The 144,179-nt window shown below is 38.0% G+C and overlaps 1 protein-coding gene, 2 long non-coding RNA genes and 3 pseudogenes across 5 annotated transcripts; 3 read left to right on the top strand and 3 right to left on the bottom strand.

Annotated features, from left to right (window-relative positions):
* Positions 1–80,031: 80,031 nt before the first annotated feature.
* LOC149232003 (uncharacterized) lies at positions 80,032–84,054 on the bottom strand. The gene is made up of 2 exons (XR_016247509.1): positions 83,929–84,054; positions 80,032–80,394 (listed from the first exon to the last, which is right to left on the bottom strand). It is a non-coding gene; the product is annotated as an uncharacterized LOC149232003 (long non-coding RNA).
* A 20,974-nt stretch (positions 84,055–105,028) lies between these two features.
* LOC149232002 (uncharacterized) lies at positions 105,029–105,273 on the top strand. Its single transcript, XR_016247508.1, has 2 exons — positions 105,029–105,122; positions 105,238–105,273. It is a non-coding gene; the product is annotated as an uncharacterized LOC149232002 (long non-coding RNA).
* A 2,991-nt stretch (positions 105,274–108,264) lies between these two features.
* LOC149232001 (cytochrome P450 76T24-like) lies at positions 108,265–110,334 on the top strand (annotated as a pseudogene). The gene is made up of 2 exons (XR_016248116.1): positions 108,265–109,439; positions 109,536–110,334. The product of XR_016248116.1 is annotated as a cytochrome P450 76T24-like (transcript).
* An 11,231-nt stretch (positions 110,335–121,565) lies between these two features.
* LOC149232000 (TMV resistance protein N-like) lies at positions 121,566–122,884 on the bottom strand. The gene is made up of 2 exons (XM_089376412.1): positions 122,755–122,884; positions 121,566–122,660 (listed from the first exon to the last, which is right to left on the bottom strand). The coding sequence occupies exons 1-2, from the start codon at positions 122,874–122,876 to the stop codon at positions 122,141–122,143; spliced, it is 642 nt and encodes a 213-aa protein (XP_089232538.1). The 5' UTR covers positions 122,877–122,884; the 3' UTR covers positions 121,566–122,140.
* A 1,338-nt stretch (positions 122,885–124,222) lies between these two features.
* LOC149231999 (pentatricopeptide repeat-containing protein At2g13600-like) lies at positions 124,223–126,945 on the bottom strand (annotated as a pseudogene).
* A 3,381-nt stretch (positions 126,946–130,326) lies between these two features.
* On the top strand, positions 130,327–132,098 carry LOC149231998 (cytochrome P450 76T24-like; annotated as a pseudogene). Its single transcript, XR_016247507.1, has 2 exons — positions 130,327–131,352; positions 131,449–132,098. The product of XR_016247507.1 is annotated as a cytochrome P450 76T24-like (transcript).
* Positions 132,099–144,179: the final 12,081 nt, after the last annotated feature.

The raw sequence follows: 144,179 nt of genomic DNA, 5'->3' as shown, positions 1-144,179 counted from the left end.
GAATTATTTTTACTTAATTTTTCAAACGTCATTTTCATTCATCAGAGGTAACTGGTTCTTCCAGTGAATCGCCAAATTTTGTTCTATTCAACAACTCATGTTTTTCTATTTTATAAATTTCCTATGAAATTTATTTTATTAAAATGGGGACCCTTAATAGATTTTAAAACATAAAAAACTATTAATAAAATCCCATAACCAAAGTTTAATACTTAGGCTTTTTAATTAAAACCCAAGTATTAAACCTTGATTATTAAAAAACAAATTTTAAATAGCCCCCGAGACCAGGATCACACTTAAGCTTTAAAAGCCTTAAGTATTAAAACATGGGTCATTTAATTAAAAAAACATAAGAATCGGAGTTGTTTCTTTATAACTCCGCCATAACCTCCACATCACAAATCAATATAATAATAAAAAAACTCCATGGTAATACACGTGGCCCCTTCCCAATTGCAATATGTGATATAGCTCGGACCCAATGATATTATACATGCCAAGCCATAAATCCCCTGCGTCCGCGACTATCACAGTTACCAAAGGGTCATGCCTCCTTTGTCATGCTAATTGCAATTGCGATTTGCGATATGGCCCGGACCCAACGGGATGCTCAACTGTGATTCAAAAAAATCCCATATCCACAGCTGTCGTAGTTCTATTAGCCATGCCGCCTGTTCCAAAGACTCCTGCCAAATGCAATTACAATCTACGATAAGACCCTTTCTTTTGCCATATCATCTTCCACATCATCCGCCACATCATCTTTACACATGGATCTGCCACATCATAGTGATGTCACCATCACGTCATCTCTTATGTCATCTCATATATCGCAAATCACAAGTCTTTCGGCCACTTCTTATAGTCTGCCACTCCATAACTGTGATTGTGATTATGATATCTCTGTGTATTCCAATTGTGATCAAGACGTATAGTGTGGTTGTGATTATTCAGAGGTTTACCCCCGATCTAAAAGCGATTGTGATTTGATTATGATTGTGATTATTACACTTCTATATGTTGCTGCGATTGCGATTTAATTAAACAGCCACAGGCCTTACGCCTATTTCCACTTCATGCTCGTTCATTTGTCTCCACTCCGATAACCAATTGCAATATAACTCCACCATATCCCTCGTCCATCTTCTCTTCCGCAATTGTGATATTTCAAATAAAATTAAAGGCCTACTCCTATTTCACTTCCACGGTGTTTACGATTGTGATTATTATGTTCCAAGTTTTAAGCCTGATTTTCTTCAAATGTCATTTGTTTCAAATGAAACTCGCTTATTAGTGTCATTTATTTTTAGCTTATCAGATTCTGTTTTTCGGTTTTCAGGGAACACAACAAAAGAGGATACCGTTGCAGATAAGTGGTTGTTTAGTTCAGAAAAAGAAGGCTGGAATGGCAGAAAAACAAGATAAGAGGAAAGCATTGCAGATAAGTGACTTTTCAATTCAAAAAAATAAGGTCGATTTGACATAACATAGCAATCAGACATTTGTATGAAATTCTGTTTTTCAAATGCAGGATTGAAATGAATTCGTTCATCTCCCTTAATGCTTGAAGCAAAAGAAGTTGTTTTCAATAGTGGCTATTTAAACATGTTGTTGGCATTAAAAAAGACCTAGAATTCAAAATCAGAAGTCAAGGAGGCTTGCACTATTGTACCTCTTAGTCTTTTTAATAGAATGATAGATCCTGAATCTTGGGAGAGAAGCTTGTAATACTATAACTATGGATTATATCTATTGGTGGAGAAGCTCTTGTTTATCATGCACTACTATTAAAAGGAGGAGACATTTTCTGCAAGTAGAGATTGATTATAGACTCCAAAGGATTGTGCACTACTTTCATTCTATGGGGATCTGTAATTGATTTCATTTATTAATAAAGGATAATTTCATTTAATGATGTTTAACACTATTGTTTACAGGATTTGGCTTAAATAAATTCTTATTTCATTCTTTCAATTTATATTTTGAATGTATGAGTTAATAATTGGATTCATGCACTATTGTTGAATCTTGAGTGTTAATTCATTTAAAAGTCTGCTTAGACTATTCTACAGGCTTAATTTTAGATATAATATGAGAGCTAAAGTTTGCATAGGAATAAATATTTGTAATCTTAGAACGGTAAGCTATCTTCCGATTTAGGATAATAATTGTTTGCTTGCATACATGATGTCTTTCTTTTTTTTTTTGCATTTGGTTCACGAGCACCCTGGTCAGTGAGTGATTTCTACGTCCACGGAAAAATCTGGGCGATAGCTAGGCTAAATCGCCCCTCGGCCTACTGCAAGACCTGACCCCAAGGGCTTCGGGTGGATTCGACCCTGTGACCTCCCGATGGTGAGGCACGGTTTTTGACCAACTGAGCTAACCCTTGGGGCTTGCATACATGCATACATGATGTCTTATTTGAACTAATTCAGTAATTCATCATGAATCTTTGTAGTTCTTATGCATATGATAAATAAGGAATTGGATTTATTTTCAAGTGGCACTTATATAACTATTTACTAAGTGTTTAAATGTTAGTATTTATGTTAAAGAGGAATTAGATCTTGTGAGATATCTCCTTGATCTAATTCCTCCATATTAATTATAATTCTGTAAAGCTTCTTTTCCCATTAAGTTAAGTTGGCTCTTGATTGAGAGAAGGGTTACCCTTTTCTTCAATTGATATAGGTTAGATTAATTTCATTGTAGACTTAGTCTTGCATGTGTTATCATAGATCTTACATTTTATAAGTCCTCTTTTGAGGCAAAACTTTAGATTGGTTTGGTTGTTCTAAAAAAACAACTTAAGAATCATTCTTCTTGCCTAATCAACTCGAAGAATTGATCTGATCAACCTAGCTATTAGAAGCTAAAGACATATTTAGAGCTGATAGTGGTTGGGAGAAGTTAACTAGACCTAATTGAACAATTTTGATCCACTATCCCAATCAGAAAAGGATTGTTTTAAGGTCTGGACTGGGTGGTTATCCCCAATGTTGTTGCACCGAATTTCGAGTCATCAACATAGCCAAAGAAATTGTTGTCCATTTCCTTCCTTTTACCTTTTTACCTGGTTGCAATCGAGGCTTACTATGTACTATCACATCACCCAACTATTAGTTTTAAAACACATCAAGTGTTACCTTGTCATGCTAGTACCTAACATGTTTCCTACCACTGCTCACACATGTAAACCACATGTTCCAAATATCAAGACAATCATATATATCAATTTGAAATCAACCTTTACCATGACTAATAATCATGTCATAATCCATAGTCAACTCATAGTCCTTAGACACAATGCTACAACTGTCACCTACTATACTCAATTACATATCAATTGTCTCAACACATATGTGTTAGTACAATCATCGTAAAACAAAATCGTTTCTTCATGAAACCTTATAGACACATACTCATATCATGCAATAAATCAAATATTCAACAAACTATAAATGTACCATGTCAGATAAATCAACTAGATGACATAATAGACACCAAACACTCAACACCAAATAGACGACATAATTAGGAATGAAGCACCAAGTATACTACATAAGAAAACCCATACTTTAGTGTATCTCAAGGGAGGCTATCTTGTGTGCACAATCAATCTAGTTAGCATGATATAACTTCACAACATATCAAATCAAACATAAATAATATCATGATATCCGTAATAGTCAATATTTAACATGTTCACATCATAAGCTCATAAACATTTGTCATTCATGCATAACAATCACATATGTATGATCAATCTAGATTAGTACAACAAAATGTCACAATAAGTTGACTCATACCTGAATGTCATAACCCTGACCATACACATAGGCCAATCCAATTTAACATGATACATATAACATAAAGATATTAATGTAATAACCCTAATCATCAAGTTACTAGCATATTACAACAACAAGTTAACCTATAACATACTCATCAACAACATATAACATAATCATCAAGTTATCTAACATAAAACAACGATAGAAATGCATACAACCATAAGTTACTATCATTCTTGACTATCCTACACATGTGATTATGACTATACTAATCAACTATCATCTATCATGTATATAACCATAACATCAAAATACATGTACATAAACTTAATGTATATAACCCTAATGCATATAACAATCCTTAACTTACTTACCTGCATGCCCAACATGCAAACCTGTACGACGATATGATGTTATCCCAAATTCTAATGTTGCAACCTCATTATGATGATTTGCATCTCCTGCTCTATCTCATCCAACACATTAGCATCATAACAACCAATAACACCATGATAACCTAAATTGCATACCATTATTCACAAGGCTTGTTTGACCTATTATTCATGCATAACTATAACCAAGACCATACATGCATAACAATTGCATATATACATATAACTCATGAGTACGAAACCATATACACATCATTCTCGCTAGAGTTCAGTCATCAATGCATGGCCATATCAACTACAGAAACCATGACCTCATGCATGACAACAACAACCACCTCACGTGAACTTGATCAAATGTGAACATTGACTTGCATAACAATGCATAATCAACCATACACACATGAATACATACTCCATGATAACAACTTCAATGTTCACATGGAAACATCACTAAAACCAAGATCAACACCATGCAAATGCAACAATAACATGGGCTACATGCATAAGAAAGACATATGCAACCAACACGAATGCATGACCAACACACAACCCAAGGAGAGCATGACCATGTTCTGATACCACTCTGTAACACCCTCCTCCCACATCTACCCAAGCAACCGTCTAGCCGAGGTGAACATGTGACGAGAGGCTACTATGATATGATTCAACCTCCGAGGTAACCTTAAAGAAATGGAATCGATGGAAACACAACACATAGACCTCCCTCGGGTGCTTCAGAACCCCCAAGATCTAATCCACCACTCCAGGTGCCCAACCCCTAAGTTAACCTAACAATTACATGAATTAAACCAAGAGTCACTCCCATTACAAGACATGCATGTGACTGTAAACCTATAGTCGCTCCCACAGTGCCTGCAAGGGAGAAACTACAGTCTCTATCAGCTAGTTCTATGCTAGAGACTGCAAGATTTAAGCCACTTTTTCAGGGATAGTCTCCAAACCAATGCTTGGAACTTGATGAGACTTTACAATATAATAAATGACACCAAGGAAAAGCCTCTAACACAAAACTTGATCAAGGTCTTGACCTAACCAAGCCTAACCATGACAAACATTTTTTCAAACACTTAGTAAATATGCAACCTAGATGTGTAAATAACATATCTAAGCATAGGGGTCTCATACTTATCTGAGATTCGCTATGAAGCATTGTCTCCTTATCACATTAGCTATCATTTCATCCATTAGGTCACAGATACATTGATCATTAAATAACAAGTAAGAGCTTGATGAGAGCCATACATAGTTGTTGTCATGAAACATATACATAACCATCATAATACCGGTAGAAATATCAATGAAATCACAACCATATACACCACATATAATCCATCATGATACTCATAAAAATACAAGGATAAATAACCTTTCATTAATGATGCAAAAACCAAACCCACGATGGGACTTCCACGTTCCACCTGACCGTAAAATGACTGAGCTAAATCTCTCTTCATCAATTCACCCATGTGCCATATTCCAAGCATGAATGTGGGATCTCATAGAACACATCAATAAAAACTAATCCAAGGCTTTCGGAGGCTGTCCACCTCAACCCATCAAACAACGATTCCACCTCATGGTCGGACATCACCAAAAACCATCATCAGATTGGTCTCTATCCCATCCATCCAGGGCTCTAGAGAATTTTTTCCAAACTGACTTCCAGGACTAGTAATGTTGGCATTATGATGCATGTGTTGTACTTGATGGCAACCCTCTCATAGAAGAACAACTCACTTATATATAACTAGATGAATCTACAGAAGAGATATCAAATGTGACAGAATACATGGGATGCAGGACAGCTCAAAGGAATCAGATGACAGTTCTCAATACGACAAGTTAGCTTTGCCATCAAGTCCAAAGGGGGAGATTGTTGGCATTATGATACAAGTGTTGTCCTTGATGGCAACTCACTCAAATGATAGATCATAGTGCAGCAGGTCAGTAGCAAAGAGTTGATGATCAGAGTACAAAGAATGGTTCACTATATACCAAGTCACGTACATAAGCAGGTTATACGCAGGTTCACTATGTACCAAGTCTCGTATATACACAGTTTCGCTATATACCAAGTAGGGTATACACGCAGGTTATACACGCAGGTTCACTATATATAAAGGCGCGTATACACGCGGGATTGCTGATCAAAAGTCGCGTATGCGTATGCACGCACTTTCATGCACGGAAAAGCGCGTACATGTGGGAAAGCTTATTTTTGGGTCCGTGGTATTTAGACCTATGGTTTTGGTACTTGGTATTGCATCCGAAGTGTTGAACCTAGGTATTGGGTCCCTACTATTGGTTCTCAATGGTTTTGGACCATGGTATTGAGTAAGGCTTAAGACTATAAAAGGAGAATAAGATCATTAGGCAAGGGCATTGAGAAAGTCTTGAATATCTGATGAAGTATGAGATCTAGTATGCAGGTTATGGGTTCATGATGCTTTGCTTGATCTGAGCTAAGGAGGAATCTCACTGGTTGATGGAGAACAAGATCTAAGGATAGATCGGGATCCAATGGTTTGGAGTGAATCATCTCTATATGGTTTGATTATGCTTGTTCTAGATCTATATACTGACGCATGTAATGTTCTGATCTGGGTATAACTTAACATTGAAATAGCTGCAAAACATGAATGAATATTTACAGATGTATACGCTGGTTGAATTTGATAAAAGAGCGTACATACGCAGGTTAGATACATCTAAGTAGCGTATACAATATGAACTATGATGTTTGAAGTTACAGGTGGTTCTAATTGTTGATGCAAAGTCTGAGTTCTGGTGACTATTTACTGGTGTCAATATTTTGCATATTCAGATTGGTTGATTATGTTTAGCTTCAGTTTTGATGGATGAGATCTATAATGGATCAGGATCATAATGACTTATCTTTATGTGATCTGATGGACTAGATCTGGTTGCTAACATATGTATTATCCTTGTATATGTAATGATATGGGTATGTCTGAAGTCAGGAAGTGCAGCGAAGTTATCAGTAAGTAATTGTTGACATATACGCTGGTTCACTTTGGTGAAGTTGCGTATACACGCTGGTTCGGCTCTTCCAAGTAGCGTATGCATGATTTCTGATGATACAATTGGTTCTGAATATTGTTGCAGAGTTTTGTGTTTTTCTCTGTGTTCTGGTGATTACAGTTTGTTGACAGGGTTTCAGTGATTCAGTATTGAGTGATTCAGAGATTGATGATGCTAGTGTTGATTGATTTTGTGCTTCAATGATATTGATGGGTCTAGTATGAAAATTGGATGAAACGTGGCCTTTCAGATTATGGTGTTGTGCTTCAGGAGTATCCAGTCTGAAACGTGGTACCTAGAGGATGAAAGAGAAGCTTGTAGCCTTCTGTAGGTTGGCACCTACGTACTAGCACATCAGCTAGTAGAAGAGCTAAGGGGGTGGTAGCTCCCTTCCAGTAGCAGCTGGAAAACGAGTGAAGGTTGGAGCATTTAGTAGGCTGGCACCTACGTACTAGTACATTGGCTAGTACAAGAGCTAAGGGGGTTGCAGCTCCCTTCCAGGAGAAGCTGGAGAACGAGAGAAGGTTGTAGCCTTCTGCAGGTAGAAGCCTGTGTACTGGTATAAGACTGCACCAGTACAAAAATATTGTAAAAAGAAGTTTCTTATTAAAAGAAGATAGAGACGACTTGCAGCAGGTGGTTTTCACCCACATTGGGTTTCCACCTTACATCATGGTGTTCATGTGTGCTTCTTGTGTGTGATGATCTGTTTTGTTTTACTGCACCTGTTTACTATTCATATGGTTAATAAAAGTTCTGATGCACTAACTAAAGATCAACATTTAATGGATTAACTGAATCATAAGTTTATTGGATATACACTAGTTGCATTAGACACAGTTGTGTGTACACGTAGGTTCCCTTCACTGAAGTAGCGTATATGAATCTGAGTATGGAAATGAAAAAGTTATATTGATTTGATAATACTGATTCACCCCCCCCCCCCTTCTCAGTATTATTTCCAACAATTAACTCAACCCAAGACTGTCACCAGGCTCCAGAGCGTTTTTCCAATCAAGGCTCCAAGACTAGTAACTCAACCCACAATTATTGTTGGGCTCAAGAGCGTTTTTCCAAGGCTCTAGGACTAGTAAATCAACCCACCAAGGGCTCCAGAGTATTTTTCCAACCTAGGCTATGGGACTAGTAACTCAACCCAATGTGTTCCAACACTCCAGAGTGTTTCTTCAACCAAGGCTACGAGACTAGTAACTCAACCCAAGCCATTACAGGGCTCCAGAGTGTTTGACCAACCAAGCCTCCAGGAACTAATAACTCAACCCAAGCTAAGGAACATGAGACCTAACAACAACAAAAAAATAATGAAAATAAACCCACAAACTCCATGACTACCCAGGGAATGGCGAGGCTAGGTGAATCCACTTTCAATCCAGGCAATCCTACATGCCAGTGTTATATCATAACTAAGAAACCACATGCATGTGTCATGCATGCCAAAACTAGTGAGGAAAACATACATGCAAATCGGTACCTACAAGAAAACTTATGTAGATAATGATCCAGATGCCCTCTTGCGCTTTCCTGCTCTTCCTTTTTCTTGTTTCTCCAAGAATCCAATTATGCCACACCCTCCAAGAGTGCTCCAAGAAAACTCTAAGTCTACAGGAGTATTAGAGAGAGAATAATGGGGGAGAGCTCCAACACCGAACTGACCAAGTCTTTCCCACCTATCTTGGGAATACTTTTTATTAATGAGGCCTCTATTTTCTTCATTTTCCATTATTTTCCTTCATTTTCCTCCTCACATGCAACCTGTGACCTTTCACCTTCCTTTTCTCCTAATTTCCATTATTTTCATAAATAAAATGTCAATTAATGCCTCATGTCTTTCCAAACCCTTTGCCATTGCCATTGCCAATTTCCTCTAGCCATAATAAACCAAATCAACTCCCACTAAGGTGCTTCTCCCACCATTCAACTTGGAATACGTGTCCCATCACCATGGCCTTATATATTTTTACATGGAATTTTACTAGGGATGTTACATAGGCCAATCGATGACATAAATTGAAAGATGAGTAGGGAGCAAGATTGTGCACAACAAAAATCACACACTGTTTCTTTTATTGATTTCAATTGTTACATATATATAGTATATACATCACTGACTATGAAAAATATAGATCCTAAGAAAGTAGATCTATATATCTAATACAACTCACATATAGGAAAACAATGACTTCTAGATTGACACCTAGGGATTCACAATGACAACTCACAACAACCTAAAACACATGGAAGCATTATTTCCAACACCTTCCCTTAATGCTTCCATGTAAAAAATATATAAAACATACATTACGATAACAATATGAATCTTTGTCACATTTGTCTAATATGGTCATCACTAACACTCACATCCATTATGAAATCTCCTGATTTCTGCTCTTCACCACACTTTCGAGCTTCCCACTTGATCCATTTAAAACATAACTGCTTCAGACCATTGTTGATGTACTTTGCATAATTGATGCTTCTCAACCTCCCGAAGAACAATCTCGATGCTAAACCACCATATGGATCAACTCCCATCTATCAAAACGTAGCGAACTACACTTTTATTAGTCGTATAGGTGTATTGTCTGGGTATTGAGTGTATCCAACAGTCAATTATGAAACTGACCCTTTTTTTTACATACACAAACACAAGATGTAACTATTGACCTTGAAGCAATGAAGTACAACAATATCAATTAACTTAAAACATATTGGACCTTCATCACATAAACATAACAAAAAATCTCTTAGCTATTACAATTTCACATAAGACACACCCACTGATTAAAACAAACCAAAGCTACACATATTTATTTGACTGATTGCAACCTAAGACTTGAACATCAAAATATTCACATATCCAAAATTATGTAGTCGTAAACCATTCAAGGATATTCCAAGATCTTCATTGTCCCATGCTCTCCTTAGGATTACATTAGTGTAGAGTTAAGATTTTGGCAATAAAATAAGGAAAATTGACAGCAACCATTGCAGAGAAGTGTGTTCCCACCAGGCGGCCATTGGATCTTGGAGTCCCAACATTTTCTCCTCATTGGATCACCATTTTGTTTGTCCCTCACCTTGGAATGTTATGAATTCCTTTCTTGGTTGGATGTATACTTTCTCCGTGTATACACCCCTATTGATTACAATAACTATGTGGAGCAAGTTTATTAGAGGTAGATCATTGCCTGAAGTATGCAGAGAATATGCCATGTAGAGTAGCAAGAGCAGCAATAGTGTCAGGCCTCTATTTTGTCTTGCTTTTACTCGGAAATCCCTCATGCTTTTTTAGTTTGAATGGATATTTTCATGGTTTTATGCATTCTTGGAGACAATAAAGTAAGTATTTACTATTTTCCATGATTCCCTTGTTTTAACAAGATTTAAACATTAAAAGCATCATTAATTATAATAGTTCTGTGTTTGCAGGTTTAAACTTAGTTACGCATATTCCAATAGGCTTTGATCCTGCACTCACCTCCTTATACTATGCATCAGATTCCTGTACCAATTGGGATTCCTGAACTCATGAGGATTCGTGCACCAGTTTCTCATAAGACTATATGGTTCCTGCACCAGAGTCAAGGAATGCATAAACTACTTCAATTAGTCAAATTTGGAGGACATTACTTACCTGGCATTTTGAATATCATTTCGAGGATATTTTGGGAAACACTTGTTGGTCAAAATCACATTAATTTTTCACCACGAGTCGCAGACCGAGAAAAGAGGAGCCATTTACCAAAATATTCCCTCATGCACTAGATTCAACTCCTCTATTTGAAATTCAGTTGCACCAGAATTAGATATGACTTTTATCCATGGGAAACTGTTACGATTTGTAATTTGTTCCTTATATATTCGATTAGCTTGTTAATAGCCCGATTTGTAATGTAAATATCTATATAAACTAAAATATGGCCTTGAGCATGGGGGAGAGACGAGAGTCCCAATGTAGTAATACGCGAGTATAGTCGACCTGTGGATCACTCCCTCTGTTTGTTGGAGTCTAATATTTTCCTACACCATGTAAAGACTATACTTTCAAGATTAATTGAGGTACTTCATGTCAAGTTCTTTTCAATGGTTGAACATTTCATGTTTATAATCTTTGTGTGAACCAGATCGTTAACAGAAGGTGCGAGTTGGTTGGGTTGGTCGCCAGGCTAGCTTGACACCACTCAGAATTATTCAGGATTAGGTTGGATTGCAATGTGATGAGTGAAGATAGTTTAATTCGTCATTTATTGTGTGAGAATTGTAATATCAAATCGTAATATTTATTTTTTGACAGTCTCTCTCCTTATTTAAAAGTTGATGTCATTTTACTTGTTGCGTTTAATATGATATTGGAAAATTGTTCCTGTAAGTTAAAAATATTTCTTTATAGCGAATACTAGATCAGATTGTGTGTCACCTCCGTCTATTTCATGCTTACACCGGATATGTCTCTCCTAGTGTTTTGTACTCATAGTGTCGGCTTATTCTTTGAGACTCTGCCTCTATAGGCTTTGATTATGTAATTCCACTCTTCTAAATTGGTTTATATCCAACGAAATCTTATGGTTTCATGCTCCATAATATGAGATAGATTTCACCTTAATAATTCAAATGATTATTATTGAGATTAGAGGTATATGGATATGGTGATATCATAACCTATTGAGATCTTTCTTGTATCAGTCAAATTTTAAATAACTTTATTTACATAGGTTGCGTATTTATTAGGAGCAGAGGCCGCATATATATATTTCTGTTATTGGCCATTCGAATCATGATTCGTGCATACTAGAGAACCTACATTGATAAAGGGAAACTACATCATGTTTGAGATCGATAATGTTTCTCCCACATTGAAGTTGCCATCAAACATTTGGTCATTTTCCAAAGAAAGACTTATTTTTTTTACATAAGGACAAAGAAGGCAAGAGAATTTATGTTAGAGAAATTTCTTTCATAGCTTTGTTTACACAGTAAATATATCTTCCACGTTGGATGATGCTTTTAGGTTTAAATTTCTTAAAATGATTTTGTTATACAGAAACAAAGGAGGTGGAATTAGGGCAGACTTGTTTTAATTTTCTTTTCACAAAGAATGGTTTGAATTGATCTTGAATTTGCATTTATTTCATCATTTACAGTCTTCCATTTTCTTATGATCCTCACTTTGAATTGGTAGGCATTGCTTGGTCTCTAGTTAAACGATAATTAAAATTTACCTTTTGCCAATGGACAAGGTTTCTTTTACAAATTGTTAACAATTTAGGTTTTTCTTTTGTTTTCCAAATTATTTGATTGAAGTTTTTTTTCAACTGTTAGGATTGGTATTCATCATTTCTCAAAGTTTCCTTTGAAGTGCATGATTCAATTTATTTTCTTGAGATTGATGCGCAAGTTAGACTAGGGTTTGATTTGCAGGTTGTTGGTAGTTGTCTCTGGCATTTCTGGTGTTGCGTCTCGAACTTCATTAACTCCTAGATTAACAATTAAATGTTGGTCCATTAATATGTCCTATACTACACCCAAAATTTTGGCATCGTTGTCGGGGAGACGCTTAGGGGATTGACCTTGGTGACCTCCTGCAGTTTGGTTTTCTCTTTACCTAGTTTCTCTTGCAAGTTTATATTCTTTTAATTTATTTATTTCCTGCAATTCTTGGTTGTTTTAAGTTTTTTCATTTCTCAAGTGTTGTAAGAAGCCCCCTATATATACTAATCCATGCGATGATAAAATATTCCAGTTGGTTTGTTGAAAAACAGAAAATGGTATTTTGAGGAATCATTCAATGAGGAGTTTTGATGCTTCCACAGAGACATACAAATCATCCAATTAAGAACTCACAAGTGAATAATTTAGTATTTTTCTTGAGCATAAAAATAGTATTATTAATTCTTTGATTTCAACATTAGATGATTTGCAGGAAGAACAAAAAAAGGATGAAGAACCACTATTGATCTATTGTGCCAACTGTATGAAGAAGCACTTCCTTGGAAAGTGTCCACTTAGTAGCCTAAAAGTTTCCAGAATTTGTGAAGAGGCTCATGCAACAGAACATTTCCCATCACTGCCACGATTACTAAAGGTACTCAGGAAATCAAGTAAGGAATCAAATCAACTTCCAAGTATAAATCAAAACTTATCATCATTACTTGGATTAATGATTATTCTCCTGAGCAGGTTCCTCAACAGATTTATAATCCTGCAGTTCCATGGAAATATTTTAGTCCTCCTCTAATTGAATACCCTACTTCATGGTTGCAGTGGCCCTCTCCTTGTACCTCATCCTCGAGCCAGATATCCCCATGACCTCAATAATGGTTTGGAGCCTTCTCTCTAGGGCAATATCCCATGCAAATTCAATTACAATAGCATCAACAACAACCACAATTTCCACTTAATGCACCATCAAGTTATCATCCTTCGTGATCCCAGTTACTTGTGCAACCTTAATTTAACCCTAATCCTAATCCAATCCATATACCTAACCCTAGTCCACACCCTAATCCATACCCTAGCCCTTATCCAAACCCTAAACCTAGCCCTTATCCAAACCCCATATCTAACCCTAGTCCATACCCTAATTCAAACCCTAGACCATACCCTAGTCAAAACACTAATTTAAACCCTAGACCTAACCCTAGTCAAAACTTTAATTTAAACCCCATAACTAACCCTAGTCAAAAATTAAGTTCAAACCCTAGACCTAACCCTAGTGCAAACCTTAGTTGAAACCCTAACCTAAACCATATCCCAAACCCTAATCCAAACCAACAAGTTGCACACCAATTTGAAACACCTATTCTTCCCGTTGATTCCCCTATTGAGTGTAATGATGTATCTTCGAGGTTGCAGGAACAGGTGAGTTTTGAAATATCCCATATCACTAGAGAACATTCACCTCGGGAAGAAACCTTGAATAAAATACCATTGGAGGAGCAATCTTAAATTGGAACATGTTCTAAAATTGTTGTTGAAACTCAAAACCCTAGAATCTCCCTCAACCATTCTTATCAATCTGAAAATAAAATATTTGAGCCCGAATTTGAGGGATTTTTATTTTGTCTTTCACTCGATTCAATATTCCTTCAAGAGAGTGTTCATCACGTTGTGGAATATTTGTACGAGTTGGAGAATTCTAAATATGTGGATCCTATTGAATCTTGGTTTCAAGTAGTCGGCAACACACCTTATTCCCTCATCATTCGATAGCTCTTGCTATCATATCAATCAAAGAAATTGGTTTCTCATACTCTGGTATATGTTGAAGTTTATTCTTTAAAACTAAGTGTGACTATATTTACAATTTTGTTACGCACATGGATACATTGGAAGTACTCCTACACTTGAAGGAGATCTTCCTCTCTAAGTAAAATTATTACAACAACACTTTTGAAATTGCAACTCCTAAGGCACAACTATTGAAATTTCTGTCATTAAGCACCCTTGTGGTAAGACTTTTCAGTAGCAATTTACTCTTAATACCTCATATTTTATAAAGTGACTTTTATTATTGACCTATATTATTCATTGGGTCAGTTATGGGTATTGGTATAGTTATGTTTAATATTTTCCATTCATAAGAGTAAAAACTTACTTCTGTCCTATTCATTCTAACAAACTATCATCCAAGAAATATTTTCAAGTTTCTCTTCGAAGGTATTGATGGAAATCCTCCTATGGTGGACCACTCCTATAAAACCCTAACAAGATCTCATAAGAACCCTAGCATGATTAACTTAAGGAACCTTTCAGTCATGATTTGAGATGCTTTCTTTAAAATGGGTCTTTAGGGTAGTAGGACCAACCAATAATGATTAGTAATTAACTAATTTTCATGCCATCTCGTGCTCTTAAGGAGTAGATTTACCTCCCTACCTATTAAGTAACCTTTCTGAGGTTAATCATAATCAGATTCTTTTTCATAAACAAATTAATTGAGGGATAGGGTGTCTCATTACGATCTAACCTATCATAATCATGGGTCCTAACGAAAATGGAATTACCACTACTAGTCACTAAGCCAGGGTTATGACTTTCAGTTGAAAAGTTGGGACACAAGAGGTCTCATCATGAGCTGGCTTATTCATTGTTGTTAGTTCTTGTGAATGGAACTGTCATTAGTTGGTTACCAAGCCAGGACAGTGGCCTTCAATTATTTTCTAAACAAATGTAGATGCTTTCAGTTGACTCTAAATTTATATCTAATATATGGGACATAGGCATTTCATGGGTTAAAAGGAATCCTTGTCGAGGTTATACATTTCTGCTGGTAGCAAGGCCATGCCTATGGTATTAAAGTTAATTTTATTCTATGATTGACTTGGTCGTTTTTGTCTTTCCCTGAATTCATTGTCATATCTCTCTGAGAATGGCTTTAATATCCTTCTGCCATTATGCTTTGGAGTTATCTTTTGGAATAATTTATTTATGGAGGTGGTACCCTTACTGCAAGTGATTCACTTTACCCGGACAAGGGGAGCTTCAACTGTATGTTGGATAATGGTAAGATGGTCAGTGTGGGTAGGTATTATTCTATCTATTCTTGAAACCCTAGCTTTCGAATCATGTCACTTATATTTACAATTAGGATATTAAAGTAAAACTTTTGATCAAGGTTGCCCTTGAGATGCTTATGGAAATTTTAATAGCCGCCTAATTTTCTTTAACCCCCAATATCATCGCCTGTTAAAAGAAAAGCAACGATCATCACTATTGTAATCAACATATCCACGATGTCATCACGACTGTAAGGGACAAAACTGCGATGGTTGAGAAAGATAAAGAAAAAACAAAAAATCTTCAAAAGTAGCACAAATCAAGAACCTTCAAGCAATTACTAGAAAGTAAAAATAGTTACAGAAAAGAAAACATGTCTAGGAATGGATGGTTGGCCAAACTCATCACAAAAACAAGGTGAAGGATTAAATGGAAAGGATCATAGGCTCCCCAATGGAGTTTCCATTTTGTTGTCTAGGTAAATCCTCTCTGTGGAAAGAGACGATCCCTCTAGCCCAATGAGTGGATCTAACAACCGAAGTGACAATCTACTAGACACTTTCCTAATTTGCAATTGAAAAGAGAGATGAAGAAGATGACATACCTCGTTCTGATGCTATCTCGATCTCCTTTGTTGAAGACCTTGAATTACTTGCATCACAGGCTTGTTCCTGTTGCTTTCAGTGTTTATGCACCTGCACAAGATATCAATACACAACAAGGCATGCAAATACAAATAGCATATTCAAAAGCAACCTACTTAATTGATCAACGAATATTAAGCTAAATGATACATGAGAATACACATTTAGGGAAAATGAACCAGCAATTGTATATTAATAGAAAAGAAGGGGAAGCATACAACCAAGCCTTGATGTTGATAGGCTCTCCTTGAATTAATATCCAAGTCCAAGCTAAGCTCTTGAAGCAGTCCTTCTCCAAGCCAAATTAGTAGCACATAGGCACAATCTTAGCATAAGGGTGAAAATAGGCATAGACCAACCATTTGGGAATGGGAGAGGATGAGTATATAGGCTGGGAAAGGGAGCTAGGACCCCTCCAAAGATAGGATTAGGCCCTCATCTCAAGGAGGTATCTCATAGGGATAAGACCAGGAGGCCAAGTTGGGAGAATTGGACCTCATCTATGCCAAACAACCTCTCGCTCACCGTTGTGGAAGCTTCTAGATCACGAAGCTTCTCATCCTCTCTGGATAAATTTCCTTTCTAGGATCATCGTAGGTATACAAGTGAACAAAGCGATGCCATAGTGGGTCAAGTGCAATGCAACATGCGATCATTGCTATTTTTAATCTCATAAGCATGATGAATCTCAAATTAGGGTTTTAGAGCTATTTCTCTCAGGGAAATCTCAAGGCATTTTCCAATCAATGTCTTAGGAAGGATCTGAGCTGCATATATGAATGAGTACACTGCATAATGGTAATGTTTCAGGCACTTAGTGGTATGTCACAGGGAAGTGCAAGACGTGTGACAAAATACTGTGTAACACAATTTCTGAGGAAATAGGCCTCTATTATTTAGGAATTTCCTCCAAAATGCTTGTGCAATTCCTTAGGGTTGATCACCTGACCAATACAATGAACTATACACTCAATCTAGTATATAATTAAATGTAGACTGCCTTGGAATCTTCACCATAGCTAGGTAACTTGAATTCTCTACATGCATGAGCTAATTTAGTTGCATGCATCAGTTAACTAGATGTTCTTTGAGTTAGACTAATGTCCCACTACTTAACTGACCACCAACTACTTCTATTAACAGTTAGAACTAGTTTAATTGATTACAATTGAAATTAACTCAACCTAGGCTCCTAAAATTTAGGAATCACTACATACACTTAAACTTCATGCCCTTAACTCAAATTAACTGAGTAGAACTCCTATAAAATAGGAATCAACACATGAAAACTAAAATTCAACTCATTAACTCGAATAGAGTGTTCTTAACTAAGTGACAAGAGCCATGTCACCTAAGTTAACTCCTCCAAGTTGTCTATTGATGTGGAATTCTGAATTTCCTCAATTTAATCAAGGCAAAAATCAAATTAAGAATTTATTGTTGCATTTTTTAGCACTCCCTCTCAGTAAGAAAGGGATTATCAACCACCCCTATTCTGAACCTCTGGAATGTATTTCATGCAACGCCTCTCATTGTTGTTGCTGCTACTGCAACATCTACAACTGAGAATCATAAAAAATAAATAAATTGAATCAACTGTGTCTACAACTATCTACTAGGGAAATTGTGTTACTACTATCTTTGCTACTAAACCTCCTACTTTGTTGTCAACATGACTCTGTACTCCTTAGTATCTAACTGACACAAATCCTCCTGCTACTAAATAATGTGGGCCCCTGTAGCAAGGTAATGATCCATGAGGAGAACACCTCAATGGACCTTGCCCAAATTTCTGCAACTATGTGATTAAGGATCTACATCGCCCCACCTCACTTCTAGAGATATAGCTACATGCATGGAGAAATATGATCTTAGTACGCATATTGTTGTTGCTACTACTATGCTTCTCCTTCTGCACTACTACTACGACCACTGGAATAATGAGTCTGATCTCCCCGGATATTGAAATACTAGCTTCCATAGGGTTGCTCCCTCTGAAGCTAGACCCCCTTTGAGTTTCAATCGCCCTATGAGAAATCTCGTTGCTTCTTAATCTACCAATATCAATGATCACAACTCCTTTTTATGTCACTAAAAATTGGCTCATTGATATTCCCACTATCAGTCTTCTAGCTCCATTAAGAAGTCTGCACATAGGGTCTTCTGGATCTACCCTAAAATAGGGCTCCATAACTCTACCTCCTGAAAACTCATTAGTTCTTCAATGATCATTGTACATGAGGACTTCAATGAATGGTCTCTAATGTGAATCCAACTTTGATACAATATAGAAATTATGGTGTAGATTTGCAATTGTTCATGAAGTTTTAATCAAAATCACAAGACACAAACCTACTCTATTGCTCTGTAGACATTAAATCACAATTTATAACTAAAATCTCAGACATGCAATAAGAAATAACACACATGCAACAAGTATTTTTATTTCGGGAAAGAAATCTGCTAAGAAACCCAATGCCTTCTTGCATTGATCAAATGAATAGAGATGTATTACAATTGATTTGCTCAACTAAGCACAACTTGCAAGTGCATAACCTATCTCTCTACTCACTAAGAAGCTCTAACCCAAACTTAGTCAATTTTTGCCTCAGCTTGAGCCCCTATTTCCTTGTGTAATTCTTGAGGAAATAGGCCCCTATTATTTAGGAATTTCCTCCAAAATTCTTGAACAATTCTTGAGGGTTGATCACCTGACTAATACAATGAACTATACACTCAATCTAGTATATAATTAATTGTACATTGCCTTGGAATCTTCACCATAGATGGGGAACTCGAATTCTCTGCATGCATGAGCTAATTTAGTTGCATGCATCAATTAACCAGATGATCTTTGAGTTAGACTGATCTCTGACTACTTAACTGACCACCAACTAGTTTTATTAGCAGTTATAACTAGTTTAACTGATTACAACTGAAATTAAATCAACCTAGGCTCCTAAATTTAGGAATCACTACATACAACTGAACTTCATGCTTTTAACTCGAATTAACTGAGTTAGAATCCTATAAAATAGGAATCAACACATGCAAAATGAACTTCAACTCATTAAATCGAATTAAGTGTTCTTAACTTAGTGAAAAGAGCCATGTCACCTTAGTTGACTCCTCCAAGTTGTTTGTTGATGTTGAATTTCAAATTTCCTCAATTTAATCAAGGAAAAAAATCAAATTGATAATTTCTTACTACATTTTCAATATTCTTAAAATATTTTCTTAGAGACATCTAGATAGATCATTTCAATGATTTTCTATTTACTATGATGTGAATATGACCAAACAATAGATAAAGTCATACTATGGTTTTTATCTTCTATTTCACCTATTAAAAAAGCCTTTGTCAAATTTCACTACAGCCGATACCTATTTGATTTTGTTAATAATGAATTGAAAAATTTCATGATCACTAAGTCTTTTAGGTACGAATATGTTCTAGTTTAGATGTTCCTATTCTTTCAAGTAGACAAGGTTTTTGGTGTACAATTTCAAAGGTAGGATTCCAATGGCAATGTTCTTCCATTTATTCATTGTACCTCGATGTTGAGAAAGCATTGTCAAGATTTTTCATTCTTAGACTTTGTTAACAAACTTTCAACATTTTATTTTAGCCTCATGTATGATATATTGCCACCCGAGAATCTTCCCAGAGATAATGAGAATTTTATAGCTTAGTAATGCAGTTAGAGTGGGAGATTGGTATCTGTATAAGGTGTTGATGTGAGTAGCATCAGAAAGTATTCTACAATTTTTCGGTGTCTTAGCATATGGAAGACAATATTTTCCTCTTCTAGTGATTTATGTCTTCTTTCCTAAGTTTAAATTAGGAAAAGTATAATAATTAAAGTCAATTAATTATTGTGGACTATTGAGTTATTTTCTAAGGATAAATAATTTAATTATTTAAGTGACTTAGTAAAAATCTCAACCATTGGTCTTCAAGGTGTCTCTAGAAGGAAGATTCAAGATGTTTCTAGAGGGGAGGTTAGGGTTAGGGATTTAGACTCAATGAAGATTATAAATGGAGGCCAGTGATGGAGGTGAAGACACAATGAAGAGCACAAGTGTGTGAGAAAATCATCATGAGAGAGAATTATTTGCTCTATAGTGTGAGTGGCTCAGTGACCAGTGCGCAAAGAAGGAAGAAGTTCATGGATTTGAGCTAATCCAGGATGGATGAGTTAGTGGAAATTGCAGGGATAAGTTTCTCAAAGGAGATCATGTATTTCTAGAGGTTGAGTTGTAGGAGTGTTGGGGTTTTTCTAGTGCACGTTAGTGGCAAAGTGAACATTGAGTCGCTGGAGAGTACATATCTGATTGTTGGAGGTTGTTTTCTTTAGAGAAATATCATCTAAAGGAAAATTTCCTTGAGGCTAGTTTACCTAGGTTGAATTCATTCTGAAGGAGTTGAGTTACAGGTTCTAGATTGTATTTTTTCCTTATATCTTTGTGGGTCGAAAAACCCATATTTTCAAGATAATGAAAGGACAAAAAAATTTGTGGGTTAAGTGATTTTGCAATGTGTGATTGATATCTTTGGTTTAGTTCCACTGCATATTTTTAATTCTAGAAGTTAAATATACCAGTGATTTTATTTTTTGGTGATTTGGTTATTATTTGGGTAAATAAGTAATAAACTAGAGATAGATTAAATTTCTACAACAAAATAAATATGGATGGTATTCGAAATTTAACATAAGGAATTTACTGAGATTAGAATATATGGCAGTGAATTGGCACCCTATAGACTTCCAGTTTTCCTTCCTATTAGAATTTTTTCTCTAGAATTTATCAGGAAATTATTAAATGTATATTAGATTTATTTTGTGGCTATAAAATTCCCTACTCTTTTTAAATTAAGGGTGGAGGTTGGGCCATTTATGGTAAATATTAAAGAAATTGGTGCAAAAGTTGAAACCATGTTACAAGAAATGAAGGTTGTGTAGGAAGAGGTCTAGTGCTATGTCCCTTATGGGATTATTTGAAGTAAAAGAGTTGAACATAAAGAAACTCCTTATAAGCATGTGTTAAACATTGAGGTGGAACACTATGCTAATCAAGAGATTTGAGAGAAAGATCCTTCACAAGTTGTAACTTGTACAACAAAATTTTAGAACGAATCAGAGATCAAAATATAATTCGTAGTTTTTTGGTTTAAGGTATGGATGATATTTATACAATCCAAACATAAAAAATAGAAGTGGTAGAACATTTCTTTCAATTGAAACATGCACTAGGTGCCATGAAAAGTTGTAGGGTGCCACTTGGAATGACTACAGTAATATTAAATAGAGTTTTTCACCAGTTGTTTGTTTACGATTTAAGAAGCTTGTTTTCACATAAAACTTGAGATGTTTTTTTGTGTATGTGATATATCTCAACAATTTATATGTAGAATAAGATGCCCTATCCCAGTACATGATTTTTCTCAAAAATTGAGTAAATAAGGCCTTTTCCCCTTTACTTGGAGAAGAATGGTAAAATTAGGTAAAACATTGTTACTAATACAACATTTTTCCCATCACATTTTGATCTTGTTCCCATCACATTTTGATATTGCACTAACATCTTCCACCCATTCAGATTTCATTTTCCTTGATTCATTAATGGTCTCGTTCCTCTTTCTTTTTGAAAAATGTCTCGACTGTTGGACGTAATGCTTCCATGTGTTTTAGGTTGTTGTGAGTTTTGCATTGTGAGTCCCTCAGTGTCATTCTAGAAGTAGTTGTTTTCCTATAGGTGAGTTGTATTAGCTATCTAGATCTACTTTCTTAGGATCTAGATTTGTGATAGTCAGTGATCTATATACTATAAATATGTAACCATTGAAATCAATAAAAGAAACAATGTGTGATTTGTGTTTTGCACAATCTCACTCCCTGCTCATCTTTCAATTTCTATCATCAGCTAGTCTCTATAACTTCCCTAGTAAAGTTCCATGTAAAAATGACATCAAATTTTAAAGAAGGAAAGAGACTATCAAAAAATAACTATTATGATATGATAAAATTCTCACACAGTAAATGAAAAATTAAACTCTCTTCACTTAGAACATCTCAATCCAACCTAATCCTGAATAATTCAGAGTTGTGTCGAGCTGGTCTAGCGGCCAACCCAGCCAGCTCACACCCTCTATCAACGATATGGTTCACACAGAGATTATAAACATGAAATTTTCAACCAAATTGAAAGGAATTTGACATGAAGTGCTTCAATTAATCTTGAAAGTGCAACCTTTACATGGTGCAGGAAAAGATAAGAATCCAACAAACAGAGGGAGTAGTCCACAGGTCGAATATACTCGCATAATACTACATTGGGATCGTCTCCTCTCCCCTGAGGTCAAGGCCATATTTTAAGTTTATATAGATATTTACATTAAAAATCAGGCTATCAACAAGGCAATCAAATACAGAAGGAAAAAATTATAAATCATAACAATTTTCCATGGATAATAGTCGGATCTAATTCTGGTGCAACTAAATTTCAAATAAGGGAGCTAAATCTAGTACATGAGGGATTGTTTTGGTAAATGGATCCTCTTTTCTCGGTCTGTGACTCATGCTGAAAACTAAGTGCGATGTTGACCAACAATATTTTCCCAAAACATCCTCGAACTGATATTCAAATTGTCAGGTATGTAATGTCCTCCAAATTTGACTAATTGAAGTAGTCAACGCATTCTTTGACTTTGGTGCAGGAACATGATGTGTGGTGCAAGAACCAGATAGTCTTATAATAAACTGGTGTAGGAATCCTCATGAGTGCAAGAATCCCAATTGGTACAGGAATCTAATGCATAGTATAAGAAGGTGAGTGCAGGATCAAAGCCTATTAGCATATGCGTAACTAAGTTTAAACTTGCAAACACACAACTATTATTAATGATAATTTTAATATTTAAATCTCGTTAAAACAAGGGAATCATGGCCAATAGTAAGTACTTACTTTATTGTCTCCAAGAATGCAAAAAACCACAACAATAACCATTCAAACTAAACAAAAGCATGAGGGATTTCTGAGTAAAATCAAGACAAAACAGAGGCCTGACATCCCCCCATGTTGATCATCTTGCATGTCCTCATGCAAGAAAATAAATTGTTTTATTGTCACTCCCTTACAAAAAAACAAGATTAAAACTTCTATGGATGACCTTTACACTTGTAATAGTGTTCCTACAACTTTGTGTAATCAACATTTCCTTTGCTAGATAGAGCTTGTTCTAAAAAATAGAGTGGCTGCTATATTCTTTATTTATTAAGACTAATTTCAAGAAAGTCTAACACAAGGGCTACCATAGGAATACTAAATTGCAAGGATGGTGTTATTACTGAATAATATCAATTACCCTTGTTTAAAGAGTCTTTTTGTGTTTGGATGTCATTTGCGAATCACTTTTGGTTCTTGGGTATTAAGTTGTTTTCATTAGTGTCGAATTGAGTAGATGCTTTGAAAGTCTCTTTAGTTCCATTTGGAAAGAAATAGATTACAAAATTGTTTGTTTTGATTGAACTGAAAGGAAGTATTTTCTTTGAATTTTCTATTTCGAAAAGCAAAAGCGAAAGCGTTTATATTTTAAGTGGTTTTTGAAGCATTTGTTGCATTCAAAATCATTAATGTGAAAGAGATTTTCATGATTATTGAGTTGTTTGCACTCTCTTTTTCTCTTTTGCACTAGATTACATTGATTGCATTAAAGTGAAAAGGAAATCATCATTACATCTTAAGGTAGATCGCTTTAATATTTTTTTATTTTTATTTTTGGCATTGCATTTGCTTATGAAATGAAAGATTAGATTTCATGTTTTTCATTTAGCATTGGAAAATTGTCATTGATGCATTGTTTCTTGTTTGATGCATGATTTGGGTGTTTCTCTTCCCTAAATAGGTAGCCTTCATCGAATGAAAGGATTTCAATTTCATCATTTAACTGCATTTTAGGAATAGGTGACATCGTTAAGGCCTTGAAATCGAAACATAATTTCAATATTAACTTTAAAATCCATCAATTAATCTAAGGAGAATTTGAAACATTAACACTCATACTTAGTGGTCTAGGATAGAGACGTGTTCCAGGTCTATAAAACTCAGCAGTTTTCATTCGCTCTTGCATTAGAAAGTGCTAGCATGGACTTTTTATCCCCGTACGATCGAGAATATAAAGGGAGACCCTCATAGGTTGCAAAACTTTATCCATAGGAAGTCGAGTTTGTCGCCCTGTAAACGTGATACATTGAACACAACATTTGGGGAGATTTCTTGCACGTATGTCAAGCCCTTGGTAAATTTATTTTCTGAGGTGTATATTGTAGTTCACTGTTACTTGGTACTCCTTTTTTCCTAGAGTTACCTAAGTGGTCATTTCAATCTTTTCTGACTCCTTAAATTTGAAAATATCATCAAGCACTTGTCCTTTCAAGCTCGCTAAACCAACAAAAGCGACTAGAGTCACCTTTTCGTCCTTTTCTCGACTCTTAAAATATGAAAAGGCAAAGTTTTTTTTTTTCTAAAAATAATTGCCCACAATAAACATGTCGAACCCATGCAGTTGCTTCTTGGACTAATATTGAGTAATTCCATGTTAATTTCAAGATTGTTAATAATCCCTCAACGAATCTCCTTTCCTTTTCTACTCTTCAGAGAAAGTCATCGTGAATGAACCATTGATTTCACTCCAAAGTTCCCCTTCATTGTCTGATACTGAGGGGTCCTCCCAAGGAGTTCATCCGAAGCTTCTTCAGTCACTTGAAGATCAAGGTTTTGAACATGGGATTATTCCAAGTATCCAACCCTTGTCTTCTCATCCACCTCCATCAGATTCCTAGTCACCTCAAGAATCTGATCCTGAGACCCCTGACAATCCTATACAAACCCCCAAGAGTCCACAGAGGCTTGTTGTTCATCCACTGAATCCAATATTTGATTTTGTTGTGATATCTCCTCAGCGTCCTTACAGTCCTTACGATCAGCCTGGTATTCCTTTGGAGTTATCTCCTCACACATCTCAGATTCCTCATCACCGGTTGTTTCCACCCATGGAATCAGAAGGTGAGATCCCAACCTCTTCTCTGGGCCATTTGGAAGTTTCCACTACTCATACTCCTCATGTCGATGATGAACAAGGGTATGAATTTCCTCCAGAAGGATTTCCTTTTACAGGAAGAGTCCCATCTCACACACTTCCTGAAACCAGTGGACCCATGCTTCCACCTAGTTATACAACCCTAGCCCATTTAATTTTAGGAACTCCTAGTGCTTCATCTTTGGATTAGAATCCCATTTGGTCTTCCAATTTCATGCCTACTTTTGGTCTGTTCATTCCAAACGCGACCTCTCAAACTTCTATACAAAATGTTGTCACTTCAATTCCCATTCAAACTATGATTCCATTGCAATCTATACTGTTGTTTCAACCAACCCTTTTGGTACAACCGACTGTTTCAGGTCAGGTTTCAGTTAGTCCTTCCACCCCTCTGTCAAGTGGACAGAATGTACCACCGCCTATGGGGCAAAATCCAAATATTCCTCTTGTGTCAAGTGAAACCACTATGAGTGGATTACAAACTCACATGGTTGGAGTTAATCAAACTTATTCTGGTAGTATTCCTAACCCTGTTGATCCATCTAGGTTGGGTAATATCCAGTACCAATAGCCTTATACGGCTCAAATTCCACTCCAATAGGTTTATGTCCCATATGGTTCGCAACCCATGGTCAATCTGTCTTACACTCCACAAGTAGGATCTTATATCCAGCCTAGTCAATCCACTATTCCCAGTGGATATGGTTAGATTCAATTCGGAAATTACCAATACCTTCAAGGTATATCCCAAGGAACTGTCCAACAACCCTTGTAGCAGCAAGGGAAACCTTTACAACAGCAAGGGCAAATGTTGCAACAACAAGGGAAAATGTTGCAGTAGCAAGGGAAACTGTTATAGCCATAGGGGAAACCCTTGTTGCAGTCTCAGCAATCTTCGCAGCAGCAAATGCATCTTATTCAGAACCCTACTCAACCTTTGTACTCGTAAGGCCAACCTTTACAACAACAAGGTCAACCTTTACGACAAAAAAGTCAGCCTTTTCAGTAGCAAGGTCAACCTCTGCAACAGCAAGCTTCATATGCATATCAACAAGGTCAGCCCTTGCAAGCACAAGGTCAACCCCTGCAGCAGCTGGGCCAATCTCTTGAGGTCTAGGTTCAACAGGTTCAACAACCTTACAACCCATTTACCACATATAATGCTTATCAACGGCATATGGTAGATCAATATCAAACCTACCCTTGACAAAATCCACCTTATGGTCAAGGTAACCCTCAGTGGGGGAAAATTCAAATCCTGTATGGATAAAATCCTCCATTGTGGGGAAAAAATACTTATGAGCAAGGGTGGAACCCAAAGTTTGGGTCTCCTCAAAGGCCCTACATGCCATTCAATCCACAATTTCCCTTCTCGGCTACGTTGGAACTCTCTGATGTCTCAAGGCTCACAAATGATACTATTCTTCATTTGCCTTACTGGCCTCTAGTTCCAACTAAAATTCCAAGTGATTGCCCTACATTCGAAGGAAATTCTAAATAGGACCCGCAAGCCCATGTGATGACATATCACCTATGGTGCTCCTCCAATTCGTATGTTGATGACTCTATTCGTCTTCGCCTCTTTTAGAGAACCTTAACAGGTGTTGCCGCAAAATGGTATATCGAGTTGCCTCGAGCTACCTATGTTGACTTTAACTCTTTAGTTATGGCCTTCCTTACCCACTTCCAATTTCCAGTTCGGTATTAAACTAGCACTCATTTGCTCACATCCCTTGAGTAAGATACTGCGACCCACATTTCCGATCATATCCATGAATGGAGACGTCGGCGTCGCCTCATCAAATTCGAGATTGCTGATGAGTTGTTTACTTAATGGTTCACAAAATCATTCGTTAAAAATATTGCTAAGGATATATCTATGGGTGGATGTGTTACTAAATAACAAGCTATTGCCCATGCTCAGTATCTAGACTTAGTCTATTCACAATCTGGCACATTATATGAGATGTTTCCTGATGCTCCAAGACCATCTCCAGATCGGGCAACCTCAAAGTCTCCCAATGTACCACCTATTGATGGTGTAATTGGTTCAGTGTCTTAGGCTTCCACTAAGGCTTCTTCAAAGCAGAAATCTATTTCAAACACTAGTTCCAATAATCCTTCGAAAAATTTGTCAAATCCTAGTAAAACCTCCGAGGTACATGCTGTTTAGTTTACCGTAGCAGATAAGGCCTCAAAAGGTAAGAAAAAGGGTAAAGCTAAAGCTAAAACCAATACCCTGAATCAAGATCCACCTAAATCATCTGCTGATGATGCTTTTAAGAGAAAGCCGAAATATCCTTGCCTCATCTGTGAGGAAGACCATTATACCAAGGATTGTCCCCGATGTTCTGAATTTAACCGCTTATTGAAAGGAACTTCAGCTATTTTGAAAGAACCTTTTACATCTCAGTGGCCGCAGTTGGTAGACCAACCACAATCCTCTTCCTCATCTGGTTCCCAAGTTTTCATGATGCAAGGTTCATCACCTATTTCGATTTCTACTCAAACAAAGGACTATCAAACCCCGCAAAATCAGATGGTGGAGAAAGAAGTTATTGATATACCTTCTACTTCTAGTCCATCCAATTTTGGTCCGCTCCATATTGAGTGTCCTAACAGTGAGTCTGTAATCCGACCACCTCCCAAGGGTGTATTTCGGAAATCATCTTATAATCTGAATGCTAGAGCTGCACAACATTATAATATTGTCAATGATTTAGCTCAAGCACCTTCAGTGATGTTTGCTTTGGAAGTTCTCCAAACATGTCCAACGCAGTGGAATCCATTGTTGTCTTCTATAGGTACTATTGATCCTGCCGATTCGAGTTTAATTACCTTTGATCTTGAAAACCACGTTCCTCTTCTTCCTCATCAGATTGCTTTTTTGATTCAGGTTCTCATTAAAGGGAAGACGATCCATCGGACTGTTATTGATGAAGGTGCTTCCACTTGCATCATGTGTGTTTCGTGCTGGAAGGAAATTGGCTCTCCTTCTCTTAATCAGTCCTCGAACACTTTGGAGGCATTTGATGGGAGAGGCTCTTGTCCATATGGTATTCTCACAAACTTTTCGATCACGTTGGAAGGAAAGACCGTTGAGATAGAATTGGAAGTTGTAGATGTGAATCTCAACTACAACCTTCTTCTCAGGCGAAGTTCAACCCACACTATGTTTTGTGTGGTTTCTTCTTTGTTCCAAGTGACTCGTTTTCCTCATGAAAGAAAATTTGTCACTGTTAACCAACTATGCTTTTTCTCTTCTTGCTCATTGAACGAAAATGTCCCATATGTGGGAAATACCGAGATTCATTATGAGAGTGTGGGGGCAGGTATTTTCAAAGACTCTGCTTTAATGGGTACTTTTACTCTCCCACATTCGAATGTCACTTCGATAAATATGATCTCGGTCTCTACAAATGCTTGGATTATTGCTACTCTAGATCAAATTGATTCATTTGGCGATTCTATGTTGTTAAGTCCATTAGAGAAAAATTATCAAGAAATTTTCTTGGCTTCAGTGGCCACTTCAAAAAGTCATGTTGTTTTTAGTATGAATCAGGATACTTATGTGCCATCTCCTTGGCTTGGATCTTTGGATTCCCTGGATCCTTTGAACGAGACATTCCCCACCGACGAGATTATCATTGAGGTTATGTCTTTGGACGAAACTCCTTGAAACAGTCTCCACCATCATCCTTCATTTCTTCCTAGCCTCAGTGAGATGACTTCATGTCTTGAAGAATTTGTTTCTCATTGCCCAACGCACCCACTTCAAACACTTGTTTTCACTACAACAAAACAGACAATTTGCGCCAGATTTAGCACCAGATTTTAGTGCATTTTTTCTCAATTGGGATGAGCAGTCGGCGCTAAATCTGGCTCTATTGTACAATTTTTGAAGCGTCCTTTTTTGCACCAAATTTTGTATCTTTTTTACACCAAATTTTCCATCATTTTTTTCATCATATTTTGCACCAAGATTTTCATTTGGTTTTACAACAGGTTTTGCTTCTAGTTTTGTGCCATTTTTTGCATCTATTTTTGTATCATTTTTTGCTTCCTCTTTTGTGGCATTCTTTGTTTCTAGTTTTGTGTCATAATTTGCATCGATTTTTACACCATCTTTGGCATCTGATTTAGTGCCTTTTTTTACATCCAGTTTGTGCCAATTTTTGCATCTGGTCTTATGCCATTTTTTGCTTCTAATTTTGTACTTATTTTTACATCTATTTTTGTGCTAGTTTTTTCGCCTTTTTTACACCATTTTTTCCATCAAATTTTGCACCATATGTTGAATCTGATTTAGTGCTAAATTTTGCACCATATGTTGAATCTGATTTAGTGCTAAATTTTGCATGCATTTTTGCACCATTTTTTGCATCTACTTTTGCGTTTTATTTATCTCCCTTTTTTGCATCCTCTTTTGCACCATATTTTGCATTTAATTTTGCATCATTTGTTTCATCCAATTTAGCATCATTTTTAACACCATTTCTTGCATCCAATTTTGCATCCTTTTGAGCATCTAAATTTGCATCGTATGTTGAACCATATGTTGCATCCACCTTTTCATCCCATTTTGTGCCTATTGTTATGTTCAATTTTGAGCCATTTTTTCGTCTACTTTTAAATTTGTCTTTGCACCAAGTTTTGAATGATTTGTTGCACCTCATTTTACATCCAATGTTGCATCTCAATTTGCATCCAAATTTGAGCCATTTTTATGCCCATTTTGCACCATTTTTCTTCTTTTGTGTCCAATTTTGCACCATTTTTTATGTCCAAATTTGCATCCTTTTTGGCTTCCAAATTTGCATCCTTTTTTCTGCCACATTTTGTGTCCACATTTGCATCTCATTTTGCACCTAGATTTTAGTTTGAATTTTCATCTAGTTATGCATCATTTTTGACATCCTTGGTTTCACCCTTTTTTAGTCCCATTTTGCATCTTGTTTTGTATCTTTTCTTACATCCTTTTTTCATCCTAATTTTACACCATTCTTTGAATACTCATTTTGGTGTCCATTTTTTCATCCTTGTTTGTGCCCAATTCGGTATCCTTTCATATGCCCTATTTTGTTCCTTTCTTTGTGTCTAGTGTTGCACCATTTTTTAATTTTACTTTAAAACCCTTTTTGTGTCATTGTTTGCATCTTGTTTTGATGGCTAGTTTAACATCTAATTCTACTCCCAATTTTGCATCCATTGTTAAATCCACTTTTGGCTTCATGTTTAGAGTTTTACTTTTATTTCCATTTATGACCCCCTCTACGGGTTCATTTTACTAAGTTCATTTACATAGTGAAATATATTAAAGTTTCTAAATATCATTTTACTGTAGAATTTAATGCACAGTTAGATGAAAATAAAACCCTCGCAGTTTATCCCAGAAACTTAGGAGAAACCAATTAAGAGAAAGGTTGTTCTAAGGCTTAGGATTCTTAGTAGATCAAGATGTATAGTAGAGATTAAGAAAAAGAGAATGAATTCTTGTGAGTCCTCGCATGCATGTCTTCTTGGAGTTTTTAGTATAGCTAGGAAGTGCTCCTAGCTAGCTCCAAAGCTTGGTCCTACACATAAGAGAGAGAATAAAGCAACTTCACAGCATAATACCTTGATAATCGAAACTATCAAAAACATATAAATATTATTGAATAAATAAATACAAACCAAAATTCCATACATCCATTAGTTAAATAGAAGAAGTAAAGAATGAATAGAAACATATGGAAGGAAGAACAACTGATCTATATGAATAAAGGAGTTGGAGGAAAGTTACAACAATTAGATGTAGTTGCAACAGCACCTCCCCCAACTCATAGCTCCAAAAATCTCCCTCTCAAAATAGATCTCAGCAGCGTGACAATACAAGAATTCCCATCATTTTTTCAATGGCCAAGCCTCCAATATATAGGAAAGTGAAGGCTATGAAGATTTCCCAAATTCCTCATTAGTTCAATTTGGGAAAAATATTTTGGGTGAATAATGTTTCCTCATATAAAAATGGCCTTTTCCACTTTTTAGATGCTTTTGTGCTTAGGAAAAAGCTTCCCGATGCTTTATGGCTATTTCTCGCTTTTGTATGCTTTTATTTTTTAGGAAAAAGCTAAATATGAGGATAAAGAGATCACATTCCACCATATGAGTTTCTGAAAGTGAACAAGAGTGTCAAATTCAAATTCTAGTTTGCTTATGTTTTAGTTTTTTTTTTAATATATATTTAGTTTTAGTATTTTTTTATTTTCTAAAAAAATATATTTAGTTTTTGGTATTTTTTCTATAAGAAAAATTATATTTTGTTTTTATAAAAATGGATTTTAAACATTCCATTCATGCTAAATTTGTGATTTTATGATAGGAGTTTAAATTATATATAAAAAAGTAACTCAATGCCATGTGTTGTGTCGCTGAGATGGGTGTTATACATCTCTTCCTTGCTAAGTTATAGAATGTGCTTGGGTTTTCTTAATGCAATAAAACTAATTATGTTCTTCATGATATCTTGAAATGTTCATCTTGAACCAGGCTAATAAAACAATAAAGTTAAAATAGGTTTGCCTTTGTCCTTTGTAGATCTTTGTCCCCATTAATCTTGATCTTAATAGATTAATTGTCTTATGGTGGCCTTGAGTGGTCACTTCCATTAGTTGCATGCTTTATAGTTTTCTATTAGTGACATTTTTTAGGCTTGATAATATGTTATTTAATTTATCAAAATGTGTTATTGTCCATATTATTGTTAAATATGTTGGTTTTTGAGCATGTTTTAGCAAAACGTTCCCAAAATGTTTATAGATTGTATTTTATAATGCAATGATTCATTGCTTGATGAAATTGTTTTGGATATTTTTTTTAATGATTCATTGATTGATGAAATTGTTATGGATATTTTTTCTAGTATATTAAATTGTATGTGATAAAGTCAAAATTCACCTCTTTTTTAGATTTTCATTGGTCAATTTCACTTAAGTTCACCATTCGGTCCCAGGTTAAGGAAATATAGGAGTCATGAAGTAGAATTGTCCAAGCACTTAAATCTTGAGACATGTTTTTTTTTAGTCACATTATACTTCCTTTCTATGTAAATTCTCGATGAAAATAGTCTCATGGAACATGAGGGGCCTTAATAGTAAAGGAAAAAAAAGACTCCTAAAAGAAAAATGGTATGCAAAACACCCATCAATAATGTTGATATAAGAAGCAAAAATATTAAGTGAGGTTCTACCTCATATATTTAGAAAATGCGGGAGGAATTTCCAAGTAGTAGTGATTGATTCTTAGAGATACTTGGGTGGAATGGTTATTATTTGAAATGATCAAGACATCAAGGTTACCAATATGTTTACCTCTTTTCGCATTATGACAATACAATTTTAGTTAATTGACATCGAGGACTACTACCATGTATCCAATGTCTATGACTCCAATATCGCAAATGGAAAACCTCTATTTCTCAATTCTATTTCTAGCACAAGTAATTTATACTCCCCATCTCCATGGATTATTGGGAGTGACTTCAATATTATCAAGTGTCTCGAGGAAAAGAAAGGATGAATCACAATGTTTAACAAGATATTTTGTAAGCTATACCATTAAAGCCATAAAGTAGTCTCCATTAAAGTTGTCAAGCAATGAGTCTCCAACCCACACATGTGGATCAATGAGATGTAATACATGTGTGTGTGGTGACTAACTTAATACACCGCTCTAATAACTCCACAAACTTATGTATTTCACTCTGTCACATAAATTGACAATAGTGTGACATAAGTAAAATAAGAGTAGACATGAAAACCTTAGGCAACAAACATTCCCTAGATCCTTAATTAGGTTGTTAAATGATGAAATGAAAATGCAAGGAGAAAAGAGGAATTCATGATTTAACCATCACAAACATGTGATCAAGTGTGACTAGGAGTGTATATATTCATATATTTTCCAAAGAGGGAGTGAATACATGAGTTACCATTCATTGGCCCTTATTTTTCTTTCTTTTTCATTTTCTTAAATATAGGACTTAGGGAATAATGTTTTCATAAGTTTGGCACAACTCATAGATATAAGATTTACATGAATTTTCACTTCAACCTTAGAGTTTAGACTTAGATAAATCAATATAGTGTATCTTTAATGATTTTGGCTTTCACTTTTTTATTTTATTTCATCACAAATGACAAAAGGGGAAATATTTTGCACAAATCTATGAATGCTTAATCATAAAGGCGTCATGTGATGAAAACAAATTAATGATGTTACTCTCTATGAAATTGATGGGTATTCTTGAGAAAATCTTATGCTTGTGGATGTCTCCTCTCTGGTTGAGAGGGAGTGAGGGTAGACACCATATTATCCATGTGTCATGTACTATGGCCAGGACTAACAATCATAAGCCTAGTAAAGACACTAGTAGGGAGAATGGTGGATTGGATAAACATCTAGGACCAATATTTGTCAGGCTAGGCAGTAACTCCTCAAAGCAAAATTGATTCGTATGTATTATTCCTTCAGGTTGGTCTTTATTATATACATGAGGGAGACTATTCACTTCATCTCCCAATGACTGTTCATGTCTCTTATTATTTATTTACATTGATTTTATTTATTCACCCAATCCTGATGATTAGGTGTCAACATTCCCCCCTTAATCTGAAGGGATGTTGGTGAGTCCAAGCATCATTCTGAATCGTTCAAGCTTTTCTCTTCCACATGCTTTGGTGAAGATGTTGGAAATTTGCTCATTGGTGGAACAATGACGGAGATGGATTGTTTTGGCCTCAACATGATGTCGAATTAGATGATATTTGGTATTGATGTGCTTCGTTCGATCATCGAACTTTGGGTTCTTAGCCAACTTTATTGCAGAGGTATTTTCAATCATGAGTGGAGTTTATTGTACTTGTTTTACCTGCAAATCTTCAAGAATTTTCCTGAGCCACACAATTTCTTTTGTTGCTTGAGCTGCTGCTATGTATTTTGCTTCTATTGTGGAATCTGTTGGAACTGATTGTTTGTGTAATATCCAAGAGACAGCTCCTGATCCAAGACCCATAACATATCGTGAAGTAGATACCCCAGTTTCTTTGTCTCCATCGAAGTCTGAATCAAAGTATCCAATCAAGCTGAAGTCGACCACCTGTGTATACTTGATTCCAAAGTCTTGAGTTCCCTTCAAGTACCTTAGAACTCTTTTTGCAGTAGACCAGTGTCCCTCACAAGCCTTTTTCATAAACCTAGAGAGGATTCCAACAGAAAACGAAATGTATGGTCTGGTAGTGGTTAGGTAGTTGAGACTTCCTACAAGTTGTTTATACTTTGTTGCATCCTCAAATTATTTTCCTTCAATAGATGTGAGCTTTAAGTTTTGTTCCATTGGAGTAGTAAGAGGATTGCATTCTGTCATGCCAAACCTATTCAACAGATCTCCAATGTATTTCTTTTGAGAAATAAATATGGACTTCGGATGTTGGATTACTTCAATACCAAGATAGTAATGAACATAGCCCAAATCAATCATTTCAAAACTTTTCCCCAATTCCTTCTTTATGGATGCAATATAGATTTCATTGTTCCCTGTCATCAAAAGATCATCTCCATATACCACAAGATATACAATTGTTTTGCCAACTTTCTTGATAAATAAAGTTGCATCATCAAGATCATAATGTTTGAAATTGAGTTTCAGAGGATGCTCAGTTAGTTTTTCATACCAGGCTCGCGGTGCTTGTTTGAGGCCATACAAGGACTTCACAAGTTTGTATACTTTATGTTCATGTCCTTTCACAGCAAATCCTTCAGGCTGGGACATAAAAACATTCTCTTTTAGATCTCCATTCAAGAAAGTAGTTTTCACATCCATTTGATCGACTTTCCAACCGTTCTGAGCTGCAAGGGCAAAGAGTGTCCGGATGGTAGCCCATTTTTCTACGGGGGCAAAATTCTCCTCATAATTGACCCCTTCCTTCTATGAAAAACCTTTTTTCACAAGCCTAGCTTTGTGCTTGTCAAGCGAGCCATCATCTTTATACTTGTTCTTGTAGACCCACTTGCAGCCAATTGGTTTGGTTCCTAATGGAGGATAAACTAGCTTCCAAGTGCCATTCTTTATGAGGGCATCATACTCCTTTTGCATCGCTTCCTTCCATTCATCATGAGAAGAAGCTTCTTTGAAGGAAGTTGGTTCAAAATCTGTAGACAAGTTCAATTCACAATCATAAGAAACATCCATATCAATAGGTGAATTAGAGTCATCTAGATCACCTCCATTTTGCTGGTTTGAATTTCTAGTTCCTGCCTTTCCAACCTCATCAGGATGAACACTTTCAAGTGTCTTTGTTAGCCACTTTGGGGGACCTTTCTCAGATGGTCCAGGCTACTCCATTGATTGAGTTGGGACTGAATCAAGATTGAGTCTCCCAATTCTATCAATCACATCACTTAAAGCATCATCCATTGTTGGAGTTTCATGCGGGGGAGAGTGTTCTTCAGAAGAATATTCCACATGTTGATCTAGTATAGGAATCCCCCCTTTAAGATGTGGAATCTAATTATCAAATTCTTGAAATGATTTTGCTTTTGTGAATCTATCCAAGCGATCAAGTTGCTGCTCAACAAACTTGTCAGTTTTGGATGATTCAAGAAAAATTACATCTCTAGATACAACAAACCTTTTATTTACTTCATCATATAGACGGTATGCTTTGGAGGTGTTTGAATACCCCAAGAAGATACACTTACGACTTCTTGCACCAAGTTTGTTTCTATGTACCTTTGGTTTCAAGGCATAACAGGTGGAACCAAAGACCTTGAGATGCTTTACCGAAGGAACATGTCCATACCACATTTCATATGGAGTCTTGTTTCTGATAGCATTAGATGGACATCTATTCTTTATATATGCAGCACATAGAACAGCATCAACCCAAAACATCATCTTTACATTTTTGAAGAAGAGCATGGATCGTACCATATTTAATATTGTCCTATTCATTCTTTCAGCTACACCATTATGTTGGGGATTATAAGGCACAATTGTTTGATGTTTGATCACATGTTGGCGAAGATAGTTTTCAAATTCATTTGATGTGTATTCTTTTCCATTATTAGCGTGAATAGACCCAATATGAGATTGTGCATTATTTTCAATCCATTTATGAAAGTTCTTGAATGTTTGAAAAGCATCAGATTTGTTCTTCAATAAATAAACCCAAGACATTCTGGTGTAGTCATCAATAAATGTCATCATATATTTATTTCCATTTGCAGAAGGAATAGGCATTGGACCACATAAATCTGAATGAATGAGTTCAAGTTTTTTATGTGCTCTTGAATGTGAATCATGAAAAGATTGTTTTCTATGCTTTCCTAGAATGCAAGCATCACATTGCTTAAGTTTCCTAGGAATTGTAGGCAAACCAACAACACCATTTTTCTTCAACAAGCATAGGTTGTCATAGTTCAAATGTCCAAATCTAGCATGCAATAATAAACTTGATGGAATTGTACCTTCTTCATAATGAGAATTGTATGAGAAATGTTGTGCACGAGCAGAGGTTCCTTGCAGATTGAGAAGTCTTTCTTCTTCTATTCCCCTCATGAAAAGTTAGTGGTCAGATAATTTTCTTATCTCAAGCTTGCCATCAAACATATGAATGGAATGACCTTGCTGGCAGATGTGGACCAAGGACAACAAGTTTCTCTTGAGCTGTGGGAGATAGAGAACATGATGCAGAAGAAAGTTTGGAAGACCAGCCAATTGAAGCCTGATTGTGCCAAGCCTTGATGGCTTGATTTTTTATTGGTCTACAAAGTATACTGCTACATCAACATTGTCAGTAAATTCTTCAAAAAAATCTTTTCTATGAGTCATGTGGCAGGTTGCTCCTGAATCAAGTAACCAATCATTTTTCCAAGAAGCAAGTGAAGCATTAAATAAATATTCATTTACTCCAATATTACATTGTGCCACAACATAGTGATCGGATTCAGGTGCTTTACCTTTATCTGTATCATCAGTTTTACCTTTCTGTTGGTTTCTTTTTTGCTCAATTTTTTCCCATGGTAGCTTGCATGTAGAGGCATCATGTGATCCTTTTGCAGCGTATGCAGTGCAAATCTACCTTTTCTCCTTGAGAGTGTCTGCCCCCCCACCTCTGAAATATATTCCTCTTCCTCTTCGACCACCTCTTCCTCTTGAAGAATCTTGAGCAGGATGCTTTCCTTTATGAGCAAGGCACACAGCCTCTTCAGAAGATTTAGGGGTTGTCTTCTTTCCAAAAGATTTCTCTCTTTCAACAAACTTTTTCACAAGAGAGTTAAAGGTGATATCTTTGAGATTTCCATTTTCTTGCAATGATTCAAGATAATTGGAGTAAGTAGGATAAAGTGCCTTGAGAAAGAGATAAGAGGAATATCCAATTCAACCTTAGTGGATTTGATATCATGCATTATAGACTTTACTTTAGATGTAAGAGTAAGAGGATCATTATTTTGCAGTTCAAGAGTGAAGAGTTTAATCATGAGTTGAACAACTTCAAGTGAAGAATGTGAGTCATAGAGTTCTTTCAACTTTTGTAAGGCTTCAAAAGTAGTTGAAAATGGCGAAATATGGTGACTCACCTCTTCATTTATAGATGTTGCAATTAATGTGTAAGCTTTTCTATTCTTGTTTTCCCAAATGATGAGCTCTTTGTCTACTGCGCAGTCTGTTCAGTCAGTTTCCTGCCTATATTCTACCTGGTTGCCTGAAACCTGCTCCAGGCAGTGTCATATACGTTTTTGATATTGTATGCATTTTTTTAAATTTGTTGACCCGCTGTCATATGCGTTTTTCACATCTCCGCCCTCTGTCCCTCTGTCAAGAGACATGGTCTGACTTGGTGTGAACATTGGTGTGTGAATGTTGAATGCTGGTGCTCTTCATTTTTATTTTTTGATGTAGATAAGCATAACTGCAATTAGCAGTCCAAGTTTATGGTGAACCACTGAAAGTTTCTTCTCACATCCTGTAAAATCCTACACTTTCTGGGTGTCACCTAAGTCTACCACGTCTATGGTATCACACCTTCTGGAATCACACCTTTGTAACATATTTTAAAGTACGCAGTCCACTGGGTTGTCCATACTCAAGCGTTACGGCATACCACACATCATCTAGGAAATCTAGAAACTTTCCTGAGAAGAAACTGCTTACGGTATTTCGCACCCTCGGCTTCTCACGCTGTATTGGAAACTTGAGCTCGTGTGCACCAGAGAAATAAGTGGTCGGTGAATTTTTGACAGCGTCCATCCTGGTTGATTGGCGAAAGGATCATGAATATCTGAGTTAAGTAATGATGCGCAGGAGGTATCTGAATAGTAATGCGCGCCTGAGTCTGCTGCGTGAATGATGTTGGTATATATGTTGAAGTTTTTTGGCATACATGTTGAAGTTTTTGGCATATAACGTTGGCATATACTTTGAAGTTTTTGGTATATACGTTGAAGTCTTTTTGGCATATAAAATGTGTTAAAAGCCATGCGTTGAATGTACTATTGAACGTTGTTTAACACATGGCATTATATTGAGCCATTTTTTGGTATGTTGTACATGGTGGGTGTTGAATATTGAACTGTTTTGGTACACGACGCCACTCTGATGAAGCGTTGTCCTATAATGTATATGTGAGTTGAGCCCTGATGTTGTGCATGTTTTAAAATCGCCTTTGTGTGTTAAAAAAAAATTTAAGGGCTGCACTGGGTGATCAATGTAAAAAAAAAAAAAAAACCGATATATAATTTGAATAGTGACAATATATATGTCTTGGGTATTAACATTTGATGTCAGTTGAGTTTGTTGTCCAGTCATATCAGAACTATTTTTTTCCCATTAAGAGTAAAAGTTTTGCAGCATAAGTTTTTTGGTTACAGTATGTATTCAATCATATCCATCGTGGGAATAGTTCTCACTGGAAAGGAGAACTATCCTGAGTGGTACTGGATGATAAAACACACTCTCATTTTCAATGAGTTGTGGAAAGGAGTGTGTGTTGGAGACAGAGACAAAGAGCCAAAACAGCCAACCTCAGACAAAGAGCTCGTCATTTGGGAAAACAAAAACAGCAAAGATTACACATTAATCGCAACATCTGTAAATGAAGAGGTGAGTCGCCATATTTCACCATTTTCAATTGATTTTGAAGCCTTACAAAAGCTGAAAGAACTCTATGACTCACATTCTGCACTTGAAGTTGTTCAACTCATGATTAGGTGTCAACAATATTCTTTGAGAATTTGGAATATTGTTGACACCCAATCTTGATGATTAGGTGTCAACAATATTCTTTGAGAATTTGGACTTTGACTAGGACTAATCACCATAAGTCAAGTACATTAATCCAAGATAAGAATAGTCATGAGGATTGACATTTCCTGGTGTCAAATATTATGATAGTGGATTAGGACATACCTGGTGAACATCCTGGTGGGGTAAGTGCCTAGAGAGGCAGTGGTGTCCAAATTTATGCCTCCCAACATTATGCTCTAATATAATGGAGAGATAAACTTGTTAGTCAAGGCCTTACTATTTTGACAATGTTGGCTATGATGATGTAAATCATCATTGATGCTTATCACTCCAGATCCCTTCTTATATGAATATTTCAACTTGAGAGTACTTTTTTGTCTCATTGTGAGTACCTCCCTAGTTTAGAGGGAGGGTCATCATCTTCATTATCGTCATAATCACCATTCATGTCATCATCATCATCATCATCATCATCATCATGACTATGGATATTGTCATCAATTGTTCATAATTATAGGAATCATAAGAAATATCATCAACCTAAAAAATGTTACGAGTGCTCAAAAAGGGTTGTTAGGACACATGATATATGCAAGAAAAATAAAAACTTTATTTTTTAGAGGTGATCGATGATCATCATCATTACTACCATTATCATCGTCATTATAATTGTCGTCATCCCCATCATCATAACTAATATAATTTCTATCATAATTGTTTTCATCTTCATCATGAACATCATAATCATCATGCATGCCATTATTGTTCTTGATGATGACCAATATGATAATAATGATAATGATGATCAGATGATGATGACTTGGAAGATGACGCCAAAGATAATTATTATGATTTTGACCATGACAACATTTAAAAATTGGGAATAATGGCGAAGGTCATTAGCATCATCATCATAATTTTCATTGTAACTCCCATCGTCTTTGTCATCATTGTCATTATCATAACAATCACAATTCATGTCATCGTCATCATCTTCATTATCATCATTATAATTATTGACATTGTCATCAATTGTTCATAATTTTCAATGTCATAAGAAATATCATCAATGCAAAAAATATGATGTGTGTTGGAAAAGAGATGCAAAAGTGAACAAAAAAATGGGGGTAAAAATAGATGTAAATTTGGATGAAGAGTGGACACAACATAAGTAGATGCAGAACAAGACAGAAAAATTGACACAAAAGTGGATGAAAAATTATATGCAATAGTTGATGCAAACTTGAACACAAAATAGGATTCAAACATGGATGAAAAAGTGGAAGAAAACATGGGCACAATAGTAGGCATAAAACTTAGCATGAATTGTGGTGAAACAAATGTGGATACTACAATGAATGTAAAAAAAAAAAAAAAGACACAAAATTGAATGCAAAAAGGAGGAAAAATTGGATGAAAAAAGGGATGTAAACATGGGCCAAACATGGGTGCAATAGTGAACACAAAATTAGTTGCAAAATTGGACGAATCAAAAGTGGATGTAAAAGTAGATTCGAAATGGGATGCAAAAAACATAAACAATATTTGATGCAAACTTGGACACAAAAGAGGATGCAAATGTGGGTGCAATACTAGAAGAAAATGTGGGTTGCAATGATAGGCATAAGATATGGCACAAGTCATAGCACAAAAAAAGTGGATGAGAAAGTGGATGTAATAATAGACAACAACAAAAAAGATGCAAACTTAGATGCAAGACAAGATTCTATAAGGGATGTAAAAGTGGATGCAAACACGGGTGTAACATGAGAAACAAAATTGGATGCAAAATATGGATGCAATGGAAGTACATGCAAAAGAAGATACAAAATGAGATGCAAAACCCAACACAAAAGTGGATGCAAAAATAGATGCAATGTTTTATGCAAAAGAGGATGTGAAGATGGATGCAAAATTGGAAGAAAACGTGGGTACAATAGTAAGTACAAAACATGGCACAAATTGTGTCACAACAAAAGTAGATGTAATGATAGATGCTAAAAAACAAGCAAATGAAGATGAAAAATAGGATGCAAAAAGGGATGTAAAAGTGGGCGTAAACATGGGTGCAACAATGGATGTAAAATATGATGCAAAAGTTGATGCAACAAAATTCTATGAAAAAGTAGATGCAATACGAGACACAAAACCTTATGAAAATCTTGACACAAAAGTGGATATAAAAAGGGATTAAAAATAGATGTAAAAGTCAATGAAAACCTATATGTATATGAGGATGCAATCGTGGATGCAAATTTAGAAACAAAAAAGGGTGCAAAGGGAGGTGTCAAACTAGGTGCAAATTATGGCACAAGAAAAATAGATGCAATCGTGGACACAATAACAAATGAAAAAGAGGATGTAAATATGGATTCAAAACAAGATGTAAAAGTCAATGCAACAAAAGTAGATGCAAAAACTAGACACAAACCTCGATGCAAAACTTGGCACAAAGGGGATACAAAAAATATGCAAAAATGGATGCAAAAAATGATTTAAAAAGTGATGCAAAAGAGGATGCAAGAGATGATGCAAAAGTTGATGCAAGTGTTGAAAACGCAACAAGATGATGGAGCTTAGTGGAAAGGATTCGCCTTCACTAACTGGGCCCGCAGGCTATTTTTGGCGCAAAGTCTATTTTTAGACTATGTCTATTTTTAGACATATGGATCATGGTCTATGAGTTGTAAGATGTTGTTTATGGATGATTGGTCATGTTGGGAAAAATAGATGGACTTCTATTTTTGGTTCACAGCGGAGTGATCAGAGTCTATTTTTAGACTGCCAAGCTAAAAATAGAAACAGTCAAATATTATTAGCCCTTAGTAATATTTGGACTCTAAACATTATCTTATTCTCTTGGAGCACTTTAGTTCGAGCTACGGATGTGGCACATGCAGCTGACAAAAGGAATCACGTGGTTTCTTATGTGTTAGTTGAGCTATTGCATGGAGGACTTCAGTTAGAACTCATGCATGTGAGTTCTGTGGAGTTGGATGTGGAGTTGATGGAGTTGTGTTCAGTTGAACTAGTTGTATTCAGTCTAACTGGAGAATACACTAGTGATGAGTTGCGTGAATTAAATTATTAATTAAATCACTAATTATTAACTCATAAAGAAACTAAAGAATACATCAGTTAACCCATCGCATGGACAGTTCAACAGAGACAGGTGTTAGAGGTAAGTGAAAGGGTGAGTTGTGACTATCAGTTGTGCATGAGATTTTGCACATGCATGGATTGAGTAATGCCAATGAGGATTGTGTAGTGTGGGCCAATATCTAGGCAATTGTAGCTTGTGCTCATGTGATTTCTCTTGCAGATTGCGCAGTGGAGGCAGGCAAAGCAGTAGAGGAGATTTGAACCTGTGACTTGTTCGGATCCTGAGCTAGTTTTGTGTGTAACAGGTGGAGATAGTACTGAGCACTTGTGAGGAATATTGTACTATGTATTGTTACATGTTCTCAATCATTATAATATATAGATAGTGTGTGGTTTTTAGCTGTAAGCTTTCCCCGTGTTACATATTGTGTTAATGTCCACATGCGATTGATGTTTCATTGTTTTTAATACTGCAAAATTGATGATCAACATAGAGGATATTATGTATTGTGCATGTATTCCGCAATAGTGTATAATCGGGATAATCTCTATGAATAAGTGTCATATTATTCAAAATTTCTACAGCAAGTGTAGGCACAAAAAGTGGATGCAATAGAGGATGCAAAACATGGTGAAACAAAATTAGGTGCCAAACTTGATGCAAAACATGATGCAAAGGATGGCACAAAACTTGGCATAAAACATGGTGTAAAACTTGGTGTAAATTTTGGTGCAAAACCTATTACAATACCTGGTGCTAAACTTGATGTAAGACTTGGTGCAAAACTCGGTGAAAACTTTGCATCAAGTTTTGCGCCATATTTGATAAATGGACACAAATAGCACCAAAATGGTCTATAGACGCAAAAAGGGAAGAAAAAAGGGATGCTAATCACAGGGTTTTGTTGTAGTGTTTGGTGCACGAAGTCCTGTCTGAGGGTAACATGGGAAACATTACTGCAACCATACCTCTTGATATTTCCATTAAACCTGGAATTTTCAAGAACATTCATATTGGGGTGTCCTATTCTCCCGATGATATCAAGGTTTACACTCAACTTTTCAAACAATTTCGAGATGTCTTCACGTGGTCATACAAGGAAATTCCTGGTATTGATCCAGCAATAGTGGTGCATGAAATACCAACTTATCCTGGTGTCAAGCCTGTTCGCTAATGGATTCTCCCCGTGCATCTTCAAAAGGCTACTGCTATTAAAGCAGAAGTTGAAAATCTTTTAAAAGTTGGTTTTATCTATCCAATCCCATTAACGAATTGGGTGTCCAACATTGTTCCTATTGCTAAAAAGCAAGGCACGATCCGTGTCTGTGTTGATTACCATGACCTCAATCGCGCTTGTCCAAAAGACAATTATCCCACTCCTTTGATTGATCAGATCATTGACGAGTGTGCTGGGAGTGAGATTTTCTCATTTATGGATGGTTTTTCTGGCTACAACCAGATCAACATTTCACCTTCTGGTCAACATAAAACGGCCTTTATCTGTCCATGGGGCACTTTTTCCTATAAGAAGCTTCCTTTTGGTTTAAAAAATGTTGGCTTTACCTTCCAGAGAGCAATGTCTTATGTGTTTCACGATATTCGACACATTGTTCAGCCTTACCTTGATGACTTACCAGCTCATTCTGCTAAGCATCATGACCACTTAAGATCCATCTTTCTACGATGTCACCATTATAACATCTGTCTCAATCCGCACAAGTGTGTTTTTTTGTATTGAATCTGGTCTACTCTTGGGTTTTTTGGTGTCCCGCAAAGGTATCTGAATCGTTCCTTTAAAATTTTAGGCTATTGTCACCTTACCCTTCCCACCTCATTGTTGTAATTGCAAAGCCTACAAGGAAAGGATAACTTTTTTCATCGATTCATTCCTAACTACGCTAAACTTGCCAAGGGTTTTACTCGCTTTATTAAGAAGGGGATCCCTTTCATTTGGGATGAAGTTTCCCAGAAATCCTTAGATGCTTTGAAAGACACTCTTGCCAGTTCTCCTTTACTGCATCCTCCTGATTATCGACGCGATTATTTCCTATACTTGGCTGCAACTAATACTACCATTTCTATGGTGTTAGTTCACGATGACGGCGATGGAAACGAACATGTGGTTTATGATTTAAGCCAAAATCTTCTTGACAATGAGTCTTGATATGCCCATGTCGAGAAGCTTGCCTTGGTAGCAGTCCATGTTGTCCAAAGATTTTGACATTATATCCTTTTATGGAAAACCACGGTGATTTCCAATTGCAACCCCATGATCCATATATTGACTCGTCAATTTCTCTGGGGGAAATACTCCAAATGGATTGTTATCCTGCAAGAGTTTGATTTGGAATTTACAACTGCCAAATCAAAGAAATCATTTGTCTTTGCTGAGTTGATATGTGCCCTTCCGTCTGCAAGCACTTCTACTAATTTTACTGAGCATATTCCTGACGAGACTTTGTTTCTCATCAGCACTCTTGACCCGTGGTATGGAGATATTATCGTTTATCTTCAAACCCAAACCTTCTGATCTGAGTTGTCTCGATCTGACCGACGTCGCATCCAGCGTCAGTCCCAAACCTATTAGATTCTTGGTGATACATTGTACTGAGTCGGTGTGGACTCTATTTTGTTGGCATTATGATGCATGTGTTGTACTTGATGGAAACCCACTTGTAGCAGAACAAGTATATGGAAACTAGACAAATCTACAGGACAGATCAGAGGTGACAGAATGATGGAACAAAGATGAATCTACAGGTCAGAGGTGACAGAATGATGGAAGAGAATAATGGATAAGGGTTTGTTAGTGTGTGTTGTCCTTAATATTTGATGAATGAACTAATTAATAAAAGTATAAACAGGATGTGACAGAATGCATGGCAGTTGTGTTTACAAATGTGACAAAATGCAGGGAAGTTTAGAGAAATTAGTTTAGAAGTGATGTATGATGGCAAATCACATTATAACAAGTCAATTCAGAGGTAACAGGGAAATGGTACAGAAGAACAGGATGTTGGAACAAAGGACTATAGATCAGAATCAAGAAGTTGAAGAAAAAGGATGTTTTCGGGTATGTTAAGTTGTATACGTGGGTTCACTGTACAAAAAGAGCATATATGTATGCACACACTTTCATAAGAGGAAAAGCATGTATCGGATGAAAAATTAAGGAAATTAAGGTGAAAGAATACTAAGGGTCAATACCATGGTATTAGCCCACAATATTGAGTGGATTAATGACTATTCGATCCCTTCTAAGAATACCATAGGTTCTAAGTGTTGTTTTGGTCTGAGGTATTGAGAAAGGCTAAAATTATATAATGAGGAGAAGATCACGTAGAATTTTCTCTACAAATCAGCTAGCTCACTGATATCATGTAGAAATTTCACCTGCAGATCCAACTGATATATGCAATGTACTAAAGCATAATACTAGATTTACATCTACCATAAACTTAGTGATCCGAATCGGATCCATAAGCGACTGCCATAGAACCATGACTATATCAGGATGAAACAAATCCTTGAAGAATCCAAAATAGCAATCAAAAACACCCTGAACCAGTGGCCATGGCAGCCGGCGTGGAACGACGAGGACCTTGGTCAAAGCGTGCAGACCGAGGCCCATGGAGACTGCGCAGGAGGTCAAAAGAGCCCCTGGGAGCTCCGGATCGAGAAAAGGAGCTGATTTTCAATGCTTAACGCGCATCGCTGGGCAAACAGGGCCGAAAAGGATGAGCCTTAAGCACTCGGTCGCGTGGGGGAACCAGAGGACCGCGGCCGGAAAAAGGTAAAGGTGCTAAAGTACAAAGGCAGAACCCGTGCCCTGGAAACCGACGATATTGATGGGGGCATCCTTAAACGGTAAGCGGTTTTGGAGAAAATGGAGCGATCACACTCAGCGATCGACACGTGGCAGCAGAGGTGAGAGAAAAACCTCAGTGATTGCGTGTTATCGGTCGAGCAAGTCAACCGCACTTAGCATGCGAATGACGTTGGATCTGGAGGAGCCCAGATCGAACGGCTGAGATTGCGCCCAATAGACAGAAGCAGAATCGACAGGGGATTAAGGCATGATTTAAGGGGATTTGGAGTCTGTTGACCGCCACAGTGGAGAAAGAAACGAATAGACAAACAGGCTGGTGTTGTTCCGATGGAGACACGTCGCTACTTCCTGAGCATTCATGCTGACACCGAACAGGGAACTCCCAGCACGCAGGTGATAGGCGAATCGGTGTAGGTAGGAGAGGAACCGAACAAGCATGGAGGTCGAATGGCTAAAGCCATGAACAGAGACAATGAACAGAGATTCGAAGAGAGATTCAGAACGAAGAGTCCAAGTGACCAAGAGAGACAGTGAACAGTGAACCTTGAGAGGAGGACTGAGCACAAAGAGCAGTAAAGCCAAGCAGAGGAGACAGAGGGCCGAGCTGACCATAGGCAGCATCGAGCACTAGAGAGCTTGAAGAATCAAGCCTTCCCATAGAGGAATCTGTCTGGATTGAGCATCACAGTTGGCTCTTTCCACTGTAGACCGAGGGTCACAGAGCTGGTAGGAAGAACAAGAGTCTGTGTACTCCAAGTGGCTTGGGGAATCCAGGAACTACCCTGCCTAGCAAATCTGCTTCAGGAGAACTCATATTGAGTCCCTGTATTGTAATTTCTCTGCTGAAAGACACAATAAAACAAGGCCACCACTGAAGCTGGACCAGAGACGTAGCCCTGGAGAATAGGGTGAACTCCTTATTAAAAACTATTTTTGTCTTTGTGTTTCTTACTGTATTTCTCTGCTGCCTTTCCATTTATTTTTTGTGTATTGGCAATCTGATCAATCCGTTGGTTCAATAACACAGAACACACACACCAGCACATGGGTCTGTAATACCTTTTGTTTAATAAATCTTCATTGAGGTCACCCATATGGTGATTATCAGATCAAGTGGTATCAGAGCTCTAGGTTGTAAGGTTAGACAAGCTTGTATTGGTTTAGCTGTGAATGCTCACTAGATCAAAGCTCAAATTAGGAGAAGGAGAGTTTGTGGAAACTAATCTTGAAATTGGGAGAGTCTATTCTCAAAATACAATGTCAGAAGAAGGTTCTATAAGGCCAGAATCTCAATTCATAGAAAGTTTCCTAGCTATAAAGTCCATGGTGGAAGAAATGTATAGGGACTTTAGAAAGCATAAGGGTGAAGATTCATCAGGCTCTAAGCAAGATAAAGAAGAAGATGAATCCCATTCCCATGACCACTCCAAAGGAAAGGGGAAAGAAGAAAGCTTCCCTACAACTCCTAGTAGCCCTGTACATAATAAGAAAGCATCTTTGATTAAGTTAGATGTTAAATTTGATTTGCCTATATATGATGGAGAGTTAAATGCTGAAAAGTTGGACAACTAGATAAGACAAATTGATGTGTATTGCAGAGTACAAAATATAGACTCAGACAAGAGCAAGATTCAGTTGGCCAGCCTTCGCCTAGCGGGCACTGCCTTGGTATGGTGGGAAGGTAGAACCCAAGCTGATATGAGGAAGCATGGTAAGACCATCTCTGTCTGGAGTGAATTTGTTACTGCAATCAAAAAGCAGTTCTATCCATTGGCCTACATGCAACAAGCCATGATGAGCTGGAAAACTCTTCGGCAATTGAAAGGGAAAAGTGTACAAGGGTATACTCAAGAGTTCAGAAAGAGAGCATTGATGTTGGGTATTTCATTAGACTCACCAGAAACTCTTTTGAAGTATATTGGTGGTCTACACAGCTACATGAGGCATACCATCCTCATGTTTAATCCCACTAGTATAGATGAGGTATCTGTACAAGCTACTCATCTGGAAGCTAGAGGAAAGAATGGAAATCCAGAAGTTGGGGGACCATCCCAACCCACTGTAAGCAAGAGCAAGGAGAAAAGAAAGTAGAAGTGGAAAGCAAGGAAGGCTAACGTTGTACAGAAAGGTAAAGCCTCATGCACTCACTCTAGAAAGGAGGGGCATGATGATGAGCACTGTTGGATTCTGCATCCAGGGCTGAGACCTAAGAAGTCCGAGGGCAAGAAGAAGAAGACTGCTGCAACTATTCAGAAAGATTTGGGGTCAGACTCAGGGGATGAAACAATCATTGTAGCCACAGGTATAAAAGGTAAGAATTCTGAAGCATCTACTAGTAATTCTATTCAATCTGTTATTGATGAAGAACATGAGAGAAAAATGCATGAGCTTTTCCATATTCGAGTTGTTTCCAAAAATCAGAAGATTGATACTTTGTTTGATAGTGGCTCACAAGTAAATCTGATTTCTAAAGCAATTGTAAAGAAATTGGGATTAGCAACTACACCTCATAAGAAACCATACCCATTAGGATGGTTGAATGATAAAGCACAACTACAAGTGACTAGACAGTGCAAACTCAAGTTTTCTTTTGGGTCAGCATTTGTAGATGAGGTTGAGTTAGGTATAATTCCTTTGGATATATGTGGAATTGTTTTAGGAAGTCCTTACTTGTATGATAGAAAGGCTATTTTCTATAGAGCTGAGAACAAGTATATACTTGTTAAAGATGGAATCGAATACTTTTTAAGAGCTCATAAGCTCAAGAATAATTATACTCTCATAAACTCAGGACAGATGAAAAGAATGATAAATTCATGCAAACAGTTCTTACTAATGGTTGTAAAGGAAAAGAAAACTGATAAAACCAATGTATTTGAGGGCTGTAATTCTGATCAACAAGCTGATATAGAAAATATTGTTTCAGAGTATGATGTCTTGTTTCAATAACCTCAAGGTCTACCACCCAAAAAGGGAATAGTACATGATATTATTTTGCAGCAAGATTTTCCTTTGCCTAACATTGGGATGTACAGGTTATCTGCTTTGGAGAATGCTGAAATCAAGAAGTTGGTGTAGGAGTTGCTTGAGAAAGGGTTCATCAGGCCTAGCACATCACCATGTGGGTCACCAATTGTTTTGGTGAGAAATAAAGATGGCTCGTGGAGAATGTGCATTGACTACCGAGCACTGAATAAAATAACGATCAAAAATCGTTATCCCCTTCCTCGCATAGATGATCTTTTAGATCAACTGAAGGAATCTGTTTATTTCACCAAGCTAGATTTGCACAGTGGATACCATCAGGTTAGAGTTGCAGAGAAAGATGCATGGAAGACTGCTTTCAAAACAAAGCAGGGATTGTATGAATGGTTGGTTATGCCTTTTGGCTTGACCAATGCCCCTGCTACTTTCCTGAGATTAATGAATGATGTACTCAGACCTTTTCTTGATGATTTTGTTATTGTGTATCTGGATGACATTCTGATTTTTAGTAAAACATGGGAAGAAAATTTAAAGCATGTTAAGCAGACATTAGATGTTTTGAAAAGAGAAAAACTTTATGTTAAACTCTCCAAATGTGAATTTGGAAAAAACTCTTTAAATTATTTGGGTCACATAGTAGGGGGAGGTGAATTGAAAATAGATCCCTCTAAAGTGGTAGTCATTGTAAACTGGCCTAAACCCCAGTTTTCTACAGAAATGAGAAGCTTCTTAGGAGCAGCACAGTATTGGAGGAAGTTCATTTAAAATTTTTCCTCGATTGCAGCTCCCTTACATGCTTTGACAGGATTGAACAAGGTGTTTCAATGGGGAGGCAAACAGCAGAAAGCCTTCGACACCTTGAAAGAAAAAATTAGTACAGCACCTATACTAGCACTGCCTGATCTACAAAGACCATTTGAGATCCAAACTGATGCCAGTGACTATGCCATGGGAGCAGTGTTGAAACAACACAGTAAACCCATATGTTATCATTCTGAGACTTTTAATCCTACAGTAGTCAACTATCCTACATATGATAAAGAAATGTATGCATTAGTTCAGAGTGTGAAAAAGTGGAAACGTTACTTAATGGGCAAAGAAACAGTAATACATACTGATCATCATCCACTTCAATATCTACACTCCCAAACTAAGTTGCAACAATCAAGACATTACAGATGGATGGGTTTTCTACAACAGTTTTATTTAGTCATCAGATATAAAAAGGGCATACATAACAAGGTTGCAGACATGTTATCAAGACCCATTATAAATGCATCTACCATACTTAAGCATAATTTTGTGCTACATGAAAGCTACATAGAATAGTATGCTCAGGATATGGAATTTAAAGATGTATATGCAACTTTGAGTCAAGGCAAAAGAGTAGAAGAATTGGACTATCATGTGAAGGACCGACTCTTATATCATTGTGGGAAACTCTGCATTCCACAAACTGAGAGAGCAAAGATAATTAGGGAAGCACACACTTCTCTGATATCAGGTCACTTTGGGGTAAGTAAAATAGATTACAGCTAAACAAACTGCAAAATTATTCTTTGAACATGTATGGGTTCATTTTGGATTACCCACTTCTATTATATCTGATCGAGACACCCAATTTTTGGGAAAGTTTTGGTCCAGTCTGTGGGAACTAATGGACACCAAATTAAAGAAAATCACAGCTTTTCATCCACAAACAAATGGCCAAACAAAAGTAGTTAACAGGACAGTGATCCATTTACTAAGAGGATATTGCAGCAAACACCCTAAGCTTTGGGATGAACACTTGTGTTATGTGCAACATGCTTACAACAGAGCCAAACACTCTTCTACCCAGAGATCTCCTTTTGAGACCTGCTTTGGTTTCATACCAAGGTCTCCCTTGGATTTTGTCTTTGGTAAAGATACCATGGTTGATGGAAACAGTGATGTGGACAAAGCAACTAGGTTCATTGAACAAATCCAGGAGATCCACCAGGTAGTACAAGAACAACTGGAAAAGAGCCAGGCCAAGTACAAGGCTAGGCATGATAAGCATCGGATGGAGCATAGTTTTGAAGTTGGAGACCAAGTCTGGTTGTATATCAGCAAGGACAGGGTGCAAGGTGAAGGAAAGAAGCTAAAACCTATCAGGTATAGACTCTTCAGGATACTTGAGAAGATTGGTGAAAATGATTTTTGCCTTGATCTGCCAGCTTACATGCACATCTACTCAGTCATGAACGCAGATTGCTTGAGGTTGTTTGAACCTTCAATGATTGAGGACCCTGAAGAGTAGAGTCAATTTCCTTCTATTGATGACCTACTACTTGAATATCTTAATGAATTGCAGGAAGATACAGTGCTGGACAGGAAGGTAAGGATGACGCGAAGTGGACAGGTGGAATACCTCAGAATTGGGCTTAAAGGTTCGAAGCCGAGCAGTGCGAAGTGGATTGAGATTGGACAAGTGAGACAGCAGTTTCCTCACTTAGTCGATGCTTGAAGAAAACCAACTTTTGGTGGTCCAAAAGCTTTTCAGTTGGGAGGCCGTGATCCGAATCGGATCCATAAGCGACTGTCATAGAACCATGACTGTATTGGGATGAAACAAATCCTTGAAGAATCCAAAACAGCAATCGAAAACACCCTAAACCAATGGCCATGGTAGCCGGCGTGGAACGATGAGGACCTCAGTCAAAGCGCGCTGACCGAGGCCCATGGAGACTGCGCAGGAGGTCAAAATAGCCTCTGGGAGCCCCGGATCGGGAAAAAGAGCTGATTTTCGATGCTTAACGTGCATCGTTGGGAAAACAGGGCCGAAAAGGAGGATCCTTAAGCACTCGGTCGCATGGGGGAACCAGAGGACCATGGCCAGAAAAAGGTAAAGATGCTAAAGTACAAAGGCGGGACCCGCACCCTGGAAACCGGCGATATTGATCAGGACACCCTTGAACGGTAAGCGGTTTTGGAGAAAACAGAGTGATCACACTCAGCGATCGAAGCATGGCAGCGGAGGTGAGAGAATAACCGTCATGATCGCGCATTATCGGTCGAGCAAGTCAACCGCGCTCGTCGTGCGAATGACATTGGATCTGGAGGAGCCCAAATCAGACGGCTGAGATTGCGCCCGATAGACAGCAGCGGAATCGACAGGGGATTAAGCCGCGATTTAAGGGGATTTGGAGTCCGTTGACCGCCACAGTGGAGAAAGAAACGAATTGACGAACAGGCTGGCGTTGTTCCGATGGAGACACGTGGCTACTTTTTGAGCATTCATGCTGATGCCGAACAGGGAACTCCTAGCACGCAGGCAACAGGCGAATCGGCATAGGCGGGAGAGGAACCAAACAGGCATGGAGGTCGAATGGCTAAAGCCATGAACAGAGACAGTGAATAGGGATTCGAAGAGAGATTCAGAACGAAGAGTCCAAGTGACCAAGAGAGACAGTGAACAGTGAACCTTGAGAGGAGGACTAAGCACAGAGAGCAGTAAAGCCAAGAAGAGGAGACAGAGGGCCGAGCTGACCATAGGCAGCATCGAGCACCAGAGAGCTTGAAGAATCAAGCCTTCCCATAGAGGAATCTGTCTGGATTGAGCATCACAGATGGCTCTTTCCACTGTAGACCGAGGGTCATAGAGCTGGTAGGAAGAACAAGAGTCTGTGTACTCCAAGTGGCTTGGGGAATCCAAGAACCACCCTGCCAAGAAAATCTGCTTCAGGAGAACTCATATTGAGTCCCTGCATTGTAATTTCTCTGCTAAAAGACACAATAAAACAAGGCCACCACTGAAGCTAGACCGGAGATGTAGCCCTGGAGAATAGGGTGAACTCCTTATTAAAAATTGTTTGTGTCTTTGTGTTGCTTACTGTATTTCTCTGTTGTCTTTCCATTTATTTTCTGTGTATTGGGAATCTGATCGATCCGTTGTTTCAATAACACAGAACACACACACCAGCACATGGATCTATAATACCTTTTGTTTAATAAATCTTCATTGAGTTCACTAATAGGGTGATTATCGATCACTTAGCGGAAGCTTAATCAAACATGAGCAACATCTAGCTTGAACACATATAACTAATAAGAAGGAATCAATCACACATAACACAGAATATATCATTGGGGAAAGCACCAGCATAAAACCCCAACTTTGTATTATCAATCAAGTGGAAATCCTCAACAACATACAAAAAGAATCAGCTCAAAAGCTATCATGCTCTCTCTGTACTCTGATGATGAACATAGACTATCTAGGCCTCAATATATAGGCCACAAGTCCTCCAATCTCCTATATTACATATTTCTCTTGGAAATAGATCCTTCTCCATGCAAGGAATACTTACTAGAAATATCCAAGCATCTGATAGTACACTGTCCCTCATCTAATCTCAACTGGGTCTCTGTCTGAACTGACATGCATTAGTTATCCATGAGGGAATGCTCAGTTATCTGAAATAATAGTTGTCACATGCATGCAAGCATTAACAAACTATATTTCATTATTTTAACAACTTGTTAAATTAATCTAACTGGACTTGACTAAGTAAAACTAAGTCAATTGATCCTCTCATTATAGAACTAAACCTTATCTCCTTTAATCAAGGGATAAATTCCTAAATCAAGAGAGAAAATAATTGCATGATCTCACAAAGACTTCTAGTTTAAATTTCCATAACTAATTAACTCATGGAGATTAATTAATTAATATTTTAAATTGTTGTTAAGACCAAATTCGATTTTACTTCCTATAGATAGACCAGGGACTGCTATGAATAGGAAGGGACCAAGAAATTCTATTTTTAGAAGATGTTATTTTTAGCAGTTTCACCTCTCACCCAAGGTGGCCAAAATGCTCACTGGCCAAACTGCTATTTTTAGAAGTTTCACCTCTCACCCAAGGTGGCCAAAATGATCATTGGCCAAACAACTATTTTTAGCAATTTCTATTTTTACATTTCTTGTTGCACACTTCTCAACACTCCCTCTCAACAAGAAAGGCTTCCTCTCGAACCCGATCCTGTAACTCTGGAATGTTCTTCATGCAACACATCCACCAAGTCCACTTGCTCCAACAACTCTTGGAACAAAAAAAAACTCCCACTGACCTCTCTGTTGAGCTAGAAAAATACTCTGATGTTGAAGCTCTACCTACTACTGACAAGTGCTCCCACTCTGACATCTGCACTACTACAACATTTCCATGCATCTCGCACCATTGCACACCTCTCTGTGCCACCTAGCACTGTGCAACACACTTGTGCCTCTCGCATTGCTGCAACCTACATGCTATGCGTTGTCCTGGGATTCCCTGCACTGTAGCTCTCTCTGCCACTCCATCTGCATCTGTCTCTACCTAATCAGTCAGATCCTACTACTCCACATCGGGGCTCCCATAGCAAGGTCTCATCCAAGAGGTTGGGTACCTCAAGGATCCTTCCCCTCCTCCTTGGGACAATCACTCTACATCGCCCCACCTCCTACCTAGAGGTATGGTTGCATGCGATCCCTCTACCCACCTGGCTCGAAGTTTCCCCCTACTGGAGGTCTCTGCATGAGTAGATGTCTCTACTTGATCTCCTCTCAGCTTCCCCTATTGTGGCTGCTCCACAACCTTCTGAAGCCGCTACACCAATCATGGCTCCTCCACAATCGTCTGAGACTTCTTCTGGTGCTGCATGTTGAGAGGTAATATACCCTCCCTCTCAACCACCAAGTCTCCATCAATTGCCTTATTGCTTAAGGCTTTGCATGCATCTTTAACCTCAAGAGCATACAGGTTCTTGACCCATGAACCAATCTGCTTCACCTGTCTAGCGATGATGTGTCTAAGGAAAACCTTTCCCTTACTGAAGACTACATCATAGCCTCTGTCTTCCAACATTGTGATTGAAACCAAGTTTCTGTTCAGTCCTGGTACATACCTGACATTGGTCAAGGTAAGCCGAGCTCCATGCTCCCTCTGAAAAATAACCGTGCCTACACGTGAGACACTATACTTCTCATCATTACCCATTGTTATGAGTATCTGGAGATCTTTCTCCTCCAAAGTACTGAATAAACTCTTGTTGTCGATCATGTTGAAAGAAGCTCTACTATAAAGAAACCAACCACTTCCCACCATGGATGAAACCATGCATGCGAAGAGTGTGAAATCCAACTCGAACTATGAAGCAAGTGCCTCACCTTCAGATCCTTCCCGGATCCCTTCTTGGATTTCCTCTGTGGAAAATTTGCAGCATAATGGCCCACCTCATGACAACGAAAGCATCGCACTTTTGATTTGTCAACCTTCTTCCCACCATTGGAAGAACTGGATTCGAAAAGAGAAACCTTCTCCTTCCCCTTCTTTTCCTTACTCGCTAAGTCACAGTTCTCCTCATCCTCCATGGATGAAGAACCGTCTCTGGTGCTCTGTCTGATCTCCTCCTACATCAAATTTGACCATAGTCGTTCCCAATCTGGTAGTTTCTCCGTTCCATTAACCGAGTCCTGGTAGCTATGCCATCTCTTAGGAAGGCCAAGGAGTGCTAGACTCACCATATCATCATCAGCTGTCACAACCCCTACACTTGCAAGCTCATCCCTGCATGTGATGAGCTTGGTCAGATACATAGAGAACGTTTCATCCTTTTCACACTTGATCTTTCAAAGTTTGTCCTTCAGTGCCAGCTTCCTCTGATCACTGCTATTCTGATATAAATCTTTCAATGTTTTCCACATTGCAAATGGAGTCTCCTTCCCATGGAGGTTCGAGACAATGTGATCTCGCACTCCCTCCAAGAGAATTATCCTATCTCTAGCCACACACTTCTTCCATTCTGCTGGTTGAGTAGCATCAGTAGATTTAGGGACTTCTTGATCAATGAAGTCCTTAAGGCCGTTATCTTCCAATACTGCCTCCATGCGATCCTTCCAAGATATATAGTTTGAGCTGCCATCAAGGGCATACTCAAGCCTCAAACCATAGAACGCCATCGGTGAAATAGATGTGATAAGAACTTGAGATCTATATCTCGAATAATAAACTTCAAATTCCTTCTTGTATATTGTTCTTCCTTGATCACCTGTGCTCCGATACCATGTAAAATTTTCTCTACAAATCAGCTAGCTCACTGATATCATGTAGAAATTTCACCTGCAGATCCAACTGATATATGCAATGTACTAAAGCATAATACTAGATCTACATCTACCATAAACTTAGCGGAATCTTAATCAAACATGATCAACGTCAAGCATGAACACATATAACTGATAAGAAGGAATCAATCACACATAACACAGAATATATCACTGGGGAAAGCACCAGCATAAAACCCCAACTCTGTATTATCAATCAAGTGGAAATCCTCAACAACATACAAAAAAAATCAGCTCAAAAGCTATCTTGCTCTCTCTGTACTCTTCTGATGATCATAGACTACCTAGGCCTCAATATATAGGCCACAAGTCCTCCAATCTCCTATATTACATATTTCTCTTGGAAATAGATCCTTCTCCATGCAAGGAATACTTACTAGAAATATCCAAGCATCTAATAGTACATTGTCCCTCATCTGATCTCAACTGGGTCTCTGTTTGAACTGACATGCATCAGTTATCCATGAGGGAATGCTCAGTTATTTGAAATAATAGTTGTCACATGCATGCAAGCATTAACAAACTATATTTTATTATTTTAACAACTTGTTAAATTAGTCTAACTAGACTTGACTAAGTAAAACTAAGTCAACTGATCCTCTCATTATAGAACTGAATCTTATCTCCTTTAATCAAGGGATAAATTCCTAAATCAAGAGAGAAAATAATTGCATGATCTCACAAAGACTTCTAGTTTAATTTTCCATAACTAATTAACTCATGGAGATTAATTAATTAATATTTTAAACTGTTGTTAAGACCAAATTCGATTTTACTTCATATAGATAGACCAGGGACTACTATAAATAGGAAGGGACCCAGAAATGCTATTTTTAGAAGATGTTATTTTTAGCAGTTTCACCTCTCACCCAAGGTGGCCAAAATGCTCATTAGCCAAACTGCTATTTTTAGCAGTTTCACCTCTCACCCAAGGTGGCCAAAATGATCATTGGCCAAACTGTTATTTTTAGCAATTTCTATTTTTACATTTCTTGTTGCACACTTTTCAACACTCCCTCTCAACAAGAAAGGGTTCCTCTCGAACCCGATCATGTAACTCCGGAATGTTCTACATGCAACACATCCACCAGGTCCGCTTGCTCCAACAACTCTTGGAACAAAAAAAAAATCCCACTGACCTCTCTATTGGGCTAGAAACATACTCTGATGCTGAAGTTCTACCTGTTGCTGACAAGTGCTCCCACTCTGACATCTGCACTACTGCAACATCTCCATGCATATCGCACCATTGCACACCTCTCTGTGCCACCTAGCACTGTGCAACACACTTGTGCCTCTCGCATTGCTGCAGCCTGGATGCTATGCGTTGTCCTGGGATTCCCTACACTGTAGCTCTCTCTGCCACTCCATATGCATCTGTCTCTACCTAATCAGTCAGTTCCTGCTACTCCACATCGGGGCTCCTGTAGCAAGGTCTCATCCAAGAGGTTGGGTATCTCAAGGATCTTGCCCCTCCTCCTTGGGACGATCACTCTACATCACCCCACCTCCTACCTAGAGGTATGGCTGCATGCGATACCTCTACCCACCTAGCTCGAAGTTCCCCCTACTGGAGGTCTCCGCATGAGTAGATGTCTCTAATCGATCTCCTCTCAGCTTCCCCTGTTGTGGCTGCTCCATAACCTTATGAAGCTGCTGCACCAATCATGGCTCCTCCACAATCGTCTGGGACTTCTTCTACCGCTGCATGTTGAGAGGTAATATACCCTCCCTCTCAACCACCAAGTCTCCATCAGTTGCCTTGCTGCTAAATGCTTTGCATGCATCTTGAACCTCAAGAGCATACAGGTTCTTGACCCATGAACCAATCTGCTTCACCTGTCTAGTGATGATGTGTCTAAGGAAAACCTTTCCCTTATTGAAGACTACATCATATTCTTTGTCTTTGAGCATCGCGATCGACACCAAGTTTCTCTTCAGTCCTGCTACATACTTGACATCGGTTAAGGTAAGGCGAGCTCCATGCTCCCTCTGAAAAATATCCGTGCCTACACCTGAGACACTATACTTCTCATCATTACCCATCGCTATGAGTATCTGGAGATCTTTCTCCTCCAAAGTACTGAACAAACTCTTGTCACCGATCATGTGGAAAGAAGCTCCACTGCCAAGAAACCAACCACTTCCCACCATGGATGAAACCATGCATGTGAACAGTGTGAAATCCAACTCAAACTGTGAAGCAAGTGCCTCACCTTCAGATCCTTCCCCGGATCCATTCTTGGATTTCCTCTATGGACAATTTGCAGCATAATGGCCCACCTCATGACAACGAAAGCATCACACTTTTGATTTGTCAACCTTCTTCCCACCATTGGAAGAACTGGATTCAAAAAGAGAAACCTTCTCCTTCCCCTTCTTTGCCTTACTCACTAAGGCACAGTTCTCCTCATCCTCCATGGGTGAAGAACCGTCTCTGGTGCTCTGTCTGATCTCCTCTTGCATCAAATCCGACCATAGTCGTTCCTCTTATCACCCCAAGAAACTCTCTTAGGTTGTATCTCAGAGACGCTCGGGAACATTACAAATTCAACAAAACTGTTGGATGAATGGTGGATGCATGAAAGAAATGTTGCATATTCAAGCCAGATAACCACTTCTACTATGCTTAACCCAGACATGGGTGAACACCCCCAGACTACAAGGCTTTAGACCACCAATTACTCACAGTTTAAGGAAAATGTGATGAGGGAGAATACTGATCACACCAGCAGATGCACAGGACCCTGTGATGGCCAACTGCAACCAATTTAAAGGTCTGTAAAGCTATTTCCTAATGCACAAACAGGATGATATCTCTCTGGCATTAAAACAACAAAAACCTGCATACAAATTCAATGATACAACTAAATTCTAACACAGAGGTGGGATGAAAACCCCTCTAATGCTAAACATCAACAACACATGAATAAATGCATAACAGGCATAGCCTGGAACAAAGAAGAAGAAGTGGAAAGTGAGCAATCAATAGCAAAAGAAGCTTGTATTAGCTGGAAATGAAGACCAGAAGCTGTAGGTGTCACAATAGTTGCAGTCTCCAGAAGTTGAAGTTTACACCAAAAATAACATTCATCAACCTCGTTACATCTTTCTTTTGGGTATATATAGAGTTTGTTCACAAAAAATCTCTGCTAACCTATGCGTGGAGGGGTCATAACTGACCACCAACCGCATTTACAATCAGATGTGGGCTTTGATACAATTTGATTGCTTTAATGGATGAATTTGACATTTACTGGTACTTTGTTGTCCTTGTTGAACAGGTGAAGTATTATATGAATAAATTTCAATAACTACTGCAGTCATTGAACTGTTCGAGGATCGTCCTTCTCGTCCTTGGTCGTGCTGCTCTTTGAATGAAGTTGCTAAGGATTCAATGCACTAAGTACCAGATCATCTCTTCCTTCTTCGCGCGCACAAAACAGGCTGAAAACACTGAAAAATACATTGAAAATGGACGATGAACTCGGCATGAACGCTAGCCGTTGGATGGCTCAGATGGATGGCCGAGATCTCTTAGAGGGCAGCGTCGGGAGCAAATAGAAGCGCGATGGAATATTAGCCGTTAGATCTAGCAAATCAAACTGCGGGGATTGGATCTGAGGGGCTATCAGGAGCAAACGGGAATGGAGGGACATGGGCCGTCAGATCGCGGGATGGACGATCAGTCGGCTGACGGGCGACAGATATGATCATGGGTTAACGGGCGAGGAGCAGTACCAGAAGGGCGGTAAGCAGTTTCCCCGCACTGCTTCGGAAGCTATGGTGGTTTTCGTACCGCGGGGCGCGATGCAGTTAAATTGTGCCACGTGGCTGATGGGACGGTGGGGAAACCACTTTCCCCGCTGACTAACAGACGCGCGGTTTATGGGAGCGGGGGATGCACACATCATTGGATCATGGCAATGGATAATCAGACGGTCACGGTTATTCGCGCACATTTATTAAATGATGTGACAGGTGAGGGCCCATCAGGTGATGATTTTTATTATATGCGCGCGTTATAAAGGGTTAGGACTTTAGCGCCATAGACTAAATGAAAAATGGGTTTATACGAGGTTATTAACGGGTTATCGCGGTTTATAAGGTTTATAAACAAAAAGGGCCCAGAAGCTGCGAAAAAGGTTTATGCGGGGTTATGGGAGGAAAACAAGGACAAAGGGGTTTAAAGGGGAATGAGGAGAATTTAAGGGGAAGGAGGAAACAGAGGTGTGGGGAGTTATAAGGGAATAAGGAAAATGAAAGGGAAGGATGAAATAAGTTGCTACAAACCCTTTGCAACCCAAACCAGCACTGCCTGACCTGATTTTACCCATCAAATGTTGCAAACTGTAGCAGAGCTAACACTGGCTCCTTCTGGGGATGAGATCCTCCCTGTGAGGTCTCAAGAACCTGCAGATCAATGCCTTTCCAGCTAAAACAACTTAGCCAAAACTCCTAGTGTTCCATTGGGCATGGAGTCTACTGCACCTATACTAAAACTGATAAAAACACAATATTTACAACTTTAAGGCCACAAGACCTTAAAACACATAAATTTTCAGAAAACGCCCATTGACTGGGCCATCAAAAATTGCTTCTCCTCCCATACTTTTTAGTATGAAGGTGTTGTTCCCTTGAATCTGTGAAATAATGAAAGGCCCTGTCCAGAAAGCATCAAATTTCCCATGATTGCCTTTCTTTTCCTTTAGTGCATCCCATTTCAAAACCAAGTCACCAATCTGAAAATTATTTGTTTTTGCCTTTTTGTCAAAGGCTTCCTTGATCTTTTTCTGATGTGCTACAGCCTTTTCAACCAGCTGTTCTCTAATCTGATGTACCTCTGCTAAATCAGTGATCCTTTCTGCCATGTCTTCTTCTTCATTCTATTCTGTTTGCAGGAATTTTGCCACAGGGAGAGTTAATTGAATTGGGAACACAGCATCAGTGCCATATACCAGCTTGAAAGGAGAATTCCCGGTGGATTTTTTAATGGTCACTCTGTCAGCCCACAGTGCATACTTGAGCTTTGAATCCCAATTCTTTTTATTTTCCTCTAACAGCTTCTTAATTATCTTGATCAGACTTTTATTAGAGGATTCTTCTAGACCATTTCCTTGTGGATAATATGAGGTGGAATGAACAAGTTTAATACCCATAGAATCACACATTTCCACCAATTCTTTTGCCCTGAAGGCTGCTGCATTATCTGTGATTAATTTATGTGGACAACCAAATCTGCTGAAGATATTCTCTATCAAAAACTTCATGACCACATTATGATCAGCCTTCCTTGTAGGGACTGCTTCAATCCACTTAGTGAAATAATCAGTAGCTACTAATATCCATTTATGCTGGCCACTGGAATGTGGATTGATTTCTCCAATAAAATCCAAGCCCCACTGCTGAAAAGGTCCTTTTGCTTGAATTGGTTTTAGGGGCAGGGATTTCAACTGTTGTTTTCCTTCAAATCTTTGGCACCGGTCACAAGAGTTAACAAAAACAAATACATCAAAAAATAAAGTGGGCCAATAGTACCCAACTCTAAGAATTTTATGGGCTGTGGTTTTCCAATAATGGTGTCCTCCACACATGCTGTTATGAAACTACTGCATAACTTCTTTTGACTGTTCTTTGTCCAGACACCTCAAAAAATATTCCAGATGGATCCCTCCAGTAGAGTAAATTTTCAATGATGCAATATTTAGTTGCTCTAAGTTTTAAAGTTCTAGCTTGACTTTGAGTAAATCCTGAAGGGATTTCTAGCTTCAACAAGAAATTAATTATTTCGGCATGCCAATTACAAGAAGCTAGACTCTCGGCCACTGACTGCTTACCCTCTGGTTCAACTGCTTCCTCTTTTTCTGCCTGATCATTTTCTGCAATTGTGCACAAGAAATCAAAATCTAAAGATCTGCAATTTTCATCAGCTAACAGCTTGGCAAGACCCTGACCTCTAACAAGCTTGGTGGGCTTTAATTCTATATTAAATTCAATCAATTTTGCAATCCATTTTTCCCTTCTTCCATCAGCATCAGGTTGTGTTAGGACATATTTTATTGCAGCAGATGGTACATATGCAATTATTTTGGAATGCAAGATATAAACTCTGAAAGCTTTCAAGGATTTAATAAGAGCATATGCCTGTTTTTCAATAATATTATACCTCAGTTCAGCATCCCTCAAATTCCTGCTGAAAAATGCTATTGGATGTTCTGAACCTTCTTCATCTGCCTGCAATAAAACTATTGCAATGGTACCTTCAGAGGCAAATGAAAATATATGGAACTCCTTGCTGTAATCTGGACTTATTAATGTGGGAGCTTCCATAATAGCCTTTTTAATAGACTCAAATGATTTTCTTGCTGCATCAATCCATTTAACTTCTGCTCTTTTCTTCAACATGGAGGTAATATGTTTCACTAATTCTGCAAAATTTGGAATAAACCTCCTTACAAAATTTATTTTGCCCAAAAAGGATTGGATATCCTTCTTTGATCTAGGGATAGACAAAGTTTGTATTGCTTTGACTCTTTCTGGGTCAATCTGAACGCCTACAATAGACACAATATGTCCTAACAGCTTGCCTTCATTTAAAGCAAATTGAGATTTTTTAGGATTGACTGAAATTCCAAACCTCTTGCATTTCAGAAACACTTTTTTCAAATGCTGCAAATGATTTTGATGGCTACTGGAGTAAACTGTTATATCATCAAGGTAGATAAGCACAAATTTGTCCTTCTATCCCACAAATGCTATATCCATAGCTCTTTGAAAGGTGGCTCCAACATTCATCAATCCAAATGGAATTTTGGCATACATAAAAGTGCCCAAGGAGTGGCGAATGCAGTGTTTTCTTGAACATCTGGATGCACAACAATCCGATTAAAGCCTGAAAAACCATCCAAGAAAGACATTACCTTGGCTCTTGAGACCTTCTGCAACAAATGCTCCATCTTTGGTAGAGGATAGTTGTCTTTCTTGGAACATTTGTTTAAATTTTTGAAATCGACACACAGTCTAATTTCTCCACTCTTCTTCCTCACCACCACTAGATTGGCTATCCATTTTGAATATCTAAGAGGGACTATGATCTTGGCAACCAGCAATTTTTTAATTTCTTTTTCAATTAAAGGAAGAAACATCAGATTTATTGGTCTCAGCTTCTGTTTGAAAGGAATAGTATCTTTCTCCAGAGGGATTTTGTGTTGAATTATTCTTTTATCATATGTTTTCAGATCACTATACTCCTAGGCAAACACATCAGCAAATTGCCTCATTAAATTGCAGTATTCAGCACTTTGATCAGCTGACAAATGAGTGGACAAATTTACATATCTAGGTTGACCTGGAATTCCTATATCATGCTTACAGACTGCAGATTGGTCTTCTTTTTGGGAAACTTTGTAAGGCACATCATTCTAGTCAAACAGTCTTTCAAGAGGAATTAGACCCTTATGAATATGGTTACTAGGAAGCTGGACAATGTTATTTTTACCAATTTTATTTCTAAGCTGGGACTGGGGGTTTTCTTCCAAGGCATCATTCTCTTGGTCAATTTGCAATTCAGAAAACTCATCAATGACTTGAAGGAACCTATTTATCTCATCATCATCTTCAAAAACTTTCCAATGGTGGACATTATCAGGAAAGGAAGGTTTTTATTTCATCTGGACTTCATAAACCAGTCTGGGAGGTATGGGAGGTATAAATAGACTAGCAGAAACAGCAAGGGAATCAGCAAGCTGATTTTGGGCTCTAGGAATGTATGAAATACATAAATAATCAAAAGAATCTCTGACTCTCCATACCTCATCTCTATATGCTTTCAACCTTGGGTGCTTTGCCTGAAATGTTTTATTTACTTGCTGAATAATCAGATCAGCATCTCCAAATACCTTCAAATTCTTGACTCCTCTGTCTTTTTCTGCATTAAGGCCCAACAGCAGAGCCTCATATTCTGCTATGTTATTTGTGACTTGAAAAACTACCTTAAAAGACAGCTAAATGCTTTCTTTCTTTGGAGATACTAGCACCACCCCTGCTCCTGCAGTTTCCCTGGAACATGCTCCATCAAAGAACATCTCCCAAACCTGACTTCCTTGCTCTTGCTTGACCTGAACTGTTGGTTTCCTGATCTGCATTGAGGCCTTGTGAGATTTTTCTATTTGGAGAATACATGCTCCATAATCAGTGTCCACTGCATATATAGGATGATTTGTAGGATTCTTATCATCACTAAAGATGTATGCCAACTGTGCTTCTCTGTACAATATCCTTCTCTCTCCTCCAAAAACTGGGACAGTGGCATAAGATAGATCATTCTGTAATGTCCCACCTAGTCTCTTAATCCACCCTCTGGACAACAACATGCCAAACTTAGGAGGGACATCTGCTACCACAATATCCATCATCATACTCTTCATGGGCAGCTGAGTTAAGGTAATGGCCAGGTCTTTGATTAATCCTAGGCATTTCACTTTCCTTGAATCAAAAGAGAATAGATCATGATAGGGTCTGGTGATGTCAAGACCCAACTCTTCCATGACAGCTTTAGGCATTAGATTGTGGCTGGTCCATGTGTCTATGTGGCAATTGTGGAAGACTTTGTCATGAATGGTCAATGAGACATAAAAAGATGGAGAATTATTATCAGCAGGTTCAATCATGGGGCTAAGCACAATGGCAGGCTTGTCATCTTGCAAATTGACAGAGTCAGTGGAGGTTTATTTGGTTTCTAGTTCAAGGGCTTCAAGGATATGCTTCCTAAATACTTCTCCCTTCACCAACTCAACCACAGGCACAGATATTTTCAATTTTTGAACTTCTAACTCAAAGCTGAAAGAAGAAGATTATTTATCAGAATTTTTTACCTCTTGAACTGGAGCTTTGAGGATGACTAGATCAGCTATTGGTCTTCTCTACATGCTATTCTGTGACTCTGTTTGGATAGCAGCTCTTTGGGCAGAATTTTCTTTGACATTCTTTGCATTCGACCTCAGGTTATATCTCTGTTGTTGTTCAGCTTGTAGGATAGCTTCTCTATCCCATTCTTGACTGTCTTGTTCCTGCAACAAAGACTCTTCATAAGCGGCCAAAGTCAAAAATGTGGCGCTGCCTTTATCTTCCATGCAGTGAATTTCATCCTCATCTTCTTCAAATTGTTCCTCCTCCATGACTACATTTTGGAAAGGAGCTTTAACTTTCTGATATTCTTTTGAATCTTCACCCCTCTGCATTATTTTTAACTGCTCATTTGCTCTTCTGAATGGATTGGAGTTTCTTGGAGATGTATTCTGCTGCCTTGTTTTCCCCGAATTCTGTTCAACTTTTAGCTTAGAAATTTCAGCAGCCAATGACTCTATCATCTTAGTCATTTTGTCTAATTTAGGCTTTGAAGATGATGCAAAAGAAGTAGAATCTTGACCTCTCTGCCTCCTTCTGTCAGCTTGACCTTTTAGTTTCTCTGCAGCCATGATATTAGATTCTACTTCTAAGGCTGCATCCTGCATGTCTGCCAACGTAGCACATCTCCTTTCTCTCAATAACAGGTAGAAATTAGATTCAAAAGCATTGGCATAAGTGAGTTTGTCAGAGGTAGGAGTAGGCTTTACCTCAGCTGGTATCTTACTATACATACGATTAAATATTTTATTAAAGTCAGGCAAAGATTCACCATTTTCCCTCTTCAGATTACCAAACTCAGTATGGTAATACAACAAGTCTTTTTTATCTCCCCAGTGCTTCAAAAATGCATCATCTAATGCTTCAATATCAGTTATAGATCTCTGGGGTAATTTTCTGAACCACTTCCTAACCTCTCCATCAAGGCTCTGCATAAAAACTCTCATCCACACATCATTTTCACTTATATCTAAATTATTAGCATAACTGTAAAAAGCTTCAAGATGTTCTTCTGCTATCACTCCCTCTGTTCCAGTGAATTTAGGCATATATTTTTTATATTCTCCCACAGGCATAGGATTTAAAGGAACAGGCAAGACTAAAGGTCCATATCTAGCAGCAACAATTCTCTCAATCTTCGTGGGTGCTTGTTGTCCTACCATGACTGGAGTATTTGGAAGAATACTAGCAGATTGAATAGTAGGGAGTAATGTGATGAATGGTAGAGACAAAGGGATGTTTTGGACTGAATGGGAACCTTTCTTTGGACTGAGATTCAAAGGGGAACTAACTGCACAAGGGGCTGAATTAATCTTTGAAGGAATTTCCTTATTAACAGTGTTGGGTTCTAAATCTTCAAACTGTATATCTTCAGCAATAACTTTATCTTTCAGAGATGCATGAGATTTCTTAGGCTTACCTGATCTTGATGCCCCTTTCTGTGATTCTTTCTTCGATTTGGTAGTCCTCTCAGGGTCAGGCACTGATTCAGCTGGTGATTTTTGAGGATTTCTTCAAGTATGTCTCACAAACTGAGCCGGAACTTCAATGTGGAGTCACCAAAGGATGGTCTTCCTCCAGTGGAGTCGCCAGATAAATGATTACAACCAGAAAATGTGTTCAAACCTTGTCTCATCAAAGCTTGAAGCTGTGTCATTCTCCCAGGGAAGCTGAGGTTCAATTTTTCGATCCCTAGAAACGACGCCAATTAATGTTATCACCCCAAGAAACTCTCCTAGGTTGTATCTTAGAGATTCTCAGGAACATTACAAACTCAACAAAACTATTGGATAAATGGTGGATGAATGAAAGAAATGCTGCATATTCAAGCCAAATAACCACTTCTACTATGCTTAACCCCAGACATGGGTGAACACCCCCAGACTACAAGGCTTTAGACCACCAATTACTCACAGTTTAAGGAAAATGTGATGATGGAGAATACTGATCACACCAGAAGATGCACAGGACCCTGTGATGGCTAGCTGCAACCAGTTTAAAGGTCTGTAAAGCTATTTCCTAATGCACAGATAGAATGACAACTCTCTGGCATTAAAACAACAGAAACCTGCATACAAATTCAATGATACAACTAAATTCTAACACAGAGGTGGGATGACAGACCCTCTAATGCTAAACATCAACAGCACATGAATAAATGCATAACAGGCACAGCCTGGAACAAAGAAGAAGAAGTGGAAAGTGAGCAATCAACAGAAAAAGAAGCTTGTATTAGCTGGAAATGAAGACCAGAAGCTGCAGGTGTCACAATAGTTACAGTCTCTAGAATTTGAAGTTTACACCAAAATAACATTCATCAACCTCATTACATCTTTCTTCTGGGTATATATAGAGTTTGTTCATAAAAAATCTCTGCTAACCTATGCGTGGAGGGGTCATAACTGACCACCAACCACATTTACAATCAGACATGGGCTTTGATACAATTTGATTTCTTTAATGGATCAATTTGACATTTACTGGTACTTTGTTGTCCTTCCTGAACAGGTGAAGTATTATCTGAATAAATTTCAATAACTGCTACAGTCATTGAACTGTTCGAGGATCGTCCTTCTCGTCCTTGGTCGTGCTGCTCTTTGAATGAAGTTGCTGAGGATTCAATGCACTGAGTACTGGATCATCTCTTCCTTCTTCACGTGCACAAAATAGGCCGAAAACACTGAAAAACACATTGAAAATGGACGATGAACTGGGCATGAACGCTAGCCGTTGGATAGCTCAGATGGATGGCCGAGATCTCTTGGAGGGCAGCGTCGGGAGCAAATAGAAGCGTGATGGAATATTAACCATTAGATCCGGAAAATCGGACAGCGGGGATTGGATCTGAGGGGCTATCGGGAGCAAACGGGAATGGAGGGACGTGGGCCGTCAGATCACGAGATGGACGATCGGACGGTTGACAGGCGGTAGAGATGATCACGGGTTAACAGGTGGGGAGCCATACCAGAAGGGCGGTAAGTTGTTTCCCTGCACCGCTTTGGAAGCTATGATGGTTTTTGTACTGCAAGGCGCAATCCAGTTAAATTGTGCCACGTGGCTGACGAGACGGTGGGGAAACCGCTTTCCCCGCTGACTAACAGATGCGCAGTTTATGGGAGCGGGGGCTGCGCACATCGTTGGATCATGGTGATGGATAATTGGATGGTCACGGTTAATCGCACACATTTATTAAATGATGTGAGAGGTGAGGGCCCGGTGGGTAATGATTTTTATTATATGTGCGCGTTATAAAGGGTTAGAAATTTAGTGCCATAGACTAAATGAAAAATGGGTTTATACGAGGTTATTAACGGGTTATTGGAGTTTATAAGGTTTATAAACAAAAAGTGCCCAGAAGCTGTGAAAAAGGTTTATGCGGGGTTATGGGAGGAAAACAAGGACAAAGGGGTTTAAAGGGGAATGAGGAGAATTTAAGGGGAAGGAGGAAATGGAGGTGTGGGGAGTTATAAGGGAATAAGGCAAATGAAAGGGAAGGATGAAATAAGCTGTTGCAAACCCTTTGCAACCCAAACCAGCACTGCCTGACCTGATTTTACCCATCAAATGTTGCAAACTATAGCAGAGCTAACAGTTCCCAATCTTGTAGTTTCTCCCTTCCATTAACCGAGTCCTGGTAGCTATGCCAGCTCTTAGGAAGGACAAGGAGTGCTAGACTCACCATATCATCATCAGTTGTCACGACCCCTACACTTGCGAGCTCATCCCTGCATGTGATGAGCTTGGTCAGATACATAGAGAACGTTTCATCCTTTTCACACTCGATCTTTCAAAGTTTTTCCTTCAATGCCAGCTTCCTCTAATCACTTCTATTCTGATATAAATCTTTCAATGTTTTCCACATTGCAAATGGAGTATCCTTCCCATGGAGGTTCGAGACAATGTGATCTCGCACTCCCTCCAAGAGAATTCTCCTAGCTCTAGCCACACACTTCTTCCATTCCGCAGGTTGAGTAGCATCAGTAGGTTTAGGGACTTCTTGATCAATGAAGTCCTTAAGGCCGTTATCTTCCAATACTGCCTCCACGCGATCCTTCCTAGCTATATAGTTTGAGCTGCCACCAAGGGAATACTCAAGCCTCAAACCATAGAACGCCATCGGTGAAATAGATGTGATAAGAACTTGAGATCTATATCTCGAATAATAAACTTCGAATTCCTTCTTGTATATTGTTCTTCCTTGATCACCTGTGCTCCAATACCATGTAGAATTTTCTCTACAAATCAGCTAGCTCAATGATATCATGTAGAAATTTCACGTGCATATCCAACTGATATATGCAATGTACTAAAGCATAATACTAGATCTACATCTACCATAAACTTAGCGGAAGCTTAATTAAACATGAGCAACATCAAGGATGAACACATATAACTGATAAAAAGGAATCAATCACACATAACACAGAATATATCATTGGGGAAAGCACCAACATAAAACCCCAACTCTGTATTATCAATCAAGTGGAAATCCTCAAAAACATACAAAAAGAATCAGCTCAAAAGCTATCATGCTCTCTCTATACTCTGATGGTGATCATAGACTACCTAGGCCTCAATATATAGGCCACAAGTCCTCCAATCTCCTACATTACGTATTTCTCTTGGAAATAGATCCTTCTGCATGCAAGGAATACTTACTAGAAATATCCAAACATTTGATAGTACACTATCCCTCATCTGATCTCAATTGGGTCTCTGTCTGAACTGACATGCATCAGTTATCCATGAGGGAATGCTCAGTTATCTAAAATAATAGTTGTCACATGCATGCAAGCATTAACAAAGTATATTTCATTATTTTAACAACTTGTTAAATTAATCTAACTGGACTTGAATAAGTAAAACTAAGTCAACTAATCCTCTCATTATAGAACCAAACCTTATCTCCTTTAATCAAGGGATAAATTCCTAAATCAAGAGATAAAATAATTGCATGATCTCACAAAGACTTCTAGTTTAATTTTCCATAACTAATTAACTCATGGAGATTAATTAATTAATATTTTAAATTGCTGTTAAGACCAAATTTGATTTTACTTCCTATAGATAGACTAGGAACTACTATAAATAGGAAGGGACCCAGAAATGATATTTTTAGAAGATGTTATTTTTAGTAGTTTCACCTCTCACCCAAGGTGGCCAAAATGCTCATTGGCCAAACTGCTATTTTTAGCCATTTCTATTTTTACATTTCTTGTTGCACACTTTTCAACAGATCAAAGGGCTAAAAGTACAATGAATGAATATCTTATGAAGTGTTAGATTAAAAGAAAATATGCATGTTATGGGTTTCTGATGCTTTGCTTGATCTGGAATAAGTATGCACTTGAGTGTCTGATGATGGTTGAGATCTAATGATGGATCAGGATCATAATGACTTATCATTATGTGATCTAATAATGGGTAGTCTAGATCTGAGTGCTAACAAATGTTTTGTCATTTATATGTTATGATCTGCGTATGTCTAAAGTCTAGAATAGCTACAAAGTTATAAATTATTATTTGTAGATCTATACGCTGGTTTGCCTTGGTGAAGGTGCGTATACATGCTGGTTCTGCTCTTCCAAGTAGCGTTTACAAAATAAAATCATGTTGTTCAGAGATAACTGATCTATCTAAGCAGTGCTGTTGTTTTTCAATGATGTCTTCATTAGATATGAAAGTAAAATTGATTGTATAAGGAGATTGATTCTAGTTGATTGATTGAATGAGAAAGAAGGGTGATCCTTTCTGCTATCTATTTAGAACTTTGTAATATGACTATAGATCTTCATAATGTCATTGGTTGGTACAGTTTTGATTTAGAAGTTTTATGATTCAATATTTTTAGAGGTATACACAGGTTGGGTTAAAGGAAGTTGCGTATACACGCAGGTTGACTTCATTGAAGTAGCATATACATTTTGACATGTGATTTTTGAGGTTCCAGTTGGTTCTGGTTGTTGATGTAGTATTCTGGGTTCAAATCTATGTACTAGTTACATTGATCTGTTTGTTCCAGTTGATTGGTTGAATTTTGATTAAGTAACGATTGATTGGATTTTGAGTGAATGGTTGATTCAGTTGTGTCAAAGGTTCAGTGATTGTTTGATTCAGTGTGTTAGAGGTTTCAGTGATTGAGTGATTTAGTTGTGGTTGATTCAGAGATTGATGTTTCGGTTTTAGTTATATCAGAGATTGATGATTGGGTTTCAATGATTGGTTGATGCAGATGTATTTTATCGTTGTATTGCAGTGATGATTGTTTTTTAGCTTCAATGTTACTTATGGGTCTAGTATGAAAATTTGATGAAACGTAGCCTTCATAGTGTGTTGTTGTGTACGAGGATTATCTAGTCTGAAAATTTATGAAATGTTTTCCCTGGAGGATATTGATGGTTGGAGCCTTTAGTGAGGAAGGCGAAGCTTCCCACCAGTAGTGGTTGGTGATTAGATCAGGGGGTTGGAGCTCCCTTCTAGTAGCAGCTAGAGAAAGATTGAAGGTTGGAGCCTTCTATAGGCTTGCGCCTACATACTGGTAAACATATCAGCTAGTATAAGAGCTAGGGGGTTATAGCTCCCTTCCACTAGATGTTGGAGAATGAGAGAAGGTTGTAGCCTTCTGCAAGTGGGTGCCTGCATACTGGTATGAGTCCGCACCATTACAATATTGTAAATAGATTATTCTTTATATTAAAAGAAGACAGAGACAACAACAACAGGTGGTTTTTCTCCCGCATTGGGTTTCCACCTTAAATATTGGTGTTCATGTATGTTTCTTATGTGTGTTGGTTTATTCTATTATTACTACACATGGTTATTATTTAATGTTTAATAAAGTATTGATGCACTGATTAAAGATCAACATATGATGAATTAAATGAATCACAAGCTCACTATATATACATTGGTTGCCTTAAGAATAGTTTCATGCACACATGAGTTCCCTTCACTGAAGTAGCATATATAAATCTAATTACGAAAATGAAAAATTTAGTGATTTGTTTATACTGATTCACCCCCCCTCTCAGTATTATTCCCAACACGTTCTTCGCAGATGTCTAACACTTGAAGAGGTTGGATGGGTTTTGAATGACTGCCACTTTGGTGCCTGTGGTGGTCATATGTCCGGTTGGGCCATTGCTCAGAAAATCTTCTGCACCGGTTATTTCTAGCCTTCCATCTTTAAATATTGTATTATGGTTGTTCAGAAATGCCATGAATTCCAGATTTTCAACAGTAAGCAACGTGCCTCGCCAACACCCTTATACCCAGTAGTTATCGTTGGCCCATTTGCTAAATGGGGCATATACTTCATGACATGTAACCCTCTCTCAGTCGGGGGGCATGGCTATATTATCATTGTCGTCGACTATTTCACTAAATGGGCTGAGGCGATGCCCACATACAATGCTGATGGTATCACTGTTGCTCAGTTCCTCTTCAACCATGTCATAGTGGGTTTTGGTGTTCCTCAAACCATTGTAACTGACCAGGGATCACATTTTCGTCAGAACATGATGGTAGATCTGACTGCTCAATTAGGCCTTCATCATGATAGCTCAACTCCTTACTATCCATAGGCTAATGGCCAAGTCGAAGCAATTAATAAATTTTTGATTACTATGCTTCAGCGCGCCATTGAGAAGCATAAAATGGACCGGCATTTGATGTTATTCTTAGCTCTCTGGGCTTACATAAATCCTGCTAATATGGCCACTAGATTCACGACATTCCAACTGGTTTCTGGTTTAGAGGCAACTCATCCGATTGAATGCAAAATCCCTTCGCTCAAATTAGCTGTCGAACTTCTTCCTAATACCTCACTTGAAGAGGAGTGGTTACTCTACCTTCAGAGGCTTGACGAGACCTGTCACATTGCTGTGATGGTAATCGAAGCCCTAAAGAAATGTGTCAAAGCTCATTTTGATCAAACCGTTTCTCCCAACAATTTTTCGGAAGGAAACCTGGTCCTCCTTTATGATCGGGCTAATCATAAGTTAGGTGCTAGAAAGTTCGAACCTATGTGGCATGGGCCATATATCGTCAAATGTGTTTTGCAGAAAGGCACCTATGAGCTATTTGATTACGAAGGAAATGCATTGTCACAGCCCCGAAACGAGTTGTATTTGGAAAAGTATTATGCGCGAAATTCGTGTAATGAATTTTTGTACATTAGTGTGTGCTTTTTTATTTTTGGTGTGTTTGTTTGCTTTGCAGACATGTGCTTTTTTGCTTACCTTTTGTTCCACTCGGTTTGTAGATGTCGTCAAGTCATTATGTCGGTTTTGCTGATGGTGCTTGTCGTAGCACACATAATTTTTCTTCCGCAGCTTGGGAACTCTTTGCCCCTGATGGCGAGTTGATTGACTTACAAGGTATATTCCTCGGTCAAACAACTAACAATATTGCTAAATACAATGCAGTCATTGAACTATTGTCAGAAGCAGTTGCTCTTGGCATTAGAGATTTAGTTGTCAAGTTAGATTAACAACTTGTTGTGTTATAGTTAAACAATAATTATTCATTGAGAAATCCACAAATATTGTGTATGTGTGTACGTGTTCGATTACTAGAAAGAAATTTTGATTTTATTACATATCAACACATTCCATGCAATTTGAACACATTAACTAATGCAGTAGCAAATTATGTTCTCGATAGACATTTGCATCATTTATAAAATTGATCATATTTTGGACACATAAGTAGAAAATCAAGATACACACACACACACACTCACACTCACACTCACACACACACACACACACATATTTATTTTGTCGAAGTTTTTACATCATAATCTCAAAAAAAATAAAGTGTTCTAGGAGACTTGGCTTTCAAAGCCTACAAAATATGTAAAATAGATAGAAAGGCTATCAGTATGCACAATTCTCATGATAGCATGAGACTGCTCTGATCACTCGGCCTAACATTCGATGCAATCTTGCATATATTCCCACCATGTGTCTCTGTCAGCGCAGTGGCACCTCGTCTATAGTAGCATACTCTAGAATTCCCTGAGTAATCGCATCTAGGTTGCGCTCCATCTCGGTTAAGGGGTCTTCCCCTTCCTCATAGTCAACACCCACTATCTGATGAGCAACCCGTCATGCTATTGGTGACATGCCAGGTGGTCTTTCCGGTCCCACATCTACACATTTATCATAAGTCGAGTCTCAGTTTACACTTTTTACAAAAAAAAATCATAAGACTTGAAAAAAATCCAAAAAACAAGTCTTTACTTGCATCAGTCCATTGTTCTCCTGGTGGCAGAGGTAGATCTAGATCCCATCAGAAATATGTGCTAGCATATGCATAGTCATCCACCATAATTAATTGGCATTGTAGCCAAGTAAAAAATTGTGGAGGGTAGTGCATTTGCTTACCCGCCCCTCCTCGAGGCATGAGTTGAATCCACCTCACTCGCCTTGGGTCTTAGGGGGCGGATCTAATACCTATGCCCACTGATACTAGAATTAGGGCACCCACTCTAGGAAGAAAGTCACTAGTATCGAGCTGAACCCAAATTGTCTCAAGTTTCCCTGCTTCCCTTTGGTTAGCTCTGTTTTCATATTCGTCGAAAGGCCTCCACACCAGTTGAATATGGTGGGGGTCAGACATTCAACTCCATTCATAAATTGGTATTTTGAACACTCATGCAAGGCTTGCGTCCCAGATACACGAGCTCTGGTGAATAGGATGGTTTGTAAAGGAAGGTTGTTGGTTATCGTGGCGATCTTCACCTTCCCACCCCTCGTCATCTCTGCACCTGGGCAATGCCTCCTAATCAGAGCACTAGTACCTTCACCTCTTGGACGATATCCGAAGAGTTAGACTCTCTCTCCTCTTCGGGACAATCCCGTGATGAAATAGATGTCTGATTCTTCTATTTCCAGTTCATGGCCTTTGATTATAAATATGTCTCAATCAACATCCCAAAGACAGATCAAATAGGGAAACAATTCCATATGAGCCCTCAGTCTCGTGGTCCTGAAGAACTTCAACAACCCGCAATCTCTCAAGGAATTGATGCATTCTAAATTCCAGGCTGCTTGGTGATCTTCGGCCTCATGGCCACTTTCTTTCCATTCCAGAACCATGATCTCCTACAAAACATCATTTAACACCAATTAGGACCTTTTTCATTGATGGAAATGAAGAATTTTTCTTTAAAAAGGGTTTTTCCTTAAAAAAATTCCGCCTCAGTGCCTTCGTGCTTGTTTGTATAAATAGAGTGATGTCATCGTGGGTGTATTTTAGCTCGAGAGCGATTATCAGGGGTCCAATGACCAAACACACAATGATCACCGACGCTCAAAAATTTGCAAATCCTCCCTTTTAGCACACAAAATTCCATTAAAAATGCATGAAAATGTGATGAAATGCAAGAGCAAGGACAGACCTCTTACTTGTTGCAGACGGTTCGTGAAATGGTGCCTTGAATCTCCTGCAATGGTCACTTGAAAATTGAGAAAATTAGGGCACAAATACACTTTTAGAACTTACTATGGTAAAATGGTAGAAAATAATGTTACTTTTGGTTATTTATAAGTTTTAAGGTCATTTTTTGTCAATATTTTAATAATATTTTATTATTATTTCTCGATATCAATGATGGGTGCATTTCTTTGTGTAGATACAGGTGCTTTCGATGGATGATGATTTTTTTAACTGATTCTTATGAGTATTTTTTTTATCTCTGTTTCAGACTCATTAAAAATAAATGAAAAAGGAACCCCCCTAGAGTCATCTTTAAGTCCTTTTCTGACTCTCAAAAACTAAAAAGATCTTCAAGTGCTTGTCATTTCGAACTCGTTAAAATTAAATGAATCGATGTTGCCTCAGTATACGTTTACCCCTTTTTCGAGCTGAGATTAACTATTTACGAAAAAGGTACACCTTGATCGACATGGTCAAGAGGTTCTCTCGAATATTGTTTTCTACCCTTTCGAGTTCAAGGGACAAATTACGAAAAGGGACATGATGGAGTTTTATTTTTCGTCTCTTTTTCAAACTCTCTAAATATAAAAAAGATACCGAGTTACTCTTACGTCACACTCGTTAAATTTTACGACGAAAGACTCGTCACCGTGATGAGACCAAGTTTCGCCTTCCTAGGACTCATAAAACTTACTAGGATGGATTCATTCGAAGAATGAACATACATGAAAAGCATATTCTATCCCCTTCAAGCTTGTGATAAAAATAATTTGGGTACTCTCTAGAAATAGCGGGGAAAAATGAAGATGAAACATCCTTTGTATAGGCAAAATGTCGCTCTTGAACATGATACTTTTCTTCTTTCATGTCGGGTTTTGGATATCCTCACTTAGTCACTTGTCCTCCCAAGTTTGGGTGATCCATTTTTGCCTCTCATTTGACAATTCCATTTTGTCATCATGACCTTTAGTCCTATGTTGAGTAAAATGTTTCCACACTCTGAAGTCGTGTCGCCAGTGTTCAAGAGAAAGTCATATCTGCAGTTACTTACCTATACATTGTCTAACCCATTATTACAGTCTTGGATCTTAGTCATTTCATTCCACTTTATTCCTTATTTCGTGTCAATGACAGGGAACTAATCATTGCCCTCCTTCGACAGGTCGCTTCCTGTTGACTTCAACTCATTATCTAGGAAGATGACTTAGAAACTCCCTTTTAGTACCTTAGAGATTGCATGCCTTAATGAAAAGTTCTTTGCATTCGACAATAGGTCTTCATCATTAACCTTCGATTGGATAATTCCACTACTGTTCGACTTCAACTTCATTATCACATTCACGGATTGTACTATCGTACCTTGATAACCATTATCATTATTGGTGGTTTCTCTTGTACCTGTTAACGGTCCACATCATTGCCCGATATTCAGGGGTTTCTCTAACATGTTCGACTTCAACATATTTATTTGCATGCTACAATTTGTAATTTGATCGAGTCAGGATGGAGCGCAAGGCCTGAGTCGTGTCTGATATGACTCAATTTGCGTGGAGTTCTAAATTATTCATGATTGTACACATGATTTTGCTATATGGATGGTTGTGACCATACCATGTGACTTTACATTTATGATGATCCTTTTGTATCAGATGGTTGTGCCCATACCCTAGATCTTAGATTCACAGATGATCCTTCTCATTTGGATGGTTGCGCCCATACCATGGATCCTTTCATATAGTCCTTATCATCGGGATGGTTGCATCCATATCGTGACTTCATGATATCATATATGTATATGTATGTGCATCCTTGATTTGTAGGTCTCCTGACAGTGTTTGTCCTCGTCCTTGCAAAAGCTCGTACAACATCTCAACCATCACTCCTCGTCCTACCTTCATGCTTCAGGGGACATTTGTTACACAATATTTTGTCACACCTCCTGCACTTCCCTATGACATACTCATTCATATATGTAGCTCAGATCCTTCCTAAGACATTGAATGGAAACACTACAACAAAACCAGCGATTTGCGCCAGATTTAGCGCCAGATTTTAGTGCATTTTTTTTGTAATTGTGATGAGCAACCTGGCGCTAAATCTGGCTCTATTGTACAATTTTTAAAGCGTCCTTTTTTGCACCTGATTTTGCATCCTTTTTCACGCTAGATTTTGCATCATTTTTTACACCAAACTATGCATCATTTTTTGCGTCAAATTTTGAACCAAGATTTGCATCTTATTTTATGACAGGTTTTGCTTCTAGTTTTGTGTCATTTTTTGCATCTATTTTTCATTCTCTTTTGCTTCCTATTTTGTGTCATTCTTTGCTTCCATTTTTGCACCATCATTTGCATCAAGTTTACACTGTATTTTGAATCCAATTTAACATCTCTTTATGCATCCATTTTGTGTCAGTTTTTGCATCTAGTCTTACGCCAGGTTTTGTATCTAGTCTTACACTAGTTTTTGCTTCTATTTTTGCACCAGCTTTGGTGCCTATCTTTGCACCATGTGTTGAATTTGATTTAGCACCAAATTTTGCATCCATTTTTGTGCCCATTTTTGCATCTTTTTTTGGACCATTTTTTACATCCACATTTACGTTTGATTTGTCTCTATTTTTCCCATCTCATTTTGCACCATATTTTGCGTCATTTGTTTCATCCAATTTTGCATCATTTTTAACACCATCTCTTGCATCTAATGTTACATCATTTTGAGCATCCAAATTTGCATTTATATTTGCATCTTATGTTGAGTCATGTGTTGTGTCCACCTTTGCATCTTATTTTGTGTCTAATGGTACATTCAATTTAGAGCCATTTTTTACGTCTACTTTTGTATTTGTTTTTGCACCAAGTTTTGCATCCAATTTTAAGCTATTTTATGCCCCTTTTTGCACCATTTTTTGTGTCTACTTGTGTCCAATGTTGCACCATTATTTACACCGACTTTTTCATCCAATTTTGCATTTTTTTGGTGTCTAGTTTTACATCGTTTTCACCATCCAAATTTGCATCTTTTTTTGCCTCATTTTGTGTCCACATTTGCATATAATTTTGTGTCTGAGTTCGAGCCTAAATTTGCATGTGATTAGGAATCATTTTTTACATCCAATATGGCATCCTTGGTTTCACCTTTTTTCAGCCCCATTTTGCATCTTGTTTTATGTCTTTCTTACATCTTTTTTTTTTTCCTTTTTTGCACCCAAGTTTGCATCCCAAATTTACATCATTATTTGCATCACCATTTGGCATATTAATTTGTAATGTTTTTTGCTTCTTTTTAACGCTCAACTTTGCATCTTATTTTACATCTAGTTGTTGTCTTTTTTGCATCTAATTTGGTGCCCATTTATGTGTCCTTGTTATTACCCAATTTGATATCCTTTTGTATGCCATGTTTTGTTCCCTTCTTTGTGTCAATTATTGCACAATTTTTCACTTCTAATTTAAAACACTTTGTATGTCAATTGTTTGCATTTTGTATTAATTCCTAGTTTAACATCCAATTTTACTTTCAATTTTGCATCCATGGTTACATCCGCATTTGACTTCTTATATAGAGTATATTTTTCTTTACATATATGACCCCCTTTATAGATTCATAGTGAAATATATGATAGTTTCTAAATATCATTAAAGCAGATATCACAATTCAAAATCATTTGTAAAGAAATTTAAGAGAAATTGACAACATCCATCCAAAAAAATAACAATGTGTCATTAACAATTTTCAAAACATGTATAAAATAGCAACATAATACTAATAAAATCAGTATTATTTTTAATCAAAACAAGTAAAATTCAAATATGATTAACAAATCAAAATATTTCATGAATATCGTTATTCTACGATAAATTAACAACATACATAAATCAAACTCATCGTATGATTACAAAATCAAAATGTCTCATTGATATAGGGTAAATTCACAACACCCATCTAAACATAACAATGTCATTCTACACAATAATTTCTTCATAAAAAACAATGCATGTGCATGCCTAGCTACCACCACCAAGATCATCCTCATGATCATCTTGACCATCCTCATTACTCTGATCCACATCATCACCAACACCGCAACTATCATCATCATCTCCTCCTTCACCACCATCATCCTCATCCTCATCCTCATCATCTCCTGATATATGTTGAACATAATTTGGATCATCGTCTTGGCAATCATTACCTATAGCATTCTGACAAAAAAAATCAATATTACATGTTAGTATTAATTACATAACACAACGCATGTTTTTGTTATACAATGTTAACCATAAAATGAGGTAAGATATACTAGCATTTGCACCAGATGTTGCAAAGGAAACGCCGTAGGGCATAAATTGAAAAATACAAATACAACAAAAGAATACTTTGATAAAGAATAAAAATATATTGAATGCTCAAATCAATGCCCCATTAACTGGAAGCATTTAGTAGACATATCTAATGCAGAGACAAGCAAAAATATATAATTCTTCAAATTCTAGATGGATGCAATCACTTAGTAATGCCATGTTGAGAACCTTCCTCTACTTGTAATATCCTCTATCAGGGGCAACCTTCACGCCTCTACCTTATATCAACACTGACGAAGTTAGCAATCCCATTGGCCCATCCTATTTATCTGTCAAGTTTGAAGCATAAGGCAAGTGACTGGACACTGGTATTATACAATAAGCTGAAACCTAAACTGAACTTCCCCCATGGGCATGACGGACAAGAGATGGGGCTTTTCTTAAATAGAAGAGATAGGGCAATCTTTACATCCCTACCTCATCAACACTGATGAAGTTAGAAATCCCATTGGCCTATCCTATTTACCTGTCAAGTTTGAAACATACGGCAAGAGACTGGACACTGGCCAATCCTATCAGATATCCCTCTATCAAAGCAACATTCTAATGGCCCCTGCTACAATTATACAATATCTAGAGAGCATCATTAGAAACATCCTTTGGAGAGATAAAAATGAAAACAAGTGGCCTCTACTCCATTGGAAATGGGTGGCATTTCTTAAATAAGGTACGAGGGACAGAATGCAAGATCTTTTTAGCAAGGTCCCCTATACGAAAATCTATTGATACTATTGATGGAAACACACTTTGGAATAAATCAATTAGAAGTATCTGGTGTGAGGCAAAAAATAGAAGAGATAATCAAGAAAATATGTATGCCTAAAGGTTGTATAATCTACAACGATGTGCTTCAAAGTAAAATTTTATCTAAGGTAGACACAGAAGTTTCAATTCATACAAAATTAACTATCAAATTGTTTTGTTTAGACTCTTAGAGCTAACTTTAAGTTTTAACAGTAGAAGATCAGACAAACCAGTAGTTTAGGAACTCTGCACTCCTCACCATTTTTGTATACTTATGGAGAAATTATAGATTTGTCAAATGGATGAAGATGTTTCTGAAAGCATCATTTTGCAAACATGCAAATTCTCCTCTGCGTAAACAAATAAAAGCTGAAAAAAGAGAAGAAACCAAAAAAGGGGTAGAAGTATAGGCCAACCCAATGTGAAATTTCAATATAACCTTCTCTAACCTTGTCTAATTTCTAAACAACACATTTAACTAGTCATTGATGTCATGTTTCCTCTTTGATGCTTTACATCAAATTAACTTCATCTAACCCCAGCAAGGTAGATGTGCCCACCACACCACTTCATGAGAATGTGTACACAGTTGTACGTCCCTTCATTATCTCAGATGATGCTTTGACTCTCCACCAAACTCCTCGCATGAGAAAAGCAATCTTTGCAAGGTCTCAGTTCAGATTTGGGAAGCTTTGCAAAGGCACATTGTGTTGTTTCATGATGGTAAATGTTATTCATGAATGGCAATTTCTATCTGATTATGCTGAATCCAGGGCATCCTCTGTTATTCCTTGCTGCTTTATGGTTTTTCTGGTTTTGTTTATGGTGGTGTGAGGCTTTGTCGAGGTGTGGTGTGAGAGAGGGACCAGACCATCTTGGGCTACCCTCCTCTTGGGATCAGCTCCTACTCAGGTCTCTTTATTTTCTTCCTCTCGTCAAGTCCTTACTCCTCAGTTGGCCGGGGCACGCACTTCTGAGGTGGATTCTATCTGCAGCAGGGCCTCCTCAGGGCATACATAACCCCAAAAGCTCATCAATTGCCGTGTGAGTTGGAACTAGCATTTGAGGGTGGGAAAATGGCAATGGAAATTTGAGAGGTATCACTGCTTCATTGCTGAAAGGTCATCTATCAAGAGTAGATGTACCAGTCCCATTACAACTAGACAGCTGCAGGGAAGGGTACTCCTTTCCAAAAATGACACTAAAAACAAAATTCTGATGATGATGAACATGATGCAGTTGGAATTTAAAGCCATGGACAAGCATTTGACAAGGATAAAAGCAGTCTTACTGCATGGCAAAGGCCCAAATCATCTAGACAGTCCAGGTGATCAAGCACCCATAGATGTGGAGGTTTCCACCTCCTAGTCTCCTCATGAAAATTTATGTTTTCTATCTTTACTATTATAGTAGGATTATGTGTTATATTTTGTGGCTGTTAAGCCAAGGCACTGTAGGCTTTTTTAGAACTCAGTATATTTTTTTAAAATGTATATTTTTGGACAGCAGACCTCCTGTATTGCCAATGGTCCGGTTTCCCTAGTGGCAGACCAGAGGCATACAGAAGGTTGGATCATATGTGATCATCAACAGTTAATAAAAGGCCTTTAAATTACCTCCCCACCCCCTCCCAAAAATAAAAAATAAAAATCATCTATAAAGTTTAGAAACTCAATTATTGAGAAGATTTTTCGGCATAAATCACATCATAAATCATTTGTCAACGCGTTCCAAACCAACAAGTGTGGTTCATCGTTAGGACAAGTTGAAGATCCAGACCATGGCAGATTATTTTCCAACTAGAAAAATTAAATCACAACTAGGTTATTATCCAGCTAAGATTAATCAGAAATCAATTTTTTAAAAGTATGTTCTTATCAAGCCCAAATTTAATCAAACTTCAAAAGTATGTTCTTATCAAGCCCAAATTTAATCAAACTTCAATTATACCCTGAAGATGAGCTCTGCAGTGTGGTCAAAAAATTGAGGAATAATCTACTCCAACACAGCTCTCCTCTTGAATAAAATAATGTCCAGCTACCTGAGCTTTAAAGTCATTCTAACCTTTTGTATGGAAGATTTATAGAATTCATTTCCATTTTAGTTATAGAAAATCCCAATAAAGATAGTGATTGATTTCATGTTTGTACATATGTAATGAACACTTAGCACAATAGTATAGCTCAGTTTGCCCAACCCTTTCTACAGAAGGCATAATACCCAGGGAGGTTACAGGATCTATTCCCAAGTAGTTCTGTCCAGTTACCAGCGGGTATTTCAACTAGAAGTCAATTCCATTCCTCACCCAGAAAAAAAAAAATACAGGGAAAGGAGGGAGAAAGGGGGATTCCATCACTCTGACAATGTACCAACTTCCTCACTTGGAACAGTTAATATGTGGGCAAGTTAAGGGAACATCTTTCTCTGGGAAAATTAATATAAACAATTACTGATGCAGTTACCTCCTTATAATGGCATAAATAAAAATTTTGTTGAATTAATGTTTGTAAGGAATTATCTTTGTAAGGTTCCAATTTTGATGTACGGGCAGAATAAATTATAAACCTATCCATCAACCAAATGAGTCTTGCAAAAAGAAAGAGATAAAGAGAAATTATTCACAAAACTTACCTTTAGCATTTGATGGCCTCCACTATCACTGGTGCTGAAAAGTTGCAACATCGGTGTTTCTTTTTGCGAAGGAGAGTGAGTAATTTCACTGCCTTTCTCAAAATTTGATAAATCACCCTCCCAGTCCTGTAGTAGTCACAAAGAAACATTTTAATATAATGAGGCATTTTCCAAACAAAACCTTTTTAAAAATGGTGCATTGGATAAGGTAGCCTACGTCAGAACATTGTATAGGTCATAGAGGGAAGACCTGTAGCTGCTCTCGGATGGCAAGCACAACCTTATGCAAACTGTCAAAATAGCATGGCGCACTTCCCGACTTCACATCATTGTATGTCGAATCTATGCTTCGAATAAGACACAGTAGCTCTTTTGAAGATACCAAAACACTTAATACCTACAGATGAAAACAAAATATTACATTAGAATACAACATACTTTAACAAATTATAAAACCGGTTTTCTGGAAAAGCAAAGAATAGAGGTAACACTGCAAAGGACACGTTCAGAAAAAGATGTTATTGCCATTACATATCTCAGTTCTAATGATACAATGAAATACGCATGGAAATTCAACTGTGAATAACCACAGTCCACCCTTTTGAATCCCATTTGATATACTTGTCAGAAAATACATTAACAAACAAAATTATACATGTACTATGAACTCCAGTATAAACTGACATAAATCTCAGCCAAATACCAAACCTGTTGAAAATTAAAGTGATCATGAATATACAACGAAAATGCACGAATGTAAATTGGATTTCAAGTATTGTTTCTATCTGGATAAAAGAAACAAATTAGAAATAATAACCACCAACTGCTACCGTTATCAAAGAAAATCATTTTTTGGTCAGAAAATCATTATGATTTACCAGCATGGATCCATCTTAAGCACGGATTCACATAAGTTGATATTCACATAAGTTATTGATATAGATCTTCAAGTCTTACTACACACATTCAGGACATTTTTTGGTCAAAAAAGCATTATGATTTACCAGCATGGATCCATTTTAAGCACGGATTCACATAAGTTGATATTCACACAAGTTATTAATATAGATCTTCAAGTAATTTATTTATATAAAGTGTTAACTTATTTTTTGAAAAGTATAAGGTTTAAACATCTTACTCGCATAATTTTTTTTACTTCTAATTACTTTACATGAAATTATATTATAGGTCAAATGGATAACTAATTAAACATGTATAGCATATTCTTTTTTTCTTTTTTATTATAGCCAACATTACTTTTCTATTTAGAGAATATTTTATTTTTATTTTAAGAGGGACACATGTCAACTCTAGAGTCCAAGTTGAGCACGGACATACTTACACATCACGTTCACACTGGGCTGTAAAATGAGCCTCCTAGCCCAATTATACTATAAAGACAGCAAACATGATCACTCCCAATTTGTGTTGAGAACCCTTGATAGTGCATAAGAAAATACCAAAAAACATTTTCTTCAAAATTGCATAGTCAAACCAGGTTTGGGTTGGGATCACAAGTTTGTCCATATCCATTCAATATCTATGCCCATTATACAAAGTTAGCGAAGTACCTATCAGATGTAAAATGCAAAACTCAATCCTTCTTTGCAGAACTCGTCCAAAACATGAAGCATATAAATTGCTCGCAGAATTATCAAATAGAAGTAACTTCAGTGCAATGACATCAGGCTGAATTTACCCATTGTTTCTCGAGCAATAGACATGATAATTTATGGAAATGACCCTCCACAAAAGACTGTAAATAGATGGTGTGCTTAGCTATTTGATTGGAAATCTTGTCTACAACTATTTAAACTACAATGAATTTGTCAACATAAAATAATAAGTTGGATAGGTATTTTTCAGACACAAAGCATTTGAGATCCAAAAAATAGACGCTAATCTAAATGTCTCTAATTTAAACCACAGACAATTATTTGTTTGTTGAATTAACAACCAAATTAAGTTTCAATAACACGACGTAATTTTCACATACAAAGCATTTGAGTGCAAAATAAGAAAGATAGTTTAAACGCCTATAAAATAAACCAAGGACATTTTTTGTCTGTTAAACTAATAAACAATTATATCAAATTCAAGCCTACATTTACATGCATGAAGACTGCTCATAACTTAATCTATCAGGAATGGATCATTTGTTGTTAATGTTGAATTTTTCTGTTAATATAGCACTGACAGCAAGGCAAATTCAATATTTAAAAGGCAGCAATCTACATTCGGATCTGGACAACACTTTTTCTCCTTTCCTGCTATGTGATTATTCCCATGCAAGAGGAAGTTCCAACTAATTTATTTTCACACTTCCAAAAGTAAATTCCTCATGTCTGAATTTTCGAGATACAAAACCTAGGTATAATAATCCTAATTGTTGATCCTACCTTGAAATAAGTACCTTTAATCCACCATTGGATCTTGCTTTAAATAAACATGGGGTCTTGCTTGAAGTGTCAAAGTTTATTCATCTATTCCTTGCTATTATCAATAAGACATAATAGAATAAAGGAAAGAGCAATGCACCTTGTGAGTCATCTGAAGAACTGCCTTGGTATTGATGTGCACGAACTTGTGGGCAAATACAAGAAACTGAACAACGAGAGAGCTATAAAAAGGATAATTAGCCAGAACATAGTTTTGCCAATGATCATTATATCCATAACAACTTTCTTTCGTGCTTCTTTTTACTAATGATCCCACAGAATTAGTACCAGTCTTTTGCTTTTGAAGCAAGCTACCTGAAAGTGGAGACAATCGTTGATCCCTATCCCTAAGCATCTTATTCTCTGCCTCCAAATAATGATCCTCTTCGAGAGCGGGCATCATTTTGCCTTCTTCACCAATATTCCAAGGCTGTAAATAATCCAACCATAGATCAATAATGTGTGTAGCCTTCTTCAGACAAGCACCTATTGGCCAATAACTGAAAGCTTGTAATATAAACCTGTACAAAGGCCTCTGTAACAGAAGGGACCATGTAGCAGGCACAACCAAACTACTCCGTGGCAAGGAAAATGACCTCAATCTCAAGGTATCCATTTGTGATGCAGCTCTCCATCCAGAATTCAACTCTTCTTGAGGACAACACAAAGTACTGCTTACATAATTGACCAGTATTTTCATAGCCTCTGTGATTTCTACACTGGGGAGACCATACCTATGATATCGATTATTAACAGGTAACAAAATACCAAAAGACTGGCAAACCCGTGAAGGTAAGGGCGAAAAATCGTCATTCAATAACCAAAACTGTACAAAGGTATGAACAACAAACTCGGCGCGAGAAAATATCGATGGATTCTCCTCGAAAAAATGATGTACAGACACACTGGGAGCACAAAAATCAGATATAGGAACAAATTTGTGTAGATACAAATTCAGAAGATGCAAATAAGGGCTAGAATTGAACTTCACAGGCCTTCCATTGTCATGGCTACCGTGCAAACTATGCAGAGAAGACGCCCATTTCTCGAAACGAGACCGGGAAGCCTTCTTAAACCCCAATTTCATTTCATCCGAATCCGAACGATGCATAATATCATTATCTTTGCATACAGTGTAATAAGCAAACCAAAACATAAAATACTCAAATGCATTCAACTGCACCTGAATCCTCCTCCATGGCCGTCCTCCTTCAATCGGTCTTTAAATAAAGCAGGGCAGACTTCAGATAAGATATACAAACCCCTCTCCGACTGAAGCATGTGACGAATCCACGCCGGAAGGCGCTCGGATGGAAACACATAGCGAACCACATTTTCCTCATCTGCGGCAAAGATTGACGAAAACAAAGCTCCAGAAGGCGAGAGAAGATTTACGACCGCATTCGCGGAATGCTCAGAGGTCTGCGCGATCCATCCGCCAATGCCGGACGGCTGTAAGACCTCCTCGAAGCCGAAGATCTTGCGGAGCAGAATGGGGAAGCATGTTATGTAAAAATGCCTGGTCTGATCCCAGCTGTGCCTATCGATGAAGGATTCCACGACCTGGCATGAATTCAAAATATCAGACGATGATGAGGAAGCATTCAATAACAGCGAACTTAATTTTTGGGCTTCGAAAGAGAAATCTGTCGAAGGTGAAGAAGACACAGCCATTGCACCTCAATTTTACAGTCTCTCTATTGATCAGGTCGGAGGCTTAAATCCCGAGATAAACCCCTTGAATCTTCCTGAACCCTCATGCAGAACCACTAAACCCTACACTACATCGGATCGCAGCACTCACTGATCTAGTATTATAGGCATTCGAAGGTGGGGATAATCTTCTCTTTATTTCAAAATATTTGCACCGCCTTAAGTAGCTTTTCAACTTTTTCCATTTCACTTGAAAGACGTTAGTGTGGGGTGGGGAAATTATGTTGTTTTTGAGGAGTTTTTTGGTTTGTGGGGACAGGGCCACTCTTTATGTGACCATCCGGGCAAGCGAGGCGGTAATCTTAAGTTCTTGCAGGGATATCTTATCTCTTATGGATTAATATGATTATTGATACTCTCTTATGAATTACTTACATTAGTGATAAGGATAGGGGATTAAAAATTTAAATATAATAATAAATTATATAAAAATAAATAAAAATTTGATGGGGTGTTGAGATGTGTGTTAGGTTACTGAGCGGATTTGTTATTCCGTTGTCACCCCAAACATTAAAGAGAGGGATAGTGTCGCCCACATTTAATGATAATGCACTGTTTTAATTTGGAAATCTTTGAAACTTCCTCAATTTCCTACAATTGTTGGGGTCAAATTGATGATATTTGGTGTCAATGTCGTGTTGTCGGGTTATCTATGGGATATTTCCTCTGCGGCTTCTATAGTAGTTCCTTAAGCAACGTGGAAGGTCCAAGTTGTTCTTCCATGTTGGTTTGGCCTTCCATCCTTCACTCCATTTCATGAGCTAGACTATCTACATTTTCCAAGTATTGGCAAGGTTGCATGTGGCCCGCATACCCACTGGTGGGAGTACCTGCACTTAAACTCTTCTAGGTTTATGGGAGCTCAAATCCAACAAGTATACTAGTATTGTCTTTGCTCTTAATTTTTTCCACTGGGTCAGCTACATTTATATTACTTTGGTTTGCTTGGTTTAGGATTCTTTGGGGAAGGTTCAACGTGTTATCTAGGGGTGAGGTAGCCTTGTCCTCCTCCTGCCTACGACAATCTTCCTCACATTGTGTCTTGGTTTTACCATTCCTTTGCAACTCCTTTAGCCTTTGGTTTACCTTCCACCTTTATCCCTAAAATCCTTCATTTTGTACATTGTCCATTGGCCTCACTTTGGTTTTCAATCCCCTAAAATCCTTTTGTCTTTCGAGACTTCACCAATTAGGTTCACTCGCCTCATTATCACTGTGCCTCAACAATGGATGTGGTCAAGACATGGCTCTGATGGTTAAGGCCCTTTTGGCAAACCCTGTGCTCAGTTGCAAGCCCTAATTGTTGTTTACCTCTTCAATGCAACTACCCCGCCTTCCCACGAGAAGTCCAGGATGAAATTGTTAGAAAATCGATAATGGCAGCTTATTGTACTTATTTTCCTTTAACTTGATATTTGCTTGTGAATCTTATTTATCTTCTTTGTGTTCTTTAGTTAGATCTATTCATCAAACAATGTCAAGAACAATAATAACAACAATAGACACATATATTGGCTTTCTTCTTAAAATATGCTTCAAATGATATACAAAGACCCAAACCCTAGACCAATCCTTCTCCTAGTACCAAGTCATCCCTTCCTTAAATCCTTCCTTGATTCTACACCAAAATGTTAGACACTGCAACTTTGACCTGCCAGCTTCAATACTGCTACCCAACCTGCAACTTCGACCCTGCAATTTCGACCTTAAAGCTTCCAAGGAAACCCTAGAGCAGCCTCCTCTTGGGACCTTCCTAATAGCAAGACAACTCCTTATGAGTTCTAGATCAAGTATCCTTCCTTCTAGTTACAAGATGTTGCACTTCATCTTCCTACAACTCAGACCTGTAACTTCACTTCTTCCTGCAGCCCAGAAACCCTAGAATTTCGCATGTGTGAGAGAGATAGAGCCCAAAACAAAATATTTATGTCCTTCTTGTGCTTTCTTGGCCTTCACTCTTCTTTTCCTGCTCTTCCCAGCTATAGATCGAACTCTTTCTTGTAGATTGAACTTGTTGAGTGAGTTTTTCCAAATGAGGTTGAATTGCTTCCTTTTATATCCTTCTCAAGGGGTTGAATTCTATCCTTTAGGCCGACTTGATTTTCCCAGGGTCGACTTGTACTTTAGGAGCTTCCAGGATTTTCTAAACTCAAAAATAATTATTTTTACAAATATATTTTTGCCCATAAGGGTCTTATAAACATGATGTTGACTCCTTTGACTCGAGACAGTAAATCCTAAGACCTAACAAACCCTATAAGCATGAACAACATGCTTTACCTAAAACACAATCAATAATGAGCATGAAACCCATGCTTTAATAATAATATATTTTCTTTTCTTTTCTTGTTTGTTACATAGGATACATATTGAAATGAGTACAACAATTATGAAGACCGAAACTAGTTACATTTTCAATAATCCCTCTTAACTAGGGAGGTATTCATAATTGTACACTCAGTACAACATCATATCTCAAATTGAAGAGTTATCACAAAAAGAGTCGGATTGATAAGCCATATTGTAAGCATCATCATCATGACCAGCATTGTCTCTTAGGCCTAACTAGACAATCTCTTCTTTAATCAAGAGCATTATGTTGGGAGGATTTATGTGTGATACCGCACTACCTCTACAAGGCACATACCCCATCTGGATGTCTATAAGATATGTCCTATTAGGACTATTCTTATCTTGGATCTCGAATCTTGAGTCCTCAAAGAATATCAGTCCTCTTCGACCACTCTTCACTTGGATACTTATCACATCCTCAAACAGTGTTGGTCCCTTTCCTTTCTTGAATGTAATATCATCAAGGAAACCGCAAATTCTTATCCAATTCTCTGCCATTCTCTCTTCATCACTTGAAGAGGATAATGTACAAGTGATGTCCCACATCACTCCCTCTCAACCAAAGACAACATCCCTATTCTCCTTTAATCTTGAGAATAAACCCCTCTAAAAAATAGAGGAGATCTAGACTTCCCTTTTATTTGAGAAGTCATCATCACAAGCCTTACAATTTGCCTTCATAAGAGTATTAGCTACCAGTTCTTCATAGTTTTCTGGCTCCCTCTTTCCTCTACATCATCGAGCTTTCTTTCTTTCAAGATATCATGGAGCCACCTTCTCTCTTCAATCTTGTGACAAGTTTCAGGGTACCTTTCTCGCTTATCACTTTCATATTCAACATGAAGGCATTGCATTGAGCTTTCCCAAACTTGAAGCTTGATCATGGCTTCCTTATAAATGTGATATTCTTTAACCTTCAGGTTATCTTATCATACTTCTACCATCCCTTTCCAAATTAACATTTCTTGAACTTACAGCTTTCCAGTACCAAATATTGAGCTTCCCTCAATATTCTTCATCCATACAATTGCACTTGCCTCAACTGCCATCATATATTCCTGCGACATTCTTCCAGGTAGAAAAATAATATGTTAGCCAAATAACCAACAATAATGAAAATTAGACTTGCCTCGTTATGATGACCTTCTCATTCCATCAACATCCTCATGATCCATCTCCATATGAATCTTCCTTCATGCATCAAAGTGCCGAAGGATCGAACTTTATTACCAAGTTACAATTTTTCTTCTAGGGACTAGACTAGATGTTAATCATCGTTATACATATATTTTAGAGAAAGTCTTAAATTATTTACACATCCTTAAGTAAGCCAAATCATATTCCTTTCAAGCATCATATATCCATATACATAAGCATATTTTATGACCAACTTTCTTTCACAAGATTCTATACACAAGAATCTTATCTAGAGTTTTAGATCCAACATGCATTCCTATGCTTTCATCCAATCATTTAGATATTCATATATCTCGCAAAGAGCCTACATCCTGACCATTGCATTCTTTCATCCCTTTACTAGTATTGGTTCCACATTACATGGAATGTCTACTTAACCTTGCCATGATGATTTTTCCAAAGACCTTCAAAAAACGATGGTCTTTCCTGAATCATGATGATTCAACTAAGCAGGATGATATCTTCTAATATAATGTTAGATAATGCTTGGATGGTCAATATGCAAAATGGTTTATCTATCCATCTATCTAGATGATCTCTACAAAGAAACTTAATCATGTAAATTCTATACATGCTACTATCATATGCTTCTTTCTAAGATGTTAAACAAAACATATTATCCTAAAATAAATATTAAACTTCACAGAGAGCCGGACAGTCAGTGAACCTTGTTTAGTAGTAAAGATCCTTCACTTCTTCCTTCTTTGCCTTCTTCTCAGGTTCTCCCATTGCTTCGGCCACATGAGCTTCATTCCTTTCCTTTATCTTATTGTTATGCTAGTTTGGAAAGTCCCTCCTAGAGTGTCCAAATTCGTTACATCCAAAACATTGCGCTTTGGATATGTCTTTCTTCTTGGCCTTGCCAAACTTTCCCTTCTTCAACTTCTTAACTCGGGCTAGAAAGGCTTGAGATTGCCCATCTAATCCAATATCATCCTTGACCTTGATCCTTGATTCTTCCAATATGCATTGCACCCACAACTTATCAAAGGGAGTTGAATCCTTCTTGGAGTAGATGCTTGTTGCAAAGTTGCTCCATTATGGTGGCAATGCATTTAGTATACAGATGGCTACTTCAGAATCAATGATTGGTTCCCCAAGTCCTTACAGATGGCCTCTTAGTTGAGAGATTGTCATGAGGAAGGATGCCACATCCTAATCCTTTGATTTCCTCATTATGTACAACTTGTTCCTTAACAACATATTTTGACCTGTTGTACTGATGTCATCGACGGCCATATGGTAAACCTCTACTCTAGAGGTTCTATTATTGTAAAATTTCACAATTATGGAAGTTGTGGCAAGGTCTCAAAGGAGGGACTTTATTTTTGGGGCAAAACTAACCTTTTTTCAAAAGATAGTTTCTATAATTGAATCCATCTTCAATATCCATTTCTTCAACCCCACTCTGCCGGATTTGAATATTGAATCCCCCCTACTTATTTTGGGATGAGATGATCTTTCAAAAGCCAACATAAATATATTGGGGACTTACAACAATATACAAACTAAGAAAGGAAGGGTATACACACATGTGTTAGAATTTGAATTGAAGTTGACTTGAGCAAAGGTATAACAATGCATATTTAATCAAATATTGGTGATTTTAACAACCACGTCCATTAGATTAAAATAATGATACTTTATGTGTATCTATATGCAAAGACAAAATACTTGAAAGGCACCTTCCCAACAACAAAGGTCATTATAAGAAAAATGGAAAAATAACAATTTGATGGGTGGTATGATTGAATGAAGAATCAAAGGGCAAGAAAGAAGAGACATCCAAGTTTAGTCCTAATAAAAGATTTTATGGCCCCTTCCAAGGAGTGCGTTATTAAGAGGGACACAAACATGATCATGGAGTCTGTGCTAAAGTCTTATGGGAGAAATAGGAAGCATGTGAATGAGATATTATGGATTTCAAAAGAGAAATCATGTTATTCAATCCAACAGAAGCAAGTGGATTGGTGCTACTTGAGACTCCATAAGCTCTAAATCAATTGGTGAAAGCAAGAAGTCTAAAAGATAAATGCAAAGAAAGGAATATCCATCTATGTACAAATCTACAATAAATAAATTCAAAACTATACAGTGTTTCCATATAGACAATGTTAGGTCCCTATAACACTAGTGATACCCCCATTACTAGTGTCATTGTGGACCTTACTGTTATTGTTGTGCCCTTATTGTCCCCATATTGTTATTATTGTGCCCCATAGAAGCCCACTATTGTTATTTTTGTGCCCTTATATTATTATTGTTATGTTGACTTTGATTATATTGTGACCCCTTAGACTCCTATATATAGAAATGAGGCTTTGTCATTTGTATCATCCAATAATTGTTCTTTTGTGTAATGTAAAGGAGGTTGCCCCCTCGAAGAGGCTGATTTCTAAGTTGTTGATCTATCTTTTCTATCTTTTTGTGAGTTGGTTTCATAACAGACAACCTAGGTTCGAACCCTAAAAAGTGTAGGGTCTTTGTGAGTGTTTGTGAGGGAATGTGTTTGACATCACATAATTGGATTCCCTTCATCATCAAAGAGACATGTGTCCCAAAAGTTAATTTGGTTTAAGTGGATGTTAATATGATACATTGTATATTTTCTTAGGGTAGTAGCACAATTGGAAAAAAGCATGTTGGCAAGCCCTTGTGTATCCAAGTGATCGAAAGTTCAATCCCCCAGACATATCTCACCAATTGAACTTAAAAAAAATATGATACATTGTATATTGCAAAGCCATTAAGTTAAGTAATGACCTTGGCTAACCCAAATATTTAATTAGAATTTAAGCTCAAACACAACATTAGAAATGAAACCTTCACTCTAGATCTAAGGATATAGGGGTCAACATTGGATATTGGATACAAGACAAGGTGATCAAATGTATCTCTTGGACTAGCACTTTTTACAAAGGAATACAAATTTTAATGCTTATATTAACATGTATGTATAATATAATAATGAAATAGTCACTCTTTAGTTCATGGATAAAAGTGTTGGTGTGGAAGGAAATCTCGAGGGATGTGTCACTATAGTCATAAAAATTGCATTTATTGTGGCACATGGAGAACTTATTAATTGGGTGTAGCTTTAAAAATGGATAGGAGTGTTATCCTCCCCACCTAACTGCAATTCCTACAAATGACATATTTAGTGATTAATGAGTATATTGTTGTAATAATTTTGAACCCTGTGTTAATAAATTGCCCACTTTTTCTAAGAGATATAGATGGGTAAAGTGAATGGGAAAACTGGGAATCTTACCCATACTAGAGTAGTCATCGGCAACATAGTGAGAGGATTGAAGTTGGGAAACCATGGCTTCACTAGAAGACCAACTCATCCCCAAAACCATGGACCTTGGTCAAGGATTTTGTTCTTATCCTCAAGACATTTGAAGATCACCACAAAAAAACATGGGTCTACATCCACCCAAACCGGCGTTCATCCAATCCTATCATAATCGAACAGAAAAACGCTACTTTTTCAATAGAAAATGGGGAATAAAAGTATCACCCAAGGATAATGACCATCGCATCAAGCGCTCAATCATAAGGGAGGAGCAATAATTTGACAATCGCACATCCTTGATTTCTGTTGATTTAACTCTGAACACTCACGTAATATTCTCTTGCTTGGCAAATTAAACACCACTGCATGGAATGGACGAGGATTGAGCCGAACCCTGGATGAAGCCCACTTCATTCTCATCTAAACACAAAACTATATATACGTCAAAGCTATTACAATAGATTCTGACTGTCAACACCTCGAGGTTCTGTTTATATGTGGCTACCTTTTATGGTTACTATTGAATGTGTGATTGGCAATAGTAATGGCAACTTAGGGCTGCCAAATTTCCTTCGATTCCCTCACTACATCCTAACGCAAATAGTTGTTCAATGCCTTGGGTGTCTTTCAAAACTGGTAGGCAGCGTCTTCTTTGATATTTCTCGATGGTTTTAATTCCACTACAATCACAACTTTCATTTACATAAACTTCGTGTTTTCGCACGAGCGACGATTGTTCCAAGGTGAAATGTCACTTGGATGGTTTCAATGTTGTTGACCCATCATAACTAACTAACGGATATGCCCATTACAATTTTATACCACCCCATTATCAATATCAATTATGCATGGGAACCAATTAAAGCAACTTTTCACATTAATTTTATATGAGCATGAGAACATGTGTTAACAAGCAGCCCATAAAGCCTCATTTTGAATGCCATAGTCACTTAGAAGGAATTCCTCTTGTAGTAGCATCCTCCCTACTAAACTTTGCTAGTGCTAACATTAGAACCACCATTACAACAAGATATCTTTCTAGTGTTGACAACACCATTATAGTAATATACCTCAAGAGAGACAGAAAATTTAAAAAGTATGATAGTAATACTTATCCAGAAGATGGTATTGAAACTAGTAATTGTTCACGAATCCATAAGATTGTAAGGTCATTCTCATTATCATAATCATTGTCATCATCATCACCATCATCCTTGTCATTGTTATTGCCATCATTACATTATCATCATAATCACCATTCATGCCATCATCATCATCATTATGGACATTGTTTGCAATTGTTCATAATTGTAGATGTTGTAAGAAATATCATCAACCCAAAAAATGTGATCAGTGCTAGAAAAGGGTTGTTTAGGACACATTGATATACGTAAGAGAAATAACAACTCTATTTTTGACAGATGATCGATGATCATCATCATCACCACCATTATCATCGTCATTGTCATTTTTATCATCCCCATCATCATCATTAATGTAATTTCTATCGACATTGTTGTAATCATGCATCATCATCATTCATGCCATTATTGTTTTTGATGATGACCTAGATGAAAATGATGATCTTGACACCAAAGATAATGCTTATGATTATGACAATGACAACATCTAAAATTGGGAAGATTCGCCAACGTCATTAGCATCGTCATCATCATAATCATTGCCACCATCATCATTGTCATTGTAACCACTATCGTCTTTATCATCATAATCACAATTCATGTCATCGCCATCATCTTCATTTTCATCATTGTCAATATTATTGACATTGTCATCAATTGTTCATAATTGTCAATGCCATAAGGAATATCATCAATGCAGAAAATATGATGAGTGTTGGAAAAGGGATGCAAAAGCGAACATAGAAATGGGGGCAACAATAGAAGTAAAATTGGATGAAAAGTGGATACAACATAAGTAGATGCACAACAACATGAAAAACCTGACACAAAAGTGGATGCAAAAGTAGATGCTGTAGGAATTTACAGGGTAAGTTCCACAGAAGAATACCAAAAGGACACCGCTCACAACCAGATCTCAAATCAATACACCAGTATTTTTGACGTGGTTAAAACCCTCAGAGTGCAAGGAGGGAAACAGTCCACGGCCTGTCCCAACGTGGGTACAGACAATTTATTAATCAAAGAATGAAAATTTACATAAGCTTCTCTCATGCACAGATTACCCGAACAATGACCCTCCATGCGCTTTAAATAGAACTCATGGACCAATCGGGTGTCAAGCCACGGATCAAGTGTCGGTAATACCGAGGTGAGAGTGAACCGTCGGATCACTACATATCGTGACCGTCGGATTGTAAGTTACAAAATGTACAACGGTAAAGAAACACACTTTACCTAACTCTAACCTAACTCTATACTAGACCAAGTTGAACTTAACTATATCCTATGTGTCGGAATATCCTAACATCCCCCCTTAAGAACAACTTGGGATAGGATTGAAGGATTTACAAATATGACACAATAGGAGAAGGAAGGAGGCACTAGAGCCTATCCCCCCTTAGTGACAACTTCCTGAACTCCAAGCATATATCGAAGTTTAGTGAACTTCGCCTCTGTGAGAGCCTTTGTGAAGATGTCTGCAACCTGATCATCCGTTGGACAATATTGCACTTCAAGAACATGGTCAAGAATGAGCTTTCTGATGAAGTGCATGTGTAGTTCAATGTGTTTGCTTCGCTGATGCTGGACTGGATCTTTGCATAGCTGAATGGCACTTTGATTATCACACCAAAGTGTGGTTGGATGCTGCTGCTCAAAGCCAAACTCTGATAGGATCTGACGAAGCCACAAGGCTTCCTTACTAGCTTCCACGGCACCACGATACTCTGCTTCTGCTGACGAAAGAGAAATGGCAGCCTGTTTCTTACAAGCCCATGTAATAGGTCCTGAACCAAGAGTGAAGACATAACCGGCAGTAGACTTCCGATCATCAAGGTCACCAGCCCAATCAGAATCAGTGAAACCAACTAACAGAGGAGCTGCTTTGGCACTGTAATGAATCCCAAACTGTATTGTACCTCGAACATAACGAAGTATTCTTTTAGCTGCTTTCCAATGACTTTCACGGGGGTTTTGCATAAAACGAGCAACAAGGCCAACAACAAAGGAAAGATCAGGACGAGTATGGGTTAAATACAAGAGTTTTCCGACAAGTTGACGGTATAAGGTAGCATCAACTTCAGGAGAAGTACAAGAGACTGAAAGTTTGACTCCAGACTGAAAGGGAGAAGGGGCTGGCTTACAGTCTTCCATGTGAAAATGACGAAGAATATCACAAGCATACTTGGACTGGGAAAGGAAAATACCCTCTTGGGATTGCAAGACTTGAAGACCGAGAAAATAGTGTAAGTGTCCTAAGTCTGTCATTTCAAATTTCTTTTTAAGGCTGGACTTCACATGGTTTATAAGGTTGGGATCACTACCAGTAAGAATAAGATCATCAACATAAAGAACAAGGATGATGAGAGAGTTGCCCACTTTCTTGGTGTAGACAGTATTGTCAGAATGACACCTAGAAAAGCCAGATTCTAAAAGAAAGCTATCCATTTTGGCATACCAAGCTCGAGGAGCTTGCTTGAGGCCATAAAGGGATTTCTTAAGTCGACAAACGAGGCTGGAGTCTGTTTGTATGAAGCCAATGGGTTGTTCCATATAGATTTCTTCCTGCAAGTCCCCATGCAAGAAGGCAGATTTAACATCCATTTGATGGACTTCCCATTTTAAAGAGGCAGCAAGGGAAAGAACAAGGCGGATAGAGTTCATTTTGGCAACTGGAGAGAAGGTTTCAGTGTAGTCAATGCCTTCAACCTGTGAAAAGCCCTTAGCAACTAGACGAGCTTTATGTTTGTTAACTTTCCCATCTGGTCCATACTTGGTTCTGTAAACCCATTTGCATCTAACAAGTTTGCGTCCCTTTGGTAGAGGAACAAGATCCCATGTATCATTTGTCATCAATGAATGATATTCTTCATTCATAGCTGTTTCCCAATGTGGATGGCCTGAAGCTTCTGCAAAAGTGTCAGGATCATGATTTACTGGAGCTTGAGCCAGTAAAGAAGAGGCTCTTTCAAACTGAGAACGTGTACGTCGCTGATCTGTAGGATCACCGGCAAGATCACCTGCTGCATCCCGAGTAGCACGGACCCATCTTGGAAGTTGAGGATCCTGAGAAGGTGGGGAAGGATTATCATCCTCGCTTTCATCATCAGAAGAAGAAATGTTTTCAAAGATAGAAGAGATGGGAAGAGGTGGCACATCCGCCGGACTAGGCTCGCAGGCCGATTTATTTTCATCAAATTTTACATCTCTTCTAATGATAACATTTTTGGACTTAAATGGAATAAGTCTATAGCCTTTTACATCTTCAGAATATCCAACAAAAGTACATTTCTCACTCTTAGGTTCTAAGGCTTTATGCTTTTCATCTGGAATATGGGCCCATGCTTCACTTCCAAACACACGAAAGTGACTTACATCTGGTTTAATGGAACTCCAAGCTTCTTCTGGAGTGATATTCTCTAGAACCTTAGTAGGAGTGCGATTGATTATATAATTTGCACAATTAATTGCTTCGGCCCAAAAACTAAGACTGAGTCCTTTAGATTGCAGCATACAATTAGCCATTTCCTTTAAGGTGCGATTTTTCCTTTCAGCTACACCATTTTGTTGTGGAGTGTATGGAACAGTATGTTGCATTTGAATTCCATTTTCGGTGCAAAAGGTGATGAATGCATTTTTAACATATTCTCCACCATTATCAGTTCTTAGCTTAAGAATTTGATGTCCAGATTGTTTTTCAACGAATGCTTTGAAGGCCAAAAAGGTGGTAAATACTTCGCTCTTGAGTTTTAAGAAGTATACCCAAGTGCGTCTAGAGAAATCATCAATGAAAGTTAAGAAGTACTTGCAGCCAGAGAATGAAGCAACAGGAAGAGGACCACATAAATCACTGTGCACAAGCTGTAAAGGGGCTGAGGCGTGCCAAGAGGCACGTTTGTCAAAACTGTCCCGATGATGTTTTCCGAGTACACATCCGGAACAAACACCATCTTTGCAAGATACCATAGGAAGACCTGTCACCATGTTTTCTTTACATAGATGCTGAAGGGAGCGATAGTTTAAGTGACCATACCGCTCATGCCAAAGTTTGCTCACTTCATCATTATGAGCAACAAATACTGAGGGAAGATGGGATGACCCAAAGTTGTGAAACTTATACAACCTTTTGGAATCATCAGCAAGACCAGTAGCTAGAATCTGTTTAGGATCTTTTAGATCCTTGATTACAACATCATGAGGTGAAAATTCAACAATTTTACCTTCACCTGAATGAGTTATCTGATAGACAGATAGAAGGTTGCAGGATAAGTTTGGAACACATAATACATCATTGAACTGACCATTGTCTAGATGAACAGTTCCAGTCCCTACAACATTAAGAGATCTATCATCACCAACATATATATTTTTGGTGTTACAATCATTTAAAGAAGAAAACATGGCTTGGTTTTTGGCCATGTGACAAGAGGCTCCAGAATCAATGAGCCACTCATGAGAATGAGAAGAAGAAGAAGATACATTTAATGCATAACCAGACTGAGATGATTGACGATGACATGCAGAAAATGCCGTTCCGGAAGTTGAAGTTGAAGTAGGCTCCAGATGGATGTTATGTTTCTTCATTGCGGCTTCCAAGGCTTCCATCTTCTTAAAGCATTTAGATTCTAAGTGGCCATCTCGATTACAAAAGTTACAATGTCTTTCAGTCTTCTTCCATTTGTTTTTATTGGTCTTATCATATTGCTGAAATGATCTTTCATCTTGAGGCTGAGTTGGTTTAGGACCATTCCTTTGAGGATAAGACTTCTTAGGATTCTTTGAATTTGGATACTGCTGGGCGGCTAACGCTTTTGTGGAAGAGTTTCCAAGATTAAGAAGACCAAGGTGTAAGAGTTTTTCTTGTTCTCTTATTAAGGAATCACAAAAGGAGTCAAAGGAAGGGGGCTTGTAGTCTTTGCCTTGACAAATGAAAGCTTCCCTGTAGAATGGAAAGTGGAAACAAATACAGAGTAGGCTGGCCCTAACTTAGTAAGGATGGAATAAATAAGGTTACCATCATCTTTCTTAACTTTAACACCTTCCAAGAGATATCTAAGGTTCTTGAATTTGGACAAGAAATCTTCAATGCAAGAAAAATTATTAGGATCCAAAGTAAGCAGCTCATTTTCAAGTTGATGGGATCTAATTTCATTTTTAATCCCAAAAACTTTAGCAAGTTTTTCTAATGCTTCATGAGGAGTTTCAATTTCTGCAATGTGGAATCTAAGATCAGGAGAAACAGACATTCCTATCAAGCCACGTGCTTGATCTTGTCGATTTTCCCATTTTTCGGCCTTGTCTTCATCTTTGGGTTTCTTCTCTTGGTCTGTGGCTATTCTGAAGAGACCTTTACTTCTAAGTAAATCTCCCATGTAGGCGACCCATTGGAAGTAGTTAGTGCTGTCAAGAATGACTTGGCATGGACTTTCCATTTTTGAAAAACAACTGAAGCTGAAGATGCTGAAAGTGAGTGGTCCAATGGATAGATCTCGAAAAAATAGGCGGTTTTAAAAAAAACGGCTCTGAAAAAGGCTTCCGGATGAAGAAGTTATGGCTTTTTGAAAAAAAATTGTTGACGTTGCCGGCAAAGTGCGCGAATGTGCGGGAATGAAAAAATCCGCCCCCACAAAATGGAGACTTGAACCCAAGACCTCTACTCTCTTAAAAGGTCTTTGAACCAATTGATCTATACAAAAGATTTGAGAGAGAGAGAGAGAGAGAGAGAGAGAGAGAGAGAGAGAGGGGGGGGGGGGGGGGGCCTCGATTTGCGTGCTTGCCTTGGGAAGACTCTTTTCCCCTACAAAACACAAAACACAAAACCCAACACGAATATCCAAAGAAAAACGAACCTTACGGCTCGAAGTTAGCTTTAGCCAAAAAACTAGAAATTTTTAAAAAAAATCTCAAAGTTAGCTTTTAGCCGAAAAACTAAATATTTTCCTCAATGTTTCTGATTTTCCGAGATCACACTAAGGTGCAGGGAAAAGAGCATACGCATGAGAAAAATCCTTTCTTTCTGTTTCTGATTTGCCCAGATCGCACAGAGTCGCAGGGCAAAGAGCATACGCAGAAATGAAAGGTATAGATCCGGGAAAAAAAAAAAAAGGCTAAATAAACCGAAACCGAAATAAGCAGAGAGAAAATGACAGTAAACTGCAAAAAAAACACTGTATACCTCCCGATCTGAAAAATGACGCAGCTAGGGCTACCGGAAACCTTTTCGCGTGAAACGAAAGGGGTTCCTCACTGAAACAGATGCTCCGAATGCAACAGAGCAGTCCTCTCGGCCCGAAAGCAGTCAGAAACAGCAGATCTAGGAAACGACAGCCGCATGCAGTTCTACCGGCTTCAGATTTGGATCACCAACGGACGCGGCCCTCAAATAGCTCTGATACCATGTAGGAATTTACAGGGTAAGTTCCACAGAAGAATACCAAAAGGACACCGCTCACAACCAATCTCAAATCAATACACCAGTATTTTTGACGTGGTTAAAACCCTCAGAGTGCAAGGAGGGAAACAGTCCACGGCCTGTCCCAACGTGGGTACAGACAATTTATTAATCAAAGAATGAAAATTTACATAAGCTTCTCTCATGCACAGATTACCCGAACAATGACCCTCCATGCGCTTTAAATAGAACTCATGGACCAATCGGGTGTCAAGCCACGGATCAAGTGTCAGTAATACCGAGGTGAGAGTGAACCGTCGGATCACTACATATCGTGACCGTCGGATTGTAAGTTACAAAATGTACAACGGTAAAGAAACACACTTTACCTAACTCTAACCTAACTCTATACTAGACCAAGTTGAACTTAACTATATCCTATGTGTCGGAATATCCTAACAGATGCAGTTGTCAATGCAAACTTGGATGCAAACATGAAGGAAAAAGTGGAAGCAAACATGGGTCCAATGGTAGGTGTAAAACTTGGCACAAATTGTGGTGAAACAAATGTGGATGCAACAACGGAAACAAAAGTATATGCAAAAATGGATGAAACAAAAGTGGATGCAATAGGGGATGCAAACGTGGAAGCAAATGTGGTTGCAATGGTAGGCGCAAGATATGGTGCAACAAAAGTGGATGTAACAATAGACAAAAAATATGCAAAATAAGATGCAAAAATGGATGTAAAAGTGGAAGCAAACATTGATGCAACAGGAAAAACAAAATTGGATGCAAAAAATGGATATAATGTAAGTAGATGCAAAAGTAGATACAAAACGAGATGCAAAACCCAATGCATAAACCTGACATAAAAGTGGATGCAAAAATAGATGCAATATTTGATGCAAAAGAGGATGTGAACATGGATGCAAAATTGGAAGCAAACGTGGATACAACAGTGAGTGCAAAACATGGTGCAAATTGTGGCATAACAAAAGTGGATGTAATGATAGATGCAAAAAAAGAATCAAAGTATGATGCAAATGAAGATGTAAAAAGGGATGCAAAAAGTGAAATTTAAAATGGGTGCAACAGTGGATGCAAAATTGTGTGCAAAAGTGGATGCAATAGAAGTCGATGCAAAAGTAGATGCAAAACGAGACACAAAACCCGATGCAAATCCCGGTCCAAAATTGGATACAAAAAGGGATGCAAAAATAGATGTAGTAGTTGATGAAAACCTAGACGCAAATGAGGATGCAAACGTGGATGCAAAATTATAATCAAAAGGAGGTGCCAAACTAGGCGCTAATTGTGGCACAAAAATATTAGATGCAATAGTGGGTACAATAATAGATGCAAAAGAGGATGTAAATATGGATGCCAAACAAGAGGGAAAAGTGGATGCAACAAAAGTAGATGCAAAATTTTATGCAAAACTAGACACAAAACATGATGTAAAACTTGGCACAAAAGGGATGCACAAATGGATGAAAAAATGGATGCAAAAAATGATTTAAAAAAGGATGCAAAAGTCGATGCAAAAGTTGATGCAAGTGTAGGTGCAAAAAGTGGATGCAAATGAGGATGCAAAAGTATGTCAAACAAAATTAGGTGCCAAACTTGATGCAAAACCTGGAACAAAACCTGGTGTAAAGGATGACACAAAACTTGGCATAAAATTTGGTGCAAAACGTGGTGCAAAACCTATTGCAATACCTGGTGCTAAACTTGGTGTAAGATTTGGTGCAAAACTTGATGCAAATTTTGTGTCAAGTTTTGCACCATATTTGATAAATGGATGCAAATAGCACCAAAAATGGGCTCTAGATGCAAAAAAAGAAGTAAAAAGGGACGCTAATCGCTGGTTTTGTTGTAGTGAAAATGCCTTGAGCTTTCCATGTGAGAAATAGCTTTAAAACCCTAATTTGAGAGTCACTGCGCTTATGAGTCTAAAAAAAACGATGATCACCTATTACACTGTACTTGACCCGCGATGGGATCGCTTTGTTCACTTGTATACTCGTGATGATCCCAAAAAGGTAATTTTCCCAAAGAGGATGAGAAGCTTCGTGATCTAGAAGCTTCCAAAGCGGTGAGATAGAGGTTGCTTGGCATAGATAAGGCCGAATTCTCCCAACTTGGCCTCTTGGTCTTATCCCTATGAGCTACCTCCTTGACATGAGGGCTTAATCCTATCTTTGGAGAGCTTCTAACTCCCTTTCCCAACCTATATATTCATCCTCCCCCATTCCCAAATGGTTGGTCTATGCCTATTTGCACCCTTATGCTAAGATTATGCCTATATGCTACTCATTTGGCTTGGAGAAGGAGTGCTTGGAGATGTTAGCTTGGACTTGGATATTCATTCAAGGAGAGCCTATCAACATCAAGGCTTGTTTGTATGCTTCCCCTTAAATTCTATTAATATACAACTACTAGTTCATTTTCCCTAAATGTGTATGCTCATGTATCATTTAGCTTAACATTCCTTGATCAGTTAAGTAGGTTTCTTTTGAATATTCTATTTGTATTTTCATGCCTTGTTGTGTCTTGATCTCTTTTGCAGGTGCATAAACACTGAAAAAAGCATGAATGATCCCGTGACACAACTAATTCAAGATCTTCAACAAAGGAGATCAAGATAGCATCATAACGAGGTAGGCCATCTTCTTCGTCTCTCTTTTCAATTGCAACTTAGGAAAGTTTATAGTAGATTGTCACTTCAATTTCTAGACCCACTCATTGGGCTAGAGGGATAGTCTTTGTCTGTAGAGAGGATTTACCTAGACAACAAATTGTTCAAGGAAATACGGGATCAAGCAGAGGCAAAAATTGATTAAATCTGGGTCAGAGTTTCTCAATGAGTAGATAGATAGGTTATGCACTTGTAGGTTGTGCAAAGAAATTGTAACACATCTCTATTCGTTTGATTAATGCAAGCAGGCATTGGGGTTTTACCAAATTTCTTTCCCTAGATAAAAACACTTGTTGCATGTGTGTTATTTCTTATTGCATGTCTGAGATTTTAGTTCTAAATTGTGAATTAATGTCCGCAGAGTAGTAGAGTAGGTTTGTGTCTTGTGATTTTTATTAAAACATCATGAACAATTGTAAATATACACCATAATTTCTACAAAGAATATGGTAGATTGTCTTCTTGTAATGAAGCATTTAGCGGTTAAAAGGATGAAAGAACTATAGATCTTTCTTCCAAGGTTAATTCATGATTCAATTTCCTCAGGAGTTCTTCACTTAAAGGTCTCACCTCAATAGAAATTATAAGATTTAGCATTTGCAAAATAGATTAAGGGTTAATAAATAACAATAGAGACCCAGTCTTTGACACTATTTCATGTTTGCTTAGAAGATATCTGTCGGAATACCAAGTGACAAACTCGAGAAATGGATGAGTCTGGGGTATGATAAATTGGGCCAAGTAAGACTCCCACACTAATGAGATATGTTGCAAATCTTGAAAATGTTGTTATGCACAGGCTTGAAGCTCATACAAATCGAATTTGCATCGGGTTTCATGACCGTCAGCCTCTCTGTCAATCAACAGAAACTCATCAAAGTTAAAAGAGGTTTCGGTGAGGGTTTAACAACTTTAGCCTTCAGGTATAACATTTATAGACTAAAATGTAAGGGAAAGATAGAAATAGAAACAACAGTTAGAAACTTTGAGGAAATATTCGAAATAACAATAGGCGACGAGATCCTATATGCTTCTTCGCAATTTCAATAGTGACAAATGAATTGGAAATGTTGTTTTCTCAAAGCCTATATTTCAAATAAGGACAAAATGTGGCTCCTTTAGCGCCCCCCCCCCCCAACGCCCCCTTCTTTGGTGGGCCCAACATATCTCTGGATATGTATACTATTTAACACAATGAATGAGATGGATATCTTTATGTCATTTAACAAAAGCATTCATGTCCCATAACATGAGTGAATTGTGTGTAGAACAAAGCAGGAGATGGTAAATTCCTATGACAAGTAACGAGGAATTTATCATTGCGTTGTAGATGTTATGAAAAAATATGCGAGTAATGAAGATGTGAGATGGGAATTAAATATGTTGGATGTTGGATGACACAAGCCATCTTTACATTGTAAATCTAGAGCTAAGGAAAAATCTAAAGGAAGTGAATCTATGCATGTAACGAGAAGCGAGAGACAAAAAAATTATACGATAATTAATGGGGAATTTATTGTTGCATTGTAGATGATATGTAAAATATGTTCCATGGATTACCAATGCATGGTCTGCACTGGTTTAATCGTGCCAACATACTGATAAATACCAAAAGAGGTAGGGACTATGCTACTATGTAGTTGTCCCACTTGTTTGATTTTAGCAAGCATGGAAAGGCTATGGGATTGGCCTTCATACCTTTAACAACATAAATATCAACCTCATGACATAGGGAAATTAACCTCTGCTTGAATGATAAAGGTTTTCTTCCCTCATACCATTTAAAAATTTGTAGAGAACTGACTTGGTGGCCCTCGAACTATGTGGCAAAAACTTGGTAGGCCTCGTCGATTATTGGGTCTCCAAGCATCAAGGGGAAACATAAGTAATTAGTGGATCATCGCTACAAAGCCCCTCAATGCAATATGTTATGGTTTAGCAAGGAGATCCAATGGATTAGAAACATTGGGCTTCTGGGCCTCGGAGATCAAACACTTCTCCCCCCCACCCCCTCCGCCACACATATCAAGTTGCATGTTATCGTTGTTGATGAACCGATGGGGAGCACGACATGGTAGGTCCCGTCTGGTTTTTTGGATTTTGAGCCTTAGTGGATCAACCCCGCATGTCGAACATCATTGTTGCTGATGGACCTAACAATGTAGTTAGGTGCAGGGAGGGCCCACCAAAGTATCGACTTGAGAGCTTTGTGGGATATGAGACATCTATATATAGATATAGATATAGATATATCAATGTGTCTCCAGCCAATGTTGTGGATTTGTTAGTCCATGTGGCATCGCCTTGTGCACCAAATCAAAAAATCACATGAGTTTCACGTGGCACCCTAATGTTGACGTGGCCAACGTTAACATGCTAAATTTTCTTTTGAGCGTAACTTTTGCTCTGGGACTCGAATTGGTGAAAATTTTATATCATCAAAAATCTCTTATCGAGTTGGATGTGATGTCAACCTAAGTTTCTAATTCCATAAACTTTTTATAAGAGAAAATTGTATGACCTCATTGTTATGACATAGTTTGGAAGTCGGATCTAAGACATCATTAACACCTTCCACATACATCATTAGTATAAGAAAGTGATAGGAAGTGTTATAGTTAGAGCCTATGTTACCCCCTCATTTTGCTAGAAAATAATCATAATGAATGTTTTTTTATAGAAAACTATTTTCAATTCTTAAAACTTCTTTATCTCAATTAGTCAAATAAATATTCAAAATTATTATTTTGATAATTAAGATTTTACATTTTTAAAAATTATTAATAAATCATTTCAAATAACTAAATTTTATATAGGTTAACTTAACAATATATCAATGTATATTAAGAAAAAAATCCTCAAACTTATAAGCACTTTCCCCCACACTCTCTATATATAACCACCGTCCATGAAAACTACCCACGCTCTATATATAACCACCCTCCATGAAAACTACTATCGATAATAATTCTGGTGGGGAATATGGTTTGTTTTTCTATCCACTTAATTCAATTTCAAGGAATGCCTTTGACACCTCATATGAAAACTACTCACTCTCTATATATAACCACCCTCCATGAAAACTACCCTCGATCATAATTCTGGTGGGGAATATGGTTTGTTTGTCATGATCATAATTTCAAGGAATACTTTTGACACCTCATAAGTTTAAAGAAGCTCCCCAATAAAATGAAAGGACAATAATTGTGTTAACTGAGTTTTAGTACGAGTTACTGAGATGGCTCAGTAAAATATATGATGAAAATCGTCTTGTAGATAGAGCCAGCTAGATCCATCCAGAACCCAAGGGAAAGAAGAGATATATGTAGTATTTCTCTCTGTTCTCTACAGTGGCCGGCTTCGACTGCATCTAATCAGTTTCAATGGATATTGGATGCCTGGTTTGGTATTCTGTGGTGGGGATCACCTCTGCCATCATATTTTTTGTTTTGGATATGTTGGGGAGAAAGACTTATTACAGGCTTCCTCCAGGGCCTCCAGGATGGCCTATCGTAGGAAATCTGTTTCAGTTGGGGAAGAATCCCAGCGAATCTCTCTTCCACCTCGCCGAGAAATACGGGCCTCTAATGTCTCTCTCTCTGGGAATGAAAATCGCAGTGGTGGTCTCTTCTCCCGCCATGGCAAAGGAAGTTCTCAAAACCCATGATCACATCTTTGCAGGCCGGATTGAGAACCAAGTAGCCAGGTCTCTTTCCCAGCACAAGTCCTCATTTATTTTATGTCAATATGGATCTCACTGGCGTATGCTCAGACGCATATCTAACACTGAACTCTTCTCTGTCAAGAGGTTGGAAGCTCTGCAATATCTCAGAAGAGATCAAGTAAATGGAATGATTCATCAGATTTTTGAAGAGTCCGTGAAGGGATCACAGTGTGTAAATATCGGACACACTGTGTTCCACTCCGCGTTTAATCTGTTAAGCAACATGGCTTTTGGCACATACATGTTCGATCCCCATTCTGGAGAATCTCAAGAGTTGAAAGAAGCTATTACGAAATTGATGTTGCTTCATACGACCCCAAATTTGGGGATTATTTTCCCTTTCTTCAGTTCTTGGATCTACAGGGTGTATTTCATCAGGCGGAAATCTGCAGGAAAAAGGTGCATGATATTATTGATAAATTCATAGAGGATCGCCTGGCCACCAGAGGCAAAAGCAGCGACAGAAGTGACGATGGTAAGAAGGATCTCTTGGATGTTTTGCTGGACATGAGAAGCGGTGAATTTACTGTCACTGATATCAGGGGCTATTTAAATGTAAGTCTTTCGTTATCTCTTCTGGTTCTTACAAAGATACCAGGAAGGCCTATTGATGAATTGTAAAAATCCCAATCTGATTTCTAGAATTTGCAGGATATTTTTCAGGCCGGAAGTGACACGACCTCTTCGACAATAGAGTGGGCGATGGCGGAACTCATCCGCAATCCCGAGAAATTGAAACGAGCCCAAGCCGAAATGGAAGAGGTTGTGGGGCTCAACCGATTGGTGGAAGAAAGTGATGCCGAGCGGCTCCCTTATCTCCGCGCAGTGGTAAAAGAAGTGTTCCGATTGCACCCGGCTGTTCCTCTGCTCGTCCCTCACAGAGCAGACAGTCGTTGTGAGATTGCGGGGTTCGTGATACCCAAACACAGTCATGTACTGGTTAATGCGTGGGGGATGGGAAGGGACCCTCAGATCTGGAACAACCCATTGAAATTCATGCCAGAGAGATTTCTGGATGATACTGAGATGAGGAGTGTGGATTACAGAGGGCAAAACTTCGAGCTGATACCGTTCGGAGCAGGAAGGAGAATGTGCGTGGGGCTTCCGTTGGCGACTCGGATGATTCATCTGGTATTGGCTTCCCTGCTCCATTCATTCGAGTGGACCCCTCCAAAGGGGATGAGTGCGGAAGAGGTGGACATGACAGAAAAGTTTGGATTGACACTTCAAAGGGCGGTGCCTTTGGAGGCCATTCCCACGCCACGTCTGCTCTCTCATGCGTATTAGAATTTAAAATTGTTGTTACCTTCACATCTACCACGAAACGCTCCAGGTGACTTAAATGTTAAACGTTTTGTATGTTTAATTACGTTAAATATTTTGTATGTTTAGAGATGTGGTGTTTGGAATTTATTTGCATTACTATCCATAAAACTCATTCAGAGTATTATATTTTTATATTCTTCCTAAAACTCATTTAGAATATTATGTTTTTATGACATGAAATTTCAGAGTATTATGTTTTTATGTTCTTCTTTTTTCATTTCGACATGACATTTTTCTATGTAGATGAACCCAGTAATTCAAATTGTACCAGTAATTTAACTAGCATTTGCACCAGACATTGCAAAGAAAACGTCGTAAGGCAATGGATAACATATAACACTATGTAAAGCCATCAATAACATATGACACTAATTAACGCTTCTTTGACCCACCACCTGCGAGCTGGCACCCGCTGCGTTGGCAACCAACACCCGCGCAATTTCAAACGAGCCCTCGCGCCAAACATTCATTTGCTCCATTTGCACAACCGGAACAGGTCCTCTCGAGCATTCGTTTCTCCCGCTCACGGTGCTTGCTCATTTGCTCCATTCGCACAACCGGAACAGGTCCTCTCGAGCATTCGTTTCTCCCGCTCATGGTGCTTGCTCACCTCGCAGGTCCGCTCGCGGTGTTGAATCCCGGCAGGCTGTGCCCCAGGCATAAGGTAAATTATACTCTGTGAACAATGACATCCACCATTTTGGCAACCAACACCCGCACAATTTCAAACGATCCCTCACACCAAACATTCATTTGCTCCATTCGCACAACCGGAACAGGTCCTCTCGAGCATTCGTTTCTCCTACTCACGGTGCTTTCTCACCTTGCAGGTCCGCTCGCGGTGTTGAATCCCGGCAGGCTATGCCCTAGGCGTAAGGTAAATTATACTCTGTGAACAATGACGTCCACCATTTTGGCAGGTGCCCGGAAGGCCCATGCATACGAATCCCACCCCAAGCTGCTATAAATTGTCTACATTGGCAGCTCCCAGCGTCTTGCGAAACATATACATTCAAGGTCTCCATTTGGGCGCAGGTTCAAGCGACACTGAAGGTGTTTTCCCATTGCATCGTAATCAGTTACCAAATTTATAACGAACCACTTAGCCATCCAGACATCTTAAATAGTTTTTAGGACATGGTTTAATGGTTAATAGTGAAGTAGGGAGGTCTAATCTCAAACAAAATTATATATATCTGAAAATGTAGTTGTCTATAATGAGACTTTTTGGAAGCTTTTCCGGTGGGTTTTTCCGGTCAAAATCCGGCAGCAATTTATTGGAATTGCAAGTTTGATAGTTAGTTTCTGCACAATCAAAGTGTCCCAGGGGTTTTTCAGGGTGCTGAATCCAAATATGCAGTTAAAAAACCATTTTAAATAATACAAATCAAGATTTACCCTCAATTTTTTCCGCCGGATTCCGGTGACGGAATCTCCAAAAAGTCGCATTATAGACAACTCCTCTGAAAATTGCTCCAAACGCGGTCCAATCTCAAGCAAAATTATATATATCTGAAAACTGCTCCAAACACAATTTTTTTAGTTGAAAAAAAATACAATAAACCATCGCCATTACAATTGCAAACTCAAGCTCCTGCATCCAGTGTGCTTGATTGTGTACTACCCACTTAGCCATGGAGGCCATGAAAATCAGATAATCCTAAACCACCACCATTGCAAGCTTCCTGCATCCACTGTGCCTGCCTGTGCACTTTGCCAGGTGCATGGTTTATTTAGGCTTTTCATTGGGGTGAGATTTTGAGTACAAATATATTCAATTCTGTGAGAGGAATTTGGTGCACATTAATTTTCACATGCTTGCTAGGAAGGATGACCACGGAAAAATGCAAGGGCGCCAATCAGTGGAGCATTGATGTAAGAAGTAGGCTCAGACTACCTGAAGTATGTTGCCACATTTGCTTTATCCTCCTTTTCAACTGAAAACATTTTCCAATGCTCCTTTGGTGTGGTGCCATTGCTTTCTGCAATAAATGAATTATACCTTGCTATTTTAGCAAACAAAAAATATAATTGCAAGTGAATCTCATTTTCGTGTCAGATCAACAACCTTTTTCTTGAACTTCTTGTTCCTACTTGCTGAAAGAAAACTGTAGAATTAACCAGTTGTGATTCGAACGGGTAGAATAGAGACCCATGGGCAGTTGTTAATAAAGCAGTAACTTCGGGCAGTCTAGAACTGGGTGATTCGGGAACTGCTCTATATGGAAAACTGGTGCTTTAGCGTCCTTCATTCGTGGTTTCTTTCATGTCTTCTCTTGCATTATTATGGCAATTTGGGTTCTATGTCAAATGAAGTGACCAGACTATCATAAGATTAGGCTAGTAATGCAAGCAAGGCGATGACTGCATGTACATTTTGAATTAGTGCCTCAATAGGTGCTAGCATCTCTAACAATTTTTTGAAGTGATTGATGTTGTTGGCCACATAAAATTGTTGTTACCTTCACATCTACCACGAAATGCTCCAGGTGACTTAAATGTTAAACGTTTTGTATGTTTAATTACGTTAAATATTTTGTATGTTTAGAGATGTGGTGTTTGGAATTTATTTGCATTACTATCCATAAAACTCATTCAGAGTATTATATTTTTATATTCTTCCTAAAACTCATTTAGAATATTATGTTTTTATGACATGACATCTCAGAATATTATGTTTTTATATTCTTCTTTTTTTCATTTCGACATGACATTTTCCCTATGTAGATGAACCTAGTAATTCAAATTGTACCAGTAATTTAACTAGCATTTGCATCTTATGTTGCAAAGGAAACGCCGTAAGGCATAGAGTGGGGAAGAATAGGGACATGTGAATGGACATTGTTGAAAGCAATGGTGGATGATAATGGGTTACAATTGCAATAGCTAGTTATGTGTATTCTGAAAATGGATATTTTGTAAATAATAATAGGTTGTGGAAGAATAGCGACATGTGAATGGACGTTGTTGAAAGAAAGGGTGGATGATAATGAGTTACAGTTGAAAGTATTAGTTATGTGTATTTTAAAAAAGCACAGGGATATCCATAGGCATCGTTGGGCTGTTGATTCCTTTCTTGTCTGACTTTGGGATGTCATGGCTAAGCTAGCGCTTCATATAAACAAAGGATAGATTCGAAAAATTTATAAAACGGTTCCCTTTTGGAATCGAAAATCATTCGATTTTGCCATTTCCATATGGCCCAGATTGTTAACAAAGAAATGGGCCTCCACTTGCAGTACATGTTGCTCCGTGCTTTGGAAGCCTCATAGATAGAAGGAGCATTGACGATGACGAAACCAAAGTCAGTAGTTAAGTTCTACCAAATCAACTGGGATTGAGGACATTGTAGGAAAATATGCAAATTATTTTCGGAATTTGATCTACAAAGGGGGCATATGGCAGGCCCACACCATTTGCGCTTCTGGAGATTCTCCCAAGTGAGATTCCTGTCATGAAAAACCAGCCAAGAAAAAATAATGATTTTTAAAGGGCATCCAAATTTCCAAAACGCTGGGGGGAAAATATTATGATATGTATCGGACTCTGATAATAAAATTTGGAGATATATATGCTTTGCATATACAACCGATGCACCACTGAGACCTTTCCAAACGAGGCAATCCCTATCTGACGAGCGATACAATCCACGCGATTGCAATGAAATAGTGATAGCATTCCATTGGGATTCCAGAGCACCGGGTAATTGCATTTCTGTAGCAGTTTTCCAGATTGGAATAACACCATCCCATTTTTTTATTGCACTGGCCCAAAAGAAATATCCCCTGCTGTGTAAATTTCTCAAAAGTTGAGAGGAGATACGGATCTTTTCTCCCATACCTGCGAATTCATCAAATCCAATGATAATATTGGATCCGGATTGGAATTTCCAAATCAAATTTTTTCTAAAGAACGACTCCAATCTTTTAAAACCTCTCCATATATATGAGCCGTTGGTGGATCTAGTGGAGCGCTGTCTATACCAATATGTCATGTCTTGCTCATCCATGTACTTAGCTCTAATGGTTTTGCTCCAGTTGGATTCATCCATAATCACTTTCCACATTGATTTACATAGAAGGGCTCTTCTAAAGGAGTGTAAATCCAATATGCCCCAACCTCCCATATTTTTTGGCCGTGTCAACTTCGAAAGCTTGCTGAGGTGATATTTTATCTTCTCCTTCTGTCCTCCCCATATGAAATTAGCTATCATTCTGTTTAAACTGTAAATAGTAGATGAAGGGATATAGAAAAGGTGTGCCCAATAAACCATGATTTGTAGCAGCAGGGATTGTGTGAGAATGGCGCGACCTCCAATTGATAAGCACCTGTATTCCCATGTAGATATTTTCTTATAGAACCGATTTGGAATACATGACCAGTCGGCCAATCTGTAACCCACAGGTTTCAAATTGAATCCCAGATGTTTGAAGCCCTTCAGGATAGGAAATGCTTTAATGTTGAAAAGATCTGTTAGAAATGTGATTATACCTCCATTCACATCAGCGACATAGAATGAAGATTTTAAATCGTCGATATACATGTCGGTGGCTTTTTGAAATCTCCCAAAGATTTCATAGATACATATCCATGTTGATTTGCACAGTATGGCTGACGGAAGGATATCATCAACAAAAAGATTATGCGACATGAATATATCCCTGCAAATGGGGAGAGGCTTGTATATCTCTTGTTGGATCGCTTTCTTTATGTGTAGGCTCAGAGATTCCATAACTAGAATGAAAAGGAGTGGAGATAGGGAGCAACCCTGACGTAAGCCCCTGGCCGCTTTGAAGAAAGGAGTTGGGACACCGTTAATTAGGACTGCATAATTTACTACCACCACATAGGCCATGATCCATTTGATGCACCTAACATCTAGGCCAATCCTAGCTAGTAGGCATCGAATAAAGCCCCAGTTCACACAGTCATATGCCTTTTTAAGGTCGATTTTAAAAGAGCAACTTCTATTTTCCTGCTATGCATTGAGTGTAATAATTCTTGAGTGAGAGCCACTGCTTCTAAGATATTTCTGTCTTTAAGAAACCCGTGTTGCTCTGGAGATAGATGTAGAGATAGAGTGTTTCTAATTTGAATAGCTATAATCTTTGATATGACCTTGTATAATACGTTGCACAATGAGATTGGACGATAATCTAAAAATGTGGAGGAGAGATTTTTCTTTGGAATTAGAGCGATATATGTTGAGGAGATTTTTTGGCTTATGAAACCCTGTGTTCTCATTTCCTCGACCATCTTTAGGATATCTGTCTTGAATAATTTAAAGAAGTGGATGAAGAAATCGGTGGTCCACCCATCCGGCCCAAGGCACTTGTCTTTCTGGAATGATTTCATTGTTGCCAATAATTCTTCTTTTGAAACTTCACCAAATAGAGCTTTGCTTAGACTTTCATCAAACATAGGGGGGTATGGGTCTATTCCCCATAGAATATCCTCAATATCACAGACAGAATCCTCACTGTAAGCCCTTTTGTAAAATTTCACAGCTTCTCTAGAAATAGCCTCCTGTGAGGAGTGAGAATTTCCTTCCTCATCCTTGATCTCCCAAATAGCGTCTGTATCCCTTCTCTTATTTGCAAACCTGTGAAAAAACTTGGTGTTTTTATCTTCCTCTTTGAGCCATAATGCTCGACTTTTGAGCCTCCAAGAGGCCTCTTCTTCTAATATCTTTTGTTTTCTTTTTTCTAAATCCCATATATGTTTTCTGATGGTGGATGTCATGGAGGGATTTTTAAAAAGTGTAGATAAGTACTCCAGTTTCCTACATATGTCCTTCAGCTCCTTTTTATTGGAGGCCGATTTCTCTTTTTGCCATTTTTTAACCTCCTTTTGAAGAAATTGCAGGGGATCAAGGAATTGCCGGGAAGAGTCATTTTCCTGCATGGGAGATAACTTCCATGTATCATTTATAAATTTGCTGAATTGACCAACAGCAAGCCATGCACAATTGAACTTGAAAGGATATCCAAATCTGCGTCTAGCATATTTCCATTGAAAAGAAATGGGGCAGTGATCAGATATGAAAGATGGTATGATGTTCATGGTAGGAGGCCCATATCTTTCTGTCAGTCTTTCATGGTAGATAAATTTGTCTAATCTTTTCGCCAGGAAGGAATTGTTGGATCGCCCATTGTCCCAAGTTGGTCCCTGACCAATAGGCAAGATATCAATAAAATTATTTTGTATAATAGATTCTCGAATGAATCTCCCCATCGGATCATATTTCTTTCCATTGCTCCATATTTCGTCATTACAAAAGGTGCAATTAAAATCTCCACCAATTATCAAAGAGTCAATTTCAAGTAGTTCAGAAGAAAGAAGATAATTCCAGAAAGGGTACTGGTTTTTATATGGAGCATAAATATTCAATATGTGAATGGGGTCTGAAGATCCACATAAATGGGCCAGCACAAGAATGCCAGTGAAACATTGAAAAGAAGCAGTCGTAATCCATTTAGGGTCCCATAATACAGCTAGTTCTCCAGACATGCCCACAGCATTTGAAGCGACCATATGCCATGTTGGTAACATCCGCCTGAAGTAAGAAATGGTTTGTGAGCTATCGTGCATGGTTCCCTGCATAAGAAGCATTTTAGATTTTGAAGAGACAAAAAGATTTTTTAGGGCCAGAAATTTGGGGTCAGCTCCAAGGCCCCGAATGTTCATTGATAGAATGTCGATCATTTGGGAAAATCATTAGGCCGACATGCTCTAAGAGGCCTTTTAAGAGGAATATCTTCAGCTACAATTTCTGTAATAGGAATTTCAATTAAGGAAAGATCTCGGGTTGACGAGTCCTGTCTTCCCTTCCTACCCCGAAAGTGTCTACTACCACGCTTCTCTTTGCGGCGGACAGTTATGTTTCTAGCTGAATTAGGGCTAATATTGGGCAAGGGGGAACGATTGGGTCGATGGACAGTTAATGGCTGAAATTTTAAAGACGCTTTTTTAAGGAGGTCAATATCCTGATCAAAAGAATTACGGGGAGAGGTTCGAGGGGATAGTGGAGGGGAAATAGGGATATATGGAGCCTTACCTTTATGGTCAGGTACATGTCCAAGGGATGGAGGTTTAGGGGAGTGAGCTATATATGGAGATTTATTATTTATATCAAAAGAGCGACCAAGTGAGGGGAAGACGGGAATCTTTGGATGGGTGGAATGTGAGAGGAAGGGGATTGGGGTGATGAAGATATGTATTGAATATGGGCAGACGCAAGATCAATACATGGAGGCTTAGAAGATGCAGGAGGGAGGGGAATCTCAGGGTTTGGTTCCAATTCATGAGGTGGAGAAATATTGGAGAAGCCCGTTACTCTGGCCGATAGGTCAAAAAAGGACAGCGAGGGAGTTTCAGAAACAGTGGAAGAACGGGGTCGATCAGAAAAATAGTTAGAAGTACGATTTGTATGGTTCACAGATACAGATCGAGATTGCGGAAGACTGGCAGATCAATCTAGGGAACGGCCTTTCGGCGAGGATAGGACGTCATTAGTTCTGACTGGAGCCCGATAGACCTCCATGGTGTTAGGCCATTCATATGCCGAATTTTCTTTCATATGTCGAAACAGGAATATTTATAGCATGGAACTTTTTCTTCTGTTTACCATTGGGGCGACGAGGACAATTACGAAAAAGGTGTCTAGTTTTGTGACAATTTGAACACCTAAATGGGACGCCCCAATAATCTAATCGTTGTTGAATTTTGGACAGCTCCCAAGTTAAATCAATAGACTCTGGAAAACCCCCTTTGAATTCCTTTTCTATGAGAATCTAGGCCACCTGCTTGTCTTTTGCCCCAATACACCTAGGATCGACGTATATGAATCGCCCAATAGCATTTCCTATTTTTTCCATAGATTCTTTGGTCCACAGTTCAAGAGGAAGGCCAGGCAATTTTGGCCAAATGTAATTGTTTTGGGGCGTGCAACGAAGCGGATTAAAACCAATAAACCATCTGTGCAGAGCTAAAAAGCTCTTCTCTTTCACCCAGAGTTTCGAATAGATAATTTCCAAGTAACGTACCCAGAGGAAGTGGAAAGTAGATATTTTATTGAGAATGATTAATTAATTCTTTTAACTATCTTTACATTATTTGATAAGAGAGAAGTAGATTAATTAATTCTTTTAACTATTTATTGTATTGAAATATATCTTTTATAACCTAATATAAAAAATATATATAATTCCTTCATAATTCTATATAAATAATAAAATAATTAAACATGTATAATTATTTTAATGTTAATATGAAATTTAAATAGAATATCTATAAATATTAATAAAAAAAATAGTAATAAAAAAATATTTTAATTTCTATTTTAATTAAAATATTTTTATTTCAACCTCTTATGCATAAAAATATATATTATGAAAATATAAATTTGATTTAAATTTTAATTTAAAATAATATCATAAAAAAATATTTCATTATTAAAAATAATATCATAAAAAAATATTTCATTATTAAAAATAATTAAAAAAAAATCATTATTAAAAATAATCAAAAAAAAATTCATTATTAAAAATAATCAAAAAATATTTCATTATTAAAAATAATCAAAAAATATTTCATTATTAAAAATAATCAATTCTCTCAAAATTAAGATTAAATTGATCTATTAATTTTTCATTTACATACAGAAGAATCTCAAGTTATCATTGAGATAAATAAATCTCTATAGTACATACTTGTTATATCTATATATATATGAATGAAGATCTTTGCTATGATTTATATTACTGTGGCAATGCCATTTTTCCACAACAAATTCTTTTATTAGTATTTAATACATGACCCTTAAATTTTTCATATACTCAATCTTGACTTAAATACACATGAGTGCATTACAGTTCACTTTAGTTACATTTAGAATTAATAACATCACATCAATCACATGATTATTTTTCATATACTCAATCTTGACTTAAATACACATGAGTGCATTACAATTCACTTTAGTTACATTTAGAATTAATAACATCACATCAATCACATGATTTATCCATGGAAATGGTACATATGATAATTAGATTGCCACCAGGAGGATCTAAATAATTAAGTTCCAATGTACTAAGTTAATGTAGGTTCTCCACAAAACATGTATATTGGGAAATGAAATTACAATGAATGATTCTCTATGCAACACACTAGGAATTGGAAATGATAATAATTCTAATAATTCTTTGAATGTATGGTTTTAATCCCATACTGACTCACTAACGTACTGCTCAATCTCCTTGACCTATGTGATACACTAGACTTTGGTTTTTTTTTCGAAACTCCTTTGCTTTCTTGATCTCCCATAATCCTCTACCTCTCCCTCCTGGCACAATGTTCTTTAATTTCATGTACCATGTTAACATGTGGTCTAATAGTGGTATACAATTGTGCCACCTTTTTCTATTCATCTAGTACCTATTTAACATTCCAAACTTTCTCACATACAAAAATATTTTGTTTGGGATCCTCCGATCCAACACAGTGAAAGAACGTAATTCGCATAGAAGGATCAACGTCCATTACCATTCTCTACGTAGTTCCACACTATGAAACTTTTGATTGATTTGTTTGGCATCCTAGATCTTGATTGACTACTTCCACTATTCTGATTATTATCACTATTCCCTTCACTATTTGGATTTAATTATAATAACTTACTGGGTGATCTTACTTCTTGACGTAGGTGATAAACTCATCTTAAATAAAATCTCTCTGCTTGTCCTCCATTTATAAGGCCGGCATAGTTCGCCCTAATTTGCAGTAGGTGGTGATATCATACCCAAAAGATTCGCTCTCCTAATGGATATACATTCTGCCAGATTGGCTGGATCTGGCTACTTTCTAAATTTAACTTGACTCGACTACCTAAATTTAATGTACTTTAACAAATACAACCTCTGTCTGTGCTAAGTTTGCCCTATTTAGCTGTAGGCGGTGATCATACTGGCTCTCCTAGTGGACATAAATTCCGGCAGCTTGGCAAAATCAGGGATTACTTCTTTCAGTCCATCGGATTTATAGAATCGATCAATCCATGCGCTCAGCAATGGCATTTTCTCTGGATCTATTAAAACGCTATCGGTAGCCTTTGATAATCACTGACAAACCACCCAATGCGATGTCAAGCAAGCCGAGACCTCACTTTTTTTTTCGAGGTAATGAATGCTGTGGAAGCCACCTGTAATCAAGAAATATGTTATATTTACTATCTGTTTTTTTTTATTTTTATTAATACAGAAGCGTTTTTTATTTAAAAAAAATGGCGTTTTTTATTTAAAAAAAATTGGTTCCGAGATAACTCATAATATTGAACCAACAACAGAATTTGAAGCCCAGAACCATTCACATTCCGGATTGTTTTCCAAAATGCAGCAAGGTCCCGTATAAAATTACTCTTTACAAGTTTTGTATTTTATGCAACACTTTTTACAAATTTTGTATTTTATGCAACACTTTATACTAGGTATAAAGGATCTTTCCAAAAAATTAATTGCATTTCATTCTGGTTTCTATTACATTCTATACCAAAGCTTCCTTTTCATTATGGTTTCTATTACATTCCTAATCAACGCACATTGAACAGCGGAATGACAGCTACAGTATCGGAGAGATACATTAAAAACTTGTTGGCAAGCAAAAAAATTTCAGATGCATATACATTTTTTTTATCTGTTTCTTTCTTTCTTTTTGTACTAGCAGCCTGTTGCTTCTTGGGTTCAAGCCCTAAACGACTCACTATAGGGGATTTGAATCTGAATCTGTGTTGTTTCAACAAACTTATTAACGAATTGAAATGCCCCTGGGGCTACATTTTTTCTCTCTTATCTTTGAACCTTTTTCAATTTAATTTAATAATACATCTACAAAATTAGCAACCGTAAATTTTGAGTATTCTGGACAACAACCAAAAAGGGGAAAAAAAGAAGCATTCTTTACCACACTTTCACTATGGCACCATGTTTCCAATTCGCCACCGGTCATTTGTAAAGCTCTCAAATTCCGAATTCGAAGACAAGAAGGCAGGGAAGTGTCTGGACACTTACTCCCGCAAAGCCATAGAAGCTGATCCGCTTGTTTCAGAAACTCGGATATGCTTCTCAAACAATTACCTTCGGCCCTCAATAGGTGCAACGTGCTCATATCAACATAAGGCTGCAAAGAGTTGTGGAACAACTGGTCAGGTATTCCTTGAACCCTGTTTATCCCGCGCACCTGAATTATTATCTGAAAACTGTTAGAAAACAATATGGACTTACTCGTAAATCCAAACAGTATTAACAATATATAACTTGTAAAATTTTCAGAACTAACATTTTGATTCAAACACGTACATTTGGTTGTATAACCGCATTACGAAAAAGGCCGTCAGTGGGGCGCCAAAGACGACGATGACATCTCGGAAGTTCTCTATCAGCGAAATCTCTGCCCAAGTCTCTGAGGTGATTGTGCATTTTTATACGGTTTTGACAGTCGATCTCCAGAATACACTTGTACTCTAGGTTCTGCAGATTCAACTTTCCTCCCCAACCAGATCTGTCCCATATGCTTATGGCCAGATCTTTATCTTCTTCTATGAAGAAACAGGCAATATCTAAGAATATCTCTCTTTCCTGGGTGTCGAGACTGTCGTAACTAATCCTAAGACTGTTTTGTATTTCGGGGGGAAGTACTAAACCCGATAATTTCAGCAATTGGGCTTCCCAATACTCTAAATATTGTTTATAAAGATGAGACCCTAGCACTCTGAGAGACAATGGCAATCCATCACACGCATCCAAAAACTTTGCAACCACTTCTTCAAATCCCGCACGGGGTTTAGGCTCCTGAAAGGCATGCATGCAGAAAAGCCTTTGTGACTGTTCTCTGTCGAGGCCTGACAGCTTGTAAATCAACGAGACTCCGTTGGTTTAAAGAAAATCCCTATTGCGAGATGTAAGTAGGATTAAGCTATCGGAACTAAGAATATCTTTAAGAGGTGAAAATAATGCTTTTAACTGCCTGGAATCATTGATATCATCCAAAATTATGAGGGCTTTATAACCCAAGAGACGATGAGAAAGCTCTGATTTACCTTCAACAATGTTACTAACTGCCAGATCCCCTGAAGTCAAGCCTTGGAGGAGTTTATTTTGCACAGAAATTAAAGAAGTTTCGGCTCTCACATCTTCCAAAAAACAAGATCCACGGTAGGCTGACCTGTTGCGGTTAAAGAACTCTAATGCCAAGGTTGTCTTCCCTACACCACCAGAACCCACAATCCCCACAACCTTGGTCTCCACGCTGGGTCGCTGCTGCAGCATCACTGTTTTCTCAAAATCTTGTAGCTTTTCGTCCAAACCAGTTGGATATTCAGCTACAAACAGTTGAGGCTTTCTAATTTTTTCTTCCACCAATTGAACTACGTTCTCCAGGAGTTTGCCTTCGTCGCTGGTTATTCACAGTAAAACCAAACGTGAGTGCGAAAAACTTCGTTTATCAATACAATCAAACTATTAGGGACACAGAGACTAAAAGTTCTTACCCATAATATGCCTTTAGCTCCAAACCGCAAGTGTGAAACCTCAAGCAATGCTTTTTTCCAATCTGCAATTCTTTGTTGTGGGTATCTCCTTTTCTTTTCATGACCTCGCAAGGCTTTACCATAGACTCCATTGTTGCCCGCCGCGTAACCAATAAATCTCAAGATTTGACCCAATAGTCCATGTTGCCTGTCATCTGTCCTGATCCGTAGATCACAAGGATTAACATTATAAAAGATTGGAATCACAGTAAGAATGAACTAAATTACCTTATCGTCTACAAAGGCAGCCCAGAAACGAGCAATGGCTCGGTCATATGGATCTTTGGGAATTCTTGCGAACAGGGTTCGATTTCAGGAGCAGCTCGCTATTAGCTCTGAGATTCTCTTCCGCGAACTGGTAATCGATACCTAGCAAATGCCACTCGAGTCATACCGAACCGCTTTACCTGCCCCTTTTCTCCCCGTTTTTTTATTTCAGTTTTATTTTAGTTTTCGATCAACGATCTAAGGGTGAACAATAAGACACGGGGGCAGCTGGGGGAGTCCATTTCAGATGGGAACGCCTTACGGCGTAAACATAATAAATAGTTAATTACTTAGATGAAATATGTCTTATTAAAAAAATATGTCCATTAGTGGAAGAACACCCGACTTAGATATTAGTGGAAGAACACCCGACTTAGATATTTATAACGAGCGCCCTCATTGTAGTATTCATCATTCTATCAATTATTTATCTATCAATACATTTATACAATTACGGATTTATTCTATCTTCAAATACAATCAAAAACTGTTTATTTACACCCACATACATAACAGATCCGAAATATAAGTACATTATAAAAAATTCCCTATACCAAAAGCTTTATTAATTTGGAAGTTGGCTTTGAATCCAAATCTCCAAATCCCTACATGTAATAGCGCCCTTTGTCTTTGCTACAAACATCACCATCTTTGGCTTCTTGTCATTATCCAATTGCATGTTTTACTACTGCAATGGTACTTCCATGTTGGTGAATTTTAGTTTGCCATCCCCAAAATTTGCTCATAGAGCTCTCTAAATATATAGTTACCTGTTTATTTATCCATGTTACATAAATATCATAAAAGAATGGTTCTCTGGTTCTCCCAACCTATGAGTACGTATCTTCCTGTCAATTTAACCGTGCTTCATAACTCTGATAACACAATGGTAAAGTGAAAATATGTTCTGGACATTGAAATGCTACATATATTAAATAGAAAATATAACACCTATTCCTTGGCTACACATCCATGATAGAGAATATAGATAAGCTTGATTGGTAGGAAAGTCATAATCCGCAGAGGAACACTGCTCATCATCACCAATGCAAGATTGCCAACATATATAAGCTTGGTCATCATGCAACCAAAATTTAACCGCTATTCCATGGCTACCAATCATAATTGATTACGTAAATAAGCTTGACTAGTAGGCAAGTCGTAATCCACAGTGGAACACTGCCCATCTTCACCAGTGCAAGATTTGCCAACATGCATAAGCTTGGTCATTATGCAAACCAATGCTTATGGCTTGTTTTACTGGGTTTTTCTTTTTTCACTAACTCAGGGTTCATTCACTCAATGCTCGAGACATCCACAACTATCTCTACAAGAACACAGTTTCTTGTTGAAACAATAGAAACAATGAGCATCCCTCACGACAATCTCCTGCATAAGAAGCTTGGGCATGGACTTCATAGCAGAGTGACAATGACTAGAACTTAAAAAGGTTCTTCTGTACATGTACGACCGTCTTAGGAGAACTGAACATGTTATAAAGTCCAGAGTCCAAATGCGATGACCAGATTTTGCTATGGTGGGAAAGATCGTGATCCTTTTACTCAAAACCATTTGGTAGAAATCCCATGTTGGGTATGGTGGAAACGAACGTCATCCTTTTACTCCTCAAAACCATTTGGTAGAATTCCCACGTTGGCTGTATATGCCACAGCATTCATCTGATCAGACAAAGTTTCAACTTCGCATAAATTGTTTCTCTTTGTGGGAGTAGTCTATACCCCTACGAGGAAAGCATGGACCTGTTTGTTAATAACAATCCAACTGCAACCGGGTTTCTTTTTCACCTTCCTTTCTTTCATCCTGTTCCGCACACTGCCAATGTCATCCCACCTACCAGCTGCTGCATAGATGTTTGACAACAGTACATACGGTGCTGGATTTTGGGGATTCAGCTCAATAAGGTGTTGTGCTGCCTTTTCTCCGAGGTCTATATTGTTATGCGTTCTGCAGGCACTGAGAAACGAACCCCACATGTCAGCATCCGGTTTAAATGGCATTTTGTTAATAAGGTCGTTTGCCTCATCCAAGCACCCTGCCCGGCCAAGAAGGTCTATCATACAGCCATAGTGCTCCATTGCAGGAGTAATGTGATAAAATCGAGTCATGACATCAAAGTATTGCCTTCCCTCGTCCACTAACCCTGCATGGCAGCAAGCAGACAAAACACCCACAAAAGTAACACGGTCAGGCTTTATGCCAGTGAATTGCATTTGTTCAAAGAGTTCCAGGGACTCCTTGGCACATCCATTTATTGCATACCCTACAATCATTGCAGACCAGGAAGCAGTGTCTTGTTGGCGCATTCTGTTAAACACCTTGCGTGCATCTTCTGTGCTCCCACATTTTGCATACATGCCTACAAGGGTATTTCCCACAAGCACATCAGAATGAAACCCACTTCTAATTACTACTTCATGGGCTTCACTGCCTCGTTCCAGAGCTGCCAAAGCTGAACATGCAGGTAAGACAATGACAAAAGGTTTCTGTATTCGGTTTTATATTTACCATTTGCATCCGTCCAAAAAGTTTCAGGGCGTTTTCAGCTTGCCCATTCTGTGAATATCCTCCAATCATTGCATTCCACGAGACAACATTAGATTCAGGCATTGTCTTAAACAAGTTTAGAGCCTCTTCAACTTGCCCATTCTGTGCAAATCCAGAAATCACTGCATTCCACGAGATCACATTTCTTTCAGGCATGATCTGAAAGAGCTCGAAGGCCTCTTTAACATATCCATTCTGCACATACCCTGCAATCATAGTATTCCATGAAACCAAATTATGTCCAGGCATTTTCTCAAACAGCTCCACCGCGTTTTCCACATCCCCACACTGCGCATACCCTGCAATCATTGTATTCCATGAAATGACATCTCGTTTGGGCATCTCTTGAAACAACTTCAGGGCATCACCGACCAGTCCATTCTGTACATAGCCTGCAACCATAGCATTCCATGAGACAACATCTCGTTGAGGCATTTTGTCAAACAATTCGCGTGCAAACTCAATAAACCCGTGTTTGGCATACATATCCACAAGTCCATTTCCCACAAACACATTCGTTTCGAATCCACCCTTACGAATTTCACCATGAACTTCCCTCAGGACTTCCAAATCAGTACACGCCGGGAGAATGCTGGAAAAGGTAAAATGATTGGGCTGTAAACCCATATCTTGCATTTCATGAAAAAATCCCAAGGCCTCCTGAGCATGCTCGTGCCGGGCATAAGCTGCAATCATGGCGGTCCACGAGACCACATTTTTCAGAGGCATTTCATCAAAAACCCTGCGAGCCTCTATGAGGCTCCCTAACTTAACGTATATACTAACCAGTTTATTTCCTAGCGAGATATCCTGGCATTCAAATTGCGTTTGAACCATGTGGGCATGGACTAGTTTGGCATCTGGAAGAGATTTAGCATTCAGGCATCCCTGCAACAGAGAATCGTAAGTAGAGGAGTATGGCCAAATCCCATTCTCAACCATGTCCTGCAAAATGCGCAGTGATTCCCTCAACCGACCCTGTTTACACAAACTTTTTACCAACCCATCATTCCCTTCTTTCGTTTTCAGAGTATCTGTTGTAGCTTTGCATCTGTTGGAAATTTCGAGAACTGGTTTCACTGACAACACCATTTTTCTTCTTATGATCGTTTCTCGCTGCCATTGCCATGGCTATTTTATTAGTCCCCCATTACCTGCCGCAAGGCAGCAGGGACCATTGCAACGAGTACGCGTTTGTTCCAATGTATTTCAGGAGCAGCTCTGAGATTCTCTTCCGCGAACTGGTAATCGATATCTAGCAAATGCCATGCGAACCCGCACAATGAAGGGACTCAGAGTCATACCGAACCGCTTTACCTGCCCATTTTCTCCCCGTTTTTTTATTGCAGTTTTATTTTAGTTTTCGATCAACGATCGAAATTCGTTCAATCGTCTAACACCATCCATCTAAGGGTGAACAATAAGACACGGGGGCAGCTGGGGGAGTCCATTTCAGATGGGAACGCCTTATGGCGTAATTAATTTATATTGTTATTTTTTTAATTAATTTAATAATATATCACAATGTCATTAATATATTTGTAGCTAGCCAGATAACTAATTTAGTTTTTTATTGATTTGTTATTAATTTTTTTGACCAAAAAAATTTAAAATCTATCCAAAATTTAACATTATAAAATTAAATTTATTATTTTTAAGTAAAATTTATTTTTATTTATCTCACATATAATTGATTGAAATATCTCCTCTCTTATTGTAACAAGAATTGACTTTTGTGTACTTTATTATTATTATTAATTATTATGCATTATATCATTAACTAGGAAACGCCGTAAGGCAATAACATATAACATTAATTAATATGTTTTTGACAATTTTTGAAAAGCAAAAGAATATAATAATAAAAAAAGGCAAGGATCATGCTGCAGTGACATCTGGCTGCCTCCAAGTAGGCCCAAGCTCTAATCCTCTAACTCTACAGGAATCTTACATCCTGCTGCCTCCGTGTAGGACCAAGCTCTAATCCTCGAACTCTACAGGGAAAGTTCATTGGGCACAGAGTTTCTCCCATGTCGTTTTCATGGGGACTAATTTGTACAAACAAAGTCTTTACATGTAACATTAATTAATGCTTCTTTGACAATTTTTGAAAGGAAGAAAAATATATAAAAAAAAGGCAAGGACCATGCTAAAGTGACATCTTGCTACCTCCGAGTAGGACCAAGCTCTAATCCTCGAATTGTACTGGAATCTTACATCTTGTTGCCTCCTTGAACTCTATTGGAATCTTACATCTTGTTGCCTTCGAGTACGACCAAGCTCTAATCCTCGAACTCTATTGGAATCTTACATCTTGCTGTGTTCAAGTAGGACCAAGCTTTAATCCTTGAACTCTACTGGAAAAGTTCAGTGAGCACAGAGTTTCTCCCATGTCATTTTCATGGGACTAATTTGTACAAACAAAGTCTTTGAGGATAAGCCCTGGCCTAATCCTCGAACTCTACTAGAATCTTACATCTTACTGCCTCCGAGTAGGACCAAGCTCTAATCCTCGAACTCTACATGAATCTTACATCTCGTTGTGTCTGAGTAGGACCAAGCTCTAATCCTTGAACTCTACTGGAAAAGCACTATAAAAATTCAGCAAGCACAGAGTTTCTCCAATGTCATTTTCATGGGGACAAATTTGTACAAAGAAAGTCTTTTAGAGTATATGACATGGCCTCGGTATTTGTATGCGAGAAGGAAATTCAGCAATGATGGCATACTTTCTTTCCCATGGAATAGTCGTAGTCGGAGGACAAATGTCAATTCAAAAATTGAACTCCACTACCAAAAGAAGATGGTCGTGTTGGGAGAGAAAAGGATGCATCGAAGGGCTCAAGGCCTAGCTCCAATACATAGTTGTTCTTGGAACTGCAAAATACAAAATTTTCATCATTTTCTTACCAAAGTAAAAAGAAAAGTGAATCTGTATTTGGCACCTATAACAAGATATAGAGAAAATAAAGGAGAGCACAATATAGTTGAATTTACAGTGTATAATATATATATAGCATATACTTCCTAGGCACGTAAAGAGCTAAATAAAGGAGAGTACTTAAATAAAGGAGAGTACAATATAATTGAATTTACAGTTTACAGCATATACTTCCTAGGCACGTAAAGAGCTTAGAGGCTGATGCAGTTCCAAGTATTCATTTACGATGTTTATTACCTTCCTTTTCTGTATTTTGCAATTTAGAGAAAGTGTCAAAAAAAAGTTAAAATATATATGATAGAAGACATCTACTAGCTTCAACAACATTACAATACATATCTAAACATGAGACTTCTAATATATCATTGACTATATCTGCACTTACAGCGATTGCCATCTTTATTTTCATGCACTATGGGTCCACAATGCAAATAAATACCTTCCATCCACAAGGTGTTCCTCGAATTCTAAATATTCAGCGACAGAGAATTGTTCAACAGCAAGTTCATCAACATTGACCCAAACATATTCCTACATAGTAGGCCTTGGCCGCAAGAACAACCCATGGTGTAAGAATGATGGCCTCCTGAAACAGACATCATATTGTCATGAGAACCAAATAAATATGCAAACATTTTAAGACAACTACATTTATTTTAAAATAAATTGCTCCAGAATTTGCAAAATGTTCCTTTTCTTTTAAATAGTGGAAAAATCTTATCAGGTAAATCATACCTGGCTTGACTTCAACACATCTCGAAATAGCAGAAAAATATGGAGATTTTGACGTTCATCATTCTGGCCTATTACCTCTGCTAATCCATCTAACAGTTGATGGGATTCTTGCCATGTGATACATATCTGCAACCATTTGAAAAGAAAAGATCATACCTGGCTTGACTTCAACACATTTCCAAATAGCCGAAAAATATGGAGATTTTGACGTTCATCATTCTGGCTTATTACCTCTGCTAATCCATCTAACAGTTGATGGGATTCTTGCCATGCTATTCATATCTCCAACCATTTGAAAAGAAAAGAAAAGAGTCATTCTTCATAGAAGCATGGGACTAAAGGTTCAGTAGGTATATTTAAACATCTTAAATGCCTAGATTATGTAAACCGTTCTTCTTGGTTTCCTCAATTTAAAGATCATACTTCCAGATAAAAATATTAGTAAGGGAACAGAGGTGGGAATCACCGTGAAAGTAAAGAAACTGTTTCATTGCGGTGCTCAAAGAGCGTGTCCTCGACACGCTCAAGTGAACTCAGAGCACGGTGCAATGCAGCACGGCTCAAGTGAACTCAAAGCACGGTGCAATGCAGCACGGTTCAGCATTGCAGTAACTATATCTTCTTCCTTTAACTGCCAAGGCCAACAACGCCAAGTAAAAAAAAAATTAACAGCTGATTTCTCTCCGACACAAGCCTTACTAGAATTCTGACTAATCCTCTGATGACAGAATTCAATTCTATCTTCACTGAAATAACAATTCTATCCTCACTGAAATAACAAATACAGACACCTGAAACTTTGGAGAAATGTAAACGCAGGGAAGTTCCAGAGAGTTTGACGAAGTAATAGAGATGCCTCCAATGACGATACATTGGAAGACAAGAAACAACTCGAGAAAAAATCGTCGAAGAACAAGATTAGAGCGGTTATAACTTAGATGTAAACGAAACGTGCTAGTAAAATTTATTGGAGCGCCCATTTAAAAAATGGAAGTCCTTGAAGTGTTGACACAAGGTCTTCTGAATTGGTTGTGTGTGCATCTATGTAGCTCTGCTCTCTCTGTCATCCAGAACCCAAGGGAATGAAGAGATATATGTAGTATTTCTCTCTGTTCTCTACAGTGGCCGGCTTCGACTGCATCTAATCAGTTTCAATGGATATTGGATGCCTGGTTTGGTATTCTGTGGTGGGGATCACCTCCGCCATCATATTTTTTGTTTTGGATATGTTGGGGAGGAAGACTTATTACAGGCTTCCTCCAGGGCCTCCAGGATGGCCTATCGTAGGAAATCTGTTTCATTTGGGGAAGAATCCCAGCGAATCTCTCTTCCACCTCGCCGAGAAATACGGGCCTCTAATGTCTCTCTCTCTGGGAATGAAAATCGCAGTGGTGGTCTCTTCTCCCGCCATGGCAAAGGAAGTTCTCAAAACCCATGACCACATCTTTGCAGGCCGGATTGTGAAGCAAGTAGCCAGGTCTCTTTCTCAGCACAAGTCCTCATTTGTTTTGTGTCAATATGGATCTCACTGGCGTATGCTTAGACGCATATCTAACACTGAACTCTTCTCTGTCAAGAGGTTGGAAGCTCTGCAATATCTCAGAAGAGATAAAGTAAATGGAATGATTCATCAGATTTTTGAAGAATCCGTGAAGGGATCACAGTGTGTAAATATCGGACACACTGTGTTCCACTCCGCGTTTAATCTGTTAAGCAACATGGCTTTTGGCACATACATGTTCGATCCCCATTCTGGAGAATCTCAAGAGTTGAAAGAAGCTATTACGAAATTGATGTTGCTTCATACGACCCCAAATTTGGGGGATTATTTTCCCTTTCTTCAGTTCTTGGATCTACAGGGTCTATTTCATCAGGCGGAAATCTGCAGGAAAAAGGTGCATGATATTATTGATAAATTCATAGAGGATCGCCTGGCCACAACAGGCAAAAGCAGCGACAGAAGTGACGATGGTAAGAAGGATCTCTTGGACGTTTTGCTGGACATGAGAAGCGGTGAATTTACTGTCACTGATATCAGGGGCTATTTAAATGTAAGTCTTTCGTTATCTCTTCTGGTTCTTACAAAGATACCAGGAAGGCCTATTGATGAATTGTAAACATCCCAATCTGATTTCTAGAATTTGCAGGATATTTTTCAGGCCGGAAGTGACACGACCTCTTCGACAATAGAGTGGGCGATGGCGGAACTCATCCGCAATCCCGAGAAATTGAAACGAGCCCAAGCCGAATTGGAAGAGGTTGTGGGGCTCAACCGATTGGTGGAAGAAAGTGATGCCGAGCGGCTCCCTTATCTCCGCGCAGTGGTAAAAGAAGTGTTCCGATTGCACCCGGCTGTTCCTCTGCTCGTCCCGCACAGAGCAGACAGTCGTTGTGAGATTGCGGGGTTCGTGATACCCAAACACAGTCGTGTACTGGTTAATGTGTGGGGGATGGGAAGGGACCCTCAGATGTGGAACAACCCATCGAAATTCATGCCAGAGAGATTTCTTGATGATACTGAGATGAGGAGCGTGGATTACAGAGGTCAAAACTTCGAGCTGATACCGTTCGGAGCAGGAAGGAGAATGTGCGTGGGGTTTCCCTTGGCGACTCGGATGATTCATCTGGTATTGGCTTCCCTGCTCCATTCATTCGAGTGGGCCCCTCCAAAGGGGATGAGTGCGGAGGAGGTGGACATACAGAAAGGTTTGGATTGACACTTCAAAGGGTGGTGGCTTTGGAGGCCATTCCAACGCCACGTCTGCTCTCTCATGCGTATTAGAATTTAAAATTGTTGTTACCTTCACATCTACCACGAAACGCTCCAGGTGACTTAAATGTTAAACGTTTTGTATGTTTAAAAACTTTAAATGTTTTGTATGTTTAGAGATTTGGTGTTGGGAATTTTTTTTATTACTATCCATAAAACTTATTCAGAATATTATATTTTTATTTTTATTTTTTTTCATTCCGACATGACATTATACATTATACTCTTGTAGATGAATTCAGTGATTCAAATTGCACAAGTAATCTAATCAATTTATATGGTTATTTTTAAATTAAATTAATAATATATCACAATGTCGTTATTATATTATTATATTTGTTATTGATTATATAATCAATTTATAAGGTTATTTTTAAATTAAATTAATAATATATCACAATGTCGTTATTATATTATTATATTTGTAGCTAACAAGATAACTAATTCAGTTTTTCATTGATTTGTTATTAGTTTTTTTATTAAAAAAATTTAAAATCTATCCAAAATTTAACATTATAAAATTAAATTTATTATTTTTAGATAAAATTTATTTTTATTTATCTCACATATAACTGATTGAAATATCTCCCCTCTTATTGTGACAAGAATTGACTTTTGTGTATTTTATTATTAATTATTATGCACCATATCATTAATTACTATGTACAAGAAATATGAATAATTTTTCCAGGAAGAAAAAGCATGATATATTCATAAAAGAAGATTACATATTGCAAATGCAAGAATCATATGCAGAAACGTGGACCAAGCCACATACAAAAATACTCCAAAAGGAGTATCCAGAGAAGCCCTCAGATAGGGCAGCAGATAAAGGAATAAACCCCAGAAAATCTGCTTTAACAGATCCCAAATAAAGCCCCAAAAGACCAATATTGCGGCCCAGAAACAAGGCATCCCATCGATAAGGTGCAGAGGTGGCACCAATGCACCAAGCAGACAAGCATCTGAAGATAGGAAAAGAGAGCAACCAGCGCTAGATCTGTCTGCCCAATACGAAAGGAGAGGCACAAAATGAGGAAGAGAGCAGCAAAAGTAGCCACTCCTTCCCCGCCCCCTCAAACTCTCCACCCGAATCAGACGAGAAACAGAGGAAGAAACACTGCCTCAATCATCCACATCTGCCTGCAGAAAAAGACCATCGAAATCATCCATAGAAGCGGCACGAAATAGAGCAGAGCGCCACTGTTCCCTCAACGCTCCAAAGGATATGCCGCGGCCAAAACAATCCAAACTGCCGCCGAGAAGGAGAAGACCCACCGGAGCAGAGGCGTCACCGGGGACAGAGGCAGCAAGGGAAGCCACCTCGCCCCCGCTTAGAGAAAACTAAAAGACCAGAAGATGAAACAAGCCTGCAAGACGAAACCCTCTCTGCTTGCCTCTCGCCGTTCGACTCAAGAGAGCTTGCACCTCACGCCGATCGTTGCTCGCCTCTGGAGAAGCCCTCGCTGCCTGTGGAGAAAACCTCGCTGATCGCCGCTCTGGAGAAGCCCTCGCTGCCTGTTGTTAACCGTTGCCTGCTCCGGGAACTCTGTCTGTCGTTTCCTTCCTGCTATCCGCTGTCGCTGCCTGCCTGTTTTCCGCTGCCTCTGTCTGTTATGCTATCCGCTGCCCCTTGTCTGCTACGTCTACTATGCTATCCACTGACCCTGTCTGCTATCTCATTGCTTTACCTGCAAAAGCAAGAAAGACCCAGGAGCATCCAATCGACTTTCTCGTTGAACCTGCAGAAAACCCAAACAATAAATCTGGCAACAAAAACCCAGCAAACTGCGCCAAGGAAGAACCCTTGTAGCTCGCCGCTCGCTCGCTAAAAACACCTCACCGTTATCTGGATTCTTCACTCAGCGCTGTCGCTTAAGCGAAAATGGACGCCTTGGTTCGCCGCTCGCCCTCGAAAAAACTAAAACTAGTCGTGATCTTGCTGTAGCGTTGCACCCAAAACGTGAACACCTCGTCGTTGACTGGATTCTTCACTCAGTGCTGTCCCCTGTGCGAAAATGGACGCCCTGGTTCGCTGCTCGCCGCTCCAGCTACTTCCCTCAAGAACCTCGCCCTCGAAAAACTAAACTTAGTCGTGTTCTTGCTGAAGCGCTGCACCCAGACTGAAAAACACCTCACCGTTGTTTGGATTCTTCATTCAGTGCTGTCACCTATGCGAAAATGGACGCCCTGGTTCGCCGCTCGCCGCTCAATCCACAATAAATATAAATAATTTGAAAAATAACATTATATATTAATTACTATGTACCATAAACACAAATAGTTTGTAATTAAATTCAAAAATTCTATTTTCTTATTGGTATAAAGGATTGAATAGACAATTTTTATGGGTTATATTTTTTATTTACAAAAAAATAATTTAAAAAATATAAGTTTGAAAAAATATGTAAAAACAACACGTGTACAATTTGTACAATTCTCATTATATCAATATATACTCTAATGACATGACATGTGTACTATAATATGAGTATTATATAAAAAAATTGCCATCATTTGATATTAAATAAATAATTATTAGCTTATTATCATTCTCTTTAATATCACTTGTATATATAATTTTTGTTTATTAAAAACATATTTAATTATATTAAAAAAATTAATAGAAAATAAATATTCATATAACTAATTTTACAATTTTATTATTATTTAGAGTACATATAATATATCATGACATTAAAATATTTTATTAAACTAAGCAACGTAAAATATTAACTATACAACATTGTTATAATTGTATAAATATTTAAAATATATTTACAAATAATCAGACCAATCCATATTGCTGTTCCTTTAATTAATTTGATAATATGCCACAATGTTGTTATTATGGGTGGTGATGCATAGCCGTTCTTAGTTGCTTGGGGCGATTATTCTTGCCTTAGTATTAATCCCCTCCCAAAGCTGGGAAGGACTCTTGGTTATACTCAGACTTTTCATTAGTTTTTTAATATTTCCCAAGTTTTCCATATATATATAGAATATTTAATATGATGCCACATTGTGTTATTATTTTTTCCTTTAGTTATTCGTGGGCCTTTTCATTATTTTTTTTACATTTCCAAAGTTTTCCTAACTAAAAATGATATATTATTTTAATTTTAATTATATATTATTTTAATTTCTATTAAATAAAATAATTTTTAATTTTATTAATTTAAATGATTTTTTACATTATTAGTATTTAAAATTAATTTTAAAATATAAAATTTTAAATTTAATCATTCATTTATTTAACATCATTGTTAATTTTATTAATTTAAATGATTTTTTACCTTATTAGTATTTAAGATTAATTTTAAAATATAAAATTTTAAATTTAATCATTCATTTATTTAACATCATTGTTAATTTATTTATTTTTGGCAAATTATCTTTTATATTCTAATGAATATGAAATGTTATATAGTATTTTGATTTTTTCTATAAAATAAAATATTTTATTTATTTATAATTGTTTTTATTGGTTTAAACTATTTTAATGTGATTTTTTATTTTAATATATATGTGAATTTATTTAGTTTTTAAAGTTAATTTAATTAGTTAAGTTTACAAAGTTACAAATTCAATTCCCTCAACATTTTTTAAGTTAAACTTTGTTAAAAAACTTACAAAATATAATTCTTTCAAATAAATTTTCATATATATAAACTATTTAATTCTATTTTTTTTTTAATTAATTTAAAATAAAAATAAAAATTTAACTTAAAAAATTGAAAATTTTGCTATCTTTTAGAATTCAATTTAATAAAAATGTTTTAATTAAACTCATTACTAACCCCACTGCCTCAACCCTCCACCATCGTGCACAATGCTAAATAATTTTACAATAAAAATGTTCTTAATCTAGGCTCACTATCTGTCCACTCCCTCACTACTTGTATCAAGCACACAGTTAAATAATCCCAGTTGAAAAATATTTTGGTTATGATCTTTTTGTAGAGAGTGATTAAGTTCAAAAATTTTTTGGTTATGGTTTTTTCGTAGAGAGTGATTATGTTAAAAATATTTTAATTATAATTTTTTTTAAAGTGATTAAATAAATAGGGAAAATTTGAAGGGTGAAATTTCTAGATTTTTTTATAATAACATATTAGGTAATTTGATTATATATATATATATATATATATTTTGATGATATTCGCTAAAAAAATACTAATAATAGTAAATTATATGTTTTTTAATCGAATATTCACATACATTGTATAACTATGAATTTTCAAATTAGAATAGTAGCCTACAATACTATATATAGGAAAAATATTAAATTTTTAAAAAATACCCTGTAAGCAAATTACAAGTATAAAAGGGGTATTAGTTCACTGAAGAAAAATCAAAGGTTGAGGATAGTCCAGACATTTAAAAAAAAAAAATGGATGGGATCACGAATAGATTAAGGAAAATGGATGGTAATACTAATTGATTAAGGAAAATGAAATATGCAAGAATGGAAGATTTTGGTGCCAAATCAAAATGTAATAAGAACATATGCTACGTAGACAAATTTAGCAAATAATGTAGAAAACGATATAATTTGTTATTTGGGATGAAGAAATCAAACCCTACTTGAGGCTCTCTATGTCACCTTTTCAACATGGACCTGAAATAGAATATAAAAGGTCAAAATTGATTTATAAACCAATCATCAATACATTGCAAAACAAGAATTTTATCATCCATTAAAAGTGAACAGATTATGATAAGTAGTAAGTTTTTGTTTCACAAATAGTTAACTACATTGTGATTTTTTTTAAATAAATTTATATCTTACATATAAGGGTAGTGAGCACATAAATGAAACTAATCATCATTTTCCTATGACATAGTTAGTTGCTTGTCTAGTAAATTGTTACCAATACCAACTAAGTAAGAAATGAAACTAATCATCAATTTCCTATAATGTAGTTAGTTGCTTGTCTAGTAAGTTGTTACCAATACCAACTAAGTAAGATTGAGCATCGCTAGCCTCAAAGAAAAAGGCAATACAACCCTAGCTAGCAAACACGAAAGACACAAGGTGGTCTAACATAGTCAGAAAACACAAGGGGATCCAAGACACACAAGCCAACAAGATGGATACATCTTATTTTGATTCCTACTTGTCTTTAAAAGCTGTATTAATACCAATGCTTTCGCTAATCTTACCGATGAACAAACCATCTTATCCTACATGACATATACAGAAATAGCATCTTACATTGTACGTGAATACAGACTCGTTAAATAATAAACAAGCATCTGTTAAAAATATATATTTAATACTCTTGTAATCATTCCAAGTGGTAGCCTACAACTTTGCATGGCGCCTAGTACATGCATCAATCAAAAGAAAAGTTCTGCCACTTTATTTTTATGTTTAGATTGTATATAATGTCATCCATACCTTAATCCAAAAAAGTATTGATAAATCTGCGAAAAGATTAGATTATATAATAACAATTGCAGGTTCGAAAGACTAAATTAAATTTACACTTTAACATTTAGGAAAATACCATTTAAAATGCCATTTAAAAAGGGGAAAACAATTTTGACCCTTCATTGGTTTCTTAATTAGTTAACTCCGGAAGCCAAGTATTCATATTTTTTTTATCTTTTGCTTAAATGTTATTCATTTTTCACCTTTTGCTTAAATGCCATTCACTTTTTTTTTAATGGAGGTAAACAATATAATAAAGATGGAGAATAAATTTATATAAAGGTAATCCATCTTGATGGAGAACAAATTTATATATAAATTTTTTAATAAAAAAGATTTTGAAGAAAAAATAGTTTTCAAAACAATTTTTTCATGACAAATTTAATATAAGTTTATTTAATTATATTGACCACAGTCTTCATGCATATGCTAATTTTATTTCATGTGTAAATTAAAATACATGAATTTTTTTTTTTAACAGTAACAGATATCTTTTATTAAAAAAATCTGGTTTGACCAAGATCTATACGCCCAATTTTACATAGCATTCCTTTCATTTTTCCCGCCTTAGGGGGTTCTGCAAGTTTGAAGACTGACACCTCTCCTCTGCGCATTTTCCGGCATAGGGACAAGGTTTGCCGTGGCTTTATCTGAAACCGCAAGCCTGAGAAGCGACACCTCTCAGGACTCTGCGCATTTTCCGGCATAGGGACAAGGATTGCCGAGGCTTTATCTGAAACCACTGAAGATCTTGGCACGTTTTGGTTTGCTGTCCGCTGTAGACTTATAGTTTTCTATATCAGACCATTGCTATCCTTTGTGGAACCCTCCAAACGAGCCCAATGGCGTCGGCAGAGCACTGTCCAGCAGTATTCGTTTATATAGTCCTCCAACCGATCCTTTTCTGAGTGCAGTAACATCATCAGAGATGCATATGCCGCCTTCAGATTCGATGGAGGAAAGACTTGGCATTTGCAAAAAGGGGCTCCTCTGTTCCGAAATAATTTGCAGGCCTCCATCTTTTTCCAGCTGCTGCTTCCCTGTGAGAATATATTTGCTAAGGAGTAAGTTCCCCAAATTTTACCTGTACACCTCTTGCTGAGCCCTGTATCAGATGATGTGCCGAAGATATCAGTCTTGTTCCTCTCATGCATGTTCAGTGTGGTATGATCCTTGCTTTCTGCTTCTTATTCTGATCTGCCCTTTAGCTAAGATATGCTATATGAATTAGCGTTGTTTCCATTGTAGTTTAGAGTTCCCGGTTCTAATAGGCAACCTTTGTTTGCCATTTCGTCTGCCTCCCTATTCAGACTTCTGAGGATGTGATAAATTTTGTAGGAGGTGAAGTCTTGCAGGATTAGCTTCAGCCTATTCAGAGACTTATTGAGGATTGCATTGCTGAACTGGTCATCTGAATTGATCTTCCTAATGAGGATTTCAGAGTCTCCGAATGCTTGCCAGTCTTTGATGCCTTTATCCCGAACTATTTGGCAGGCTTTTGTGAAGGCGAGAAGCTCTGCCTGATTGTTTGTGGAAATGCCAAGCCCCCAGCAGAAATGGACCTTACTGAGATTGTCTGCAAAGTATATGACTCCACCAGCTCCCGCAGCCCCCGGATTTCCTTTGGAGGCTCCGTCAAAGAAGATTGAAGTTGTGTTTTGCTTCTTCCACCAGTTCTGGAAAGCTGCTTCAGATTCTCTGATTTTCCATGAAGGAGAGGGGAGGGGAGGGGGAAGGGAGAGGGCTTTGCAAGAGGGATGAGGGCTGTGGAGGTTCAGCCAAGCCTTTTCAGAGGGGAGAAGGGAGGAGTCAGAGAAATGGGAGTGCTGGAGGACTGATTCTATGAGGAGGGCTTTAGCAATTGAGGCGGATTTAGCAGGAGAGCGAGAGGAATTATTGAAAATTAAATCATTCCGGGCCAGCCAAATTTCCCAGCTTACAAATTTAGGAATGGAAAGCCATATGTGAATCCACAAGGATTTATTTGGAATGGGATGAGGATAGTGATGAATCCATTCAGAAAAGAGAACAGCAATGGAGCTGTGATGGGGCGGGGAGACGGGCAGACCAAGAAGGGTTAATGTCCATACTTCTTTGGCAAAAACGCAGTCAATGAACAGGTGGGAGGCTGTTTCTCCTGAGTTCCTGCACAATGCACATCTATGAGGCCCAACAAAGTTTCGTTTTGCCAAGTTGTCCCCTGTGAGCTGTTTATTCTGAATGAGGGTCCAAAAGAAGAAATTGACTTTGGGAAGTCCCTTGGCACTCCATACCTGTTTCCAGAACGATGGCGTTCTCAGTCTGTCTTTTTTGATCTGCAGGGCAGAGTAACCCAAGGATGGCGTATAAAACCCAGTTTCACCCCACCCCCATCTGTCAGCGATATTGCGGTGTATCGGCGCTGCATTTAAGAGCAGTGATTTGAGAATTTCAGTTTGGTGTTGAAACTGCGCTGGCACTGGAGGGATCGCCCATTCGATCCAATTTCCTTTGCTGTCCCACTCAGAGATATCATTCAACTTTCTTATTCCTGCATCGTGAAGCCAGTTTCTGATGTCCCGGATTTCTGCATGGGAGTTAAGAGGAGGGCTGTTCATGATGCGGTCTTTCCAGAGAAGGGTCTTCTCCCCATTGCCCGGGATGCGGTATAGATGTTTACTGAAACTGCTTATGCTTTTCCTGCAGAGATTCCAGGTGAGAGTGCCTGCTGAAGTATTATTTGCTGACAGGTGCCTGAGGGAGATCCCCTGCGCATATTTTGAGATGAACATTTCACTGACCTGATGTGTAGGATCTGAGTATATTTTCCACAGAAGCTTGCATCCAAGTAGCAGATTAGAGAGAGCAGGATCTCTGATCTGGAGCCCACCATCGAGAGTTGGTCGCTTGACTAGTTCCCAGTTTGCCAGATGAATTTTATTGTGGTTGCCTCTGCCTCCTTTCCAGAGAAAGTCTCGTAGAAGACAGGAGATCTGATCCGTAATGTGTTTCGGGGCCAGAAGAAAGGAGGCTTGATAAATGGGAAGAGCAGATAAGACGGATTTAAGAAGGATAATTTTCCCTCCCTTGGTTAGCCAATAACCTCCCCAGGAAGTGATCTTGTCTTTAATTTTGCTTATGATGCCATGCCACAAAGATCTGTTATTGACTCCGGTTGTGAGGGGTAAGCCGAGGTATTTGATGCTGTCCCATTGAGCGAAGCACTCAAATCCAAGGATCTGGGCTATATTATTGAGATTATGTTGGCTCACATTCCATCCGAAGATCGAGCTCTTTCTGTCATTTATAACAGCTCCTGAAGCTCTACAATAACATTTTAAAACAACATTAAAATTGGCTGCGATTCTAGTAGAGGCTCCTCCTAGAAGAATGGAGTCATCTGCAAATAAAGCATGATTTATTGGGTTTAGATCTTTTTCGATTCGGATTCCTGGGAGTTCTCCTGTGTTCATTTCCACAGCCAGCTTCCTGCTTAGAGAATCTGCCATGAGAATGTACAAGAAAGGTGAGAGTGGACAGCCTTGCCTTAATCCGCGCTGAGCTTGAAAAAAGGATGTTGGGCGTCCATTAACCATGGGGGCAATCCAGGGGCATGAGATGCAAGCTTTGATAAGGTTGATGAACTGAGGAGGAAAGCCAAAGGATCGTAGGACTTGGAGAAGAAAGGAATGGTTGACTCTATCGAATGCGTTAGCCATATCAAGCTTGATCAGCATCCCCTTCTCTTTCCTCTGTTTGCTGGAATGGATGGCTTCCTGCACTTGGATGATATTGTCCAAGATATGTCTGCCTTTGACAAACCCCCCTTGGGCATTGGATATCAGCTTGTCCAGAAGGGGTTTAATTCTGTTTGCCAGAATCTTGGACAGAATTTTATAGGAGGCATTGCATAGGGAGATGGGCCTAAACCTGCTGAATGTTTCCGGGTTGGCCTCTTTTGGTATTAGAGCGAGAAAGGTGGAGTTGGTGCCTCCCCCAATCTTGGCTTTCCCAAAGAAACCTTGTATCATTTTCAGCAAGTCTATTTTGATGATGTCCCAGCAGACTTTGAAGAAATGTATTGTGAAACCGTCTGGCCCAGGGACCTTATCTAGTTCCATTGCCCAAATAACCTTGATGATTTCTTCTTCAGAAACTGGTTTCAGTAAAGCCTCATTGTCTTCATGGGTGATGAGGTGGGGAATATGTGAGAGAAGATCCTCAATGTCTTCTTTGCTTCCTTCATGCCTTGTGCCATATAGATTTTTGAAATGATTTTCAGCTGCAATTTTTATTTGGTCGAATTTATTATAGATCTGCCCTTCATCATTTTTAATCTCAGTGATATGATTCCGAGATAGGCGAGCTTTGTATTGTCGGTGGAAAAAGGCAGTATTTCGGTCTCCTGCCTTTAGCCAGAGGCTGCGAGATTTAAGTCTCCAGTGCTCTTCTTCCCTTCTGCAGGATTGGTGGATGTTTCTTTGGAAGGCTGCTTCTTTATTTAAAATTTCCGGGGTAATGTTGAGCCCTTCCATATCAATTTGCAAGGTTTCCAGCTGCTGAACATCGAGTTTTCTCTGCTGGATGGTGGGGTTATGGATTTTCCTTAGCCACTCTTTTAGAGCTTTTTTGGTGGCTTTTAATTTTTGCTCCCAAACAAAACTTGGGGATCCGTTGATGGGGATATCCCAAGCTGATTGGATCGTGTCCTTGAACCCTGCTTTTTCAATCCAAAGAGGACTGAATTTGAAGGGAATGGGGCCAAGATCTTCTTCAGGAGCCAAAAGGAGTTGGATTGGCTTGTGGTCCGAGGAGAGCTTGGGGAGAATTTTTGTTGATATGAGAAGCTTTTCCATCAGCAGGGAACTTTGAATTAGAAATCTGTCCAGCCGGGCAGCGATGTGGTCAGACCCAGATCTGTTGTTGGTCCAAGTATATTTGCCTCTCACCGGGGCAAAATCAAGTAGATCCCTCTGCTGCATTATTTCCTCTACCAATGGGAGCAACTGATCTCTGCTGCTGTTTCCCCCCCTTTTTTCTTTTGGCTTCATGACTAAGTTGAGATCTCCTCCCAGGACAATGTTGTTTAGGGAGTGTTGATCTAAGAAGGCCGAAAGAGTATTCCAACAGTCTCTTTTTTCTACATAATTTACAGGAACATATAAATTGAATAAAGCTATAGTTAACTTACTTTCTAAATGCTTGAGCTCCGTGAAGATCCAGTGCTGGGTCTCATGGGAGTTTGACAGGTGAAACTGATCTTCCGACCAGAGAGTTGCAACGCCCCCCGAGGTTCCCCTTGAGCTGACTGCTATGCCTTCGTTCTTCTTCCATTTAGATTTGCTGATATCCTTGAGGGCTTGCCCATCGATTTTGGTCTCTTGGAGCAAGAGGATGTCTGAGGGTTCTATTTTCGTCAGATCTTTGACGGCTTCAATTTTTGGTTGGGTCCCCAGGCCTCTACAGTTCCAAGAGACTATACGCATTATTTACCTGGCGAGGGATTTGGGATTCCTCCCTTGGTGGATCTTCCTCTAGTATTTCGTCCTATAGTCATCTCTATTGTGGACTGGCTTCCTTGCATTTTGAGTCGCTCTGCCTCCTCCTCCCTGGCTGCTTTGTGGGTCTTCCTGCCTGCTTTCTTTGAGGGTCTCTCATAGGTCTCTTCATCTGAGGAGTCTGGAGGATCTGGCAATTTTTTCTTCTTTATTATATCTGCATACGAAAGCCTGGAGGGGCTGTCCTGAGGAGAGCCGGGCGATGCATCTCCGCCTCGCTCTTTATTTGTCTGTGGATCTTCGACCTGTGCTGGATTGATCATATCCGTTTCTGGGGGTTCTGATGGAGAGGCTTCTTCAGTGCTTGGGGTCTCATTCGGTTGCTGTTGGGTTTCAATTTCTTTGCTGGCTTTTCCTTGATTATTCCCTTTTGTGGCTACTTTCCCTGTTGCTTTTGCATGACCCGTTTTCTGAATTGTAGTCCATTGATCTCCCTTGTGGGGGTGGCTCTGATCTTCCGTTTTTTTCTTGCAATATTTTGCAAAGTGGCCATAGTCGTGGCAGTGTCTGCATTTGAAGGGGATCTGCTCGTAATCCAGCTCTTGGATATGTGACCATCCTGCCACAGTAAGTTTTATTGCTTCGGGTAGTCCTTCTTCCAGATCTACTTCCACACATATTCGAGCACAGGAATATTGATCTTTCCTTGCAGCCTGATCAATGTATTTGCCAAGGGAGTTGCCGATGATTTGGAGAGATTTCTGACTCCAGCAGTGCAGGGGAAGATGGGGAAGCCGCACCCAAACTGGAACCGCAGAAGGAACATCTTGGGTCGGGTCGAAATCTGGAGACCATTTGTTTAAATATAGTCCCTGTGGCCCCATGAAGTATGGCCCGTTCCTGAAGATGAGACTTCGATCTTCTGCTGATTCAAAGACAAATACAAAGAAACCTTTGCCTACAAAATAAGATTTAATTCCCTCCTTGATCAGAGGGGTCCAGTTTCTCTTGATCCAGTTTTCTACAGATTTGGGCGATGGCCAGAGACCGGTAAACTGCCCTATGAGCCCTCTATCAGCTAGATTCAGAGCTGAGCGGCAGGTTTCTTCCTCAGGGAGGGCCACCGAGGGAATGCATTCTTTTTTCTTAACGAATTTCTGTTGTTGAGCAGATGGTGGGCGTTTGTTGCATGCT

This window comes from Pinus tabuliformis, chromosome J (genome assembly GCF_031772625.1).
Source record: "Pinus tabuliformis cultivar Carrire ecotype Pingquan chromosome J, CPIR1, whole genome shotgun sequence".
Lineage (NCBI taxonomy): Eukaryota > Viridiplantae > Streptophyta > Pinopsida > Pinales > Pinaceae > Pinus > Pinus tabuliformis.
The sequence above is the reverse complement of the archived record's forward strand: the minus strand, read 5'-3'. Positions and strand labels throughout refer to the sequence as shown.

Bases quoted from the DNA above. Each gene is read 5' to 3' on its own strand.
- LOC149232000 (XM_089376412.1), bottom strand. From the start codon at position 122,876: ATGGTAAAGCCTTGCGAGGTCATGAAAAGAAAAGGAGATACCCACAAC. The intron at 122,661-122,754 runs GTAAGAACTTTT...GTGAATAACCAG, and splicing joins GAGCTAAAGGCATATTATGG to CGACGAAGGCAAACTCCTGG.